General features: G+C 43.8%; 4 protein-coding genes and 1 pseudogene across 5 annotated transcripts; 2 read left to right on the top strand and 3 right to left on the bottom strand.

Moving 5' to 3' along the window:
* Positions 1 to 31,821: 31,821 nt before the first annotated feature.
* Positions 31,822 to 37,969, bottom strand: LOC120059407 (angiotensin II receptor-associated protein). 2 transcript variants are annotated; one of them, XM_039008444.1, is made up of 5 exons: positions 37,799 to 37,969; positions 37,332 to 37,366; positions 36,855 to 36,963; positions 36,404 to 36,614; positions 31,822 to 33,342 (listed from the first exon to the last, which is right to left on the bottom strand). In XM_039008444.1, exons 1-5 carry the CDS (start codon positions 37,823 to 37,825, stop codon positions 33,218 to 33,220), a joined length of 507 nt encoding a protein of 168 aa, XP_038864372.1. In that variant the 5' UTR covers positions 37,826 to 37,969; the 3' UTR covers positions 31,822 to 33,217. The 2 variants fall into 2 exon arrangements, with proteins under 2 accessions (XP_038864372.1, XP_038864363.1); XM_039008435.1 differs by having other exon boundaries at positions 31,822 to 33,345; positions 37,799 to 37,966.
* A 5,991-nt stretch (positions 37,970 to 43,960) lies between these two features.
* On the bottom strand, positions 43,961 to 49,480 carry LOC120024625 (draxin-A). The gene is made up of 6 exons (XM_038968922.1): positions 48,971 to 49,480; positions 48,411 to 48,637; positions 45,286 to 45,406; positions 44,671 to 44,763; positions 44,401 to 44,490; positions 43,961 to 44,254 (listed from the first exon to the last, which is right to left on the bottom strand). The coding sequence occupies exons 1-6, from the start codon at positions 49,473 to 49,475 to the stop codon at positions 44,142 to 44,144; spliced, it is 1,149 nt and encodes a 382-aa protein (XP_038824850.1). The 5' UTR covers positions 49,476 to 49,480; the 3' UTR covers positions 43,961 to 44,141.
* Positions 49,481 to 56,899: 7,419 nt separating this feature from the next.
* pank4 (pantothenate kinase 4 (inactive)) lies at positions 56,900 to 77,945 on the bottom strand. Its single transcript, XM_039008423.1, has 19 exons — positions 77,800 to 77,945; positions 77,358 to 77,440; positions 76,577 to 76,785; positions 76,266 to 76,449; positions 76,085 to 76,177; positions 65,375 to 65,528; positions 64,617 to 64,798; positions 64,053 to 64,134; positions 63,793 to 63,893; positions 62,691 to 62,846; positions 62,454 to 62,566; positions 62,158 to 62,245; positions 61,762 to 61,913; positions 61,562 to 61,617; positions 61,391 to 61,440; positions 61,084 to 61,188; positions 60,815 to 60,915; positions 60,651 to 60,719; positions 56,900 to 58,401 (listed from the first exon to the last, which is right to left on the bottom strand). Exons 1-19 carry the CDS (start codon positions 77,918 to 77,920, stop codon positions 58,146 to 58,148), a joined length of 2,355 nt encoding a protein of 784 aa, XP_038864351.1. The 5' UTR covers positions 77,921 to 77,945; the 3' UTR covers positions 56,900 to 58,145.
* Positions 77,946 to 86,223: 8,278 nt separating this feature from the next.
* Positions 86,224 to 86,983, top strand: LOC120020512 (annotated as a pseudogene).
* A 13,324-nt stretch (positions 86,984 to 100,307) lies between these two features.
* On the top strand, positions 100,308 to 100,917 carry LOC120024616 (transcription factor HES-5-like). The gene is made up of 2 exons (XM_038968915.1): positions 100,308 to 100,370; positions 100,486 to 100,917. Exons 1-2 carry the CDS (start codon positions 100,308 to 100,310, stop codon positions 100,915 to 100,917), a joined length of 495 nt encoding a protein of 164 aa, XP_038824843.1.
* Positions 100,918 to 115,192: the final 14,275 nt, after the last annotated feature.

Genomic DNA, 115,192 nt, shown 5'->3' with positions numbered 1-115,192 from the left:
CCCAGCTAGCACTTTCTGAGAACCATATGTTTCTTAGAGCTTGGTGAGAGCGTGGTTATCCTATGGTTGTTTTGCATACAACCTTCCCATAACATTCTGGGAATGGTGCAAGATAGTTGCTTGACTTTTGGAACATTCTCAGCACATTTAAGGAACTTGACAAAGAAACATAATTTTCTTGGTATTTCATTACTTTAAACAGAACGTTTCCTAAAAGTTCAAACATGGTTACATTTCATTTCAAACATTCTCCAATTGGTTTGGCATTGGGAATGTTCTGAAATAGTTCAGAGAACATTAAGAAACAACGTTCTTCTTTGGGAATTGTAGTACTTCAGCATAACGTTTCCTACAGTTTTCCTCATGGTTCTATTTAAAATAATGTTCTCAAATTGTTCCAAGAATGTTAAGAAACAACGTTCTTCTGTGGGAATTTCAGTACTTCGCATAACGTTTTCTACAGGTTTCCTCATGGTTGTATTCAAAGTCTTGTTCTCAAATTGTGCCAAGAACGTTAAGTAAACTTTCCAGAAAACCACAAGAAAACTTTAGTAACATTCAGAGAATGTTCTAAGAATGTTATTTAAAAACTTAAACATTCTGTTCTCAGCATCAACAAAACTCTCTATCCTCTATCTTGTTCAGTGTGTTCAGGAGTGTTGGCAACGCCCACTAATTGGCCACACCTGAGGTTAAGGAGTCCTTGTTTCCTTTGAAATGGGGTCTGTTTGAATCGACTAAACTGAACAGCTTTGTATGCTTAAAAACAAACATGGTATGCTAGCTCCATCTTGGTGGTGCAATGGACTAATTCCATGGATAGAGAATAGAAGATTATAGGTTTGAATCTCACTGATGCCGTGTCACAATAAAAAATAAATGTGTTTGCTTGATTAATGCCTAAGGAAATTAATTTCCATGTGTCCTATCTCTGCTTGGAGTAAAAAAAAAAAGTTTACCCAAAATAAGATAGCAGTGTTATTAAAGTCTTATTGAAACAATCAGTGAAAGTTTTAAGGACGTTATTTAAAAAAAACTCAATAACCTATAATTTCCATTCTCAGAGCGTTAATTAAACCTTCCAGAAGGAACCAGAGTAAATAAAAAATCCCAGAAGGAACCCGAGTAAAAGTTCTCAGAACTTCTATGCAACCTAAAAATAGAACAGGCGAAATGTTCACTTCCGTTCTCAGAATGTTTAAAAAACATTCAATTTTACCGGTCTGGAAACTTATGACTTTGTTCCCAGAAACAATGGGAAACCAAAAATGAATGTTCCCACAACTTCCAAGGAACCAAATGTTCTAGCTGGGAAGGATGTGAGATACTAGAGCAGGCAGTGCTGGTGAGTGGATTTACTTTTATTCTCTTCATACATTGTGTGTTATAACATCGATGGTTCGCAGTCACCCCCTCTGAAAATCCATGTTTTATCTGTATAGTCCTCAACTCCATGGCCTATGTAGTAACTCTGAATTGTTTCCATGCTGTATTTTACATGCCATAGTATTGGATCCTTATGTTGTTTTTGAAAAGCAACAGGCTGGGTCTTGGGTTTGAGATAAAGCATATGATCATGTGTGTTTGGTTTAGCTACAGGTTAGTTCCAGGTGAATGAGCATATCTACCATGTCCATGTGTGAGCCTTGCTTCCTCTGTAGGCAGTGAAGGAGCTGCAGACATTGGCCCGTGAAGCTATTATGCTGAGGGCCATGATAGGGGAGGTGTGCTCCAATATCGAGGAAGAGGAGAAGGCAATCTGTGACCTCTTCAACAGTATACAGGTAAAACTTCACTAAAGGACTCTTTTCAGGTCACCTGAAAGAAAAACAGATGCTATTGATAATGTTGTTATTGAGATATGAATGTATTAAATGAACATTGTGAAATGTAACTATCTAAGTGCAAGACAATAAATATAATTCCACATTTGAATATGTGATGATGGTGCCTGACCACTGGGTGTCTCTCTTGCTCTCTTTGTGAAAAGATTGAAAGGTCTTCTGCACTCAACAAAAACTTTATCAATGGAGTTAAACCAAACACTTACTGGTACAATTACAAGACAATGTGTACCACAAAATTACATTTTAAAGAAAACTCACTACAAGTTAAATCCCCAGACAGTTATTTGCTCAAATGGAGGGTTGCAGACAAGGACCACAGTCTTTTTCACGGTTGGCCTACTACTAGCAGACAACGTCATAGCCCACAGCCATTTTACATTTTAGTCATTTAGCAGACACTGTTATCCAGAGCGACTTACAGTAGTGAGTGTATACATTTTCATATTTGTTCCCACTGGTCCCCTTTGGGAATCAAGCCCACACCCTGGCATTGCAAATGCCTGCTCTACCAACTGAGCCACATTTTTCTTGTGGTTAACTGTTTCTCTGCTCTCATCTGTCAGAAAAGAGAGGAAGAAAATTCTGTTGCGAGCGGCTCACAGGTACTGCATTACTTTGCTTTGAAACGGTTGCTTTGATGCCATAAAGACAATGGATAGGCAATCTGTTAGGAATGGATTGAAGTTTGCAATTTCCCCAAGATCTCAAAGTGTCTTACATTGTACAGGGTTAACAAACCTAATTTACCACTAAGAAAGTACTGCAGCCATTTTATGCCAGAACCCTGGTGTAGGCTAGTTTACATTTGGCCCCATGAGAGACTTTACAGTACACAGTTAAAACAAGAATGGCAAGGCAAACAGAGTGAAGACTGCTTCAAACAATACTCATCGTTCCACTGTTGCAGTTCGTGGTTACATGAAAAATGTGTGTAGATAACCTCTGAAGTGTTGATATTCTCTGGGAGCAGTCCATCACAGCTAGTGGAGCAGGAAGCTACAGCCTGGGGGCCAATGGACGGCAGCATTACTGTCTCTGGAGTGTGTGAGGGAGAAAGTGTATCAGATTGCATTGTGTAGAGATTTTTAATGAGATTTTTGTGCCCTTAGTCCTCCATCTTTCTTGCCCCGCTGCCTGGAAGCAGACCAGTGACTGTCTGGATTCCCAGAAGGGAGTTAAAGGCTATTTATGGCAGGCTGTGTGTTTCCGTCTCTGTGTCTGTGTGTCTGTCTGTGTGTATGTGTTTGTAATGGGAAGCAGACTATAGATAAGGACCTGGATATATAGAGCATGAGTTTCTGTGTTGTTGTGTGGGTATTTCTTAACCCTCTGCATCGAGGGGATAGTTGTGTAGTGGTAATGTTGTGTGTGTGTTTGCAGCCAACATGAAGAAAAGGAAAAGGCGCTAAAGGAGCGCAGATATCACTCCTTGCTGTCCTCCTGCCAACCCTGCAGGTTAGGTCATAAGACACCCCTAACTCATATCTCCATATCTCTAACTAATTGCTGAACTCACATGGAACTAAATTATACCCATAAATAAAATTGACAGTGGGGATATATTGTTAGTTATTACCTGAACAGTTAATTATTCACCAGCCCTCCAGTGTGGTTGACCGCTGACCCTCACTGATGCCCTCTCCAAGGTTCATTCAGCCTTCCTCAGCTCAGCCAACAAGTTTGAGTGTCTGGACATGGGATATGTGAGTACTGGCACTTCATATTCTGGGGAGAATCAAAGATAGAATGGGTAAATTCACCAGAGGTTTGCATCACACTTGGTTTCTCTCTCTTCCACAGAAACTGAGGCTGAGGAGGATTGTGAAGCTCCCTCATTGAATGTGACCAGTGCAAAGCAGCAAAGTGAGTGTGACTCATCTACTCTGATCTTACAAAACAATGTGATTTTTCTCAACATGTAGAATTAGTATTGTATACAGTTTACTAGAACTACAGTAAATGTCTTGTCTCTTCCCTCAAAGAAAGGTGCTAGCCAAGCTCTGACCTAGATGATCTCTCTCTCCCCTCAGATTAACACAGACTACAGGGGTGAATTTGCTCGCTGTCTGGAGCCCTTACTGCTGCTGGGACAGCGCCGCCCAGCCTCCATCACCGGGGCAACTAGTATCGCAGCTCTGTGAGTGTTTTTGGGCTTAAAATATAATCGTTGGCTTGAAAGGCTTTGAAATCTCCCTTCATCATCTATCTTTCAGTGTACAAGGTTGAATGTAACATTTCAATATCATGATAATATGGTGGGTTTTTATGAAACTCTGGACCCAAACTTTCACAAATATAAAAGATGAGATATGATTTGAAAATCGCCTAAGATTAAAAGATGAGATATAATATGAAAAATGCTTGGAAGCACAACTAGCAGATGGCGATAACCACAGAGAGAGGGAAGGAGATGCCATGAACCCCACCTAGGTCAGTTATCCTGTCTATCTGTAAGCGCAGGCCACAGACATGCTTAGGCTACGTAGCTAAAGGTTAAATAAAAGGCTACGTAACTGACCTTTTTGGTGGCGGTCTTGTTGTTATAGCAGGCACTAGTCCCGTTCTGTCTGTGCCAGAAAGACTGCTGATAATAGCTCGGCCAGCGCAAAGCCAGGGTTCCAGGAAATAGCTTTTTTCCTGCAATGCTCTGTTTTACAGCCGTGTCCGTCTGGATATCACAGCACACTCTGGATCCCTAGCCAACCTTGACACACACTATACACACACCTCTATACACACACAAACTGGGTATGAATGTATTTGGCTGAAGTATAAGATCCAGTGAGGACGCCTGGACCCAAATTCAAGCATTGGGCTTAGCTGTTACCAGAGTTTTATCAGAAACAAAATGTCTCCTTCGAGAGCCTTGGTTCTTAGTGTAAGCTATAGTTGTAGGTTTTTGACACAGACAGAGAGGGTCATTGGTTGTCAGAATGGAGCCATTTGTTATCACAAACTCATTCAGATGCAAACTCGCTGTCTCTGGCCATGTGGACACAAGTGCTCCCTGACCAATTTTCCACATCAATTACTCCCAACTGTTCACAGGTTCCCAAACCCCCACCATACTGACTGTCCTCCCTCCCAACCAGTGCCACTCCATGTAAGATGCGGAGTGGGCGGGGATGGCACTGAGCAGGCTGGCACTATTTTTACCAGAATTTCACAGAAATCTCCAGGATTCATCTGATAGCTAGGCACACACAGAAGTGGCGGGGCCATTTTGTTCTATGCCACTGATATCACTGACTTTGCCAATGTCTTAAATTGGTATCAGTGGTGGGGGCAGCAGGTGGATGCTCACAGGACTAAATGTGTATGGCAGAGTGAGAGAGCGATGCTCACAGCAAACAATCACAGACTTACTCTAGGGATAGTTCTACTGCTGTATCAGGGCATTTGCCAGGCAAGAAAATCTGGACTAAAAGCATCCCAGAGCCCAGGTAAGCTGCATGGCTTCTCTAGTCGTGTGCCGATAAACTTTTTCCGTAATTATAGAATAACTGTCTTTACCTACTGGCTAATGATACAGTATTTCCACCTTTCATATATTTCAGTTTATTCTATGTTTTATTTGCAACATACATACAGTAGCCCTCTCTCATTCATGGTTTACAGTACAATGGTAAACTATGGCAAACATTTGGTTACAATTGTGATATTAACTGTTAGGAAGGGCTGTTAAAGTGGTGTACAATATAATGGAATAGCTACAGTGCCTTCAGAAAGTATTTACACCCCTTGACCTTTTACACATTTTGTTGTTTTACAGCCTGAATTTAAAATGGATTAAATTGAAATGTTGTGTCTCTGGCCTACACACAATACCCCATAATGTCAAAGTGGAATTATGTTTGTAGACATTTTGGCTAATTCATTAAAAATTCAAAGCTGAAATGTCTTGAGTCAATAAGTATTCAAACCCTTTTTTATGGCAAGCCTAAATAATTTCAGGACTAACAATTCTCTTAACAAATCACATAAGTTTCATTGACTCACTCTGTGTGCAATAATAGTGTTTAACATGATTTTTGAATGACTACCTCATCTCTGTACCCCACACATATAATTATCTGTAAGGTCCCTCAGTCGAGCAGGGAATTTCAAACCCAGATTCAACCACAAAGACTAGGGAGGTTTTCCAATGCCTCGCAAAGAAGGGCACCTATTGGTAGATGGGTAAAAATACAAAAACGCAAACACTGAACATCACTTTGAGCATGGTGAAATTATTAATTACAATACACCCAGTCACTACAAAGATACAGGCGTCCTTCCTGACTCAGTTGCTGGAGAGGAAGGAAACCAGTCAGGGATTTCACCATGAGATCAATGGTGACTTTAAAAAAGTTACAGAATTTAATGGCTGTCGTAGGAGAAAACTGAGGATGGATCAACAACATTGTAGTTACTCCACAATACTAACCTAAATTACAGAGTGAAAAGAAGGAATCCTGTACAGAATACAAATATTCCAAAACATGCATCCTGTTTGCAATAAGGCACTAAGGAAAACTGCAAAAAAAATTGGCAAAGAAATGTACTTTGTGTCCTGAATACAAAGCATTAAATTTGGGGCAAATTCAACACAACACATCACTGAGTACCACGCTTCATATTTTCAAGCGAGGTGGTGGCTGCATCATGTTACGGGTATGCTTCTCATCGGCAAGGACTATGAAGTTTTTTTAGGATAAAAGTAAATGGAATAGAGCTAAGCACAGGCAAAATCCCTGAGGAAAACCTGGTTCAGTCTGCTTTCTAACAGACACTGGGAGACAAATTCACCTTTCAGCAGGACAATAACCTAAACAAGGCCAAATATACACTGGAGTTGCTTATGAAGACGACATTGAATGTTCCTGAGCGGCCTAGTTAAAGTTTTGACTGAAATCGGCTTGAAAATCTATGGAAAGACTCGAAAATGGCTGTAGCAATGATCAACAACCAACTTGACAGAGCTTGAAGAATTTTTAAAAGGATAATGTGCAAATATTGTACAATCCAGGTGTGCAAAGCTCTTAGAGACTTACCCAGAAGGACACAGCTGTAATCGCTGCCAAAGGAGATTCTAACATGCATTGACTCAGGGGTGTACTTATGTAAATTATTTTTTTTCCTTTTCATGTTTTAATTTTGTCAATATTGGGTATTTTGAGTAGATGATTCAGAAGAAAAATAATATTAAATTATTTTTTAATTCAGGCTGTAACAACAAAATGTGGAATAAATTAATGGGTATGAATACTTTCTGAAGGCACTGTAACTATTACTCCAGTGGTGTGGTGTGGTGGCAGTAGTAGGGCTGGTGTTGGTGGCAGTAGTAGTGGTGGTGTTGGTGGCAGGAGTAGTGGTGGTGTTGGTGGCAGTAGTAGTGGTGGTGTTGGTGGCAGTAGTAGTGGTGGTGTTGGTGGCAGTAGTAGTGGTGGTGGTGTTGGTGGCAGTAGTAGTGGTGGTGGGGTTGGTTGCAGTAGTAGTGGTGGTGGTAGTAAGGAGTGAGGAAAGCCAGGTCAGGGCCCTCTGTCTGCATGACCTGGTGTCTCTGTCTTAAAGCTCACTGGAGACAGCGAGAATTAGCAGTCTTCAGTTCAGCCAGGCCTCAACAGTGCACTTAAGGGACTCAAGTACAGTCTACAGTAGTTGATCGTTTCCATTTGTTGCAAATATATTAAGCAAAGTACTGTGGTTCTACTGTACTCCATTTTTATAGTAATTATTTTCTGAACTAGGACTCGACAAGCAAATGTTTTGCATTGTTAGTTGTAAACATGGCATTCTTCAGAGTGTTGAGTTAAGGTTTTAATGTACACTCTTCAATTAGGAATCACTCTCTCTGGAACATTAGCAGTGAGGAGAAGTTGTGAACAAAATGAAATATTGAACATAAGGGATATAAAATGGTATAGATAGGCTGGGTGTAACGGGTGTCGTCGTCGGATGAGGAATAATCGGACCAAAGCGCAACGTGGTAAGTGTTCACGCTTTTTATTTAAACTGAACACTATAACAAAATAACAAAGAGAATAAACGAAACCGAAACAGTCCTGTCAGGTGCAGAAAACACTGAACAGAAAATAACTACCCACAAAGCATCGGTGGGGAAAAGCTACCTAAGTAAGGTTCCCAATCAGAGACAACGATAGTCAGCTGTCCCTGATTGAGAACCATACCCGGCCAAAACAAAGAAATACAAACATAGAAAAAAGAACATAGAATGCCCACCCAAATCACACATAAAAAGCTCTCTACGGTCAGGGCGTGACACTGGGAAATATACACAAGTACATAATTAGAGCCTTAAAATGAAACATAGTATCTTTACCTCATCCTCATCTGAAGTATTTGTGTATAACCCTTGAGGGTGTCACTTGATCCTTCAACACCTTAACTATTGCAGCAAGGAAATACCGTAATAAATATGAGACAGAGTGAAGGTACCCTAATGCCCTGTGGTTGGGCCTCCCCTCTCCATGTCCTGCCACTCCCCGTCCCTCAGTGACATGCCCCGGGGCTCAGCCATAAGGTGACAGTGTTGGGGTGTGTGCGTGTGTGCACGCTTGTGCGTTTGTATTATTGTCCCAGATCCTCAAGACTGAGATCTAGAACATGATGGACCAGGTACAGGAGCTACACAGGGACCTGACCAAGCGCCACTCCCTCATCAATACAGACATCATGGGGGAGATACTGGACCGCTCCCTGCACATCGACAGAAAGATCAATCAAATGTAAAAAAAATAAGCTTTAAAACCCAGGTTGAAGGGACCACCCTCACCACCCCAACGGCAGCAAAGTGCTTAGGCAAAGACCCCTGGATCCACGCATCCCACTGTAAGCAAGTAGCAGAGCCAGAAGAAGATGCTACTCCTGTTACTCCTACAATCCAGTAGGAGCACTCTGCTTACCCTGGGACTCGCAGATATTGTGGCTGTGGGCATCCTCTGGGTGGTAGCAGACTTCGAGCCAGAGGCGGGAGAACGTGCTAGTAACCTCTCCCCGACCTCTTCAGTCCAACGAGACTGTGGAAGCCGAGAAGTAGATGACCCTGCTGACCTGAACCTGGATCCTGGTGACCCCGCTGAGCTGAAGAGAAGAAAGAGGCCATAAACATTATGGGGTTTCCCCCGGGTCAAACACTTTCTTACAAGTAGCTAATAATGTTTCTGTGCTACAGAATGTATCAGATTGTTGGGTTTGTGGACTGTTGACAGACAGTGCTGAGACTATGCCATTGCTAGCTATACCCCTTAATGCTTATGTAATATTGATGTGGACCAAAGCAGGTAACCTTTCAGACTGAGAGCTTGATTGGTTGGAGGATGAGGTGTTTTTATATGAGAAGATTTGATTTTAATAATCACACCTCTCTGCCCAAGCAACCCATCACCCTGGCATACTCTCCCCCAGGTTATTTGGGTTATATAGAAAATGGAACTGGTCCCCAGTTGGGGGAAAGTCATTGTAAATGTAACCTTTCTGTATACAATAACCTTACCCTACCCTTACTGTTGAGAAATGGAACATTCCACCCTAACATGTCATTGAGAATACATTATAGACTCAAGAATGTCAGTGTGTATGCTAAACCTACTTCGTCAGTAAGTGGAACTATGTATGTGTGTGGGGGAAAGCCTACTCTTATCTGCCTACAAACTGGTCAGGATCATGCTATGCTGCCTATGTTGGTCCTGCTGTGCGTGCTACCCCAGTACCCACAAATCACAATTTCTCCCACTTGTATAAGAGGACCATTGTAGCCGGCCCTACAAAACATTTTTTCTCTGCATTAATTCCCAATTATGGCATGACAACTGTGCTTCATTCAATTAGAGATCTAGCAAATGAAGTTGAAAGAAGAGCTAATGCTACTGCTATTGAATAATTAACTGCTGAGCTTGTGGCTATGCGTACTATGGTCTTACAGAATAGATTGGCTTTGGATATTCTCCTAGCATCTCAGGGAGGCACCGGTACGGTGGTGGGTCAAGAGTGTTATGTCTGTTCTCATGCCTGACGACCTTGGTGAGGAGATTGTGTGAAACAGCAGTATCTCCTCCCCACCAGATGGTCATGACCACAGAAGTTAACTTAACACATCTTGCCACTGTTTCACCCTTTCTTGGGGTTCCAGATTGCCCTATTGGAAACGACCCAGATCCCTATGAACCTTCCTTTTCGCCACATAGTTATTATAAAGTTACCTTTCAGGAGTTCCATTCAGACCACCCCTTTCTGTGTAAAATGACAATGTCCCAGAAACCAGAAGGTTTTAAGTTCTGTTTGACAACAGCTCAGATATATCACATATCCATGGCATCAAAGGGGTAATTGCTGTGGCAGAAGTGGAGAGAGCTGGCGTTATGTCTTTGTTCTCTATTCTGTGTTAGACTGTGATGTTATGCATTTCATAGACTCCTGTTATCACTGCACCCTAACAGAAGGCCATTGTGTTCTGGAACTGTTGCTTGTATAAAATAACTGTTGTGTAAACAATATGATTGTATATATAGCAATGTGATAGATATAAGGGACATGTAACCATTTACTCTTCGAGCTCTCTGACTGCGATCAGAGACGGATCTACCTTACAGCTGCCCGTATGTATTAAAGATTCACTATTATAATTATAAATTAGTCTCTGCATAATCTTTGGATTGAGTTTTCTACAACAGCTTCCATCAAGACCATCGACTACCATTGGCCAGGAATGCAGACAGCCAGCCACAATGAGATGCCAGCATATTAGACTGCCCCCTCCTGTGTGGTCCCCAGCTCTGTGCCTAAATAGGCCCCTGGCCCCCACACACAACAGGGCAGAGACAGCATGTGATCTCTTCTTCTGTTCATATAGCCGCTCCTGACATTTAATGGTGACATTTCCTGGCATAGAGGAGTTGTCATCCCTTAGACAAACAGGTCTCAGAGGACTGCAGTAACACTGACACGCACTGGACTCAATGACTCACTAACTAGAGTAAATGGACAAACTGAGAGGGGGGTGAATCCCCTCCGATCTCACTCCTCAACATGAAAAGATCAATCTGAAGGACTCACCTGGACTGAATGGATGAAGGATCTGGAGTTTTATGCTGAGGAAGTGACTGACTACCATTTCTCAATCATCAATGCATGGTTCAGACCTACAATAGCATACAGAGGAAGAGTGCTTCCTTAGTCTATATTACTGAAATTGTAATATGCTGTTATGCTGTGAGTTATCCTGAATGGACAAGTCTGTCTGATTGTATGGTTCTAAAACCAATTGTTGTATTTGTATCATATGATCACTAGTTGTCATATACATTACATAAGGGAATGTACCTATCTGGTTATGCTGGTCCTCATTCTCAGGAGGTCATAGATAGTTCTGGTGTGACACCAACAAATAGAACAGTCCAAATGTAAAGTGCAGTCATCTGTATATGCATTAATGTGCATGTAACCTGTGCATTAATCATGGTGAAATGTGATGAGTATTGACAGGTTTCCTTAATTTACCCAAGAATAAGTGGTAAATTGGTGAAATGTATGTAAGGCACAGGCAGGCATCCCTTCCCCCTTTCTCTTGCCACCTCTTCTTCCCCCCTCTCTCCTTCTCTCTCCATCCCTCCGAGGCACAGGCACAGCCTAGTAAATGTATTCCTTCGTGTTCCTCCTTGTCCTCGACCTCCAGCACATTAATAAAGTGTCAGCAGCATGCTCCAGGGTTTTCCACCACCAGGAAATCAGCAGGCTACTCTCTGCATCTTTCTCTCTCTCTCTGTACCACCCTCTTTCCCTCCTTCTTTCTTATTCTCCATTCCCCCTGAATCCTCCTTGTCCCTTTTCGTACCAGGTAAACATAGATTGCACACAATTACATTTTGAATTCAATAAAGATTTAACTGTACATTTCTATCTGGTGTATTTTGTTTTTTGTTACTTGTCTTTTGAATATTTATCTGTATAATAAGGTCCACAACATAGGCTACTAGGTGCAAAATATTCCTTTGAAAGTAATTGCTTCACCAGTAAGTACACTGAACAAAAATATAAATGCAACATGTAAAGTGTTGGTCCCATGTTTCATGAGCTGAAAAAAAGATCCCAGAAATGTTCCATACGCACTAAAAGCTTATTTCTCTAAAATGTTCTGCACAAAATTGTTTACACCCCTGTTAGTGAGCATTTCTCCTTTGCCAATATAATCCATCCACCTGACAAGTGTGGCATATCAAGAAGGTGATTGAACAGCATGATCATTACATAGGTACACCTTGTGTTGGGGGCACAAAAAGGCCACTCTGAAATTAGCAGGTTTGTCACACAAGACATTGCCACAGTCTCAAGTTTTGAGAGAACATGCAATTGGCATACTGACTGCAGGAATGTCCACCAGAGTTGTTGCCAGATAATTTTATGTTAATTTCTCTACAATAAGCCGCCGCCAAAGTTGTTTCATCGAATTTGGCAGTACGTCCAACCGGCCTCACAACCGCAGACCATGTGTATGACGTTGTGTGGACGAGCGGTTTGCTGATGTCAAGGTTGTGAACAGAGTGCCCCAACGTGGCGGTGGGGTTATGGTATGGGCAGGCATAAGCTACAGACAACAAACACAATTACATTTGATCGTTGGCAATTTGAATGCACCGAGATATCATGACGAGATCCAGAGGCCCATTGTCCTGCCATTCATCAGCATGATAATGCACGGCCCCATGTCGCAAGAATCTGTGCACAATTCCTGGAAGCTGAAAATGTCCCATTTCTTTTAGGGCCTGCATACTCACCAGCCTTGTCACCCATTGAGCATGTTTAGGAAAGCTCTGGATCGACGTGTACAACAGCGTGTTCCAGTTCCCGCCAATATCCAGCAACTTCGCACAGCCATTTGTATTTATTTGTATTTGTATTTATTAGGGTCCACTTTAGCTGCTGCCAAGGGGGTCCTGGGGTCCAAACACATTAAGGCAAACACATTAAGGCACTTCCATCACACATAAAACAAGATAAAACAGTACATAATATAACATTATTACACCACTAAATATCCACATTACAAAATGTATAATGTATAATACCACTATACAACAATTTTACAACGTACGTGTGTTTAGAGTGCGTGTGTGTATGTGTGGCTGTACCTGTGTGTGTGTCTCCATTGAAGAGGAGTGGGACCACATCCCACAGGCCATAATTAACAGCCTGATCAACTCTATGCGAAGGAGATGTGTTGTGCTGCATGAGGCACAGATACTAAATGGTTTTCTGATCCACGCCCCTAACTTTTTGTTTAAGGTATTTGTGACCAACAGATGCATGTATTCCAAGTCATGTGAAATCCATATATTAGGGCCTAATTACTGTATTTCAATTGACTGATATCGTTATATGAACTGTAACTCAGTAAAATATTTGAAATTGTTGCATGTTGTGTTGATATTTTTGTTCAGTATAATATCCCCCTCTTATATTGTGGATAGAAACAGGAATGACCTGAGGGCGGGAAGGAGCGAGGGGGGAATAGCGATTGGTCGCACTTACTAAGAAGGGGGAGGGAGAGGGAAAATGGGACAGACAGGACAAATAATGCTTATAATATTTTTTCTCTATTGTTTTTCTTTTCTTTACACACAGTGCATTCGGAAAGTATTCAGACACCTTTACTTTAAACCACATTTTGTTACGTTACAGCCTTATTCAAACATTGATTAAATCGTTTTTCCCCCTCTTCAATCTACACACAATACCCCATAATGACAAAGCAAAAAAATGTTTTTAGACATTTTTGCAAATGTATAAAAATAAAGAAATGGAAATATCAAATGTACATAAGTATTCAGACCCTTTACTCAGTACTTTGTTGAAGCACCTTTGGCAGCGATTACAGCCTCGAGTCTGCTTAAGTATGACGCTATAAGCTTGGCACACCTGTATTTGGGGAGTTTCTCCCATTCTTCTCTGCAGATCCTCTCAAGGTCTGTCAGGTTGGATGGGGACTAAGGAGTGGAGTGGCTTCCATCTGGCCACTCTACCATAAAGGCCTGATTGGTAGAGTGCTGCAGAGATGGTTGTCCTTCTGGAAGTTTCTCCCATCTCCACAGAGGAAAACTGGAGCTCTGTCAGAGTGACCATCGGGTTCTTGGTCACCAACCTGACCAAGGCCCTTCTCCCCTGATTGCTCAGTTTGGTCAGGCGGCCAGCTCTAGGAAGAGTCTTGGTGTTTCCAAACTTCTTCCATTTAAGAATGATGGAGGCCACTGTGTTCTTGGGGACCTTCAATGCTGCAGACATTTTTTGTACCTTTCCCCAGATCTGTGCCTCGACACAATACCGTCTCAGAGCTCTACGGACAAAGCTGTCATCAAGGCAAAGGGTGGCTACTTTGAAGAATATCTAATAGAAAATATATTTGATTAACACTTTTTTGGTTACTACATGATTCCATATGTGTTATTTCATAATTTTTTATTCTACAATGTAGAAAATAGTAAACATAACAAAAAAAACTTGAATGAGTAGGTGTGTGCAAACCTTTGACTGGTACTTTATGTAAATAAGGTATTTCTGGAAAGAATTCTAAAAAAAAAACGTTTTTGCTTTGTCATTGTGGGGTATTTTGTGTAGATTGATGAGGAAATAATTGTATTTAATCCATTTTAGAATAAGGCTGTAACAGCACAATTTGGAAAAAGTCAAGGGGTCTGAATACTTTCCTAATGGGCTGTATGTACTTTTTGAGAAAAAAAATCCTATCTGTGATCTGAACCCTTCACAAAAAAAGGTATTATAATAATTATGCAGTAAAACCAGGACACAGGCAGATGGATGTTTCTACAGAGCAGAGGCTGAAGGTTATTTCCATTACAGTATGTGGGTCTGGGTCTGTTCAGCCCTGCTGCTTCTCAGAAAGTATTAGGGTCAGGCTGGCCCTACAGAAAAGAACAGGGCATTTCCTGTGCAGAGGAGTCAGGGGCACACACTCATTAAAAATACATTTGTGACAGCAGAGAAAAAAATGACTGTGCCACTGCTCTGGGCCTCCACTGCCTCCCCGTGGTCGTATATCATCTCCCCTCATTGAACCACTGGCTCCTCTTCCTCTCTCTACACACTTACTGGTGGTTATTGTGCTTCAGATCATTCTTGCAACAGCCTTAAACACAGACTCCTGTAACCTTTACAGTTGTGTACATGCATGACAGAATGATCCTATAATATTGCACAAATCCATTGGAAAAGTCGACAGAGGTTAAAGGACCAAAATGATCCTCAGAATCCATACATTTTTCTGGGATATAGGCCACTAAACCAAACCGTATTTCATCCCCTGTCCACTATAGAGGATGTGATGTTGACGAGCCGTGACTGATCCCAGCCTGATGGCCAGTGTTGGACAGTAATTGGAATCAATGTTGATGCCCTCATCACCACGGTGACAGGTGCAGGGGCAGCCATGTAAAAAGGTCAGAGGGAGAGAGAGTAGTCCAATGGGATTGTTGATCTTTAAGGAAAAAACATATCTCACTAGCACCAAACCAACCTCTTCACGTACACACTCACAGACACACATCGCCACTCAACATGCACACACACACACAGACACGTGCACGCACACACACTCACTGACAATGTCAATGCATGTTAATGCAAGTCAATTTCCTTTACTAGTCCCTGTCTCTTAGCTGTATAATTGAAGGTTGTCTTTCAGCATAGGGTTTCTAATCTGACCCCTGTCTCTGTGAAGGTCATACTGTCCTCTGTCGCCAGGGCTCTGACTAGGAGCTGAGATTCTGATGGAACAGAGTGTCAAGAACACAGTGCCCAGCCCACACAATGAATCCCACTGGATCCACTGACACCAGGGCAGTAACACACACATCGTTTGGGTCACTCACACACAGAGGAGTGATGGAAGGCCTTTCTCCAGCTAGAGTATTGTCACACTCCTGTGGAGAACAGATAAATACATCATAATATAGCAGTGTGTTACAGCTCAAGATAATACACTGGAACCTTGGCCTTCTCTTGATTCCCTTCTATCTGCCTCTGAGTGTCGCAGTATGGAAGGAAGTAGGAGGAGAAAAGAGGGACCTATTGACCCCTCCTAACAATAACCACATGCGTAGTGGTAAATACTGTATGCCTTGTCTGTGAGGCTGACAAGGTGTGCATGGTTAGTTATCTTCTTTAGGGAACAGCCTCAATGTCATTCCTTCTTCTTTTACACAGAATACTTACGAAATTCCAAAGTAATGCTAAAACAAGTATAAATATGGTCGATTCAATACTGATGAGGCATTTTCTACAATGCTGAAAATCCATAGTTTTATGGCTTGAGAATTCACTCACAGAAAGCTTCTCTGGAGGATTATTTCTAATGCAATGAGAGCTCTTTTTAATGCTCAGAACAACAAAGCCAGTCGCCGTGTCCTTGACTGGGAGGAATCACAGGTGTGTGTGCCTGAGGATGTGTCAATCCAGCAGGGCGCCATGCAGGACTCAGGAGACACAGCCCAGCAGCCCCTGTATTAATCAACAGCTCGTTGGGGCTGCCAGCCCCCTGCTCTCCTCCTCCTTCTCTTCCCCATTCTCCTTCTCCTCCTCCTCCCGGACATCAGCCTCCGTTCTCGTTAGGAGCTCAGCAGGAATGAATCATTAACAGATCGGTTACTCGTTAATTAAGACCTCTCCCAGATGCTCTCACAGAGGGGAGAGAGAAAAGAAAGAAAGGAAGAGAAAAGGAGGAAGGAGGAAGAAGAAGAAAGGCACTCACAACTAGGGTTGCAAAGGGAGGGTATATTACTTTCGAAGTTTATCAGTAAACTACCAGAATTTTGGCATCGTTCAAGGATTTTATGTAATCTATCACAATCTAGCACATCTCAAATCAATTCAAATCACATTTTATTTGTCACATGCGCCAAATACAACAGGTGTAGGTAGACCTTACCGCAAAATGCTTACTTACAAGCCCTTAACCAACAATGCAATTTTAAGAAAAATAAGAGATAAGAAAATATTTACTAAAAAAAAAAAGTAAGAAAGAAAGTAACACAATAAAATAACAATAACGAGGCTATATACAGGGAGTACCGGTACCAACTAAATGTGCAGCGGTACAGGTTAGTCCAGGTAATTGAGGTAATATGTACATGTAGGTAGGGGTAAAGTGACTATGCATAGATAATAAACAAATAGTCCGGGTAGCCATTTGATTAACTGGTCAGCACTCTTATGGCTTGAGGGTAGAAGCTGTTAAGGAGCCTTTTGGAACTAGACTTGACGCGCCGGTACCGCTTGCTGTGCGGTAGCAGAGAGAACAGTCTATGACTAGGGTGGCTAGAGTCATTGACAATTTTTACGGCCTTCCTCTGACACCACCTGGTATAGAGGTTCTGGATGGCAGGAAGCTTGGCCCCAGTGATATACTAGGCCGACCGCTCTACCCTCTATAGCGCCTTGCGGTCAGATGCCAAGCAGTTGCCATACCAGGCAGTGATGCAACCAGTCAGAATGCTCTCGATGGTGCAGCTGTAGAACTTTTTGAGGATCTGACTGTTGACCTGTTTGAAGGTCTTAAAACTTCTTATGGCTGCAGGGGCAGTATTGAGTAGCTTTGATGAAAGGTGCACAGAGGTGCCCATAGTAAACTACCTGCTCCTCAGTCCCAGTTGCTAATATATGCATATTATTATTCGTATTGGATAGAAAACACTCTGAAGTTTCTAAAACTGTTTGAATTATGCCTGTGAGTATAACAGAACTCATATGGCAGGCAAAAACCTGAGAATTCCACTTCCTGTTTGAATTTTTTCTCAGGTGGCAGATTTTCAACCAAGCTCTCATTGAAATTACAGCGAGATATTGATGAGTTTTCACTTCCTACGGCTTCCACTAGATGTCAACAGTCAATAGAACTTTGTCTGATGACTCTAATGTGAAGGGGGCCCGAAGGAGACAGGAATGAGTAATCACTGCCACGAGCTGACCATGCTTTCACATGCGCGTTCACATGAGGAGGACCTCCGTTCCACCGCTCATCTGAAGTCAATCTAATTCTCCGGTTGGAACGTTATTCAAGATGTATGTTAACAACAAAGTTTTTTTGAAATCTGACACAGCAGTTGCATTAAGGAGAGGTATATCTATAATTCCATGTGTATAACTTGTATTATCATCTACATTTATGATGAGTATTTCTGTTGAAACGATGTGGCTATGCAAAATCACTTGATGTTTTTGGAACTAGTGAATGTAACGCGCCAATGTAAACTCAGATTTTTTGTTAAAAATATGAACTTTATCAAAACATGCATGTATTGTGTAACATGAAGTCCTATGAGTGTCATCTGATGAAGATAATCAAAGGTTAGTGATTAATTTTATCTCTATTTCTGCTTTTTCTGACTGCTATCTTTCGCTGGAAAAATGGCTGTGCTTATTGTGGTTTGATGGTGACCTAACATAATCGTTTGTAGTGCTTTCGCTGAAAAGCATATTTGAAATCGGACACTTTGGTGGGATTAACAACAAGATTACCTTTAAAATGATATAAGACACATGTATGTTTGAGGAATTTTAATTATGAGATTTCTGTTGTTTGAATTTGGCGCCCTGCACCTTCACTGGCTGTTGTCATATCAATCCCGGTAGCGGGATGCAGCCATAAGAAGTTAAACAGATGTCCTGGCCCTTTTGGGTACTTCAGATTATTACAGGTATCTGTAATTATCTCTGGCCCTCTGTGTGGCCTTATCACATGTAAAATATATGAAATATATAAATAAGATAAAGAAAAAATAAAATGACAAAGCTGTAACAAATGATCCTAAATATAAACAATCAACTTAGTGAATAATATTGGTGTTTAATATTGTTAGATTCTAGCTTGAAATATCCTTATTCATGTTACCAGACTAGAACTTTTTGATTACTTTACACGTATAAGGAATCTATATGTTGGGGTTCAATGAATGGTAAATAGAGACTTGGTGTATGGAAGCTACTGAAGGAGAAATGGGATGTGCAGAAAGTTCATATTCTGTTCCATGTTTCTAAGGAGGGAGGCGAAGGGCAATAGTTAGTCTCTGATAAGGCAGGCCAGCTGCGGAAACTAGGGAGAAGCGAGGAATTCAGCTTGAGGTCAAGTCAACAGATTGTCACAGGTTCCATTTATTTGATTGTTGTTCCCTTGGGTTACCGCTGGAGGGCACCCTTGCCTTGTGTTCTGGTTTCCAGGTTACCCTAATTATTACTTATTGGTTTCACCTGGTTTTGATTACCTTCTCTGAACACCTGGTTGCCTTGCTATTTAGGTTCCTCTGTTGCTTGTATCTGTGCTTAGGGCTTATATTTTGTTTAGTGCACTCTTGTGCTGTTGCCTTGTTTTTGTCAAGACTTTAAGTAAAGAGCTGAATTTACCTTTACCTCTGGTTGCTGTGTTTCTCTGTGACTGGGTTCGAGTTCGTACAAGCATCATTGTAACAGGAGACCTAAGCCAACAATGGACCCAGCAGAGATTTCTCAGTCTGAGGAACATGCCGAACTCCACCATTTACGGTCGGCTCTCACCCAGCATGGAACTGTGATTGGCCACCATGAGGCGTGGCTGCAGGCATTGTCGGATGATTTAAGGGCTCACCAACAGGAACTGCCTCTCACTAAGCTGGACATTCCGTTGTCAGTCACTGCGCTGTATGGTCAACCCCTAGGGTCTGGGAAGGTGAAGCAACTCACCATGCCTATTCAGCTACGACTTCTGGATTACCATGTGGAGCTTACCACCATGAGGCACGGCTGCAGGCATTGTCGGATGATTTAAGAACTCTTGTGTTCACTCTGCAGACAGGACAGACGGGAGCAACAGCTGCTACTCCTGTGGCTGTTCCTAATCCTCCACTCCCTACCAGCTCAGTGACTTCCTCTCTTCGAGAGCCTCATCTCCCGGCACCGGAGCACTATGAGGGGCATCCTGGGAGGTGTCGTGGGTTCCTGCTCCAATGCTCTCTGGTCTTCGAGCTTCAGGCATCAACATTTCACACCGAGCGTTCCAGAGTTACATACGTCATCTCCTTGCTCTCAGGATGGGCTCTGGCCTGGGCCACAGCCATATGGGAGCAGCAATCAAACATTTGTTTTTAATTGGCAAAGCTTCACACGGAGATGAGGAGGGTTTTTGATCAACCCATCAGTGGCAGGAACGCTGCTCAAAGACTCATTGCACTCCGGCAGGGCAGCCGGAGCGTAGAGGATTACGCCATTGACTTTCGGACGCTCGCTGCTGTTGGCGGTTGGAATACAGAGGCACTTCACCTTGCCTTTCTGAACGGACTCAGCGAGGTTCTCAAGGATGAACTGGCTTCCCGGGACAACCCTGACACTCTGGATGAGCTCATCGTTCTGGCCATCCAGATTGACAACCGGCTCCATGAACGTCGTCATGAGAGGACGGAGGGATTCCGAGTGGTCTCCAGTGTTTCAGGTCCCGCTGAGGGAGTCGATTCTTCGGGTGACCCACTGCCCTATGCTGCGCCTGCTTGTTCTGTACCCCATCAGAGTTCTCAATTCGGCTCTGGTTTCTCTTCAGAGAAGCCGACACAATTGGGACGCACCAGGCTTTCCGCTCTGGAGAGAAGGCGCAGGATTAACGAGCAACGTTGTCTTTACTGTGGACAGTCTGGACCCTTCCGTGCCTCCTGTCCCGAGCTGACGGGAAACGGGATGACTCGTCAGTAAACGGGAGAATACTGGCGAGTCAGATACAGTCTCCCGCGGACCGTGTCGCACCATGCTTCCACCCAACCTGCGGTGGGACAATGGGCAGTTGGACATTCCTGCTTTCATAGACTCTGGGGCTACCGGCTGTTTTCTAGATTGCACATTAGCTCGCCAACAGAAACTGCCTCTCACTAAGCTGGACATTCCGTTGTCAGTCACTGCGCTGGGTGGCAACCCCTAGGGTCTGGGAAGGTGAAGCAACTCACCATGCCTATTCAGCTACGACTTCTGGATTACCATGTGGAGCTTATCCAGTTACATCTGGTGGACTCTCCTGAGCTTTCCCTGGTTCTTGGACATCTGTGGCTTTCTTTCCATAATCCTCAAATTGACTGGCCCTCGGGAAGGATTCTGGGATGGAGTCCTTCATGCCAGCTCACCTGCCAGTAGTTCTCTCCTCATCCTTCTGGTCCTGCTCATCTGGTGGCTCCCGATGCTCCAGTTCCCCTGGCTGGGGATGACAAGCCTGATCTTTCCCGTGTACCTCAGGATTACTGGGATCTGGGTCAGGTCTTCAGCAAACAAAGGGCCAGCGAACTGCCTCCTCACAGGTGCTACGATTGTGCCATCGACCTACTGCCTGGCACTACTCCTCCGAGAGGGGGGCTGTCCTTCTCAGGTACAGAGACTGCAGCCATGAACAGTTATATTATGGATTTTATTTGGCCGTCCACGTCACTTGCAGGAGCAGGCTTTTTCTTTGTTGGGAAGAAGGATGGGTGATTACGTCCCTGTATCGATTACCGGGGTTTGAATAACATTACCATCAAGAACTGTTACCCTTTGCCTCTTATGTCATCAGCTTTTGAGAGACTCCAGGGAGCTACGTTTTTTCAAAATAGGACTTACAAAACGCGTACAATCTGGTGCGTATCAGACAGGGAGATGAGTGGAAGACACCGTTCAACACCCCTAATAGACATTATGGAGTACCGTGTCATGCCGTTTGGACTTACTAATGCTCCAGCCATTTTCCAGGCCCTGGTTAATGACATGCTGCGCGACTTCCTTCACCAGTTCGTGTTTGTATACCTGGATGACATCCTCATCTTCTCCAGGTCCATGGTTGAACACGTCCAGCATGTACGCCAGGTCCTTCAAAGACTCCTCTCTCACCACTTGTTCGTGAAGGCCGAAAATTGTGAGTTTCACGTTCCTCAGATCTCCTTCCTGGTGTTCATTGAGTTTGAGTTTGAGTTTATTTATTTTTACTGGGACAGTGCACATTAATCAACTTTTCAGTAAAAGTGCCGGTTTTAGCCAGCCGGCTAATTTTCAACAGCAGTCCCTGGGCAGGTTATTAAAAACAATTACAATTGTGTCTCAAGACTGTGTACGGATCAACTCCTACAAGGTAGAAGTGGTGGTCAACTGGCTGCAGCCCAGCGCTGTCAAGCAAGTCCAGCGTTTTGGGGGTTTTGCTAACTTCTACCGGAGATTTGTGAGAGACTTTAGTTCTGTGGCTGCGCCATTGACAGCGCTCACCAAGGGCTCGGCTGGGCATGTAAGCTGAACCTGTTCCAGGATCTGAAATGTTGGTTTTCTTCTGCACCCATTCTAGTTCATGCGGATCCTTTTCTTCCCTTCGTGGTAGAGATGGTTGCTTCTGACGTTGGGGTGGGTGCGGTTCTGTCTCAGTGCTCGGCTAAAGACCAAAAGCTTCACCCCTGTGCCTTCTTCTCCAGACGTCTCACTCCAGCGGAGAGGAACTATGATGTCGGCAATCGGGAGCTGCTTGCGGTCAAACTGGCTTTGAAGGTGTGGCAGCACTGGTTGGAGGGTTCGGAACATCCTTTAACGGTTTGGACAGACCCCAAGAACCTGGCCTACATCCAGGAGGCTAAACGCCTCAATCCCCGACAGGCTCGTTGGGCTCTTTTCTTCACTCAGTTCAGATTCACGTTATCTAACCGCCCGGGGTCTAAGAACATGAAGCCGGAAGCCCTGTCTCACCAGTTCCCCAGCTCCAGTGAGGATCGGCCACTTGGATCCATCATCCCCAAGTCGCTCATCCTCACGCTGGTGTCATGACGTTGGCCTGGGGGTAGGTTTATGACAGTCATAAATACCTCTCCCTCCCCCCCCCCCCCCCCCCCGCGTTCCTCTCCCTACTCTACTGATGTGACATTAGAAAGCCGCTTTGGTTAACATAGAGATTCTGGGAACATCAGAAGTTGGGGGGAAATTAACTATATTCTGGTAATCCGACCAACTGAACATATGCGGTGGTACTTAAGGTATATTATGTCAGTTCGGTTGCCCTCTGACACATTCTCATCAATGATAGAATGACATAAACTCTACTGTGGAAAGTCTAAACATCAGAGGTATCGGATTCACATGGAATTGTTGTTTAATTCAAATGTTTGAATATGAAATTATTTGTGAAGAGATTAAATGTAATTTTAGCTTCCAAATGAGAGATTTGGGTTTTCATAAGTTTGGGCCTCTGCTCAACCAGTGGCCCGCCCCTGTGAAGAGACATGGGTTATAAACTTGTCAGACACACCCCTCTCCCTCCACTATATAAGCCATTGACAAAAATATAACCATCTGTTCGGAGGATATGAGGGTGACGATCCCATGTCAGAATGGTTCAGATAAAACTACAGGACGAAGCCAACATCAGCATGAGCTTTGGTTGCGACTGGTATGAACTTTGAAATCTTATTCACTACAGAAGTGATACCTCCTAGCCGTTGAGTTAGCAACAGCTGCTACAAACGCAGGTGAGGAAGGACAGTCAGAGTATCCCGTCTACTACACAACGACGTTACTACAACGTATCCAGTGACCACCAGAAACATTCTTCAAAGGACAGAGGACTCGGTTTGGCAACACGGTCTTCCATCTACCACCAACCTACTGAATATTTATTGCATTTTCCTTTTCCAAATGGGCGGTAATTTAGAATGCATAAGATACTGTATTTACGATAGCACAGCTTCGCCTCTGTTCCAGTCTCCCGCTCTTTCACTCAAACCCAGCCCTTTTCCTTTGTGTAACAAGCTGTCATATCTGTTCCGCCCGCTAGGGACGTTTTCCTTTATGACGGCAATTTGTAATCAAGTTATGATTTAATTGTGTATGTGTGATTCTGTGTGATTAGTTAGGTATTTAGTAAATAAATAATTAAACACAATTTTGTATTGCTGATTCAACTTGTTAGACAGGGTTCGTGAAGATAACCAAGAATGTACAAGTTTCAGATGAGACTGAATAAGATGACGATTAATATTGACTGCTATTGATGTAAAATATGATTAGGTCTTTAAGAGTTTATTCGGAAGATAACAGCTCTATAAATATTATTTTGTGGTGTCCCTCTCTAGTTAATTACATTTACATGATTAGTTCAATCAGGTAATATTAATTACGGAGAAAGTATTTTATAGAATAGCATGTCATAACACTTAATCCGGCATAGCCAAAGACACGACACTGGTGTCCTGAGGTATAGAGACTGTAGTGAGGGAGGCTCAAAGTAGGGAGGCAGTTCCTGATGGCTGTCCTTCTAACAGACTTTTTGTTCCTCTTGGGGCACAGTCCAAGGTACTTCAGTGGGCTCACTCGTCGTGTCTCACCTCTCACCCAGGAGGGCAGTGAACGCTAGAGTTTGAGGAGGAGGTTTTGGTGGCCCTTGGTGGAGGCGGACACTCAGACCTTCGTGGCTGCCTGTCCGACGTGCTCCCGGAACAAGACTCCTCGTCAGCAGCCTCTGGGGCTTCTTCATCCTCTGCCAACACCTTCTCGACCCTGGTCTCATCTCTCTATGGATTTCATCATGGGCCTTCCATCCTCAGAGGGCCACACTGTCATCCTGGTCATTGTGGACCGCTTTTCCAAGGCAGCACATTTCATTCCGCTGCCTCAGCTTCCATCTGCCCGTAAGACTGCTCAGCTAGTCATTCAGCATGTTTTCTGCCTTCACGGACTTCCTCTGGACATCGTCTCCGACCGGGGCCCCCAGTGTCCTCTAGATTCTGGAGGGCGTTCTGTACCCTTCTGGGGTCATCAGCCAGTTTATCTTTCGGCTATCACCCTCAGTTCAACGGCCAAACGGAGCGGGTGAACCAGGATCTGGAGACCGCCTTATGGTGCTGTGTGTCCGCCAACCCCGCCACTTGGAGTCAGCATCTTCCCTGGTTGGAGTACGCACACAACACTCTCCAGTGTTCCTCCACCGACCTGTCACCATTCCAGGTGTTGTACGGGTACCTCTGTTTCCAGATCAGGAGATTGAAGTGGCGGTTCCATCCAGTCAACGTCTCATCTCTCTTTGCCGCCGGACCTGGAAGAGGGCTCGGTCAGTGCTCCTGAGGTCCTCTGCTCGGGCTCAACGACAGGCCAACCATCATCGCCATTCTCACCCTCTCCTGCATCCAGTCCAGATGGTCTGGTTGTCTACTAGGAATCTGCCCCTACGCGTGGAATTTAGGAAATTGGCACCCCGGTACGTTGGGCCATTCAAGGTTCTACAGCGCATCAATCCAGTGGCCTATTGCCTTCGTCTTCCCCGGTCCATGAGGGTTCATCCCACCTTCCACATCTCCAGACTCAAGCCTGTGGTGTTCAGTCCTCTGGTTCCGGCCAGTCAGCCTCCACCTCTGCCTCGCATGATAGCGGGACAGCCAGCCTACACTGTGCCAGCCTACATCCTCTCCAGTTGACAGTATCTTGTGGATGGGGAGGGTTACGGTCCTGAGAAGCGATCCTGGGTAACACAGATGAAGTGAGAAGAAACCTCTGGGAAGGGGGCCAGAGGGTCCCACCACAACGATCCTCCAACTACAGTTATATCTCACACACATACACTTCCACACCCACGAAGGTTCTAGCATCAGAAAGGGCCATGACTACACCAGTGAGATGAACCAATTAAGTTCCTGCCTAGCAACAGAGATGAATTGGCTGTCTACATGTGTAAGGAGTTGACTTCGCCTATTAGGAGGTTATAAATATATGTGCTTGTGTAATCATACCTTGTCTTTGCAGCTGTATGACCCAGTGGGTGAATAAACTTAGTTTGAGATTTTTCTAGTCGTCCGTTTGAGTTTTTACGCTTTATCAAATAAAATTGTATTTATCACATGCACAGAATACAACTGGTGTAGCCTTCACAGTGAAATTGTTGCTTACGAACGTTTCTCAATGATGTAGAGTTTTATGAAATAAAAAAACTAAAAAAATTAGTAACTAAGACGAGGAATAAAATAAAATATGCAAGAATGGAGCTATATTCAGGGAGTACCAGTACCAGATCAATGTGTAGAGGTTCAAGGTACTTGAGGAAGATACAGTGCAGTTGGAAGTATTCAGACCGCTTCCCTTTTTCCACAGTTTGTTACCTTACAGCCTTATTCTAAAATGGATTGAATTATTTGTTTCCCTCATCAATCTACTGTGGTAAAGAAGGGGGTCGAGTGATAAATGGCAGATATGTGAGAGCAGAACTAATAAACGGGCTCTGCCCGATCACTAAAATGGCCACCCCGATCAGAACTAAAGATCACAAAATGGCCGACTGCCAAAGCTACAATTCCCAGAAGCAAGGGGAACCCTCAGAAGGTGGGGCCGACCCACAGATAAAGGGTCAAGACAAACCAGGAAGAGGGAGAGAGGGCTGGAAGGATCTGTGAACCATAGAGAAAGAGACTATATATATTGGCTGGATTTACCGTGTATGAGCTGGACTGTTTTGGACTTACCTGTTGGCGTTTGGACCTGGACCTCCCGAGAAACCGATTCGTGTATCGAACCCTGCTATCCTTGACCTTGCCTGCAGCCTGGGTGGACCCGGACGGAGAAACAAACACACAGGTACTGTCCTGTTCGAAAGTTCTCTCATTCTGGTGATTTTGTTGACAGTTTCCCACTTAATTTGTGACAAATGCTCCTAACCTTGAGGAGGTTTGCCACACTACACACAATATCCCATAATGACAAAGCAAAAACAGGTTTTTAAACATTTTTGCAAATGTATTACAAATATAAAACAGAAATACCTTATTTACATAAGTATCCAGACCCTTTGCTATGAGACTCGAAATTGAGCTCAGGTGCATCCTGTTTCCATTGATCATTCTTGAGATGTTTCTTCAACTTGATTGGAGTACACCTGTGGTAAATTCAAATGATTGGACATGATTTGGAAAGGCACACACCTGTCTATAAAAGGTTGCACAGTTGACAGTGCATGTCAGAGCATAAAACAAATCATGAGGTCGAAGGAATTGTCCATTGAGCTCTGAGACAGGATTGTGTTGAGGCACAGATTGGGGGAAGGGTACCAAAACATTTCTGCAGCATTGAAGGTCCCAAAGAACACAATGCCTTCCATCATTCTTAAATGGAAGAACTTTGGAACCACCAAGACTCTTCCTAGAGCTGGCCACCCAGCCAAACTGAACATTCAGGGGAGAAGGGCCTTGGTCAGGGAGGTGACCAAGAACCCGATGGTCACTCTGACAGAGCTCCAAAGTTTCTCTGTGGAGATGAGAGAACCTTCCAGAAGGACAACCATCTCTGCAGCACTCCACCAATTAGGCCTTTATGGTAGTGGCCAGACGGAAGCCAGGTTCACCTTCCAGCAGGACAACGACCCTAAGCACACAGCCAAGACAATGCAGGAGTGGCTTCGGGACAAGTCTCTGAATGTCCTTGAGTGGCCCAGCCAGAGCCCGGACTTGAACCTGATCGAACATCTCTGGAGAGACCTGAAAATAGCTGTGCAACAACACTCCCCATCCAATCTGACAGAGCTTGAGAGGATCTGCAGAGAAGAATGGTAGCAGAGTGAACGGTCTATGGCCTTGGTGGCTGGAGTCTTTGGCAATTTTTCGGGCCTTCCTCTGATACCGCCTGGTATAGTCCTTGATGGCAGGGAGTTCGGCACCAGTAATATGCTGGGCTGTCCGCACCACCCGTTGTAGGGCTTTGTGGCCAAGGCCGGTGCAATTGCCATACCAAGCAGTGATGCAGCCAGTCAAGATGCTCTCAATGGTGCAGCTGTAGAACTTTTTGAGGACCTGAAGGTCCATAACAAATCTTTTCAGCCTCCTGAGGGGAAAAGGTGCTGCCGTACCCTCTTCACGACTGTGCAGGTGTGTGTGGACCATGTTAAGTCCTTAGTGATTTGGACGCCAAAGAACTTAAAGCGCTCAACCTGCTCCACAACAGCCCTGTCAATGTGGATCGGGGCGTGCTCTCACCTCTTTCTCCTATAGTCCACAATCAGCTCTTTGGTCTTACTGACGTTGAAAGAGAGGTTGCTGTCATGGCACCACATTGCTAAGTCTCTGTCCTCCTCCCTGTAGACTGACATCGTCGGTGATCAGGCCTACCACTGTTGTGTCATCAGCAAACCTAATGATGGTGTTAGAGTCGTGCCTGGCCGTGCAGTCATGAGTGAACAGGGAGTACAGGAGGGGACTGAGCACGCACCCTGAGGGGCCCCCTTGTATGTGTATGCGCCAAATAAAATTTGATTTGTTGAGGGTCAGCGAGGTGGAGGTGGTGTTGCCTACCCTCACCATCTGGGGCCGACCTGTCAGGAAGTCCAGGATTTGTATTTATTATGGGTACCCATTACCTGCTGCAAAGGCAGCAGGTACTCTTCCTGGGGCCCAGCAAAATGAAGGCAGTTATATACAATTTTAAAAACATTACAATATATTTCAGAACACATTAAGTGTGTGCCCTCAGGCCACTACTCTACTATCACATATCTACAACACAAAATCCATGTGTGCATGTGTGTATAGTGAGTATGTTATCATATGTGTGTATGCGTGTGTCTGTGCCTGTGTGATTGTCTCTAAACAGTCCACGCTGTTCCATAAAGTGTATTTTATCTGATTTTTAAAAAATCAGATTTTAATGCCTGCATGAGTTACTTAATGTGGAATAGAGTTCCATGTAGTCATGGCTCTATGTAGTACTGTGCGCCTCCCATAGTCTGTTCTGGACTTGGGGACTGTGAAGAGACCTCTGGTGGCATGTCTTGTTGGGTATGCGTGTCTGAGCAGTGTGGTAGTAATTTAAACAGACAGCTCTTGCATTCAACATGTCAAGACTTCTCACAAATACAAGTATTGATGAAGTCAATCTCTCTTCTACTTTTAGCTAGGAGAGATTGACATGCATATTGTCCATGTACATTTAAGGGCCAGCAGTGCTGATCCATTCTGGGCCAATTGTTATTTTCCAAAGTCCCTCTTTGTGGCACCTGACCACACGACTGGACAGTAGTCCAGGTGGGACAAAACTGGGGCCTGTATGACCTGCCTTGTTGATCGCGTTGTTAAGAAGGCAGAGCAGCGCTTTATTATGGACAGACCTCTCCCCATCTTAGCTACTGTTGCATCAATATGTTTTGACCATGACAATTTACAATCCAGGGTTACTCCAACTTGTTCAATTTCCACATTATTCATTACACGATTTAGTTGAGGTTTAGTGGAATGATTTGTCCCAAATACAATGCTTTTAGTTTTTTAAATATTTAGGACTAATTCATTTATTGCCACCCAATCTGAAACTGACTGCAGTTCTTTATTAAGTGTTGCAGTGATTTCACTTGCTGTGGTAGCTGACGTGTATAGTGTTGAGTCATCAGCATACATAGACACACAGACTTTACTCAGAGCCAATGGCAGGTCATTAGTAAAGATTGAAAAAAGTAAGTGGCCTAGACAGCTGCCCTAGACTCTACTTGGATTATGTTGGAGAGGCTTCCATTAACACCCTCCGGATCCAGTTGCAGAGGGAGGGGTTCAGTCCCAGCGTCCCTAGCTTGGTGGTGAGCTTGGAGGGAACTATGGTGTTGAACGCTGAGCTGTAGTTTATGAACAGCATTCCCACATTGTTAATTCCCCTCTTGTACAGGTGGGAGAGGGCAATATGAAGTGCAATTGAAATTGCATCATCTGTTGTTCTGTTGCAGTGGTATGCAAATTGGAGTGGGTCTCGGGTGAGGGTTTCAGCATGAAATATCCTTTCTATTTTTTTTACACAACTTTATTTATTTTACTATGTCAATAGTTTGAAGAGTTGCAGAGTTAATTGAAAGTAATGCCATTGTTGATTTTAGATGCTTTTTTTCATTAATTAGGCTAATTTATCTTGAACCATAAGGTCTATCTACTAGAAATTCATGGAAAATATGGAGACAGATGTAAAAAATGAATACTATATATGAATAATTCTGAAAAATAAGTTATTCAAGTATAAATTACTAAAGTTACAATAGAGTGCCATAGATTTTCTGTTGATTACCAAAATGACTGAAGATTACAGTAACTTTGGTAAACTAACAGTAGCAGAAGAATTGCATACCAGAATGAAATCTCACCAAAAGCCAATTAATAAATTATTCCTAGATTTTTCAAGTTTAAATCTACTTTGGCAATGTATTAAATATAATACTGACAGAATAAATACAGTTGAGTGTAAAAGGGTCAGGGCTGTAAACCAAGGTAGATCAATGTCCTGTCCAGTCTACTCTGATAAATCAAAGCAGTGGTGGGGCTGTGGAGTGGCTCCTGGCAGGGAAGAGCAGTGCCAAGGTTATCAGAGACCTGTCTGAGAGGAGAGACAGATTGAAAGAGAGGGAAGAAGAAAAAGGAAGGGACATGGTGGGAACATCATTATGATGCATGACGGAGATGTATGATATGGTAAAGCCTGTTTAGGAGTCACCTTAATAAAAGTACTGTAAAGGAATTTTAATGTTTGTGCTTTTCTGATAACTAATTTCTGTGTTCTATTCATGTGCTGTTCTAATAGCCAATTTATGTGTTCATACAAGTGACTAATTTAACGAATCCTCACTTATCAGTATCTGCAATTTGGCATGAAAGAAAGATATCTGTTTCAAGGTCTCAGCTTAGAGAGAAGAAGCCTCGTGAGGTGTTGGTCTGTCACATGTTATGAACCAGTATTGGTCGGTCACATTAATGAAAAAAAACTGTAATGATTAATTAATTATGCTAAATCATGCAAATATAAGTTGTCTGTGAATAGCCGTATATAAGACAACTGTTGGGACTGCCCAAGCAGAACTCCTGATTGATATGTGTACTATGGTGCATTGAGTTGGTTGGAACCTCTCCAGCGGCCTGACAAATAAAGGATGATTCATTTAAGATTGACTTCGAGTGTCCCTGTGTAAGAATTTCCACGACACTACTTTGAAAATCATACAGCACTATAAATTGTCAATGATATGTTTAAGAAGAGCTCAAGTGGGTTCTATTATAATTCCTGCCAGACAGGCTCTCCTATAAAGAGTCAATGGAAACAACTTAACCAACAATAGCCATGTTGTCTTGTACTGTGCACCTTGTAGAAACAGTGCTCTGTATTGTCTTATATAAAGACAAATGTAAAAGATCTGTTGTTTACACTGAACGAAAATATAAAAACATGTAAAGTGTTGGTGCCATATTTCATGAGCTGAAATAAAAGATCCCAGAAATGTTCCATAAACACAAAAAGCATATTGTTCAAAAAATTTGCACAAAATTGTTTACATCCCTGTTAGTGAGCATTTCTCCTTTGCCAAGATAATCCATCCACCTGACAGGTGTGGAATATCAAGAACCTGATTAAACCGCATGATCATTACACAGGTGGACCTTGTGCTGGTGACAATAAAAGGCCACTCTAAAATGTGCAGTTTTGTTACACTACACAATGCCACAGATGTCTCAGGTTTTGAGGGAGCGTGCAATTGGCAAGCTGACTGTAGGAATGCCCATCAGAGCTGTTGCCAGATAATTGAATGTTAACAGCCTGATCAACTTCACACGAAGATGTGTCGTGCTGCATGAGGCAAATGGTGGTCACACCAGATACTAAATGGTTTTCTGATCCACGTCCCTACCTTTTTGTTTAAGGTCTATGTCACCAACAGATGCATATCTGTATTCCCAGCCATGTTAAATCCATAGATTAGGGCCTAATTTATTTCAATTGACTAAATTCCTTATATGAACTGTAACTCAGTAAAATCTTTGAAATTGTTGCATTAATATTTTTGTTAAGTGTAGAAAACCGTTTAATTGTCTAGTGTTTTCATAGACAAGTGCAAGGGTATAACATTTGGTTGTAAGTGCAAGTACTGCAGCATTTAGTTTTTTTAAAGTACATTATGCATATTTTTCTCAACCCTGGATAATACTTCAATAAAACACTCCATGAAAAATGTAAATTATGCCAGAGCTGTAGTTTTTTTATTAACTTGTGGATAGAATTTCAAGGTTGTGAATGTTTGGTATTCACCCATGTTACTCAAATCAATATGGCTTGTAACTCATTCAGATCAATAAAGAGTGTCTGTATTTTCTCAAGAGAACAACTCAACACTGCTGGGACAAACACAGTTGTTCACGAAAATTGCTTCACAGTCAATGTAAAGATAAGAGTAGTGTTCTTTGACGAAGGCTTTAGTGCATTTACACATGAAAGGCAAAGACACAAATCTTACAAAATTGATCAGGTACATAAAAAAAATTATGCATTTGGAATGATTGAGGACACAAGTGCTAACATTTTACAAGGAATGTGCCCTGTTAAACACTGACAAAACTATGCAAATCACAACCAGGAATATAGTTGTTCTTCCTGGTTCATATTTACTAGGCTGTAACAGGCATCTGCTTCTCTCTCAGCTCAGAGGTAAATCCTACCTGTAAGGTATAGAAGGCAGAAAGTCTCTCATTCTTAATTCTGATTTTAAAAGTATACTCACAGTGAACTAGTTTCAATAAAGAATGTCAAAGAACCGTTGCAGACCAAATGACTTGCACGCTTTCTACATCTTGACCTTTTCAAAACACTCCTGATCCTGAAACAGGATCTAACATTAGAGGGTTATATTTCACTTTACAACAAAGAGATACAAGTCCTCCCTGAAAGCTGTAATGCTCTGTCACATAGTCAGATTGAGGTAAAACTGGAAATGTCTGACAGGATTGTGTTAAAATGAATAGTCAAATGGAAGGGTTTACAAACTGCACCACCATTAACCTCTCTATTTGACATTATCTTCAATACATTTTGATCTGAGTAGATGGTGGTGCTGAGAATAGCTTATGATACACTAACATAAGGCTTGCTAAAAATAACACAAAACCAGAGCACTGGTTATTCCAAACACTGGCAATAATACTGTTGTAAACGCTCATGTCCATCTTCAAGGGTTAGGACAACACAGACCTTTCATCAGGCATCTTTTAAATAAAGTAAGAAATATAGTAGCATTTAGGACAGGGTAGATATTGGTAAGAGGGCAGGCAAACTCCGCTGTATAATTCTGTATTATCCCACTGTTATTACTACACCATAAAATTCAAAAACTTCACTTCTCCAAGGTATGTGACATTACCCTGAGCATCAAGCATACAGTAAGCAGATCATATTATTTTACCATGACAGTGAGTATTTAGAACGAAGCATTACTGGTAAGGGATTGAATAAAGCTCAGGACAAAAGGTCTTTTGCAGTTCGCAAATACCCATATGAAAGGAAAAAAAACGTATGGAAAAACATTATGGATGTCTTCATGACACCATGTAATTCCAAGAGAATAAAGTGAGTGCTGTATCTCAGGAGTGTGGTGGTCCAGGCTTGGTGCCCTCGGCCTGGTTGAAGGGGTTGGCTGAGCTGGTGGACTGGTCCTGCTGGTCAATGGACTGGTAAGCATCTCTGTTTCGTGTTACACTGGGGAAGCCTGCTGTGTAGAGACAAGAGATCTTTCAAAATATAGCTGATACACAGAACATTAAACTGTCAAATGTTTTTATCATTGTTTCAACATAAAACCCAACATCAACCTCCATGTTAAGGTTGAACGTTCATACAGAAAATGGCAAATTACAATTGAATTACATTCAATGACACCAAGCTGCAGGACTCACTAACACAGCTATGATTGTGTGTGTGACTACCACAGTCAGGTGACCCACAGTCAAATGATAGAGAATGAAAAGGGAGGAACAGAACACCACCCAGGAGATAAAAGGAATGGATATCTACAAAGCCAAACTCCTTGGGAATTGTTTACACTGAAACCCCTGTATATGAGAGTCCCTTCAAAACACCACATCGCAAACAAACTTGATTTAGAACACACTTTTGAAGAGGAAATATGTGGGGATAATCCTACAGGCTGCAGTATTCACTCATGATGAACCACTAGTGCATACTGAACAGTCGCCCAGTCCTGTATGGTCACTCAGACAGAATACCAATGGCTGCCTAAAACCAAACCTGGGAACATAGAAATTGAGTGCCCAACATGTTGGGCACAACATCTTATAAGAGCCAACCTTAGCGTTCAACCACTATGGATAATGAAAATCAGATAACGAAAACACTGACGCAAAAATAGATTGAGCATTTTCACTTAAATAGCGTTTATTAAAAATATTACTTTAAAATGTCTGCATAAATAAAATTTTGAAAGTCTAACACCGTGATATATAAGTGCACAAAGTTGTTAATCTCAAATCATCCATTTATGACCTTAAATATTCAACCTTATTCTGATAAATAGATGCAGTCAAATATTATTTACTTCGTAAAGTCATAAAAACATTAAATCAAACAAAAGCACAAACATCAAGCAAGAATATGTAAAGATCATTTTCATGGAGTGAAACAGATGTCACTTTCAGAATTTTAGGAAGGAGTGACAAGCAGATGTGTGATTGGCATAGGAGGATGATAGGACACAAACACAGATACTGGAGTCATGTGGCAAGAGGTAAGACTGGACAGTCAGAAAACAGGACAAGAAGTAGAGGCAGGCCTGTAGTTCTTCAGCCCAGCAGTTTCCCTTACTTCCTGTGTGAGGGGAGGATTGATGGAAATAAAGGAATGATGAAAAAGAAGATGAGGATCAGTAGCGGCGGCCGATAAAGGCACTGTCGGCACTATCCGTGGTGCAGCGACTGTCCACTGAGGTGTCTAAGTCTGAGGGGTCAGAGGCAAGCAGCAGAAGGGGGAAAGGTGGAGACAAAACGCAAACAGGGTCAGAACAGAGATACAACAGACAAGACAGAGGATTGTTTCCACTCACAGACAGAAAGCTAAAGACAACATTCAATCACTAGTAGTGCGACAGTGTGAGGTTTAGTGAAATGGTGACAATTGGATGTTTGGTATGGGAAGACGAAAGCTGACTATAACAGGGTTTTGTGCCCTGATTTAAATTTAGACTAAGATATGACGTAGATGCAGAAAGTAAACAGCATAGTTGGTCAATTTCCACAACAACTGAGCGCACTGAAGTGCGAGGTTCAACTTCTCTGTTTTGGTGCCCAAGCTACCATGCTGCGAAGAGCGTGAAGCGAACCCATGCACGTTCACAGATACTGTGTGTGTGAGGGCGAAGTCTTGCATCTAGTCTCAATTTCTGCAGTGCTGCTGATGGCAATGTAATTTTGCTGAGTTTACCTTTAATATTCTTGATGAAAGTGGAATAAATAAATGGTTTACTTTGTTATCATGTGTAATAATGTAGAAGGGTGATGCACGGCAGCCATTTTGCACTTGAATGCTTATAGAAACGCTGGTACAAGAAATAGACTTCAGCCTAATTTCTTGTAAGTAATGTCAAGGGGCAAAGTAATGTGAGAAGTGTTTTTATGACTGCCAATCAAAATACTAACTTCTGGTACTGTAATTCTACATAATGTCCTGTACTTATCAGCGTTAAATGGTTTTAAAATCGACACACACCTTGATTGCCTTCTCCTTTGTGTATAGCACTGCAGGACGCCACCTTGATCCCAGAGCCCCCCCCCCCCCCCCCCCCATGTCAAGCAATCAGAGAGCATTTAAAAGAGACCTTGAAAACTTAGAAGAACATTAACTATATTAATCACCTAGTTTCCAATCAAAGTCACATGTCCCTGCTGTGCTTCATTCAACTTTACCACAGCCAAGTCAACTTCATTAATGCTCTATTCTTATTTGAATATACATGGGAGTCAAATTGGGTTGATCAACTTATACAACTTTTGACAAAACATATCTTTGTCTATTCAGGGTAACAAGGCCTGACAGAACCATCAAATGATCTAGTATGGACACACCATTCAAATGGATTTCAGGCATGTCCTACTGCTCTACGGGACAACATAACATGCCATTCCTGTTCCAGTAGGTTGAGAGAACAGTCATCAAACCTCTGCAAAAACACCCAGGACTTGTGTTGTGCTAACATCTCAGTTTGACTTAGATCAAGTTGAGAAGGGAATGGGTTCTGCCACTGCCATTATAGATTCCACTTTCTAATTGTCCTTTACTGTATACTGTATTCTTCCAATTAGCTGGGAAAGACAGAGGAACTCCAATCAGATTATTTTGCTAATCGATGATATGTGACCTGGCTAGGATGGTCCACTAGTTAGTGGGTGTCTCAGGCGCATTTGTCTTGTGACCGTCTCTGTAACTCAATTAGCTTGACTCTGGTTTGATCTGCCTGCAGTACAGTTTTACACAAAGGCTCTGAGCAGCCAGCCTGTGCACTACAATCCTCTCATGGCCAACGACATAAAACAGCCCAGGCAAGATTATAGCCTGGAGAATGTTATTTCCTCTCAACAACTCCTTGGCACTAGAATGATATCACATCACACCATGCTTCAGACTTTGTCCATACCAGTCCAGGGATAGTCCTGAGACTATTTCTACAAACCCTGAAAACATATTTTTACCATTAGAAGTGACAGTGAGTAACTAGCCCTACTGCAAACTAATGGTTAACGCCTGCTGCCTCTACTCACCAAAGTTGACATTGTAATCTCCTCCGCGCTCTCTGTACATTTGGTAGACGAAGAAGCAAGAGACAGGTTTGAGTAGCAGGCCCAGGATGGCCATGCCCGCACTGAAGCGGAATGTGTCCCTGTTCCTCTCTGCTAGACCCTCGGCCAGCGGATAGTAGATCCCAAAATGGATGATGTCCGTCAGTATTGTCACTGCAATCCCAATAAGAAACTGAAAGAGAAATGCAGATGGAGAAACTAGACAAATGAGTATAAGAGCCTGATGAGGTAGGATGATTCTTATTGATAGCTAGCCGACTAAACTCAACGCCATGATTTACTATGGTGTTGAGCAGCGACTAATGTGGGCGGACTGGAGCTCCGATGTCATTTTATGTAATGTGTGTAATTGAGGGTTATTCTTTGGCATTTTCTGTCTGAGATGGTACAGGAGTTTGAGGAAGTGATTCACCATAAGTACAGCATCGATGGAGTCCCTCTGAGCGATGGCCCACACACCCACAGCCAAGACACTGAAGTTCCCCCAGGCATAGGAGGGGGGTAGCCAGGCCATGCAGCCCCTAGGAACCACACACAGTAAAAAAATACCAACAGACACTTCCAAATGTTCAGCATACACTAGCGTCTCTAAAAGAGTAGGCCTAATATAAATCTCCAAATTGACAACTGTATTTGACAAACTCTGGAGGCAAAGCATGTAGCTGAGAAATAGTCCATTATCAGCCTGTGGTTAAAGTCCACCTCTTGTGTGACTGACTGTAACTATGAAGTCTTCAGGTAGAGCATTATGTTTGTGCAGCCATCCATAGAGAAAACGCAACACAAGTGAACCATGTAGACCACTTTCCTCAGTTGGAGTCGGATACAAGCGAAATTCCACAGGTGTATGAAAAACCCTTGAGAGGAGCCAACCCACCCACTTACTCACCAGATGGTCAGTAGCCAGTGCATTAGTACTATGGCCTGTGGGGACAAAGAAAGTCAACATCATACACGTGATTTTCACATTTTTAGTGCCCAATGGGGCAATTTGCGTCAACTCCACTTGAATTGATAACGGATGCCTGACATTTCATTAAACGATCAGTGATTTACAATAAATTAAGAACGTGAATTGATTGGAGAAGTTAAACCAGGAATTCAGCATCTCGTGATAAGCCCTGACTGAGTCATTTCACGCAATAGAAGGGAGAAGATTGTTACACAATTGTTGCTATTTTTAGTCTACAATGACAGAGCGCTTATGTTCCTGTAACTGTAACCGGGCTGATGTGACGCGTTAATAAAATCATGTAAATACTGTCGAAGTGCGTATCAAGTAAGAACAGTGTAAATAAAGTTAGCATTGTATGTATGACTTACAACTATTACAAACATGTTAACAACCGACTTTACCTTGAGGTTTACGGCAGGAATTTCCATATTTTCAGGCCAATGCAATGCAGATGTTGTGGTCCCCTTCAACTTTTGAGGTTTCTGAAGATTTAATACATAACTGTTCAACTTCTCTCATAAAATGTCTCAACCACTCCCACTAACCAGGCAGCAAACACAAACCATGTGACAACAGCCTGACTCCTTCCACCTACCCTTTGCACCCCCGTTATTTCATACTGCAAAAAAAAAACACGTGAGCATCAGCTGCTTGGTCTTGGTCACCATTCTGTAAATCAATTATCATAAACATTAGACCATGTAGGCAGTCTATTTATTGGAATATGGGCAAATATGTTCATGTTCAAACATACCAAATGTATTACAAGCATTCTGGCTGAACTGGTTAGAGTGGCCACTTTTCATAGGCTACATGTCACAAAAGTAAGGTGTTCAAAATAACATAAATCACAAGTTAAATATCTGGTGTTGTTCCCATGAGTCTATAAAGACTGTTCCAGGACAGAAGACAAATAAAATCTTGCTGATGGTTTTATTCTCCACTGTCTCCCACCCAGGTGTCTTCCGTCAGCCTGGTCTCATAGACTAGACTTAACATAGTAAACATAAATTCAATATTTAATTGAATCCGGGACACTCAAAATAGTATGATATGTTATGTTTGGTATGGTTGTGAGTGGATGGGTGGTCATAGAACATAAATGTCTAGCAAAGCAAAGATTGTGAGTTTGAATCTCTTCATGAAAATATTTTGCTGATTTGCAACTTTTCAACGACTTACTACTTTTTTGCTACGGATGGGTGGGCATATAATGTAAACGTCCAGCAAACCAGAGGTTGCAAGTTTGAATCTCTTCACGGACAACTTAAGCATTATAGCTAATTAGCAACTTTTCCACTACTTAATACTTTTGAGCTACTTTGAAACTACTTAGCATGTTAGCGCACCCTAAACCTAACCTTAACCCTTTAACCCTTACCCTTCCCCTAACACCAACCATAATCTTAACCCTAACCCCTAGCCTTGCTAACATTAGCCAGCTACCTAATGTTAGCCATCTAGCCACCTAGCTAGAATTCGTAAGATATAATACATTTGACAAATTCTTAACATATAGTACATTTTGGAAATTCATAACATATTGCACGTTTGCAAATTCATAACATATAATATGAATTGAAATTCCTAACATATCATACGAAATGTGTAATGGACATTGACAAATTAATAAATACCATACGAAATGTAACATATCATACTAAATGGAGTCTCGGATTTACGTACATAATAATAATACGAAATGCTCTAAGACCAGGTTGGTAATATGATTCTATCAGCTCATAACTGCAGAGGGAAGTGCAAACCCACGGTAGACATATGATATGTTACAAATTCTAGCCAGGTGGTTAACGTTAGCCAGCTGGCTAGAATTTGTAACATAGCTGGCTAACGTTAGCTAGGCGAGGAGTTAAAGGGTTAGGGTTAAGGTTAGGGTTAAGTTTAGGAGTTGGATTAAATGGTTAAGGTTAGGGTTAGGGGAAGGGTTAGCTAACATGCTAAGTAGTTGAAAAGTAGCTAAAAAGTAGTAAGTAGTTGAAAATTTGCTAATTAGCTAAAATGCTAACATTGTCCGTGATGAGATTCCAACTCGCAACCTCTGGGTTGCTTGATGTTGTGTTGTACGCCCGAATAACCACCCTACTTTCGTTATTGCCTGAAGTAACTATCTGTCTTATGTAACAATACCAAACACAACATATCATATCTTACCACATGTACTATGTTACGTCTAGTCTATGAGACCAGGCTGATGTTACATATCTTGTCATTTTCTCTGCAGATGGTCATTAAACCTATCTCACTGACTGAGGTGGTCTATCTAATAATAACATCCAGATCCTGCGTGAAGAGAATACGATCTCTCAGAACAGCAAGTGCTTCAGGGAATTGCTAATGTATCTCATCTCTCTGTAACTCACCTTAAATGGGTTCTTAATGGACAGTTTGTCATGCTCCTCATGAAATCCAAATGAGGTAGAAATGAAACTATGCTATGCAAAGTATACAGTGTCACGCTGTTATGCATCTCTACAGCACAGGAGTTTGGTGGCACCTTAATAATTATTAATGTGTGAGGACGGGCTCGTGGTAATGGCTGGAGCGGTATTGTGGAATGGTATCAAATACAACACAAGGTTGCCATGTGTTTAATTCCATTCCATTTGCTCCGTTCCAGCCATTAGTATGAGCCGTCCTCCCCTCAGCAGCCTCCTTTGCTCTACAGGTACATCTCTGTAAAGTAACAGTTGTTTCCGAGGTGCACTGCTAACAATAGAAAATCCTTTATTCTAACTCCATTCGTTTGTATGGGTGTTGATTCATGCAGTGAGACAGTTACTGGATGCTAAATGCTGTGGCGTGACTATAGAGGTGGAAAGAGGTCTCATCTTTGTATGTGTGGCATTATGGTGTCTGTGACAGCAGCATTGTAACGTAGTCAATTTGATTCTTCTTTTATGTTTGAAAAAAGTGTACAGCTAATTGGTGATTTACTGCCTTTGCAACCTGAACTCAGGGGTAGATGTAACACAGTAAAGGTAAATCTGCCTCATTCCATTTATTGTGAAAGGGGGATACCTAGTCAGTTGTACAACTGAATGCATTCAACTGAATTGTGTTTTCCTCATTTAACACAACCCCTCTGAATCAGAGAGGTGCGGCAGGTTGCCACAATCAACATCCACATCTTTGGCGCCCGGGGAACAGTGGGTTAACTGCCTTGCTCAGCGGCAGAACAACAGATTTTTTCCTTGCCAGCTCGGGAATTCGATCCTGCAACCTTTCAGTTACTGGCCCAATGCTCTAGTATGATATCTTAAGGTATGTATTAATTTGTGGATGTCCAAAAACCATTTTGTGTGATATGTTACAAATGACAATTCATATGATATGTCACAAATTGCAATTCTTACAATATGTTACGAATTTGCAATATGTTTGATATGTACTAATTCCAATTTGTTGTGGCTATGAGCGTTACACTGATGCCTGTACTCTGGAGCGGGATCGATTTGTAGGTGGAGGGTCCGTCATGGTCTGGGGCGGTGTGTCACAGAATCATCGGACTGAGCTTGTTGTCATTGCAGGCAATCTCAATGCTGTGCGTTACAGGGAAGACATCCTCCTCCCTCATGTGGTACACTTCCTGCAGGCTCATCCTGACATGACCCTCCAGCATGACAATGCCACCAGCCATACTGCTCGTTCTTTGCGTGATTTCCTGTAAGACAGGAATGTCAGTGTTCTGCCATGGCCAGCGAAGAGCCCGGATTTCAATCCCATTGAGCACGTCTGGGATCTGTTGGATCGGAGAGTGAGGGCTAGGGCCATTCCCCCTAGAAATGTCCGGGAACTTGCAGGTGCCTTAGTGGAAGAGTGGGGTAACATCTCACAGCAAGAACTGGCAAGTCTGGTGCAGTCCATGCAGTGCAGTACTTAATGCAGCTGGTGGCCACACCAGATACTGACTGTTACTTTTGATTTTGACCCCCCCCCCCCCTTTGTTCAGGGACACATTATTCCATTTCTGTTAGTTACATGTCTGTGGAACTTGTTCAGTTTGTCTCAGTTGTTGAATCTTGTTATGTTCATACAAATATTTACACATGTTAAATTTGCTGAAAATAAACGCAGTTGACAGTAAGAGGACATTTATTTTTTTGCTGAGTTTATCATAATAAATTGAGTGTCTCAGATTTACATTTACTATGCTACGTCTAGTCTATGAGACCAGGCTGGCCACCTGCTGTACTGGAGGCCTGAACCAAATCTTGTATGTCATTAATTTATTGTGGCCACTAGATGGAGGTGATATAGCTTGAAGCCATTTAGAAACCATAGCACCCAATTTGAAGAAGAAGACAATGCTCTGATCTGAGAAACACTCTTTTCACTCCACTTCGAAAATGGTCTCCTAACCTGCTATGAAAATCACGTCCGGTCATAGCTGTATCGATGCTGCTTGAAAAGAGTGTGTCTCTCTCTGATATATGGGAAGGTCTCAATTTCATACTCCTCTCTCCTTGTCTCCTTCTCAAAAGCCATTGATGAGAAAGGCAGAGGTCCCTCCCCTCTGACCTTCTCCTTCAATGGGATTTGAGGAGGATGAAATTGAGATTTTCCCATTGGCTGATTGCTCCCAACCCATAGGGATCCCCATCCAGTTGACTACTTTAAAATTGTGGTAGCCTTAAGTGGCAATGTCCATGCTAAAACTATTTAGAAACCAAGTTGAGTCCTCTAACTATCGCTAATGGTGTGACAGGGATTAGACAGTCCTGGTTATCGTTAGTGTCCCCCAATTCTTTTAAGGTGTCTGTCCTCTCGCACCCTGCTGGTAATGAACCCATTTGTTGTGACAGTAACATGGCAGATGGCCACTGGCCAACCGTAGCAGGTGCGACCCCTGACCTGACCTCCTGTTGACCTCTTTGACCTCTGTGACATCAGCGACAGTAACCAACGTAGAATTCATGCAGTAATGTTTCTATTCAAAGCAGGTATAATTCTGTCATTTTAATTTAAAGACGTATTTAATCTCAAAATGTCGTAGAAACAGCCACATCTGTCTCGTTGCACGTTGGTCAGGTATCCTCTGTCTCTAGAGGGGACTGGGGAGGGAGGGATAGGAAGAGAGGAAGGTGTTTGTGACAGATGGATGTATTACTTTAATTTGTGTTGTAATTTTGCTTTACACCTGGGAGCCAAGTCAATAATCGGAATTTAATTGAATATGTGGTTGTCACCTCCCATGAGAGTGATAGACAGCACATACACAACACTCCTCTGAAACATCTTCTCATACACTAAGTGTTAAACAATTCTCCATTCCTTTCTATCTTTAGGCTTTATGGGCTGTTTTACAGTCTAGGCAGGTCCCTTATTGATGCTGCTATTCCCCATGTATCCTGCCACGATTTGGCTGGGTGTGATCCATCATTCGACTGGCTGCTTTCCAAGTTTCAGCAGTGCACTCAGTAGCACAACACTTTCTCAGAGGTTATTATAAAAAATACACCACTACTGCTTTTATTCCAAGACTGTAAATCAGAGTGAGAGCAACATGGTGCTCCCAGTGTGCTGGTTGTTTGGGACAAAAGACAAGTGTTACTTACTCTGCCTGATCAAATATTGATACAGGTGCAATTGTGTGGTGGGAGTGGGAGCTAATGCTTTACTCACCAATGCACTTGATGTCATTTATTTCCCTTTCTTTACAATCTGTGGTTCAATTTTTGTTTGACCACCTTGTTTCTCCATGTGAAAGAGAGAGACAAGAGAGAAAGAGTGTGAAGGAGGGATGCAGCAGTGAGACTGTGGAGGATCAAGGTCACCTGCGTAGGAGCAGAGAGAGACAGGGAAAGAAAGTGAGAGAGACAGCATCTGTCCTCCTCCAGGAGGCCCTGGGCTCTGACACACAGCATCCCACTGAGAGCAGGGGGCATACAGCCCCATCCTCAGAGCTCCTGTGGCTCTTTGGAACCAACTCTCACATCTGTCTCCACACAGAGTGCTGAGAAGAATTATCCTCACTGGTGTCATGGAGTATAATGTTTCATAAAAGACCCTGATCCCCGTGACTAAACAAACTGAATGCATAGAGGTAGCATAATGATAAGAATCTTAACCAAGCCTCCCTCTGCCCTGCCTGTCCAAGAAATGGTCAAAGGACATGAACCCCCACTGACTCATATGAGCCATAGCTCGCTCTGTATCATGTGAAACTCTGTGGTATGATGTAACATGAGGTCCTGGACATTTGACATGGCTAAATCCTACACCCAAAAGATCAACCCTCAACACTCAAGAACACTAGGGACAACCGTCATCATTGTACAAGAATTTAATCACATACAATTAAGTTGAAAAAACACAATATAGACAGAGAGTTCTGTTTGAAGTATTGTATAAATAAAACATATAGTTAAACATATAAAAGGAAACTCAAACAAACATTTTTGCTTATCATACTAATTACCTTTTAAAGAGTAGTGTAACATTATCAGTAGAAAAGCAATTGGCAATCAATTCTCAGAAAAGACATTCATATGTACAGGACACAGATAATCAGACACTGCACAGTTGTTGTTTTGGACCTAACGTACATGTACATGATTTTGTGGCATTGAAGTGGCGGAGACGTTATGAGTTGGTAGTATGAAAATGCTGAATGAACTATCACTGTCAGGTGATGTATAGCCTGTGTTCTGTCTGTGTTGTCAGAGGGAGTGGTCATGTTCAATGTGTTGTGTGTGTGGGGGCCTCTGGTGTGTCTGTCGCCCCTCACACTGTGATGAAGGCACCCTGGTCACTGTTGGCTGACTCTGGCACCACGCAGCGGCCCCTTCGCCTGGTCACGCGACGCTTCCGGTGGAACTTGGCATAGCAACGGAACCCTTAGACAAAGTAATAGGACAATAGAAGATGGATAAGCAGGCTACTGACATATAGAAAGAGACCTTTATCACCTACTGTTTGTTGGTTGTGTTCTCTCAAATTCTCTGATGTTCTGTGGCTTTCGCCTGATACATCCCTTACTCACCTTCCTCGCACATACAGTCGTCATAGCACTTGTTGTTAAGGCCCCGGTTGTGAGGCTTACACTCGTGTTGTCTCAGGTCACAGCAGGAGCCTATAGGAGGGGATGGAGGGAGAAACCATGTGACTTCTGGTTGTAAATTCAAAAACAAATGTTTCAACCGTCACATGGCCTTTATCATAACGATCCTTCAGGAGACCATGACCTGAGTGGTCAGAGGTCAAAGATCAGGGGTCAGGAGAGTAGTGGATGTGCGACAGTTTAGTCACTGACCTGGGAGACAGTCCAGATGGTGGTCACATGGCTCGATGGCATCAGTGTCCAGAGTCACATTGCCACTGCTCAGGTTCTTACTGCGCCGCTTGTCTTCAGCATGCAAAACAACAAACAGATTGCCAATAAAGTACTTGGACTGAATGATTCAACCCAGGCTCAGACGAACAGATGGACAATCAAGCAAACACTTCAATGTCAAGGAAATAACAGATATATCAAACGTGTTTATTCTGTGCTGTGTGTTCAGTACATTCCAAGGGATCATTACAAATGTAGGACATTAATATGATCACCCTGTTACAGCAGAACTTTCCTGCAATGCAGGCAATGTTACATTTGTAGTGTATTTGAGGTTTTAAAAGGATTCTGAAGTTTGTAATTTCCACATCATGAAAATGTATCAACCCCTACAAAAATGGCCATTAATTATAATCCACATAATAATTCAGATTTCTTGTTGCTGCAGGATTATTTTCCTGCTGTAGTAATCTGGCTCAAATTAAGATCCTACATCTGTATGTTTTTTTGGGGGGTGGAGTGAACACACTCATGTGTGACTTTCCACCAACATTAACATTAGCTGTATCTTCTCAAAACATCTAAAGTGCTGACCTTTCTTCCTGGAGGATGGCCAGGCATCCACTGGCTTCATGTCCTCGTAGTCTGTCCAGTCAAACAGAGTCATGTCCAGAGTGGGCATCACCTCTCCTTGCATCTTCCCCCGGCCAGACTTCTGTAATGCAGAGAAAATACCCCATTACAGCCTCACACCATTGGTCTCTAACTACATTCCAGTATGTTTCTGTTGGGGTGTTAATGTGCACTGCCACCTGGCCCATAAAACAGCATGTTAGTTGTGGACACCCAGGACTTCACACCCCAGAGTGCTTTACAGGCAATCAGTTGGCTACTGAGGACATGGCTACCTACTATACTGTTTATGGCCCTAAGGCAGCATACATACATCATACATCAGATGGTAGTGTTACTACTGGTCAGAGGAGAAGGCCTGTGCTGAATCACACAGCTGTAATTTTACCAACACTGTCAACAATGTCCTTCAATATTAAACCCTGTGCCGAAGCAATTTTAAGCGGAAGTCAAATTTAACAAAAAATCTCCTCTGAGGATTACTCAGCCAAAACCGATATGTCATAAACTTCAACAAAACTCTTTACATAATGCATATCCTCTGGACCTCTGGGCTGTGTTAACAAAATAATAGCAGGTTATTATGAAGTCAATTTGACATTGAGAGGTCTCCTGGTGATGTCTAGAGAAACTGGACCAACCAGGCTTCTGGTGCACATTGATCCCAGCTCATTCCGTCTCACCCCGAGGAAATATTGAGGAACATGAATTAGATGTGGGATATTAGTGCTTGGCTGTTCATTTAGCCAGCAGCCGGAATCAAATATTAATTAAGAACGCTCCCAGCATCCCTGTGTCATTGAACCCAGGTCCACGCCAAGCGAGGCTATCGCTTCCACTTCAGGCCGGTATCTGACAGCTCCTGAATAAAGACATACACACGGTCTCCAAGGTTCTCCGGCAGCTTGTAAACAGCATACCAAGCAGTCAGACCGACCAGACATCAAACAATCACAGAGGCCAGTAAAGCCAGTAAAGCCAGACAGGGCTACAGTAATTCTGGAATTATGGGCCTGGGAGAGGAAAACACCACGGGCCTGGGAGAGGAAAACACCACGGGCGTGGGAGAGGAAAACACCACGGGCGTGGGAGAGGAAAACACCACGGGCGTGGGAGAGGAAAACACCACGGGCCTGGGAGAGGAAAACACCACGGGCCTGGGAGAGGAAAACACCACGGGCGTGGGAGAGGAAAACACCACGGGCGTGGGAGAGGAAAACACCACGGGCGTGGGAGAGGAAAACACCACGGGCCTGGGAGAGGAAAACACCACGGGCCTGGGAGAGGAAAACACCACGGGCCTGGGAGAGGAAAACACCACGGGCCTGGGAGAGGAAAACACCACGGGCCTGGGAGAGGAAAACACCACGGGCGTGGGAGAGGAAAACACCACGGGCGTGGGAGAGGAAAACACCACGGGCCTGGGAGAGGAAAACACCACGGGCCTGGGAGAGGAAAACACCACGGGCGTGGGAGAGGAAAACACCACGGGCCTGGGAGAGGAAAACACCACGGGCCTGGGAGAGGAAAACACCACGGGCCTGGGAGAGGAAAACACCACGGGCGTGGGAGAGGAAAACACCACGGGCGTGGGAGAGGAAAACACCACGGGCCTGGGAGAGGAAAACACCACGGGCCTGGGAGAGGAAAACACCACGGGCCTGGGAGAGGAAAACACCACGGGCCTGGGAGAGGAAAACACCACGGGCGTGGGAGAGGAAAACACCACGGGCGTGGGAGAGGAAAATACCACGGGCGTGGGAGAGGAAAACACCACGGGCGTGGGAGAGGAAAACACCACGGGCCTGGGAGAGGAAAACACCACGGGCCTGGGAGAGGAAAACACCACGGGCCTGGGAGAGGAAAACACCACGGGCCTGGGAGAGGAAAACACCACGGGCCTGGGAGAGGAAAACACCACGGGCGTGGGAGAGGAAAACACCACGGGCGTGGGAGAGGAAAACACCACGGGCCTGGGAGAGGAAAACACCACGGGCCTGGGAGAGGAAAACACCACGGGCCTGGGAGAGGAAAACACCACGGGCGTGGGAGAGGAAAACACCACGGGCGTGGGAGAGGAAAACACCACGGGCGTGGGAGAGGAAAACACCACGGGCCTGGGAGAGGAAAACACCACGGGCCTGGGAGAGGAAAACACCACGGGCGTGGGAGAGGAAAACACCACGGGCGTGGGAGAGGAAAACACCACGGGCGTGGGAGAGGAAAACACCACGGGCGTGGGAGAGGAAAACACCACGGGCGTGGGAGAGGAAAACACCACGGGCGTGGGAGAGGAAAACACCACGGGCGTGGGAGAGGAAAACACCACGGGCGTGGGAGAGGAAAACACCACGGGCGTGGGAGAGGAAAACACCAGACAAAGAGTAGGCTCCCCAGAACAGCAGAGTACTGTTATTTACCAGTCTAATGAGTGTGTTGGTGGTTTGATAGCATCCTGTGATAAATAGAGGGATGATAGATGAGAAGGAGTATTTTTGAGGAGCAGAGAAGATATCTAACTCTGTGTGTGAGCGCTGTGATGGCAGGCAGCATGCTGGGAGAAAGTGACTGACAGATGGCTATGAGGAGGAGGGGCCAGGCAGCTACACTTCGCCCACCACACTTCTACAACCCCCCTCCTCATACAAATGAGCCCATTGCCTCCTAGACGTTCAATCATGGATTTACCAGACAGGAATACATAATAACACAGACAGTAACAGAGAGGGTGTTCTACTACTTGACCAATGATGGTGTGAACTTGACCCCCGAGGCATGTGTTATGTAGATTAGCATAACTATATCCATCATATCTAAAAACCCTTGAGACCAGTCTACCATATTGGCTATTATGTTCCAGCCACCCTCAACTGATAGGTAATTTAAAAAGCCTGTTACCTCATTTTCCTGAGATGAATAATGAGCTATGTGATACATTAAGCCCATTATGGAGCCTAGGTATTTCCAAATAGGAAATACAGCCGCTCTTTCTTTACCATGAACATGTATCTCTATAAACCCTACAACACTGAGGCACAACTGACAATGGTATTTCTAATAAGCACTCATATATCTTTATGGGGTACCTGGGGTTTGGTGGAGGCTGGGGGCAGCGTTGGGAGATGCTCGCTCATCACCGTGGAAACCGCATAGGAGCCGGAGCCAAAGACCGCGTAGATGGGGGAGGGGGGTTCAGTGGGCGGGGTCAATCTGTGAAAGGGGGAGGCGGCTGCAGCGGCGGAGGAGACAGATCCCTCCTCAGACAGATCCCTGTTCTTCAGAACAGAGCCCAGCTCAGGCTCAGGGAGAAAACCTACAATGAGGGAGAGAAGGACAGCACAGGGGTGGGGGAGGTGAAGGATAGCCAGACATTATTATATACACCTAACAAGATCTTTCCCTGTTGCCAAGAAAAATGTATTACATTTTCTTTGTTCATTGTTATGTATAAGGTCAACTACTTAAATACTTAATCAATTTATCAATGCCCTATGACAAAATCACAGAATTTAACACTATGATTATGTTTTTAAATTGATTAGTATTTGTGCTCTTTTAGAACTCTTTATATGGCATTTATAGAGAACTAATCCCTAACAGGCTCACGGCTCATTATCTGATAACCCTAGATCCATTGGGGACTCACCTTTAGTGAGCCGACCCTTATCTCTTCGACCTCCATGTCTCCTCTGGTCAAAGTGGTGCCCATGCCCCTGGCCCCTCCCCTTGCGTGGCCCCAGAGGGTGGTTGTCTCGGGCATGAGACGGGTTCCTGAAGCCCCCACGACCCTTCTCCTGCTCCCTGCCCACAGGACCCATCTCCAGTCTCACCGGGTTCAGGCCCTCCAGACCCGTCCCATCATCCTCAGGCCGAGCTGCAGGGTGCAGGGGCCTGCGGGAGAGAAGCCCAGCCCCAGAACTGGCTTTGGCACCGCGGGACCCCTGGCCACCATGCCCCCCTCCACGCTCCCTACTGTGCCCATGCCCGTGACTCTGGAAGCCCTGATCAGGGTACTGGAGGGCATTGCCACTGCCTGGCGAGGGCTGTGCCAGTCTCCTCTTGGCATGTGTGGAGCCAGGTTCAGCGCTGTGTGAAACAGCCAGAGTGGAGAACAGGAGAACCAGAGGCAGACACCAGGAGGAAGACATCATCTATAACCACAGAGCCACCTGCTGTAAAAATACAACAGTTTTCAGTACACTCATTCTATATTTTACATGACAAAATGGACAGAAGCAGCTACATTATGATGACACAAACACACTATGGACTGGGCTGGTGAACTATACTTCTCAGAAAGTCCAGAGTACATTCAAATATACAGTATGTAGACAAACTTGTCTCCCCGTCATGTTTTATATAATCCCTACAGAACATAGTGTTTCACACCATCAGTCACTGCTGATTGGTGTGATATCCCTCTGTGAGTGCCTGTGGCTTTGAGCCTCTGCTATGGAGTCCACCACCAGGCAGCCATACTATCCTCCTCTGCCATGGAGTCCACCACCAGGCAGCCACACTATCCTCCTCTGCCATGGAGTCCGCCACCAGGCAGCCACACTATCCTCCTCTGCCATGGAGTCCGCCACCAGGCAGCCACACTATCCTCCTCTGCCATGGAGTCCGCCACCAGGCAGCCACACTATCCTCCTCTGCCATGGAGTCCACCACCAGGCAGCCACACTATCCTCCTCTGCCATGGAGTCCACCACCAGGCAGCCACACTATCCTCCTCTGCCATGGAGTCCGCCACCAGGCAGCCACACTATCCTCCTCTGCCATGGAGTCCACCACCAGGCAGCCACACTATCCTCCTCTGCCATGGAGTCCACCACCAGGCAGCCACACTATCCTCCTCTGCCATGGAGTCCGCCACCAGGCAGCCACACTATCCTCCTCCGCCATGGAGTCCACCACCAGGCAGCCACACTATCCTCCTCCGCCATGGAGTCCACCACCAGGCAGCCACACTATCCTCCTCCGCCATGGAGTCCACCACCAGGCAGCCACACTATCCTCCTCCGCCATGGAGTCCACCACCAGGCAGCCACACTATCCTCCTCCGCCATGGAGTCCGCCACCAGGCAGCCACACTATCCTCCTCCGCCATGGAGTCCGCCACCAGGCAGCCACACTATCCTCCTCCGCCATGGAGTCCGCCACCAGGCAGCCACACTATCCTCCTCTGCCATGGAGTCCGCCACCAGGCAATCACACTATCCTCCTCTGCCATGGAGTCCACCACCAGGCAGCCACACTATCCTCCTCCGCCATGGAGTCCACCACCAGGCAGCCACACTATCCTCCTCGGAAGACCCCAGACAGTACGCTGTTCCCTTGTCCTCTGTTCCCAGAAGCACTCAGTACCACCATATCATAGCCTACTCACCCTTCCACCATCCCAGATGCTGTGCTACGGCAGCACTCATCAGTCCTAGCAGTAATCAATACCCTCTTGTGCTAGCCTCTCAAGCTGCAGTGGCTCTTTAGGAGCCTATATAGGACAGAGACATACAGACCCTTAGTGCTGTAAAAATGTGTTGTAAAAATGAATTTCCCAGTCTGTCTTTGGCCTTGGAACATCCTCTTCATCATAAGATGCTTCAGCCGTTCTCCACCACAGCCTTGCATTATGTATACCTGTGGGCTCTAGGAGCTGCATCGCCAACCCACCTGTCTACTTATTATAACAGTAAGAATCAAGTGTGAGGTCGATATGATTGAGAAATAATGACATAACCCAATTAGTGGCACTGCCACTGACCGCACTAAGGAGATCAAAAGGTGATTGGTACAGTGGGACTTTCTGAGAATATGGGCATGGGGCCTGAGGTTTAATAACCACTAGCTAACTGACCGACTTCATTTGTATTCAACTCAGGATGTCCTAGTAAAATGTCAGAGTCCTTGTTTCTAACCCCCTGGTCTAGTTCATGTGAGTTCATTTGGGTTGTTTATTAAAAGAGAACAAGGTGAGCTTTCTGTTCCTCTCTGATGGGTTTGGACCATCCATCGCCCTGGCAACGCAGCATGACTGCTCTGCCCCTGGCAGGCCACTCTTTTATGTTAAAGACAGACGACGGTGCGGCCCATACAGAAAATCTATAGAGGAGAAGTATTGACCTGCTGCTGCTGGGGTGTTGTGGGTCGATAGCCTTGCCTCTTCAATCACACACACACACACACACTTTCAAACACTCCACCCTGAGGTTTACAGTGAGTTATTTAGGTGCTTTGAAAACAGGCCAGGACTAGGAGATTGCGTTATGGGGAGGAGGAGAAGCAACTGCTGTCAAGGGGAATGTGTGGTGCTATTGCAAGCAGGCCTGTATGGGGATTAGACACAAACTGCTTTCCCTTGCCTGTCTCTGGAGGGAGTTCTACCCACTGTGCAGTTTGCAAACAACAGTGGGACGGTAGCTGCTGAGGTGAGACCTTTATCGTCTATAACCTTACAGTGTGTCTGAGAGAGAGGTACAGTGCCATTTCCCACACAAAGTGTTGTGTCAGGCTTGATCTCATCCTCCAGCCCTCTACATTTGACTCAGCTGTGGTAGAGAAGGGTATTTTTAATCAAAGAACAGAGAGACTTCCCAGAAAAATGGCATCTCTAGAAAACACTCTAGCTTGTTGGTCTGCTCAGTTCTGGAGGAGTGAGATCCATGAGGCCTTGCTGACAAAATGAACCAACCAACCAGTCCCAAAAAATAAACAGCATCAAAATGCAGATGATGTACTGTACATATTGACTGAGCCCAGACTCATATTGGAGATCACAGAATCCTCTGAAATGAGTGTGCAGATAATGGGGCGCAGACACAGAGGCTGAGCAGCAGCCTGATTGAATGGCACCACAAATATTTCTCTCACATAAAGAGAAAAGGGGTGCCTCCATAGAAACGGAGTGGACTGCTAGTCGGAGCCTGAATAGCCCTGTCGCCTTAAAAGGAAGGCGGTGGGTAACAGAGAGGGGCACAGAGGCAAAGAGCATCCTTGCCTAGCGGAGCCCCTTCTCCTTTGGCCCTTTGATGTAGCCGTTAACAGGTGGTCCTTTGAGAAGACTCAGGATGGGGGTGGAAATAGAACACTCTGGGGTGGAGTTCTCAGCATCTTCTGACGATAAGCAGCCCCTACTAAACAGTGTATTATACAGCGCTGTGTGATATAGGTAGGACGCAGCAGGGGTTAGCATCTGGCGCAGAGGCGGTGGCCAGGCCAGGGGGGCAAAACCAAGTGGCCAGGCCAGGGGGGCCAGGCCAAGCGTGAAACTCTTTCTGAAGACAGAGAGGGCTTTGAGAGCACATGAGGAGGAGTAGGATACAGTATGCGGTGTACTTTCAGTTTATATACATGGAAAGCTGTGAACATATTGAACAACCTAATGAAAAACTGAGGAAGAAGAAACCACGATAGCACAGATTCTGAAGAACGTTGTAGAACGACTGCACATCATGAGTTGCACTAGCTGGGTTAAAACAATTGAGATGAATTCGTGTTCAGACAGAGGTAGGTCCAGGGATGATGGGAAATCTAGCAGCAGAGTGCAAAGGGCCACCTCTGAGGCCTGGTTCATTAAACACTGAGATCTGAGACCTCTCTCTGGTCCATGACCAATTGGTCAGTGCTCAACAATATCAGGCCCCGACATGTTTCACAGAAGCCCAGCTTACAACAGATCATGGACACAGCTGAAATGATAGTTTGAAGAGGGCCTCTGTGGTAGTGAGCAGCGAGGCAAGGTGAGGCGAAGCAGTGGAGGTACAAAGCACTGGGCTGGCAGTGGACTCTGTTTTATGTGCATAGATAACTTCACCTGCTGGGCCACAAGCCTCCAGAAGCCATCTGCTCCTGTCCTGTTGTCTCTCCTAGCAACCAGCGTGGCCACGAAGAACGACCAAACAAAGACCCCAAAACCCCCGGAATCATTCTGGGTTTACATAAAGAGATTACAGCCCCATGTCTAAAAGCACATTTATATCAGATGATTTACCTGATTAGCAGTGTTCCGTCAGGTTGCAGAGTGTGTGCCTTCTGTGTAATGTGACAGTGAGAGGACAATGGGAAGTCAGGAAGGGAGGGGGTGGCTGGGCTCAGGTGGACTCTGGTCCCTGTCCCCATCACATACGGCTCACTGGAGAACAACAGACTTCACACCAACCAGATCAGAAACGCATGACTAATTCACCATCCTTTCTTTGCTCCCCCAGTGAACAATGCCAATAACCCCCCCCCACCCCCAAAACAAAACCAAATGTGAGGTCTTGTGGTAAACACAGCTGGTGATCCACTGCGATAACTGTACACTCTAGTCAAAATAAGAAGGCATAGAAAAAGATCATTCAATAGCCTGCATATTTAAATGCCCAAGAAAGGATTGATTTCTCAATCATTTGTGAAACTTAAAGCGTCAATGGATGCCTTCATGTATATCTATTAGCCGATTAAAATATGCTGTTCATCAGGTGTTTGCCATGTAATTAACACATAAGGTTCTCAATGTTTACCAACACTTAACTTTCATAAGTCTGATTTCCATCAGATTTCTCAACAAATACTTCAGGAAAGCTACTGAAAGCACTATAAAAATTAGTTTCAGCAAGTAGCATTTCAACTGTCCAATCAATAGAGAGCAATAGTAATGGCATCTTTTTGTAGGCACTGACTCTACCTATGGGAAAATGAATGGAGTTTTTGTACGATTTTTGGATAAATGCCAAAAATAAGGTCTGTGGTAAACACGGGCTTAGGAGATCTTATACGTTTTGTTCTATAAGATAATCTTCAGCAGCTAAAGTCACTTTTTGCGAATTTTGAGCACATAACGGCAACATAATTCCTAAAGGTCATGTTAACTGACTGATATGTCATAGAACAAAACATATAAGATCTCTTCAGCTTGTGTTAATCTCAGACCTTCTTTTCGGCGTTTATCCCAAAACTCTATTCTTTCCCCATAGGAACAGCTGAACGAACCAGAGGTAACTCATTTCTGGGTTTTAGGACTACAAGCTGGCGAGCTCTATGACCGCTGATTTAAACAGTTTGAATTCTTCAGCTCTCTAGAGAACAATATTGGAGATTTCATACCATCAACTGGGAGCTTTTGCAACTCTGAGTGTGCAGCATTATCCGCTGAGCCCCTGGAGACTGCTCAGTGTGATGAGAGCCATAAGGAAGGCCCATCTGTCAGCAAGTGAGCCGATGCAGAGAAGAGGCACAAACTGATTCTGTGGCAATTTCGTTGCAGGTACAACAGATGTGGGGCAAGATCGAACATTGCCACGGTTGCACAGCAACATCACAGACATCCCGCAATGTGGCCATTATCTTCCCGTAGAGCACGCTCAGTGCACACACACACACTCACAGCGGGGCAACCTCCTCCAGATACCCACAGAGCAGAGAGAGAAACACGTTCCAGCAACGCTCTGAGACACAAACAGCACCAGGAGAACAGAGCTACAGACATCCCACTGAGAGGAGAGAGAAAGACAAGGGAGAGACAAAGAGACAGGGGGAGGGTAGGCCAAGAGAACCGGCAGACACAGAGAGACACAGAGAGACACAGAGAGACAGAGACAGAGACGGAGAGAGAGAATTTATCCAGGGCTGGGTTAATTGGAACAGTGACAGTGGAATCTCTCTCTCTCATTTGATGTCACACAAGGAGACCAGCTGGGTCCACTGTTCAAAAACCAAAACACAACAACAACCAATCAGACTGAATCAACCTTGAACCCGAAAAGATCACTGTTGACAGCATATCACACTTTAACGCTCATTATAAGACATGGAGATGGTGGCCACGCTAGTTAGTAGATCATCAATATAGTCCATCATGGAGATTTGCTATATTGGCACAGCTCACTGCTTTACCTAGCCTACCCATTATATGAAGAGGCAGCATAGTGATAGTGAACTAAGAAGTTATCTACGTAAGTGGAATGGGGGAATAACTTTTGTTAATTAATGCTTGGTTAGGCTACCAAAAAGTCATGATTAATCTTTCCATATTTTCCTTGAGTTTGCTATTATTTTTATGAAATTTCTCTCAATAGTGAACGTGGACTGGATGTGATCCCCAGATTGCCCTGCTGGGAGCTTCACAATCAGGTCTCTCCACAGTTCTCATAGTGATCACATTCACATTCCTACTGATTGGCTTGCTTTTAATTAACAGGCTTATTAATGAGTCCACAAATATTGTACACCCACTGTCTCTGCTTTATATTCACTTACAGTTGATTAATAAAATGCATGATCTCACAAGGAGACAGCCTACCTAAAATCTCTCACTCTCTCTCTACATAATTGCAATATATGATTGTCTCTTTTAACATGTTAATTAATACTCTTTGGGCTATTTTCCTGATACAGAACAAAAACAGAATATTTTTTTTCCTATGCCAAATAACAGAACACATCGTTTTGTTCAGATATGATTATCATAAAACGTACCACTAAGCAATTACGAATATTGAAGGCACTATTGAGTATAATAAAAAGGCAAACAATTTCACATATTTCTTTCAATTTAGAATAATTGGCCGCCACGGTTTCTATCTTGCCTTCAGTGGAGTTCATTCATATAGCCTAATAACTTTATAGAAGAAACAAAAGTTGGTGTTATTAATGCACTAGCTAGTACAAGATGTAGTCTATTGAATGCGACAATCTAAAGCAAAATGAATGATACAGGTGGCACATTTGGTTAGCTATAGTTCGTTATTGCGACAGAGAACCTTTAACACTTGAATAAAATGACAAATGACCTTACCCGCGTTGGTTAATCCGTTGAGGTTGACTATTATTGCAAAGGGAATTCAGTCATATGGGATGACCGATAGTTTGATAAAGCGCACAGGACTCAAATTCCGTCTGTGTGCTGGTCGTTGGGATTCTATCTGGTTTTTGAAGAGTCACCGGCTGGAAACGCGTAACCGTATGCGCGTTCATGTGGGGATTTATGTCAGCGTTTGTCCCATAGGTGAGGCGCATGAGAATAGGTTTCTTGAGATTGCGATAGGATTCATCAATTTTTCGCCAGTGTTGGCCGGTAAAGTGAGAAACTGTCGAAATGTAATCCTTCTTTGATCACAATTATCACCTTCGTGAATTATATCAAAGTTTCCTACATGCAATGGGAACTGAACATTGAAACAAGTAGTACGCAAAGTGTGTACACAAGTGTACATCAATAAATCATTTCGCAGGAAAAATGAAACTATACAGAATTGGGTTTCTTCTTGTGTAAGAATATTGTAGAATTTAAGAACCGGCATCCGTTCATGTGGCAGTAGGGGGTAATGAAGAAGTTGAGGCACAGCATGTCGTGGAGGACCCCCTGCTTGGCACGGTGCATTATAAGCGTATGACTCCCCAGCGAGCAACTACTGTGCCACACACACCAGCACTCCATTCTCACATTGCGCCACCGGCACTAAAAACGCTTTGATGATTCTAGAGCAGTGCGTTGTACTCCCTCGCATCCTAACAGTTACCCACTCCTCTCAACTCCCTAAAATTCCATAAGTACCACCCTCCAAAAATCAAGAAACACAAAAGAGAAATTGCATTACTTTAAAATAAATTCACATTTAATTACAAGTGATTGTAAAGAGAACAATAATTTCCCTAAATGTCCTCATGAACTCAAGTAATGCAAATTAATTATATTTACACTTATTTCACATGTATTTACAAATGATAACACACAATATCAATCCACAGGTTAAGCAAATAAAGTCATGGAAACATTTGGACAGCAATATCTCAACCCAAACAAACTCCTTGAATTTACAAAGGCTGCCAACATAATGTTATTGATAAAAAGATAGCTTAAACATTTGCTATAAAATTACCTTAAATAAACTTTGATTGACAACTCAGAACATCCAAATCATTAATTTGGTTGTTAGGAGCTCATGTTCAAATGAAAACACTGCCACCTTCTGTAATTACATTTTTTAACCCCTCAATAAAGTGCCCAAAATTCCCTGTAACATTTTAGCTTCTCAGGCAATTATCGTCACAATTAAGTGAATAATCTCAATTGACCTAGTGGCAGTGATGAAAGGAGGAAAATCTTGGGATTCGAAAGGAAGACAGAACACAAACCCATAGAAAAGCCACTTTCATGTAGCCCCTGGTAACAAAAATCCATGTTTCTCCTGCAATAGAAATTAAACCAGGTTGGTTGCATTTTGAACAAGCTATGCTTTTTTATCACTCCCACCTCAAGGCACATCTACCATATATTTGTGAAGCGTCACCACAGATTGCTATAATTACCCTGGTAGCACAGCACTCGCAAAGCATCTCTTCACCACTGAAAGGGTGAATGTTGTCATGGTAACCATTGGGATGCTGTGAGTAAACAACAGGGTACTAATAACCTGTCTATAAATGCAGTTAGTAGAGGATCTCACTTGCATTGACAGTCAATCTGCAAAGAGGACACCTCTACCACTGACAAGTTTGTCTGTTCTGATACCATAACTAGAATTTTGGCAGTGATCTGCAAGAACACAAGATGGTGCAAAGTACGGTTGTATATTCAAAAAAGGAAGACATTTAAACATTGTTACTAAGCGATGTTATACTCTACCCTGTTTTGACATCCTTGCTAAAATAGGCTGCCAAGTTTTCAAATCAATCCAAGCCCACTGAAACTGATCTTAAAAACTCCTCCCTGTACAATCTGCATATCAATCATCATGAGTCGGTGAAATCAACCCCATTACAGCTAGCTGGACCTCTCCAACTTGTACTTGAAACAGTTCAACCTGTCCCATAATCAGACTTCAAAAAGAGTGATGAGATCATGACGGCATCACAGGAACATGATCCAGGGTGGTGGGTTTTTTGTTTGGTGGCATCTCGTACTTGAAGACCACACTGAAGAGCTTGCCTCCCAGTCGGTCAGCCAGCCAGGAGTTCTTGATGACTGCCATCTTGAGGCTCTCGCAGCTCAACAAGGCGTAGTAGTTGGTGTGGATGGCCCGGCCCATGCCCTCGATGATCACCAGGTCTGTGTGGCGTTCCCGCACAACCCCAGCCAACACCTTGTCCAAACGGCTGAGGGGAGAGAAATTATCATATTTACAGGAATAACCTTAAACATGTATATTAGAAATCACTTAGTATCTACACTGAACAAAAATATACATGTAACATCCAACAATTTCACAGATTTTACTGAGTTACAGTTCATAAGGAAATCAGTCAATTGAAATACATTCATTAGGCCCTAATTTCACATGGATTTCACATGACTGGGAATACAGATATGCATCTGTTGGCCACAAACACCTTAAAAAAGGTAGGGGAGTGGATCAGAAAACCAGTCAGTATCTGATGTGACCACCATTTGCCTCATGCAGCACGACATCTCCTTTGCATAGAGTTGATCAGGCTGTTGATTGTGGCCTGTTGTCCCACTCCTCTTCAATGGCTGCGCGAAGTTGCTGGATATAGGAGGGAACTGGAACGCGCTGTCGTACACGTCAATCCAAAGCATCCCAAACATGCTCAATAGGTGACATGTCTGATGAGTATGCAATCCATGGAAAAACGGGGACATTTTCAGCTTCTGGAATTGTGTACGGATCCTTGTGAGATGGGATGTGAGATGGGGCAGTGCATTTTCATGCCGAAACATTTATGACATGACAATAGCAGGATTTCGTCACAGAATCTCTGTGCATTAGAACCGGAATCGATAAAATGCAATTGTGTTTGTAGTCCGTAGCTTATGCCTGCCCATACCATAAGAACTGGTACATTATTGATACTGACCCACAATTGAAATCCATTTTGAAATATCCCCTTAAAAGACCCCCAAACATGAGATAGTGATTAAATCTGATTACCCACCAGAGAAAAAGGAAACTCTTTTGGACAAGGTTCCAGAGGGTAATTACAAATGTGGCCGATATGCTCAATGCAGCTTTACGTACAAAGGCAACTAATTTACCCACCCTCGTACAGGACAAATACTTAAGATCAAGGGCCTGTTTACCTGCATGTCCACCAATGTTATTTACATGTTGAAATGTCCTTGTGGTCTGTCTTACATAGGGAATCCCCGTACAAGCCTTAAGACACGGATCAGTGAGCACTGCAGCAATATACGGACATGTGAGACAAAAAATCTGGTTGCTGATCATTTTGTACAAGCTGGGCATCCTATTAGCTCTCTGAGATACATTGGAATATAAATGGTCAAGAAGTCACGCAGGGGAGGGGACATTGAGAGGAAACTTCTTCAAAGGGAATCTTTCTGGATCCACAAGCTCAACACTCTCCTCTTGGCCTTAATGAGGAGTTTGACTTGAAACCGTTTTTATAGTTTCAATATGTCTAAATAGTTTTTTTTTTAATCCTAATTGAATATTGTATGTATATTACTGTAAATATTGATCACATTCCCTGTGTATGATCATATTTTGATCCATTGAATGTTAATATTGTGAAACTACGTAATAAATATAAAAAGAATTACCTCCTGTTTCAGGAAGTGATGTCACTGAGTACTGCCCCTATATATAGGACCTTCCACCCCCACCTGGGATATGGATGTCTGATGAAGACCTACGGGTCGAAACGTTGTTAATAAATACCACCTGGAAGCATGAGCAGCAGTGTGCGGCGTTTTCCTTTCTGGTTTCCATGAGTTTGCCTAATCTCCAGCACCTGCGGAAAGTACCTGGATGTGCGCATGTTCTTCAGCTTTGGTACATGTCCATACCATAACCCCACCCCCACCATTGTGCACTCTGTTCATAACGTCGACATCAGCAAACCACTCACCCACACAACGCCATATGCCCGGTACTCTTGAAATCGGAACACATCCGTGAAGAGCACACTTCTCCAGTGGCCATCGAAGTTAAGCCTTTGCCCACTGAAGTCAGTACCAACACTGAAACTGGAGTCAGGTCAAGACCCTGGTGAGGACAACGAGCACTCAGATGAGCTTCTCTGAGACGGTTTCTGACAGTTTGTGCAGAAATTGTTCGGCTGTGCAAACTCAGTTTCATCAGCTGTCTGGGTGGCTTGTCTCAGACAGTCCCGCAGGTGAAAAAGAAGCCGTATGTGGAGGTCTATGCTGGCTTGGTTACATGTGGTCTGCGGTTGTGAGGCCGGTTGGACGTACTGCCAAATTCTCTAAAACGACGTTGAAGGTGGCTTATGGTACAGAAATTAACATTAAATTATCTGGCAACAGCTCTGGTGGACATTCCTGCAGTAAGTTTGTTTTTAAACATAGTTAACACAGGTATGTAACGTTGAAATAGAATTCATACATAGGAAATAAAACAAACCTTAAGTCTAAGCACGGAGAGCTGGAGCCACTCTGGACTAACGTCAACCTGTCCTCCTTCACAGCAGACCTGAAAAACAAATTAAATGACATTGAAAATGGTGGGAAAGGACCACTGTATCCATTATCCAGTCACAAATGCAGTGATAAGACTTAAAGACTCACTGTATGACTGGATCCATTGCAGCTATTCTTTCAGTCAAGATCTGCAGCTCATTGTTTGTCACATCATTCAGAGCTGGGCTTGAGTTGCTGGCAAGGACTACCTGGAAAACAGCAAATGCAGGGTGTCAAAGGCCCAAAAACATCATAAAGTGGAAAAAAGTAAATCTTGCTTCAGTCATCTTGTTTTATTAAACCCTGTGTGTATTTGAAGGGGTGGTGAAGGTGACAGCGTTTCAAGATATTAGCGGGTGGACAGTGTGGTTCCTTACCTCTGTTCCCCTGCAGAGAAGCTCTCTGACAAATGGGAAGACTCCCAGTATGATGTCTATTCCACTATTATCTACGAAAAATAATGCACACTTATGAGGTGGGCCCTGCAAAAGAAAGCCAGTAGGCATGGTATTCAATTACTGTTCCACAGCATCAAGTCATACACATCTTTGGGACAAATCCTAAATTGAGATCTAGGCACAGAACTTCTGTGGAGCTTAAGTTAGGATGTGGCCCATAACAAGAATACAGCTAATATAATCAAAATTTAAAACACTAACTTCAGGAAACAGTGTAAATTCTTACCTTCAGTCTCTCGAACCATTGGTCATAGGTGTCGACAAGCCACGGCCGCTCTATGGAGAAAGCAGGACTGTCATTATGTAGCCTACATAGGTTACACCAGCAATATAAAATGCAGGATCCATTTAAATATCCAAATGTTTTCCCAGTCAACAATGTTTTCCCAGTCAATACCTTCCAATTGTCGTTTCGCCTGTTCAAAGCCAAACTCCGGATTAGACTCCAGAACACTAAGAGAAAACGTGAGCGACAGTCTGTTCATTCAAAATTGCCATATAATTCTCAAGAATATACATATATATATTATAGCCAGAATTTGTCATAATAATCCTCCATAGTCCCAAATTAAGGAGTGCAGACTCATTAAGACTCACTCTGAAACAGCCTTGGCTCCCCAGTCAAAGACGTTCCCAGCCAGGAGGCCCCTGACCAGGGCAAACTGCCTCTGCTCCCAGCTCAGCTCCTCCAGGGACTTGACTGCCTTCTGGAAGTACTTGAGGGCCATGTCATTCTCCCTCTGCTTGATCTGTGGAAGATGAAGACAAAACTGAGACAGAAGCCTCCTCCCACTTCTCACAGCTAATCTACCACATTAGCAAATCATATAATGACAGACACTAATCAAGGCAAGTGGACATGAAATGACATTAAAATGCACCCAAGACCACACGTGTTAGCTTCATCATTAGATGCCCAGAAAAAGAGAAGCACTGGAGCATGTATTGGGAACAGTGAACAGAGAAAAAGAGTGCTATAGAATCCAGTCAAACCTTCGAGTAGGGGTCAGGGAAGTTGAACTCGTTTAAACAGTGTTCTCTTGTGTCTAAAAGACTTCTGACAGTAAGGGATCCATAAGCACTACAGGTGAGAAGAGAAGTACTCTACATTAGCAGACAGAAACACATACAGATTGCACAGGAAACAGTGAGACTTCATCATGTACAAGAGTCAATCTCATCCACTACTTGGGAGGCATTCGGAGATACGCATCTACATAAGTGATCAAGAAACAGCTCTAGTCGTCTAACAGCCTTTAAAAAGGATCTGCAGCTGTGGCTCCCCTTACAAAGGCTGGTGGCGGAGGGTCTGCAGCTTGTGCAGGTACTTGTGCCGGAACTTCTCCGCTCGTTCAGCAGCCTCTGGAAGATCAGGCTGGCTGGCCACAGCTCTTTTTACCACCTGTTCAAAGCACATCACCCAGGTCGGCAATTTTAAAAGCAACCAGGTTGAGGACTCGCTGTGTCAATGAATGCAATGTGTGTGTATTGATGAATAGACCAGTAGAAGATGCTCTGCCTCTTACCCCATCCAGGGCCTCCTCAAAGCAGTAGAGCCAGTACTCCCGTGCAAGGGCATCCTCTGAGAGGTCCACTGTGTCTGGGATGTAGGAGGACGGGTCCTGCAGCAGGGGCAGGTTCACGAGCTGCCTCTCCAGACGATCCATCTCCAACATGTCAAACTGGAGCCGAACAAGAGACACACTAAGCACTGCAAATAGTGCTGGGCTAATGCACTCATGCACACATCAAAGTGAAACCGAAGCGACCAGACTCCTTTAAACGTCACAAAAAATGCCAATATATCCGTTTTCAATACGCCACCTAGTGGTCAGTGAGCTGACAATAGCATGTGTCAAGCTCCATATCACTCAGGGACAAGTACACTGTCAGTGCAGTCAACACACACATCAAAGTATCAAAGTTTAGATGTACCCTATACGGACTCCTCACACCAGTCAGTGCCTTGAGTATGCTTTTAAGTTCAATGTCTGAGGTGAACAGACCTGATTACTATTCTCCAGTGTCACAGGTGACTTTAAGGTTGGTTATAACACATCACAACACAATTCAAAACAGTGACTGCTAAAAGCAACACTTCAAACGCTGTTAAACAATGCAATGTGAAAGGAAAAGGCTGGCATTTGGCAGTTAATGCAACAATTGTCTCTCTGAAACCTTATTTAACCCAATGTGAATGTTAGGGCAGGTGTAGAGCTACAAAGCCAGAAGCATGAGGAAATATGTAGCCCTAATCAAACCACTACACACAGAGCATGGAAGTACTTACGGGAAACTGAGGAAAGGGTTACAGTAGGTAAACAGATGTAAGATATGGTGGATATGAAGAAAAGAAAACAATCAAATGTTAGATGAAATTATCAATGAAGGTTGTTGTCACACCAGGCCTGTGGATTTTAAAAAGGACAGCAGTGGTGACATTTCCACAGAAAATATCAAATCTACAATTATCTCAGAAATCAGATAAAAGGGTGGTGGGGGGGAATTGCTAAAATGGTTAATGAAATGTCACCAAAATTAAATGGCAACAAGTGGGTTATGAGCACACCCTAGTGGTCCAAAGCTGACCTTAAGGTATTGTCTTATTTTCTTCTCCAAAGGACTTACTGTTCCACTGCGTGCACGTTGCATGGGGTTCAGGTCTGGAGAGGTACTCATCAGGCCAGAGCTCCCAGCATAGTTCTCCCCCCAACTGTACTGGTTAGGATCTAGATAAAGTGACAATTATAATACCAGTGAAAACGACTCAAAAGAAAGAACTTCTCATCAACAGGAAAATGCATACCAAACCAAGAGTGTAATAAGGCATGACTGCCAGTGCCACTTTCTGTCATGAAGAAATTCCATAGAGGAAAACATCGACTTACTGTCTTCCTCTGCTCCCTTGAGAAAGGCACCAATAGTTCCCAGATAGCCTTCATGTCTCAGGAACAGCGCCTGGACTTCACCCTGCAAAAAAAAAATATATATACATATCCAGTCAGAAGGAACCATTTCCAACTCTCATTACACTTGCAGGTTGTATCATGTAAAAGTAGCCTATGGGGACAATATAATCAAACCTGTCATAACAATGTTTTTGTTTTTTCTAACTGCCCACACAAATGTCTCCATCTGAAAATGTAAATAATTTACCTGTGAGGTGACTGGAGTCTACCTGCTGCGTAACAGAACCCAAAGACATTCTGAATACATTGAATTAAGGAAAAAGGGTACATTTCCATGCTACTGTGTAAATACAGCAAGGCAGATTTGATTGCTGGTTTTCAAGCTCTGAACCAGGCCCAAGGGACATATCCCTGGTTTTAGTCAGCTGACATCAGATCAAGCTATTTCAGGGCTAAATCTAGAGCTCAATCAAATGTACCTGAGAGCAAAACCTGGATTGAGAAAGAAATGCTTGTTTAGGAGGTACATTGGGGGGGGCTTGCCTTGGTGAAGAAGTTGATACTGTAAGTGATGGTGTGCATAGTGACAGGGTGTCCTCGGATGAAGAAACCCCCAAAGTAGACCCTGGTCAAGTTGTGGAGCCGGGCATAAAGGCAGGCCAGCTGCCCAATGTCATTGCTGATCATATGGAGCAGGCTCTTAGCCATATCTTCTTTAGAGAACTCTAATTCAGGAGGAAACAAAAGTAAAAGTATGTCAGCATACAGCCAAGTGAAGATCCAGAAACATGGAGTCACTCTAGACAACAAGCAAAGGTCCCATTGAAGTAAGTACAGTGTTGGTTTATGTATTGACCGTTTGTTTCAGGTATTATTGGCATTACATTAAAAACATTAACGATCTAATAGAGTGAGTGAATGAGTTGCTTGCTTTGCCTCCATGGCCGTCTGCCTCGTCTATTTCTCAACAGTAACAGTAACCACACAGCCTAGCACAGTAACTGGGTAAGAAGTCAATCTGTTAGTGCTAAACAGGAATGTAACCTACATTACAGTATATGGCAGTGGAGGCTGGTGTGAGGAGCTATAGGAGGACGGGATCATTGTAATGGCTGGAATGGAACGTATCAAACATATGTTAACTCCGTTCCATTTCAGCAATTACAATGAGCCTGTCCTCCTATAGGTCCTCCCACAGGTAGATTGCATGCCAGGGAGTCCGCTCCTGAAGACAGTGCAATGAAAAACAGGTTATGGGGCCAAAGAATAAACATACTGCAAGGGCTCTGTTCTCTCTTTACCTTTGTCAGCAGTAGCAGATTTTCCAAAGCTGCTTGCAATAAGGTCCCCAGTCAAGCCCAAGGACCCATAAGATCCCCCGTAGATGTCTTTGACTAGCATGTCAACACTTGTGTGCTGCCCCTTCGAAGCCAACTGAAGTAGTTCATCAAATCTCTAGGTGAGAGCAGGAAGACATGGGAGTACAGTAGTTTTAAAAACAGCACTTTAACCCAGATAGCCAAGCTATTTTGTAAAATCCATGTTTTTTTCTGGATCAAAATGGGGCTTAGGTGGTTGGCGTGGCCATTGGTGCAGTTGCCAACTGAAAGTTTAAGAGACCCTCCTGTTGGCCCTTCTGTTGACACAATCACTGACATGAACCCTGCAAAATAAATACTTGCACACACCAGATTAGCTGACCAAAGCCAATTAAATGTTTTTTTTTATGCAAGATTGTATGTACAGTGCATTCGGGAAGTATTCAGATCACTTGACTTTTTCCACATTTTGTTACGTTACTTTGCATTTCTAAAATTGATTAAATTTTCCTCATCAATCTACACACAATACCCCATAACGACAAAGCGAAAACAGTATTTCGAAATGTTAGCAAATTTATTTATATAAAAAAAATTACAGAATAATCTTATTTACATGAGAATTCAGACCCTTTGCTATGAGACTCAAAATTGAGCTCAGATGCATCCTGTTTCCATTGATCATCCTTGAGAAGTTTCTACAACGTGATTGGAGTCAACCTGTGGTAAATGAAATTGATTAAACATGATTTGAAAAGGCACACACCTGTCTATATAAGTTCCCACAGTTGACAGTGCATGTCAGAGCAAAAACCAAGCCATGAGGTTGAAGCAATTGACCGTAGAGCTCCGAGACAGGATTGTGTTGAGGCACAGAACAGTGGCCTCCATCATTCTTAAATGGAAGAATTTTGGACCCACCAAGACTCTTCCTAGAGCTGGCCACCCAGACAAACTGCGCAATCAGGGGAGAAGGGCCATGGTCAGCGAGGTGTTCAAGAATCCAATGGTCACTCCAGAGTTCCTCTGTGGAGATGGCAGAACCATCTCTGCAGCACTCCACCAATCAAGCCTTCATGGTAGCGTGGCAAGACGGAGGCCACTCCTCAGTAAAAGGCATGACAGCCTGCTTAGCACCTAAAAGGACTCTCAGACCATGAGAAACAAGATTCTCTAGTCTGATGAAAACAAGATTGAACTGTTTGGCCTGAATGCCAAGCGTCACGTCTGGAGGAAACCTGGCACCAGGTTGTTGGTGCCAGGTTGGGGATGTTTTTTAGCAGCAGGGAATGGGAGACTAGTCAGGATTGAAGGAAAGATGAACGAAGAAAAGTACAGGAGAGATCCTTGATGAAAACCTGCTCAGGACCTCAGATGGGAGCAAAGGTTCACCTTCCAACAGGACAACTACCCTAAGCACACAGCCAAGACAACACAGGCATGGCTTCAGGACAAGTCTCTGAATGCCCTTAAGTGGCCCAACCAGAGCCCGGACATGAACCCTTATCGAACATCTCTGAAGAGAACTGAAAAAAGCTGTGGAGCGACGCTCCCCATCCAACCTGACAGAGCTTGAGAGGATCTACAGAGAAGAATGGGAGAAACTCCCCAAATTCAAGTGCCAAGCTTGTCGTGTCATACGCAAGAAGACTCGAGGCTGTAATCGCTGTCAAAAGTGTGTCAACAAAGTACTGAGTAAAAGGTCAAAATACATATGTAAATGTGCTAAAAGTTCTATGAACCTGTTTTTCTTTGTCATTATGGGGTATTGTGTGTAGATTGATACATTTTTTAAAATACATTTTAGAATAAGGCTGTAATGTAACAAAATGTGAAAAAAGTCAATGGGTCTGAATGCACTGTACATGACTTCTCTGTCGCGTGTGATAATGTGATTGAACACAATCATCAATATCAATGGAGCCATAGGTTGGAAATCAACCTTATAGTTGTCACTAGTCTTCAAGCACACCTGTATGAATAAGGCAACAGGTCCTGATGGCATCTCTGCTTTTCTTCTAAAAACATGTGCAGAGGAATTTACTCCGACTTGGTGCCCTATCTTTCAGAGGTCTATAGACTCCCATACCATCCCATCTCTGTGGAAAAAGGCCATCATCACTCCAGTCCCCAAAAGAAAATAATGACTATAGACCTGTTGGTCTGACCATCATAATGAAGTTCTGAAAAGATCTGTATCAATCTGCCTATAAGAAAAGTTGCAGGACTGATGATGCAATCAACACCATAGTGCATCTCATTGTTAAGAATCTGGAAAACCCCAAGGCCTGTGCTAGACTGCCATTTATTGATTTAAGTTAAGCGTTTAACACAATACAGCCACATGTCCTAATCAGCAAGTTAAAGCAGATGGGTTTTAACCCCTATACCATAAGGTGGTACCACTCATTCATGACTAGCAGTACTCAACAGATTAGTTAACAGTACCCTCTCTGAGGCTATAGACATTAGCATGGGGGCCCCGCTGGGTTGTGTGAGTTCACCCATCTTATTCACTCTGTACACAAATGAATGAACTAGCAGTAATCCTGATAAATATATTGTCTTGTTTTCTGATGTCTAAAGATGCTGATACTACTGCGTACAGGTCAGATATTCAAACAATACAAATTGGTGTTTGACCCCAATGGTGTTTCACCCTAAATCTGTCGGTGACCACGTGCCTGTGGTTGTCCACAATGCCATAGCACAGGTTAGTTTGTTCAAGTACCTGGGTGTACACATGGCCCTTCCAGCTCAGCATATTGTCCAAGTAAAGGGACTGCTGCAGAGTCCAACAACGCCTCCATTTCCTACGTAGACTCAAGGTTTTTGAAGTTGACCAGAAAATTATGCTCTGGGTCCTCCCGAGTGGTGCAGGGATCTAAGGCACTGCATCGCAGTGCTAACTGTGCCACTAGAGATCCTGGTTTGAGTCCAGGCTCTGTCGCGACCCATGGGGCGGCACACAATTGGCCCAGCGTTGTCCGGGTTAGAGGGGGGTTTGGCCGGCAGGGATGTTCTTGTCCCATCGCACACTAGCGACTTCTGTGGCGTGCCGGACTCAGTGCACGCTGACAGTCACCAGGTGCACAGTTTTTCCTCCGAAACACGGGTGCGGCTGGCTTCCGGGTTAAAATCAGGCATTGTGTCAAGAAGCAGTGGCTGGGTTGTGTTTGAGGACACATGGCTCTCGACCTTCACCTCTCCCGAGTCCGTACGGGAGTTGCAGCGAATGGGACAAGACTAATTACCAATTGAATACCACAAACTTGGAGAAAAAGGAGTAAAAAAGATTTTAAAAAGAAAAGAATGCTCATTCTACCATGCAGTCAGACAGTATCCTAAATTATTTCAGATCCATCCCATGTACTGCACTCTTAGTATCAGCTCCTCCCCTCAGGCAGAGGCTATAGGGTCCCTCAAATACCTAATCCGCCATAAGGCTGAGCTGTGTTAGTACATCACTGACAGAATAAGGGAAAATGTAAAGTATTATGCATGTGACTATATGAGAAGTATAAGGGTAACGTGCAATGTATGTATTACACTGAGTATAAAAACATTAACACCTGCTCTTTCCATGAGAGACTGACCAGATGAATGCGATGATCCCTTATTGATGTCACTTGTTAAATCAGTGTAGATGGAGACAGGTTAAACAACAAATGTAAGTTCCTTTGAACGGGGTATGGTAGTAGGTGCCAGACGCACCGGTTTGTTAAGAACTGCAACGCTGCTGGGTTTTTCATGCTCAACAGTTTCCCGTGTGTATCAAGAATGGTCCACCACTCAAAAGGACATCAAGCCAACTTGACAACTGTGGGAAGCATTGGAGTGAACATGGGCCAGCATCTCTGGAAAGCTTTGAACACTTTGTAGAGTCCATGACCAATTGAAGGTGGTAGTAAATGATTGTTTAATGGCGTTAGACCAAGGCTCTGCATCGGTCCTCGTGTTCCTAGACCTTAGTGCCGCCTTTGACACCAATCACCACACTCTTTTGGAGAGATTGGAAACCCTAATTGGTCTACACGGACAAGTTCTTGCCTGGTTTAGATCTTATCTGTCGGAAAGATATCAGCTTGTCTCCGTGGATGGTTTGTCCTCTGACAAATCAATTATATGTTGTTTCGGTGTCCCTCAAGGTTCCGATTTCACTATCTATACACACACACACACAAAACCATTCAAAAGTTTGGGGTCACTTGTAAATGTCCTCGTTTTTGAAAGAAAAGCAAATTTGTTTATTCAAATAACATCAAATTGATTCAGAAAGTGTAGAGTGTAGACATTGTTAACATTGTAAATGACTATTGTAGCTGGAAACAGCTGATTTTTTGGGAATATCTACAGGCGTACAGAGGCCCATTATCAGCAACCATCACTCCCGTGTTCCAATGGCATGTTGTGTTAGCTACACCAAGTTAATCATTTTAGAAGGCTAATTGATCATTAGAAAACCCTTTTGCAATTATGTTAGCACAGCTGAAAACTGTTGTTCTGATTAAAGCAGCAATAAAACTGGTCTTCTTTAGACTAGTTGAGTATCTGGAGCATCCGCATTTGTGGGTTCGATTACAGGCTCAAAAATGGCCAGAAACAAAAGGACTTTCTATTCCATGTGAGAAATTGCCAAGAAACTGAAAATCTCGTACAACACTGTGTACTACTCCCTTCATCGAACAGCGCAAACTGGTTGTAAACAGAATAGAAAGAGGAGTGGGAGGTATTTTCTTTCAAAAACAAGGACATTTCTAAGTCACCCCAAACTTTTGAACGGTAGTGTATATTCTACCTCTTGGTGATGTCATTCGGAAACACAATATCAACTTTCACTGCTATGCAGACAACACACAGCTGTACATTTCGATGAAACATGGTGAAGCACCAAAATTACCTACCCTGGAAGTATGTGTTTCAGACATAAGGAAATGGATGGCGGCAACATTTTAAAACTCTGACAAAACAGAGATGCTAGTTCTAGGTCCTAAGAAACAAACAGATCTGCTGTTTGATCTGACATTTCATCTTGATGGTTATAAAGTCGTTTCAAATAAAAGTTTAGGAACTCGGCGTTACTCTAGACCCTGATCTCTTTTGACGAACATACACAAAAGTATGTGGACACCCCTAACAATTAGTGGATTCAGCTATTTCAGCCACACCCATTGCTGACAGGTGTATAAAATCGAGCACACCGCCATGCAATCTCCATAGACAAACATTGGCAGTAGAATGGCCTTACTGAAGAGCTCAGTGACTTTCAGCATGGCACCGTCATAGGATGCCAACTTTCCAACAAATCAGTTCATCACATATCTGCCCTGCTAGAGCTGCCCGGTCAACTGTAGGTGCTGTTATTGTAAAGTATAAATGTCTAGAAGCAACAACGTCTCAGCCGCAGTGGTAGGCCACACAAGCTCACATAACAGGACCACCAAGTGCTGAGGTGCATAGCGCGTAAAAATAGTCTGTTCTAGGTTGCAATCTCACTACCAAGTTCCAAACTGCCTCTGGAAGCAACGTCAGCACAAGCAAGAACTGTTCATCGGGAAAGTCATGAATATGGTTTTCCTTGGCCGAGCAGCCGCACATAAGCCTAAGATCAGCATGCACAATGCCAAGCGTCGGCTGGAGTGGTGTAAAGCTCGCCACAAATGGACTCTGGAGCAATGGAAACGCATTCTCTGGAGTGACGAATCACGCTTCACCATCTGCCAGTCCGACGGACGACTCCGGGTTTGGCAGATGCCAGGAGAAAGCTACCTGTCCGAATACATAGTGCCAACTGTAAAACGTTTGTTGGAGGAGGAATAATGGTCCGGGGCTGTTTTTCATGTTTCGAGCAAGGCCCCTTAGTTCCAGTGAAGGGACATCTTAACGCTACAGCATACAATGACATTCTAGATGATTTTGTGCTTCCAATTTTGTGGCAACATTTTGGAGAAGGCCCTTTACTGTTTCAGCATGACAATGCCCCCATGCACAAAGTGAGGTCCATACAGAAATGGTTTGTCGAGATCAGTGTGGATGAACTTGACTGGCCTGCAGCCCCCTGACCTCAACCCCATCGAAAACCCAGACTGTGAGCCAGGCCTAATCGCCCAACATCAGTGCCTGACCTCACTAATGCTTGTGGCTAAACGGAAGCAAGTCCCTTCCCAGAAGTGGAGGCTGTTAAAGCAACCAAGGGGGGGGGGACCAACTCCATATTAATGCCCATCATTTTGGAATGAGATGTTTGACGAGCAGGTGTCCACATACTTTTGTCATGTAGTGGAACAAGTACATTTCAAGGGCAGCTTTCCCCCCTCCATCTTCCTAACATTGCAAAAATCTGAAACTTTTTGTCCAAAAATGATGCAGAAAAACTAATCCATGCTTTTGTCACATCTAGATTAGACTAAGGCAATGCTCAACGGCTAAAGCACTGAATACACTTCAGTTAGTGCTAAATACGGCTGCCAGAATCTTGACTAGAAACAAAACATTTTATCATAATTTACACCAAGGCTAACTTCTCTACACTGGCTTCTGTTAAGGATAGGGCTGATTTCAAGGTTTTACTGCTAACCTACAAAGCATTAGATGGACTTGCTCCTACCTAGCTCTGCGATTTGGTCCTGCCGTACATACCTACACGTACGCTATGGTCTCCAGACGCAGTCCTCCTTACTATTTTTTATTTTTATGTATTTATTTATCCGTTATTTTACCAGGTAAGTTGACTGAGAACACATTCTCATTTGCAGCAACGACCTGGGGAATAGTTACAGGGGAGAGGAGGGGGATGAATGAGCCAATTGTAAACTGGGGATTATTAGGTGACCGTGATGGTTGAGGGCCAAATTGGGAATTTAGCCAGGACACCGGGGTTAACACCCCTACTCTTACGATAAGTGCCATGGGATCTTTAATGACCTCAGAGAGTCAGGACACCCATTTAACGTCCCATCCGAAAGACGGCACCCTACACAGAGCAGTGTCCCCAATCACTGCCCTGGGGCATTGGGATCTTTGTTTAGACCAGAGGAAAGAGTGCCTCCTACTGGCCCTCCAACACCACTTCCAGCAGCATCTGGTCTCCCATCCAGGGCCTGACCAGGACCAACCCTGCTTAGCTTCAGAAGCAAGCCAGCAGTGGTATGCAGGGTGGTATGCTGCTGCCTACTATCAATAGAAGTTATAAGCAAACAGCTGGAGGCAGGGCTTTCTCCTATAGAGCTCAATTTTTATGGAATGGTCTTTACTGAAGACTCATCTCTTCAGTAGTTTCTATGATTGAGTGTAATCTGGCCCAGGAGTGCGAAGATGAACGGCCATCACTGTCTCTGCCTGGCCGGCTCTCCTCTGGGATTCTCGGCCTCAGACCCTATTACTGGGGCGAAGTCACTGGCTTACATGCCATCCCTAGGAGGCTTTTTCGCTAAACTTGACTCGAGTGGGTTGAGTTACTGTCGTGATATTCCTGTCTGTTTTTGCACCCCCTCGGGCTTGTGTAGTGGAGGAGATCTTCGTGGGCTATACTCAGCCTTGTTTCAGGGTAGTAAGTTGATATCTCTCTAGTGGTGTGGGGCTGTTCTTTGGCAAACTGGGTGGGGTTATATCCTGCCTGGTTTGCACTGTCTGGGGGTATAGTCGGACAGGGCCAGTGTCCCCCGACCTCCCCTGTTTCAGCCTCCCGTATCTATGCTACAATAGTATATGTGCCGGGGGGCTAAGGTCAGTCTGTCTTATCTGGTGAAATTCTCCTGTCTTATGTGGTGTCCTGTGTGAACTTAAGTGTGTGTATAGTTTTTTCTCTCTCCCTCTCCCCCCACTCTCCTCAGCTATAAAAAGCCAACTGACACTTACCTGTTGCACCCTCTACAACCACTGATCAGAAAACCCGTCTTATCAGGTGTGACCCCCCAGGGCCTAACATTAACTTTTTGGTCCACCAGCCAGTGTGGCAGGTACAAGATTTTTTTACTAGCTAGCTAGATTTTTAAAATAAAAAACAAATCTGATGCACATGCTTTGTAATGTTCCTAAAACAAGAAATGTGGTATGTTAAATTTAATTACATTTTTTGTGACCAGTCTTTTAATCAAAATATCAGAGACAAATGTTTAAGGCAGAGAGATTACCATGGTAACGGGGCCACTGGAGTCATGTCACATGTGTCTGTCTGAGATCTGACTATTAGTTGAAGCAGCAGACTCAAACTAACGTTGAAAAACTGAGCCTGTGAACAAAACAATGTAAATAGACAAGAAACACAAGGACAAAGTCTCACTTTGTAGACTTTAGTAAATTTGACCAAGTTTTATGCCTGTGCTCAGCACCTCCAAAAATCTACAGTATCAGCACTTCACTCAGTGCGCACAGCTCCCCTGCCAGGCAGTGGTTGGATATAGGATGAATACTTATTTGTTCAATTAGCAGCTATGAAACAAAACAGCATAAATACTTTGAAAACAGCTACCGCAGCATTTTTCTAACTAACATAAGACTGCTGAACAATTTATCAAATGGGCACCCGGACTATTTACATTGACACCCCCTTTATTTTTACACTGCTGCTACTCACTGTTAATCATCTATGCATAGTCACTTGCACCTGCCTACCTTCAAGTACAAATTTCCACAGCTAGTGGTTAGGGCGTTGGCCAGTAACCGAAAGGTTACTGGATCGAATCCCCGAGCTGACATGGTAAAAATCTGTTGTTCTGCCCCTGAGCAAGGCAGTTAACCCACTGTTCCCCAGGCGACAAAGCCTTGGATGTCGATTAAGGCAGCCCCACACCTCTCTGATTCAGAGGGGTTGGGTTAAATGCGGATTTTTTTTCTTCAGTTGAAGGCATTCAGTTGTACAACTGACTAGGCATCCCCCTTTCCCTTACCTGTGCCCCCGCACATTGACTTGGTACCGGTACCCCCTGTATATGGCCTCGTTAATGTTATCTTTTTTTATTTTTTACTTTAATTTAGTAAATATTTTCTAAACTTTTTATTGAGCGGCATTGTTGGTTAAGGGCTTGTAACTAAGCGCATTTCATGGTAAGGTCTACATCTGTTGTACTCGGCGCACGTGACAAAAAACATTAGATTATACTTTTTTATTACTTTATTGTAATGCTCGCACTGTAGAGCCATGCAAATTGACCACCTGCCAACGTGTCTGGTGAAATAGACGTTCTTACCCGCCAATACCTAAATCTACCCGCACTTGGCAGGTGTTCATTTTATGCCCTAGTGACCACCATTTGCCTCATGCAGTGTAACATCTCTTTCACATAGAGTTGATCAGGCTGTTGGTTGTGGCCTGCGGAATGTTGTCCCACTACTCTTCAATGGCTGCGCGAAGTTGCTGGATATTAGCATGAACTGGAACATGCTGTCATACACATCGATCCAGAGCATCCCAAACTTGCTCAATGAGTGACATGTCTGGTGAGTATACAGACCCTGGCTGAACTGGGACATTTTCAGCTTCCAGGAATTGCGTACAGATTCTTGCGACACGGGCCGTGCACAATCATGCTGAAACATGAGGTGATGGCGGTGGATGAATGGCACTACAATGGGTCTCAGCATCTCAACACATTTAGATTTTAGCAATTTAGCAGACGCTCTTATCCAGAGCGACTTACAGTAGTGAGTGAAAACATCACACTTTTTCGCCGTACCAGTCCGAGGGAATCGAACCCACAATACTGGCATTGCAAGCGCCACTCTCTACCAACTGAGTCACACGGGACCCCTCATTACGGTATCTCTGTGCATTCAAATTGATATCAATAAAATGGAATTGTGTTCATTGTCCGTAGCTTATGCCTGCCCATACCATAACCCCACCGCCACCATGGGGTACTCTGTTCACAACGTTGACGTCAGCAAACTGCTCGCCCACACAACGCCATACACGCTGTCTGCCATCTTCCTGGTACAGTTGAAACCGTGATTCATCAGTGAAGAGAATTTCATCATGCCAGTGGCCATCAAAGGTGAAAATTTGCTCACTGAAGTCAGTTATGATGCCAAACTGCAGTCAGGTCAAGACCCTGGTGAGGATGATGAGCACACAGATGAGCTTCCCTTAGTTTGTGCAGAAATGTTTTGGTTGTGCAAGCCTACAGTTTCATCAGCTGTCTAGGTGGCTGGTCTCAGACACAGGTATAGAAGCCCGATGTGGAGGTCCTGGGCTGGTAACATGTTGTCTGTGGTTGTGAGGCCGGGAGGACGTACGGACAAATTCTAAAACGAATGAGGCTTATGGTAGAGGAACTAACATTCAATTCTCTGGCAACAGCTCTACTGGACATTCCTGCAGTCAGCATGCCAATTGCACGCTCCTTCAAAACTTGACACATTTGTGGCATTGTGTAGTGTGACAGAACTGTACAATTTAGAGTGGCCATTTATTGTCCCCAGCACAAGGTGCACATTAATAATGGGCCTGCTGTTTGGACATAGACTGCCCGTCCAACAAGCAGAAAATTCCCTGAACCCTATTCAGAACGAGAGCTTGTAAGTACAGAGGGCAGTCTTCCAGATAATACAAATAAAAGTTGCAGTAATGTCAACTGGCAAGATATTAGGAAAGAACCAACAAAATAAGACTATACATTTCAGTTCATTTTGAGTAGCCTGACTATTTAAAAAGCCTATTGCTTGAAGTGTCAGCATGGGGGTGAGGAGTTTTACCTTTGTTTTTGTGAGTAGAGCTCCAAGGCCCCAGAATGTCCCCCCACCTATGGAGCTTCCTCCAACACGCTCAAATGTATCCTCTGATTCAACCTGTTTGGAAATAAATATTGTTTGTTGAATGAATTGGTACATAGGCCACATGTCACACCAGATCTAGATGTGTGTCAGGCATTGGTACCTTGATGATTGACACCCCTGAGCCGATGTTGATGAGCAGGTAAGGGAAGATGTCAGGGTGAGTGTTCTGGAAGCGGAACTCAGAGTCTGCATGCTTGACATAGACAAAAGCCTCGTGGGGGATGTTCCTCAGCACAAAGTTGCAGCCCTTAATCAGGCATGTCATTTCATCCTCCTTGTCCACCCTTGTCAAAACATGAAGAGCAGCTACATTATAATAAGCTCAACCTTATACCGGTCAAGCTGTCTTTAAAAATAAAGCCGTTTTAGATTTTAACCAAATACCTCAAAACAACATATTCCTTTTCTCACCTGAGCTTCAGTTTCTTCTCTATGAGATCTTTGAACTTATGAGCCCCTCCACCGGTGGCTTTGATGACTTTGGTGTCAGTGTTGACCAGGTGGTCTTTGATAAAGTCCAGGCAGGTTTCAATGTAGGCATTTTCAAACTTGATGAAGTGAAGGCGAGCCAACATCTCCTCCTGCATTGAGATCTCATAGAGGGGGTCATCCTCAGTGTCCTGGTAAAGAGGGACACACAGATAAGGAACCAGACCAACACTGCAGACCTGAGACCTCCAGGGCAACCTGAGTGGGCTCAGTAAGACTTGTAAGTCTACACATTCACTGTCCCAAGGTACCTTTTGAAGCCCAACATCATGAATCAGTGGCCTATATGTCTACCACAAACCCCACACTCAAGCAATCCCATATTGGCTACTCTCCAATTAACACAAGCTTAGTTAGTTTACTTTTCTGTAACTACATTCACACACCTTTATCAGGTTGGCCCATTGGAGACCTAAAACTAAACAGTACAGTGTGCTGAGAGATAAGAACAACTATTCTGGCACGAGTCCTCCAGGCTTAAACACTGTAATAACACTAATAACACTGCATTGCAGTGCACTTGGGCAGCAAATCACTTTAGCCCCTCAATTGAACACTGACATTTGATGTTATTGTTGCCGAGTAAATAGCTTAAATAGCACACTACACGTTGGACGCAAGCTCTTATTTAGCTTTGTCCTCTGCTCCATTGGACCTAACGTTTGTTACTGACAGTGTTCCAAGGTTTATTGACACCACATACCTTTGCAGTATGGTCGAATGACCGTACTTTCGCTACTTTGTGTTGAACAGTGGAGTAATAGGCGAGTTTCGTCAGAGAGCCACCTGTGGGAGGAAAAAAGGGTTTGTGCAGTCTCACGTGAGATAGATAAATCCATCAGTCAACTATTGACAACTCAGCCACTCTGGCGCAGCGGTCAAATTAGGTGGTTTAGTTAGCTAGTTAGCCATTTGAGAAACCTGTAGCTATCTAGCCCATAAACAAACGCTAATTAGCCAGCTAACAGTGGCGCGAAGGTAACTTCGCAGCTACTGGTAGCTAACTACAGTACTTAAATCAGCTAGTTTAGCTAGCCAGCCACACGTCGTTGCTTGCTAGCCTCTCGTGTGCCTGCTGTGTTGTCAAAGTAACAAGACAAGTTAATATATTCAAGTAGCGATATAAATATTAACTTAGTGTATACCTATGTCTATTGCGAACCTCTTTGCATTTTCCAAATTCCTGAAGATCTCATTGGGTGGAAGAGTTATGCTTTTATCCATGCTGTGACTACTCCTGTCTACTCTCTCACTTTCCGCCGCCATCTTGTGTTGCGCAATGACGTTCAGGTACAAAAAAATAATAATCCCTCAATGGAAAAATCTCTAGGGTGTTCAGGAGGACGCCACGTTTTGGAACGTTCAGACATGTAGAACAATGAATTACATTGGTCCTTTTCATGGCATTTATATCTGCAACGTTCGATAACGTTTGGCAACTGAACATGGCCCTGGATTTCTGTGATAATGTGGTAGGTAATCTCTGGTCTTCTGTGATATTTTCTGTAAACCTACATACATACACATAGGTGAACATTTGGTAAAACACGAAGCTATTCGGCACACATTTGATGTGCAACTAAAAGCAATATCATCTCATCATAAACCTCCTGCATGTCATGCTGATGTGATGGGAATATCTTCATAACAAAATGGTCATTTGCAAGCATTTAACGTTTAGGCCTACGCCTACACAATTATTGAACTGAAATGTAAACTATCATAGTAAAGATAAGAAAAAGTATTTCATTTGATTGTTTTTTAATGTATTAAAATGTATGGGGATATTGCCTACATTTACTGTCTTTACAAAAGACACACTGGATTGTTGAAAATAAACAAGAGTTTTGAGAAAGTTTTTCTTCAATCTGCAATAGACACATTCAGGTAATGTATTATAATTTACACACAAAACATCATAAAGCAAAATTGACAAGTTGGATCTTAAAACAGATCAGTTATTGCTTATCACAGAGAGTGATGATTACAGGTATAATAGGCTACCCAGTTTAGGTAAATCATCCTCACAGGAATAATGATGCTGTAGTTTAGGTCCATTATTATCAAATGGATAACTGATACATGCTTCATATAAGATGCTCAATATGATGTAAATCTTTATCAATACACAAATGTAGTGGAAACAATGGCTTATTCTCTAAGCTTTGACCTTAAAACAGATCATTAGACAATCACAAAAATATTGGTAATTTTAGGTAAAAGTCCTCATAGAGGACTGTTAAAGTTGAATAAACACATAATCAACGTATTCAACACATATTTCACAAAACATAAAGGTTATTATGATGTCAATTATATAATACCATCACACAACAAAAATCTAATTTTCATGGACAATTGTCTTAGAATAATATAATAATAATATATGCCATTTAGCAGTACAACTTCTTGAGTACAACTGAAATTAACAATCTCAATCACAGCAAGACTTTAAAAAACTCCTGAATAAGGAGATAGAGAATATATCTTCCTATTGTCATTACTGTCCATGACAAATATGACATTAAAATAGACCAACATGGTCCATTGTGTTTGTCTCAGAGTGGAACTCCACTCTGTAAGACTCTACCAGGGCCTCCAGAGGGCGATGTTAACTGGACTCTTCTCTTTACTGATGTTGTGCTAGGTTGGGGAGCTCAATTTAGGTTGGTCACTCTCCCTCCAGTTCTTATCAGAGGATGACTTCAGGCTCTGGAAGTGGCTCAGCAGTCTTCTCTATGATCCTCCATTCGCTAGCTCAAAGTCAGCACAAGAACTGTTCGTCGGGCTAGGTCCAGCCAGCCGGCCAGATAGATAGGTCCTGCCAGTCGGTCGGCCAGCCTGAGCGCTACAGTGCATTCGGAAAGTTTTCAGACCTAGCTATCTGGCCGACCGGCCCTGGATGTAGGTATTTAGCTTGCCGGTCGGACCGGCCTATCTACAAATAATGTCAGAATCAGACCCATAGCTCGAACATAAATATGTGTTTTCAGATTTTTTAAGGTTTAAACAGAAGGCGCTATGAATTTCAGCCCGGCTCTGACATATGCGATGGCCTTTAAACGAGTTGGACAAAGTCAAGTTGGTGTCAGTATCAGTTTGGTGTCATTATGATCACAGTGGTTTACAGGTTATTGTCTAACTATGCTTCCGTGCATGCGATTTGCGAAAATGATTTTTGCCACACATGCAGGGCCACTGATACTCCTCCAGATATCAATATGATGAGAGTACACGGTCCATTTCATATCATAACAGGGAAGTGTGAACTTGCAATATATCATATGGCCAATGCCAATGTACCACATTGCAATTGGACAGCCATCAAGTCAGCCATCTCATTGCTTAAAATTATCATAAACAGTCAAAGGACAGCACATTTGAATGGTATTTGTACAGTACAGTTTCCCAATTGTGGACTTTATTAGTCTATGCCCTTTAACTGCATGTTCAATTTGTGATGGCAAATGCCCATTGTAATATATGGACAGTGTACATTAGACATGATATATTGCCAAAATTTGCATTATGAAATGTTGGCACTGACAATATATAATTTGTCTAATGTACACTGTCTGTATCCAATATATTTAAGAAGTGATTTACCATCATATTTCCCTCATCAATCTACACACAATACCAAGAGTGTGCAAAGCTGTCATCAAGGCAAAGGGTGCCTACTTTGAAGAATCTCAAATCTCAAATATATTTTGATTTGTTTAACACTTTTTTTGGTTACTACATGATTCCATATGTGTTATTACATAGTGTTGATGTCTTCACTATTATTCTACAATGTAGAAAATAGTAAAATAAAGAAAAACCCTTGAACTAGTAGGTGTGTCCAAACTTTTGACTGGTACTGCATGTTCCATCAACATTCATCTCTAGTAAAAAGCTTTGTGTGTAACGATGTGCGCTAAGAGTCGCGAAGCAAGTTCAGGGAGTGAGTGTTTTAATAAATTATTGAAACATAATACAAACAAGATACACGAACAACACACAGACAGGAAACGGGGAAGGAACCAAAGGGAGTGACATATATAGGGCAGGTAATCAAGGAAGTGATGGAGTCCAGGTGAGTGATGACGCGCAGGTGCGTGTAACGATGGTGACAGGTGTGCGCTATAACGAGCAGCCTGGTGACTTAGAGGCTGGAGAGGGAGCACACATGACATTGTGTTAGTCTATTTCTTAATTGATAAATATTGTACTCATGAGTTTTATTCCCAAGGGCTTGTTGGGAGCTGCTTGTGTAGAGATCAATAAGCATTTAACAAGGCACACTTTTGTTTATTTGAAGCTCTCTCAATGTGAAAAGTGTGGGAAAGCTTTGGAGAGCAGTCACAATAAAGTGTCATTAGCATCATCAGTCCCACCAGAACTTTTGAGTCTCAGTGGAGGAATAGGCATACTTCAGGAAGTGATTAAAGCAACAGTTTACAAGCCTGAAAACTGAACGCCAAGATGGCGTAGCAGTCGGACGTCTGTTTGTCTTGTCCCGTCCCATGTATATATATTTTTCTTCTTATATATTTTCGTATATATTTTTTATATTTTTTTTTATCTCAATTTCCATCAACGGACTGAACATACTCTCGTGCAACCTGCCTCACCCAATCTGGAACGAATCTGCTATTTTTTACACTTTAGAACCGGAACCCCCATCAGAAGCTAGCCAGCTAACGAGCTACTAGCTAATAGTCAGTTAGCCACTGCTAGCGGTCATCACCGTTAAGTCGGACATCAGCCAGCCTCAGCCCCGGTCAATTCCTGCCAGTCTGCCCAGCGCGATATCAACCCAGAGCATATTGGACTGCTTTTCTCTACCACATCTCCGGATTCCTACCGCAAGCTCCAAACCTTTACACCGGATCATTGCAGCTAGCTAGCTGCTATCCGAGTGGCTACTCCTGGCTAACGTCTCTGTCCCGAAGCTAGCACCAGTTAGCCTGGAGCTAGCTTCGAGCTAGGCCCATCTCCCAGCCGGGAGGTCCATCAGCCAATTCTTGGGCTACAATACCTATTTTGCCAATTGGCCTGGACCCTTTTACTGCCGACACGGAGCCCCGCCGATCCATCACGACTGGTCTGCCGACGTAACCGTCCGAGGCGATTTCAACAGGCTCTTCCGTTGTGACTTCCCCCAAAGGCCCATCTGCTAGCCTGCTAGCCCCGGCCCGCTAGCTATCTGAATCGCCGTGTCTCCAGCTCGCCTAGCTACTCACTGGACCCTATGATCACTCGACTACACATGCCTCTTCCCTAATGTCGATATGCCTTGTTTACTGCTGTTTTGGTTAGTGATTATTGTCTTATTTCACTGTACAGCCTCCAGCCCTGCTCAATATGCCTTAGCTAGCCCTTTTGTTCCACCCCCAACACATGCAGTGACCTGGCTTAAATGGTGCCTCTAGAGACAAAACCTCTCGCATCGTCACTCAATGCCTAGGTTTACCTCCACTGTATTCACATCCTACCATACCCTTGTCTGTACATTATGCCTTGAATCTATTCTTCCTCGCCCAGAAATCTGCTCATTTCACTCTCTGTTCCAAACGCACAATATGACCAATTCTTATAGCCTTTAGCCGTATCCTTATCCTACTGCTCCTCTGGTGATGTACAGGTTAACCCAGGCCCTGCAGCCCCTAGCTCCACTCCCATTCCCCAGGCGCTCTCATTTGTTGACTTCTGTAACCGTAAAAGCCTTGGTTTCATGCATGTTAACATTAGAAGCCTTCTCCCTAAGTTTGTTTTATTAACTGCTTTAGCACACTCCGCCAACCCGGATATCCTAACCGTGTCTGAATCCTGGCTTAGGAAGGCCACCAAAAAATCCTGAAATTTCCATCCCTTACTATAACATTTTCCGACAAGATAGAACTGCCAAAGGGGGCGGAGTTGCAATCTACTGCAGAGATTGACAGAACTCTGCAGGCATACTATCCAGGTCTGTGCCCAAACAATTTGAACTTCTACTTCTACTAAAAATTCACCTTTCCAGAAACAAGTCTCTCACCACTGCCGCTTGTTATAGACCCCCTTCAGCCCCCAGCTGTGCCCTGGACACCATATGTGAATTGATCGCCCCCCATCTATCTTCAGAGTTCGTACTGTTAGGTGACCTAAACTGGGACATGCTTAACACCCCGGCCGTCCTACAATCTAAGATAGATGCCCTCAATCTCACACAAATTATCAAGGAACCTACCAGGTACAACCCTAAATCCGTAACCATGGGCACCCTCTTAGATATCATCCTGACCAACTTGCCCTCTAAATACACCTCTGCTGTCTTCAACCAGGATCTCAGCGATCATTGCCTCATTGCCTTTGTGCGTAATGGGTCCGCGGTCAAATGACCACCCCTCATCACTGTCAAACGCTCCCTGAAACACTTCAGCGAGCAGGCCTGGCCCGGGTATCCTGGAAGGATATTGTCCTCATCCCGTCAGTAGAGGATGCCTGGTTGCTCTTTAAAAGTGCTTTCCTCACCATCTTAAATATCAAATCAAATCAAAGTTTATTTGTTACGTGCGCCGAATACAAGAGGTAGACCTTACAGTGAAATGCTTACAGGCTCTAACCAATAGTGCAAAAAAGGTGTTAGGTGAACAATAGGTAAGTAAAGAAATAAAACAACAGTAAAAAGACAGACTATATACAGTAAGACAGGCTATATCCAGCAAGCATGCCCCATTCAAAAAATGTAGAACTAAGAACAGATATAGCCCCAGACTTGACTGCCCTTGACCAGCACAAAAACATCCTGTGGTGTTCTGCATTAGCATCGATTAGCCCCCGCGATTTGCAACTTTTCAGGGAACTGAAAAGTCAGGAACCAATATACTCAGTCAGTTAGGAAAGCTAAGGCTAGCTTTTTCAAACAGAAATTTGCATTCTGTAGCACCAACTCCAAAAAGTTTTGGGACACTGTAAAGTCCATGGAGAATAAGAGCACCTCCTCCCAGCTGCCCACTGCACTGAGGATAGGAAACATTGTCACCACCGATAAATCTACGATAATCGATAATTTCAATAAGAATTTTTCTACGGCTGGCCATGCTTTCCACCTGGCTACCCCTTCCCCGGCCAACATCTCAGCACCCCTGCAGCAACTTGCCCAAGCCCCCTTCTCCTTCACCCAAATCCAGACAGCTGATGTTCTGAAAGAGCTGCAAATCTGGATCCCTACAAATCAGCTGGCCTAGACAATCTGGACCCTCTCTTTCTAAAATGATCCGCTGAAATTGTTGCAACCCCTATTACCAGCCTATTCAACCTCTCTTTCGTATCGTCTGAGATCGCCAAAGATTGAAAAGCTACCGCGGTCATCCCCCTCTTCAAAGGGGGTGACACTCTAGACCCAAACTGTTATAGACCTACGTATGTATATCCATCCTACCCTACCTTTCTAAAATCTTTGAAAGCCAAGTTAACAAACAGATCACAGACCATTTCGAATCCCACCGTACCTTCTCCACTATGCAATCTGGTTTCCGAGCTGGTCATGGGTGCACCTCAGCCACGCTGAAGGTCCTAAACGATATCATAACCGCCATCGATAAAAGACAGTACTGTGCAGCCATCTTCATCGACCTGGCCAAGGCTTTTGACTCTGTCAATCACCGTATTCTTATCGGCCTTGGTTTCTCAAATGACTGCCTCGCCTGGTTCACCAACTACTTCTCAGATAGAGGTCAGTGTGAAAATCGGAGGGCTTGTTGTCCGGACCTCTGGCAGTCTCTATGGGGGTGCCACAGGGTTCAAATCTCGGGCCAACTCTTTTCTCTGTATATATCAATGATGTCGCTCTTGCTGCTGGTGATTCTCTGATCCACCTCTACGCAGATGACACCATTCTGTATACATCTGGCCCTTCTTTGGACACTGTGCTAACAAACCTCCAAACTAGCTTCAAATCCATACACCAATCCTTCCGAGGCCTACAATTGCTTTTAAATGCAAGTAAAACTAAGTGCATGCTCTTCAACCGATTGCTGCCCGCACCATCCCACCCGACTAGCATCACTACTCTGGACGGTTCTGACTTAGAATATGTGGACAACTACAAATACCTAGGTATCTGGTTAGACTGTAAACTCTCCTTCCAGACTCACATTAAGCATCTCCAATCCAAAATTAAATCTAGAATCGGCTTCCTATTTCGCAACAAAGCATCCTTCACTCATGCTGCTACATACCCTCGTAAAACTCACTATCCTATCGATCCTTGACTTCGGCGATGTCATTTACAAAATAGCCTCCAACACTCTACTCAGCAAACTGGATGTAGTCTATCACAGTGCCATCTGTTTTGTCACCAAAGCCACACATACTACCCACCACTGCGACCTGTATGCTCTTGTTGGCTGGCCCTCACTACATATTCGTGGCCAAACTGGCTCCAGGTCATCTATAAGTCTATGCTAAGTAAAGCCCCACCTTATCTCAGCTCACTGGTCACCATAGCGACATCCACCCGTAGCACGCGCTCCAGCAGGTATATTTCACTGGTCACCCCCAAAGCCAACACTTCCTTTTGCCGCCTTTCCATCCAGTTTTGCCAAAATCACTGAAGCTGGAGTCTTATATCTCCCTCTCTAACTTTAAGAATCAGCTGTCAGAGCAGCTTACCGATTACTGTACCTGTACACAGACAATCTGTAAATAGCACACCCGACTACCTCATCCCCATATTGTTACTTATCCTCTTGCTCTTTTGCACTCCAGTATCTCTACTTGCACATCATCATCTGCACATCTATCACTCCAGTGTAATGCTAAATTGTAAATATTTCACCTCCATGGCCTATTTATTGCCTTACCTCCCTACTCTTCTACATTTGCACACACTGTGCATAGATTTTTCTATTGTGCTATTGACTGTACGTTTGTTTATGTGTAACTCTGTTGTTGTTTTTGGCGCACTGTTTGCTTTATCTTGGCCAGGTCGCAGTTGTCCTCAACTGGCCTACCTGATTAAATAAAGGTGAAATAAATAAAAATAAAGTTGCACTGAAACTGCATTGTTGGTTAGGGGCTCGTAAGTAAGCGTTTCACTGTAAGGTCTACACCTGTTGTATTCGGAGCATGTGACAAATAAAATTTGATTTTATTTGATTTGAAGTTGTGTTTTGGACATGATAGATATATTTATAAAGCAGTAAAATTATTGAAAAAGAAAATGAATATTCTCTGAATCATCTGAACAGCTAGACATCTAAAATATTTTAAAGTTTTGGCAGTTATAAAAGGAGGAAATCAAGAAATTGGTTATATTGAGTTATTAAATTCGACTAATTAGGCAATACGAGCAAAATTATTAGGGAAAAAAAATATTAGGAAACACTGTTTTATTGGAAAGTATTTGAGTCATTCTCACATGTGTAAATTGTGATGATGAGTGTGTGCTCTGTCAATGTCATTGATCCCAACATCAGGCAGCAGATCTGGGAGTCACCACTTTCCCAGATTCACACAGCACTCTGTGAGTCACTCTCCATCACCCTCCACCTGTTCCCCTGAGATGTGACCATTGTCCCCCAGTAATAAGAACACTGAGCATGTGGCAGCTCCACATTCCTCATTGTCCTCCCAAGCTCACCCATTGGCTACAGACTGTGAGATTCTCCTACAAGCCCAAGACACACACATTCATATGCAGATTTGGGACTATATATAGGAGAGATGAAACCAGTAGAAATCAGATTATCTCTACACAAAGACCTCTACAGCACAGACATCCAGCCACGACACCTTAAATCACATCAGCAATGATCTACTCTAAGGAGCACCTGACTCTGACCAACAAGGTAAAGTGAGATTCAAATTCAAGGAAGTTAAGTTCATTAGACAGATTTTTTATGTGTTTCATTAATGTTATATATCAGAATAAGGTTATTAATGATCCTCCTCTTCTTGCAGCTAAGAAAGCCAGTGCTGAAAGATCGTAACAACAGCAGCATTGAGCAGCTCAAGTCTTCTGTGTTTCCAGAGATCCTCAACCAGCAGCCTGACTCCAAGCTGGAGAAAGCTGACATCCTGGAGATGCCAGTTTGCTTTCTAAGAGGACAGCAACAGTATCAACCAGTGAGTTCCTCCTCCTGCTCAGCACCTGTCAATCAGGGTTACTCCAGCTGTGTCCAAGATATTGTCCACTTCCTGTCCAAGGATGAGGTGACGACAGAGTCCCAGAGAAGACTGCTGAGCCACTTCCAGAGCATGCAGCCATCCTCTGATAAGAACCGCAGGGAGAGTGACCTGCCTCAGCTCAGCTCAGCTCCCCAACCCAGCACAGCATCAGCAAAGACAAGAGTCCAGTGAACAGCGCCCTCTGGAGGTCTTGGTAGAGTTCTACAGACTTAAAAGCTCCACTCAGACAAACACAATGGACCATGTTGGTCTAACATTAATGGACAGTAATGATAATAGGAAGAGACAGTCTTCTCCTTCTGCAGAAAATGTCAAAGTTTTAATTTGATTGTGTTAATAATTTTTTCATGAATATGTGAAAAGCCTTCCTAATGAAAGTTCATATTGATATCATCACTTTTCATTTAACATGAGTATTATGTAAAGTTATTTTTACTTTGTAAGAAAATTCCTATATTGTTGACTGTTCATTATAATCTATTTATTACCCACATTGGGTGAGATAGCAAAGAATGTTTAAATTATTTAATTGTGCAACACTATCCTTCTGTTAATGAATTTCAGAAAATATATTCTTGTTGATGACTTAAAAAACTTTAATTGATTTGCTTGATATCCAAGCCTGGTTTTTGTGATGAACTACCAATTTGTGTTGGTTTGTATTACAATTTTTTAATTCTCGTATATTGAGATATCTAACATATGTCTGCTTTGTTTTTAAAGCTGCATTTGTCTATGTAATGTAACCCACACTCTATGATGAGTGCCTGTGTGACTTGAAGCTGTTTTCTCGCAATTGTAGTGATGCTTAATCACGAAGTTTAAGTTCTTAACAATTAAGAAACGTATTCTCTATATGAAAATAAAAACAATCTTGAAATGTGGCTGATTGTTTGTGGTTTATTAAAATCCTATACTTTGTGTTAGAGTCTGAGTAATGGTCATTTGACACCCTAAAGTCTTAGATCCTAGGAAATAAAGATTCAATGGTTTATGTCATGAATGTAAGATTGTCCAATATGTATTTCATATTCTATGTGAATGAATTTAGATGAGCGTTTAGAGGTATGAGACATGTATCACTAATACCTCTGAAATTATTATCAATTTATGATGATACATTTTTACAATCAAATACAGTAAAGGCACCTGCATACTAGGTAGGTTCAGTTTGCTCCTACCAGAACTCAGCTAGGCTAAGCGAACATTTGTGGCTCACACTCTCTTAAAATACCTTTGTTTGAACAACGAGAAAAAAGCGGCAATATTACTCTTTGTCTCTCTTGAGATGCCGAAGCAATCACTATACTTTTCCTCAAAATAGTCCAAATTAATTTAAGACAAATCAGGAAATCTGTAATTAATTTTGACGTTTTTGCCAATGTCTTAGTCGCGCAATTTTACATTTTAACTAAGATGTTTGGTGCAGTACTTCTGAAATGAAAAAATGTGCATGACACCTAGTCACCTCTCAAGTGAAAATATGCATGAAAACTAGTTGTCTATAGTTGAATGACAACAAACACTATTAAAGAATTCAGGCCACAGTCCGGCTCCTACTAGAAGGACTGTTGACCAATCACTGACGAAGGGGCGTAGACTTCGGCTACCGAACTTTGACTTGCTTCAACAGGCTTAATGCCGTGTTGACGTGCTAGTCGCAACTACAAAACGCGGAAATGTATGACTCGCTAATAGGTTGTAGCATAGCCGCGGGAAGTAGTTTGGGGGGGGGGCTGGACTAATCTTTTTGCCATATATCAGTACACTAATACAGGACTATTAAAGGCCCAGTGCACTACTTTTGTAAAAATCAATGTTTAAAAAAAATTAATATACATATATTTTTATTCTGAATTTACTGGGGAATTTTTCAGCACCCCTACTTCCCGTGGCTATGGGTTATAGTTAAACACGTGCCGCGTTCGACCAGTTAGCAAGTCGTACGAGTTTCATAGTTCCTACTAGCAAGTGAACGACAGCATTAGTGTGACAGAGCATTTGTCTACGTTGGTGGTTGTCCGCAAGCACAGAAGAGTGACTTTAGTTTACAGAAGAAGGAGACACTCATATTACTGAAACTCATACTACTTTCCTACGCAACATTTTTCCTACTTTTTATACTGAGCATGCTTTACACATTTTATATTGAAAAATCTGTTCTGCATTGTTCCATAGATTACAGGTGTTCTGTATCTTGAGTTGGCTAATATGTTGATGCTAGGTAGATTTTTGGGGTGTCTTGTAAAAATAAAGCTTCTTGATAACCTCGTTTTATCATAGTCAGGTGGGCAGACAGACACAGAGTAGCCTTCTTTGTCTGGGATTGGACTCAACTGCATAGCTAATGGTATGAATAATAAGACACACTTATATTGTTCTTCCATTGAAAGCAAATCAGTGAATGGAGAAAGTGTGGGAAACCCAGGAAAACACACTCACAGAGCCTCTTTGGGACAATAGACTCAGACCCCTACCTACTGGTGTCAAGGGATAGGGAGAGGAATTTTGTTCACATAATTTCCCAAACCAAAGACATTAATAAAAAGAGTCTGGCAAAAATAACTACATGTCATAGTCTTATTTTTAAATATAGCCTTTTGTTAAAGTTCTTATTCTAATAAAAACATCAATAATAATTTGCCATATGGGAAACAGGATTTTGAATGAAACTTGTTTATTCTTGTATAGTCTACCAAGAGTATTTCCAAATCATCAATTAGTCCAAATATTTATATTACCACCTCCTTGATTGAAAAACAAACTTTACCACTAAGGGATTGATGGGCAATGAATTAGCATTTAACAATGCACACTCTATTGTTTCATGGAATCTCTCTCAATGGGCAGAGTGTGGGAAAGCTCTGGAGAGCAGAGTCACAGTTCAGTGTCATTAGTATCATCATCATCAGTCCACCAGCACCTGACTGTCTGGGGAACACTCAGAGACAGTGAGGAATAGGCACACTTATAGAGGGGAATTAAAAAATAATTTATGTTTTTGGAACTATCCTAATGGAAGAAAATCTAATATATAATATAATCTAATTCTTTTAAGTCCTAATTTGTAATGACATGACATTTTTACTTTAATAAAACCTAGCTATTCCCTAGGAGAAAAACATCTATATCATCTTAAATGCCATTTAGAAAACAGAAAGAATTGCAGACATTGACTTGGACTAACTTGGATGCAGAAAGATAAAGACGTTTATATATATATACAGTTGAAGTCAGAAGTTTACATACACTTAGGTTGGAGTCATTAAAACTCATTTTTCAACCACTCCACAACTTTCTTGTTGACAAACTATAGTTTGGCAAGTCGGTTTGGACATCTACTTTGTGCACGACACAAGTAATTTTTTCAACAATTGTTTACAGACAGATTATTTCACTGATAATTCACTGTATTACAATTCCAGTCGGTCAGAAGTTTACATACACTAAGTTGACTGTGCCTTTAAACAGCTTGGAAAATTCCAGAAAATTATGTCATGGCTTTAGAAGTGTCTGCTAGGCTAATTGACATCATTTGAGTCAATTGGAGGTGTACCTGTGGATGTATTTCAAGGCCTAACTTCAAACTCAGTGCCACTTTGCTTGACATCTAGGTAAAATCAAAAGAAATCAGCCAAGACCTCAGAAAAAAAATTGCAGACCCCCACAAGTCTAGTTCATCCTTGGGAGGAATTTCCAAACACCTGAAGGCACCACGTTCATCTGTACAAACAATTGTACGCAAGTATAAACACCATCGGACCACGCAGCTGTCGTACCGCTCAGGAATGAGACGCGTTCTATCTCCTAGAGATGAACGTACTTCAGTGCGAAAAGTGCAAATCAATCCCAGAACAACAGCAAAAGACCTTGTGAAGATTGTGGAGGAAAACAGGTACAAAAGTATCAATATCCACAGTAAAACGAGTCCTATATTGACATAACCTGAAAGGCCGCTCAGCAAGGAAGAAGCCACTGCTCCAAAACCGCCATAAAAAAGCCAGACTATGGTTTGCAACTGCACATGGGGACAAAGATCGTACTTTTTGGAGAAATGTCCTCTGGTCTGATGAAACAAAAATAGAACTGTTTGGCCATACTGACCATCATTATGTTTGGAGGAAAAAGGGGGATGCTTGCAAGCTGAAGAACACCATCCCAACCGTGAAGAACGGGGATGGCAACATCATGTTGTGGGGGGGTGCTTTGCTGCAGGAGGGACTGGTGCACTTCACAAAATAGATGACATCATGAGGATGGAAAGTTATGTGGATATATTGAAGCAACATCTCAAGACATCAGTCAGGAAGTTAAAGCTTGGTCGCAAATGGGTCTTCCAAATGGACAATGACCCCAAGCATACTTCCAAAGTTGTGGCAAAATGGCTTAAGGACAACAGAGTCAAGGTATTGGAGTGGCCATCACAAAGCCCTGACCTCAATCCTATAGAAGATTTGTGGGCAAAACTGAAAAAGCGTGTGTGAGCAAAAAGGCCTACAAACCTGACTCAGTTACTGTCACGAATCCCGCTTCCTGAGTCTGGGTTTGCCTGTGTGTCTGTCCTGGAGTGTGTTTCAGGTGTCCTGGAACGCACCCTGTCTGGTTGCCAGGCGAATTAGCTCATTGGGAGATTGATTTCACCCGCACCTGTTTCCCGTCAGTAATCTGCACACCTGTCCTGATCATCATCTCTACCCTTCAAAAGCTCTGACCTGACTTCCATTCCCTGCCGGATCGTTAGCCATGAACAGTATGTTGTGCCTGAGTACCAGACTCCAGTTGGATAGAATTTGTTTTGTTGTTTTCATTTACGTATTGCTTGCCTTGAACTTACCTCCGTTTGTTTTGTCTTCAGTTACTCACCTGGATCATTCACTCCATTCCCGCCTGGTTGACAGAGGATTCTGCTACTACATTGGATTCACCTATTTCCTCTCATCTACTCACCACCGCTGCCCGTTACGCCATCTGGATATATCTACCTTTTCACATTTCACTGTAAATAAATACTCACCTTCTTCCTACGCTCCTTGTCCTGGTCTGCTTCTGGGTTCGATCTTGAAAGATCGTGACAGAACGATCCGGCCAGTAATGAACCCAGCGGACCTGGACTCCGTTTGCCATGCCATTACCCTGCAGGAGAAGAAATTGGGACAACACAATACGGCGCTACAGGAGATAGCGAGTTCGATCCAGAATTTATCTGCTAGCTTGACACAAGTCCAGGATCAGCTCAGTTTGCAGGTGATTCATTCACTACCGGTTTCACTCATCTCACCTGCCGTGTCTGAAGCGGTTCCATTTCGTGAACCCAAGGTACCGACGCCTGATAAATATGAAGGGGATTTGGGAAAATGCCGTTCGTTTCTTATGCAGTGTGGGTTAGTGTTTGATCTACAGCCCCATTCTTACGCCACTGACAAGGCTAGGATAGCCTTTGTTATTGAACTGTTGCGTGGAAGAGCTCTGGAATGGGCTTCAGCCGTTTGGGAACGACAGGGAACCTGCACGGCTTCATATCAGGAGTTCACGGGAGAGATGAGGAAGCTTTTTGATCATCCAGTCCGAGGTAAGGACGCAGCTAAACGTTTGTTCTCTCTTCGCCAAGGAGATCGCAGTGTGGCAGATTTTATGATTGAGTTCAGGACATTGGCTGTGGAGAGTGGTTGGAATGAGGAGTCACTACAAGCGGTTTTTTACAAGGGGTTGTCAGATGAACTTAAGGATGAGCTGATTTCTTATCCAGAGCCTAGTGACTTAGACAGCTTGGTCGCTTTATCTATTCGGGTTGATAATAGAGTCCGAGAGAGAAGGAGGGAGAAGCAGTGGGGTCTATCCAATCAATCTGTAACTCGGTTACCATTCGGTTCAGGAGGTGAACCAGGACGTATTGATCGTTATTCTCCACAAGGGATTAGTGGAGGAGTCTTGCCACCAGATTCTGAACCAATGCAAGTGGGGCGACACGGGCTAACTAAGGAGGAGCGCCAAAGTAGACGTGAGACCAATAGCTCTTTCTACTGTGGTAGATCGGGACATTACAACTCCGCTTGTCCACAGCGCCCGTTAAACTGCCCGGCTCGCTAAATTTGGGAGGAATTTTAGCGAGCCAGTTTCAATCTCTCAAGGATCTTGTCAGACCCCGTTTTCCTGCGACCCTTATGAATAAGGATCAGAGTTTTGACCTGAACGCTTTTATCGATTCAGGTGCCGATGGCAACTTTATGGATGCCGACTTGGTGGAACAGCTGGGGCTTTCCAAGGAGCAATTGCCGGAAGCCATTGAAGCAACCACTCTGAACGGCAGTAGTCTGGCACGGATCACTATGAGGACTGAACCGGTTAAGATGTTGGTGTCGGGAAATCATTCAGAGTTTATCTCTTTCTTCATTTTGTCCTCGCCCCATGTTCCTCTGGTTCTTGGTTACCCCTGGCTGAAGGAACACAATCCCTCGTTTGATTGGGTGACAGGGAAGGTAACTAGTTGGAGCATTGAGTGTCATGCTAACTGCCTTAGGACTGCCTGTTCTCCTGCTGTTTCCAGTCAGGTCAGTGACTCTGCTCCTCCTGATTTGTCCCTGGTTCCAGAAACATATCACGAGTTGGGTGAGGTATTCAGTAAACAGAAGGCTCTGTCTCTTCCTCCCCACCGACCTTATGATTGTGCGATTAATCTGTTTCCTGGATCTGCCTTTCCCAAGGGACGGTTATACAGTATCTCTCGACCGGAACGTGAGGCCTTGGAGACCTACATCAAGGAGTCTCTAGCTACAGGTCTCATTCGGCCATCGTCATCACCTTTGGGAGCAGGATTTTTTTTTGTGAGCAAGAAGGATGGTTCTCTTCGACCGTGTATTGATTATCGGGGTTTGAATGAGATTACGGTTAAGAACAAGTATCCCCTGCCCTTGATGAGCTCGGCTTTCGATTCCTTACAGGGTGCTACGGTTTTTACGAAGCTTGATTTACGTAATGCTTATCATTTGGTTCGGATCAAGGAGGGGGACGAGTGGTTGACTGGGTTCAATACTCCGATGGGACATTTTGAGTACCAGGTGATGCCGTTTGGACTGACCAACGCTCCGGCGGTGTTCCAAAGTATGGTGAATGACGTTTTGAGAGATATGATTGGGATTTTTGTGTTCGTTTACCTGGATGATATCCTCATCTTCTCAAAGGAGCTTTCTAGCCACGTTCTGCATGTCAAGCAGGTCCTGCAGCGGTTATTGGAGAACCGTCTGTTCGTGAAGGCGGAGAAGTGTGATTTTCACGCCCATACAACGTCCTTCCTCGGGTACATCATATCCAGGGGAGAGATCAAGATGGACCAAGAGAAGGTTCGGGCGGTTCGGGATTGGGTCCAGCCCGGTACAAGATTGCAGCTCCAGAGATTCCTGGGGTTTGCGAATTTTTATCGGAGGTTTATCCGTGACTACAGCCGGGTGGCTGCACCTTTAACTGCCCTGACGTCTTGCACCAGAAAGTTCTGTTGGACTCCTGAGGCAGACCGAGCATTTCTGGACTTGAAGAGCCGATTCACCAACGCCCCGATTCTCTCTCAACCTGACACTTCCCGTCAGTTCGTTGTGGAAGTGGATGCTTCTGATGTGGGTGTGGGCGCCATCCTGTCCCAGCGTAGCTCCACTGACGGTAAACTCCATCCCTGCGCTTTCTACTCTGGTCGTCTTTCTCCAGCTGAAAGAAACTACGATGTGGGTAACCGGGAGCTTCTCGCTGTGAAGCTTGCCTTGGAGGAGTGGCGGCACTGGTTGGAGGGAGCGGAGCAACCGTTTGTGGTCTGGACTGACCACAAGAATCTGGCTTACGTACAATCGGCTAAACGTCTCAACGCCCGTCAGGCTAGGTGGGCCTTGTTTTTTGGACGTTTCAATTTTTCCCTGACTTTCCGACCTGGGTCTAAGAACGGGAAGGCGGACGCCCTGTCCCGGATGTTCTCTAAGACGGAGGAGAGTGGGGTCAAGACTGAGACGATTCTTCCCCAGAATGTTGTCGTGGGAGCCGTTACATGGAGGATAGAGGAGGATGTGATGGCGGCCCTTCGGACGCAGCCCGGCCCCGGTAACGGTCCACCCGGTCGGTTGTTCGTACCCGAGTCGGTCCGTTCTGCTGTCCTTCAGTGGTCCCACGCCAGCAAGATAGCTTGTCACCCTGGCGTTGCTCGGACTATGGCACTACTGCGCAGACGTTTTTGGTGGCCTGCCATGGGAGAAGATACCCGGAGGTTTGTTGCCGCATGTCCTGTTTGTGCCCAGAACAAGAGTACCAATCGGCCCAGCTCTGGGCTTCTTCATCCCCTACCTATTCCTCGGCGACCTTGGTCGCATCTGGCCCTGGATTTTGTCACGGGATTGCCCCCTTCTGTTGGGAACACGGTCATTCTGACCATTGTGGACAGATTCAGCAAGTTTGCTCATTTTGTTCCTCTCTCCAAGCTTCCATCGGCTACGGAGACGTCCGAGATCCTGGTCAGGGAGGTTTTCAGGGTTCACGGATTGCCCAGTGACATTGTGTCTGACCGTGGTCCTCAGTTTACCTCTGCTGTCTGGAAATCCTTCTGTTTGGCCATTGGAGCTACAGTCAGTCTCACTTCTGGATTTCACCCACAATCTAATGGTCAAGCGGAGAGAGCCAACCAGAAGATGGAGTCCACGCTGCGTTGTCTTGTCTCCTCTGATCCCACCTCTTGGTCATCTCAATTACCCTGGGTTGAGTATGCCCATAATACCCTTCCTTCATCTGCCACTGGGATGTCCCCCTTCCAATGCCTTTACGGATACCAACCTCCTTTGTTTCCTTCTCAGGAGAGGGATCTCTCGGTTCCCTCTGTCCAGACCCATATTCGTCGTTGCCACCGGACCTGGCATCGGGCCAGGAAGGCTCTCCTTAGAGTTTCTGACCGGTATCAGATACAGGCGAACCGTCGCCGTATTCCTGCCCCAGCTTATACGGTTGGAGATAAGGTTTGGTTGGCTACACGGGATCTTCCTCTACGGACGGAGTCAAGGAAGTTGTCACCTAAGTTCATTGGTCCGTTTGTAGTGGAGAGAATCATAAATCCTGTGGTGGTTCGACTCAAGTTGCCTGCAACACTTAGAGTGCATCCCACTTTTCATGTCTCCTGTCTCAAGCCGGTTCACCTCAGTCCTCTGTTGCCTCCTCCTCCTCGTCCTCCTCCTCCTCGGATGATCGGAGGTGGTCCTGTCTACACGGTGCGCCGCATCATGGACTCCAGACGGCGGGGTCGAGGGTACCAGTTTCTAGTGGACTGGGAAGGATATGGTCCAGAGGAGAGGAGTTGGATTCCTCGGCGACAGATTCTGGATGACGACCTGATTCGTGACTTCTACCGCCTCCATCCTGGCGCTCCAGGTAGTCCGCCCGGTGGCGTTCGTCGGAGGGGGGGTACTGTCACGAATCCCGCTTCCTGAGTCTGGGTTTGCCTGTGTGTCTGTCCTGGAGTGTGTTTCAGGTGTCCTGGAACGCACCCTGTCTGGTTGCCGGGCGAATTAGCTCATTGGGAGATTGATTTCACCCGCACCTGTTTCCCGTCAGTAATCTGCACACCTGTCCTGATCATCATCTCTACCCTTCAAAAGCTCTGACCTGACTTCCATTCCCTGCCGGATCGTTAGCCATGAACAGTATGTTGTGCCTGAGTACCAGACTCCAGTTGGATAGAATTTGTTTTGTTGTTTTCATTTACGTATTGCTTGCCTTGAATTTACCTCCGTTTGTTTTGTCTTCAGTTACTCACCTGGATCATTCACTCCATTCCCGCCTGGTTGACAGAGGATTCTGCTACTACATTGGATTCACCTATTTCCTCTCATCTACTCACCACCGCTGCCCGTTACGCCATCTGGATATATCTACCTTTTCACATTTCACTGTAAATAAATACTCACCTTCTTCCTACGCTCCTTGTCCTGGTCTGCTTCTGGGTTCGATCTTGAAAGATCGTGACAGTTACACCAGCTCTGTCAGGAGGAATGGGCCAAAATTCACCCAACTTATTGTGGGAAGCTTGTGGAAGGCTACCCAAAACGTTTCACCCAAGTTAAACAGTTTAAAGGCAATGCTATCAAATACTAATTGAGTGTATATAAACTTCTGACCCACTGGGAATGTGATGAAAGAAATAAAAGCTGAAATAAATCATTCTCTCTATTATTCTGACATTTCACATTCTTAAAATAAAGTGGTGATCCTAACTGACCTAAGACAGGGAATTTTTATTAGGATTAAATGTCAGGAATTGAGAAACTGAGTTTAAATGTATTTGGCTGAGGTGTATATATATACACTGCTCAAAAAAATAAAGGGAACACTTAAACAACACAATGTAACTCCAAGTCAATCACACTTCTGTGAAATCAAACTGTCCACTTAGGAAGCAACACTGATTGACAATAAATTTCACATGCTGTTGTGCAAATGGAATAGACAAAAGGTGGAAATTATAGGCAATTAGCAAGACACCCCCAATAAAGGAGTGGTTCTGCAGGTGGTGACCACAGACCACTTCTCAGTTCCTATGCTTCCTGGCTGATGTTTTGGTCACTTTTGAATGCTGGCGGTGCTTTCACTCTAGTGGTAGCATGAGACGGAGTCTACAACCCACACAAGTGGCTCAGGTAGTGCAGCTCATCCAGGATGGCACATCAATGCGAGCTGTGGCAAGAAGGTTTGCTGTGTCTGTCAGCGTAGTGTCCAGAGCATGGAGGCGCTACCAGGAGACAGGCCAGTACATCAGGAGACGTGGAGGAGGCCGTAGGAGGGCAACAACCCAGCAGCAGGACCGCTACCTCCGCCTTTGTGCAAGGAGGAGCACTGCCAGAGCCCTGCAAAATGACCTCCAGCAGGCCACAAATGTGCATTTTTTTTATATATATATATATATACCTGTACCTATAAGAGAATGTGATGAATCAGCCAGTATAGGAGTTTCCCTCCAGATTCCAGATGGTCTGTGACGTCAGGCTGTGTCTATAGTACAACACAGAGCCAATAGCCATCACTAATGGTCCACTGAGCAGCTTTTGTAGTGCATTGATCACAGCACACTGGACTCACTGTGGGAAACTCAGCTCTCTACTCACACTGACCAGTAGCTCCAAGACAGAGGACACATCTGCTGCATCTGGACTTTCAAAGCTGGAAGTGTATTCCCTCCAATCTGAATAAAAAGGAACATTATTGCAACATAACTTCTCTCAAATAGTTATGAGAAATTATGTTGAAGTCACACCAATATTGATCTATGTGTTGCTCATATTGCTATTTTCTCTGTCTTCTATAAGAATGTATCTCATTACGTGGATTATGTTGACTTCATAATAATTTGGAAAAAATGTAGCATGAACAATTATGAATTCATCTCAAAAGTGTTAAAACTTTTTAGGGATGAAGCAAACAATCTAAAATAATAAATTTGCACAGAATTTTGAAACAGCACTTATTTTATTCAAATAAACAAATCAAGAGGTCACATTCATAATGCAGTCATCAAATATTTTCTTTATTTAACTAGGCAAGTCAGTCAGGAAGAAATTCTTAATTACAATGACAGCCTACCATGGAACAGTAGGTTACCTGCCTTGTTCTGGGGCAGAACAACAGATTTTTACCTTGTCAGCTCGGGGAATCGATTCAGCAACCTTTCAGTTACTGGCCCAATGCTCTAACCACTAGGCTACCTGCCACCCCCCTATTTAAATATGATACGGTAGGCTAGGAATCCTCCAATGAAATGCATTATTGGAGATGATCGTGGACTTCAGGAAACGGCAGAGGGAGCACCCCCCCCCCCCCCCCCCCCCACCCCATCCACATTGATGGGACCGCAGTGGAGAAGGTGGAAAGCTTCAAGTTCCTCGGCGTACACATCACTGACAAACTGAAATGGTCCACCCACATAGACAGTGTGGTGAAGAACTTCTTCAACCTCAGCAGGCTAAAGAAATGTGGCTTAACACCTAAAACCCTCACACATTTTTACAGATGCACAATTGAGAGCATCCTGTCGGGCTGTATCACCACCTGGTATGGCAACTGCATCGCCCACAGCCGCAAAGCTCTCCTGAGGGTGGTGCGGTCTGCCCAACGCATTACCAGGGGAAAACTTCCCGCCCTCCTGGACACCTACAGCACCCGATGCTATAGGAAGGCCTAAAAGATCATCAAGGACATCTGAACCACCCGAGCAACTGCCTGTTCACCCCGCTATCATCCAGACGGCGAGGTCAGTACAGGTGTATCAAAGCTGGGACCGAGAGACTGAAAAACAGCTATTGCATCACCCATCTCATATGTATATACTGCATTATATTCTATACTACACCACTGACTGTTAAAAAGACATCTCCAACACATCAGAGGCTGCTGCCTATAGACATAGATTAGGAATCACTGGCCACTTTAAGGAAATGAAACACTAGACACTTTAATAGTGTCTTTGTATCTTGCATTACTCATCTCATATGTATAAACTGTACTCTATACTATTCTACGGTATCTTAGTCACTTTAATTGTGTGTAAATATTGCATCATGCATCTCATATGTATATACTGTATTCTATACTATGCCACTGTATCTTAGTCCAATGCCACTCTGACATATAAGTATATATTCTTAATCCATTCCTGTCACGGCTGTCGTAAGAAGTGGACCAAAGCGCTTCACAACCGTGAAGCTTAAGGGCAATGTGCCACAAACAAAGTTAACTTCCCACACTGAAAGGAGGGAAAAAGGGCTACCTAAGTATGGTTCCCAATCAGAGACAACGATAGACAGCTGTCCCTGATTGAGAACCATACCCGGCCAAAACATAGAAATACAAAATCATAGAAAACAAAAACATAGAATGCCCACCCCATATCACACCCTGACCAAACCTAATGGAGACATAAAAAGGCTCTCTAAGGTCAGGGCGTGACAATTCCTTACTTAGATGTATGTGTATTTTGGGTATATGTTGTGAAACTGTTAGACATTACTTGTTAGATATTACTGCACTGTCGGAGTTAAAAGCATAAGCATTTCGCTACACCCACAATAACATTTGCTAAACACGTGTATGTGACCAATACATTTGATTTGATTAGAAAGCACTGTACATTTTTATGCAGAATATGTGTGTCAGTCCCAATGTGTACGTTGTGATGATGAGTGTGTGCTCTGTCTGTGTCATTTATCCCAACGTTAAGCAGTAGATCTGGGGTCACCACTTTCCCAGATTCACACAGCGCTCTGTGAGTCACTCTCCATCACCCCCCACATGTTCCCCTGAGACGTGACCATTGTCCACCAGCATTAAGAACCCAAGCACCCCCATTGGCTACAGACTGAGAAACGCCAACAAGCCCAGTACCCACACATTCATATGCAGATTTGGGACTATATATAGGAGAGAAGAAGCCAGTAGAAATCAGATGTTTTCTACACAGAGGCCTTTATAGCACAGAGATCCAGCCATGGCACCTACAATCACTTCAGCTATGATCTACTCTAAGAACCACCTGACTCTGACCAACAAGGTAAACTGAAATTACAATTTGCTTTATGACTTGTTTCTTGAAAATAGTTGTCATCATTTTATCTCACCTGTAATACATTCTAGAATAATTTTATTAAAGACTCTCCTTCTTGCAGCTAAGAAAGCCAGTGGTGGAGAAGTTACGCAGAGATCGTATCAACAGCAGCCTTGAGAAGCTCAAGTCTCTCTTGGGTCCAGAGATCCTCAATCAGCAGCCCGACTCCAAGCTGGAGAAAGCAACCATCCTGGAGATGACAGTTAGCTTCCTGAAACGACAGCAACAGTATCAACCATTGAGCTCCTCCTCCTGCTCAGCACCTGACAATCAGGGTTACTCCAGGTGTGTCCAAGAGATTGTGCACTTCCTGTCCAAGGATGAGGTGAAGACACACTCCCAGAGAAGACTACTGAGCCACTTCCAGAGCCTGCAGCCATCCTCTGATAAGAACAGGAGGGAGAGTGACCTGCTTCAGTTGAGCACCCCAGCCCAGCACAGCATGAGCAAAGAGAAGGGTCCAGTCAACAGGGCCCTATGGAGGCCCTGGTAGAGCCTTACAGACTGGAGCTTCATTCTCATGCAGGACATTTCCCAGTCCTTATTACAGAGGAGTTAATCCACATTTTCTGCATTTGCAGGAGTTTATGTTAATTTGTAATGAAAAGATGCATTGAACAATATCAGTATTTGAATCTTCCTCTCTTGATTACAAGAGGATCAATAGTGTATTCTGTTTTATATTTCATTTTTATGAAGTGAATATACTGTGTATTGTTCCCTGTGGGAAAGTTTTAATAATTTATGAAATAGTGTTCACTGTCTTTCTAGCGGAAAGATTGTGAGTGAACAATGTTCATTCCTATTTGTACTGTTTTGATATCGAAATTGAATATCTTAATGGCAAAACATGCAAACAGTATCAGACGTCATTACATTTATGTAGACACTGTTACCAGAGCGACTTAAACTAGTGATTGCATACATTTTCCTCTTTATACTTGTCCCCCGTGGGAATCGAACCCACAATACTGGCGTTGCAAGCACCGTGCTATACCAACTGAGCTACACGGAACATTATTGCTTTCCCCTGAAAATTATATCATAATTTTAGACAGAATAATACTTCCTCTCGACAGTGAGAGGAGTTAAAACGTGTAGACCTACTGGTTTGTATCGCTATGTGAGTGTATCAGTATTCCTCGTATTCTGAGAAGGTATTGTAAAGATTGAAAACATGTTTTCAAATTGAATGTAAATCTTCAAATCAAGTCGATGCGAATAAAAACAATCATCGAAAACAATTAATGTTTGTTTGATTCATTACACTCCGTTGAAATGTGAAATGTCAAAATGTTTCTAATTAAACTGGTTTCCAGATATAGTACAGTAGCCTACGTATGTCTACCTAAACGGCTTTCATAATTCATAACTAAAAAATCATACCATACCAACTGCCAAAATGTCTCCAAAATGTCTCCAAAAGGCCTATTTATTTTTCTGCAACAACACGTGCACTCATGACATCTATGTAAGTACGTTTCAGTGACTTCTAGGCCTTTTAAATTAAGACGACTTGAGACAAAACAAACTCGGTTTAACTTAATGTGTTCTGCTGCTGAATCTCACCAGTGAGAGACAAACATGACAGATACAACTCAAAAGTTGCCAACTAACTAGGCCTACCTAAGTATTCAAATTGACTGAGTTAAAGAGATTACGAAATTAGGTCGTTTGATGTGCAATTCATTTAAAATTAAAACATTGATAAGAGACTCAAAATAAAATGTCAAAGTTTAAAAAAAACTGCTCCGAGGGGACTTTTTTGTCATTAGTCACGCAGGAAACAAATTCATATGCTGCCTTCTCGTGAGTGATTATTAATTGAACTATGTTTACTTGTCAATTTGCCGGTCATTAATTACTGCTAATGCAATTAATTATTTAATGTAGTATTAGTAATGCAATAATTATTAATTAATTAGTCATTAATGCTAGTTGTTACTATTAATAACTACTGATGGAAATTATGTCACAGTTAGTGCTCAACAAATACAGTAGACTGGTTGCGCCCAAATACGCTTGCTTATCCTACATGTGGTTTCCTGCAGTGCCCTACTTAAAAGTGATGCACATAATACAAGATAATTAAGAGTCCTATTCTCTACCATTCTCTCCTAGTGCACTTCCCCCGATGGATTAAAGGAATTAACTGGTGTAAAAAATATGGAGGACCACCAGTCCCATGCATGTAAATCCATGAGAGCAAGTCAAACCTTTGGGGGAAATGGTAAGACCTTCTTTATGTGAAGTACCATAATGATGCTTTGGACTTTTTTGCAGTGTATACGTTTTCGTGGAAGTACATTCAAATAATCAGAAGATGTACTTCTGTTTCAATATGCTGGTAAATGAAACCAGTAAAAATCAGTATTCATTTCAGACACTAATCACCAGTGGTGGAAAAAGCACCCAATTGTCATACTTGAGTAAAAGTAAAGATATCTTAATAGAAAATGACTCAAGTAAATGTGAAAGTCACCAAGTAAAATACTACTTGAGTAAAAGTCTAAAAGTATTTGGTTTTAAATATACTTAAGTATCAAACGTAAAAGTAATTGCTAAAATATACTTAAGTATCAAAAGTAAAAGTATACATAATTTCAAATTCCTTATATAAAGAAAACCAGAAGGCATCATTTTCGAATAAAAATAAATTACAATTATGGACAGCTAGGGGCATGCTCCAACACTCAATCATAATTTACAAACAAAGCATGTCTTTAGTGAGTCTGCCAGATCAGAGGCAGTAGGGATGACCAGGGATGTTCTCTTGATAAATGTGTGAATTAGGCAATTTTCCTGTCCTGCTAAGCATTCAACATTTAACGAGTACTTTTGGGTGTCAGGGAAAATGTATGGAGTAAAAAGTACATACTTTTCTTTAGGAATGTACTAAAGTAAAAGTTGTTAAAAATATAAAGAGTAAATTACAGATACCCCCAAAAAACGACTTAAGTAGTACTTTCAAGTATTTTTACTTAAGTACTTTAGACGATTGCAAATCAAAGATAGGAGGAATAGACAAAGAAAAGTGTGTTGGATTTTGTCTGTGTAACGGCAGTCTACGTCGTCCTCCTCCTCAGACGAGGAGAGGCGAGAAGGATCAGAGGACCAATGTGCAGGGTGGTAATTAGACATAATGAATTTAATCAAACAAAACAAGACACTATACAAACTGACAAAACACACTAACCGTCACAGTCCCGTGTAGCACCAACACTGACACAGGAACAATCACCCACAAACAAACAGTGAGAACAGCCTACCTTAATATGGTTCTCAATCAGAGGAAACGTCAAACACCTGCCTCTAATTGAGAACCATATCAGGCAACACATTTAACCCAACATAGAAACAGACAAACTAGACACACAACATAGAATTCCCACCCAGCTCACGTCCTGACCAACACTAAACAAGTAAAACACATACGAACTCTGGTCAGGACGTTACAGTACCCCCCCCCTGAGGTGCGGACTCCGAACGCACCCCTAAAACTCAAGGGGAGGGTCTGGGTGGGCATCTGTCCGCGGTGGCCGCTCCGGCGGTGGACGAGGACACCACTCCACCACTGTCTTTGTCCCCCTCCTTAGCGTCCTTTGAGTGGCGACCCTCGCCCACAACCTTGGCCTGAGAATCCTCCCCACATGATTTAGGAGGTAGCTCAGGACAGAGAGGTAGCTCAGGACAGAGAGGTAGCTCAGGACAGAGAGGTAGCTCAGGACGAATGGCAGCTCCGGACTGAGTGGCAGCTCCGGACTGAGTGGCAGCTCATTTTTACATTTACATTTAAGTCATTTAGCAGACGCTCTTATCCAGAGCGACTTACAAATTGGAAAGTTCATACATATTCATCCTGGTCCCCCCGTGGGAATTGAACCCTGGTCCCCCCGTGGGAATTGAACCCACAACCCTGGCGTTGCAAGCGCCATGCTCTACCAACTGAGCCACACGGGACCACGTGTGACTGGAGGGCAGCTCATGACTGGAGGGCAGCTCATGACTGGAGGGCAGCTCATGACTGGAGGGCAGCTCATGACTGGAGTGCAGCTCATGACTGGAGTGCAGCTCATGACTGGAGTGCGGCTCTGGCAGCTCCTGACTGGCTGGCGGCTCTGGCAGCTCCTGACTGGCTGGCGGCTCTGGCAGCTCCTGACTGGCTGGCGGCTCTGGCAGCTCCTGACTGGCTGGCGGCTCTGGCAGCTCCTGACTGGCTGGCGGCTCTGGCAGCTCCTGACTGGCTGGCGGTTCTGGCAGCTCCTGACTGGCTGGCGGCTATGGCAGCTCCTGACTGGCTGGCGGCTATGGCAGCTCCTGACTGGCTGGCGGCTCTGGCAGCTCCTGACTGGCTGGCGGCTCTAGCGGCTCCGGACAGACGGGCGGCTCTAATGTCTCGGGACAGACGGGCGGCTCTAATGGCTCGTGGCAGACGGATGGCTCAGATGGCGCTGGGCAGACGGATGGCTCAGATGGCGCTGGGCAGACGGATGGCTCAGATGGCGCTGGGAAGACGGATGGTTCAGATGGCGCTGGGCAGACGGATGGCTCAGATGGCGCTGGGCAGACGGATGGCTCAGATGGCGCTGGGCAGACGGATGGCTCAGACGGCGCTGGGCAGACGGATGGCTCAGACAGCGCTGGGCAGACGGATGGCTCAGACGGCGCTGGGCAGACGGATGGCTCAGATGGCGCTGGGCAGACGGATGGCTCAGATGGCGCTGGGCAGACGGATGACTCTGACCTGCTGAGGCGCACAGTAGGCCTGGTGCGTGGTGCCGGAACTGGTGGTACCGGACTGGAGACACACACCTCAAGGCTAGTGCGGGGAGCAGGAACAGGGCACACTGGACTCTCGATGCGCACTATAGGCCTGGTGCGTGGTACCGGCACTGGTGGTACCGAGCTGAGGGCACGCACCTCAGGGCGAGTGCGGGGAGAAGGAACAGTGCGTACAGGGCTCTGGAGACGCACAGGAGGCTTGGTGCGTGGTGCCGGAACTGGAGGCACTGGGCTGGAGACACGCACCACAGGGAGAGTGCGTGGAAGAGGAACAGGGCTCTGGAGACGCACTGGAAGCCTGGTGCGTGGTGTTGGCACTGGTGGTACTGGGCTGGGGCGGGAAGGTGGCGCCGGATATACCGGACCGTGCAGGCGTACTGGCTCCCTTGAGCACTGAGCCTGCCCAACCTTACCTGGTTGCATGCTCCCCGTAGCCCGTCCAGTGCGGGGAGGTGGAATAACCTGCACTGGGCTGTGTTGGCGAACCGGGGACACCATGCGTAAGGCTGGTGCCATGTACACCGGCCCGAGGAGATGTACTGGAGGCCAGATATGTAGAGCCGGCTTCATGGCACTTGGCTCAATGCTCAATCTAGCCCGCCCAGTGCGGGGAGGTGGAATAACCCGCACCGAGCTATGCACCCGTACAGGAGACACCGTGCGCTCTTCCGCATAACACGGTGTCTGCCCGTACTCCCGCTCTCCACGGTAAGCATGGGAAGTGGGCGCAGGTTTCCTACCTGCCCTCGCCACACTACCCTTTACCCCCCCCCCCCCCAAGAAATTTTGGGGGTTTCTTCACGGGCTTCCAGCCACGCTTCCGTGCTGCCTCCTCATACCACCGATCCTGGGCTTTCGCTGCCTCCATCTCCTCCCGAGAGCGGCGATTCTCTCCAACCTTAGCCCAGGGTCCTTCTCCGTTCAATATTTGCTCCCATGACCATTCCTCCTGGTACCGCTGCTGCTGTCGCTGCTGCCCGTTGCCACGCTGCTTGATCCTTGTTTGGTGGGTGATTCTGTAACGGCAGTCTACGTCGTCCTCCTCCTCAGACGAGGAGAGGCGAGAAGGATCAGAGGACCAATGTGCAGCGTGGTAATTAGACATAATTAATTTAATCAAACAAAACAAGACACTATACAAACTGACAAAACACACTAACCGTCACAGTCCCGTGTAGCACCAACACTGACACAGGAACAATCACCCACAAACAAACAGTGAGAACAGCCTACCTTAATATGGTTCTCAATCAGAGGAAACGTCAAACACCTGCCTCTAATTGAGAACCATATCAGGCAACACATTTAACCCAACATAGAAACAGACAAACTAGACACACAACATAGAATTCCCACCCAGCTCACGTCCTGACCAACACTAAACAAGCAAAACACATACGAACTCTGGTCAGGACGTTACAGTCTGCAGTTTTATTAGCTGAAAAATTAGACAACAATATTAACAAGAATATAAATCCTCTTTGGATAAGATAAAGATAAAATAAGATAAAATAAAATAAACATTTACCTTATCTTTAACAACCCTCCAGACGAGCTTCAATGCCATACAACTCTCCTTCCGTGGCCTCCAATTGCTCTTAAATACAAGTAAAACTAAATGCATGCTCTTCAACCGATCGCTGCCTGCACCTGCCCGCCCGTCCAACATCGCTACTCTGGACGGTTCTGACTTAGAATATGTGGACAACTACAAATACCTAGGTGTCTGGTTAGACTGTAAACTCTCCTTCCAGACTCACATCAAACATCTCCAATCCAAAGTTAAATCTAGAATTGGCTTCCTATTTCGCAACAAAGCATCCTTCACTCATGCTGCCAAACATACCCTCGTAAAACTGACCATCCTACCGATCCTCGACTTCGGCGATGTAATTTACAAAATAGCCTCCAATACCCTACTCAATAAATCGGATGCAGTCTATCACAGTGCCATCCGTTTTGTCACCAAAGCCCCACATACTACCCACCACTGCGACCTGTACGCTCTCGTTGGCTGGCCCTCGCTTCATACTCGTCGCCAAACCCACTGGCTCCAGGTCATCTACAAGACCCTGCTAGGTAAAGCCCCCCTTATCTCAGCTCGCTGGTCACCATAGCAGCACCCACCTGTAGCACGCGCTCCAGCAGGTATATCTCTCCGGTCACCCCCAAAACCAATTCTTCCTTTGGCCGCATCTCCTTCCAGTTCTCTGCTGCCAATGACTGGAATGAACTACAAAAATCTCTGAAACTGGAAACACTTATCTCCCTCACTAGCTTTAAGCACCAGCTGTCAGAGCAGCTCACAGATTACTGCACCTGTACATAGCCCATCTATAATTTAGCCCAAACAACTACCTCTCCCCCTACTGTATTTATTTATTTATTTATTTTGCTCCTTTGCACCCCATTATTTCTATCTCTACTTTGCACATTCTTCCACTGCAAATCTACCATTCCAGTGTTTTACTTGCTATATTGTATTTACTTCGCCACCATGGCCTTTTTTTGCCTTTACCTCCCTTATCTCACCTCATTTGCTCACATTGTATATAGACTTATTTTTCTGCTGTATTATTGACTGTATGTTTGTTTTACTCCATGTGTAACTCTGTGTTGTTGTATGTGTCGAACTGCTTTGCTTTATCTTGGCCAGGTCGCAATAGTAAATGAGAACTTGTTCTCAACTTGCCTACCTGGTTAAATAAAGGTGAAATAAAAAATGTAAAAAATGTATTTTCATGCACAACAATGCACTGTTCCTTTACAGAAATCAAGGTATGCATGTGAATTTATTTTCTACCGTTATTTGAGGCAGCGTTTCACCTTAAACCAGATCTCAGGGTATTTAGTTAATAATTTCACAGAAAGAATAAAGTAGTAAATCTCTGCTTATATAAATACATACAATGCATTTCAAATGCTTCTGCAACTTTACATTTCATGTAAAACAACAGAATAGGTTCCAGAGCAATCTCTAACAGTCTGGTACAAATAGGACAACCAGCCAATCACCATGGTGGGAATATTTTCCCGACGTAGATATGGCGCTCTGATATATCCAAGCTGAATTTGCACATGAACAGTATATTGTGCTCTGTTCACCATAGGCTCAGTTCAGGCCCGCTCCACAAGTTTGTATCTCACGCTGCAGTGATAATTTTGTCTCAGACCCTAGTGTCAGCCCAATATGTAACCCCTGACCTATAACCTCCCCATCCATGCATCTCTCTCAGTTCATTGTTCGAAGCAGAGTGGCACAATGTCCTCTGGAGTGGGAAAGAGACGCAGCATGTCCCTGGAACATTTGGAATAACTGGTGGGTGACAGCAAGGCCTTCTTCGGAGTGAAAAAAGACACAGTCTTCTCCAAAATAGGAGATATAGGAAATGTAGGGATCCTATTCTGGAGATGTTCTATAATAGCTATCTTCAGTTTCTCCACACCGCTGCTGCATTTCCTCTCCAACAGAGAGAGTTTACACCTGAAAAACAAGACAAGACAGTCATGAACACCTCTTCTCTCACACACTGTTTCTATTCATTTTAATACCTCATGACCTAAAGTATTTCAGTGTAATTTAACCTGATCTTACCTAATATGCTGATCCTTCACATTCATGATGTCCTGAAGAGTGATGTCCATGTAAGCTGGCATTTTCAAATATTGGTCTTGAGTTTGCAACTCGTCAATAAAGTAGAGATGATGGTCTTTGTAGGTCTTGCCCGAGAGTTTGTGTTGTTGTAGCTCCTCTGCTGTGCTGTGTTGCTGCGGGTCTTGGGCCAGCTGATGCTCAGAGAGTCGTTGTTAGTGAGCTCTGCATCTCCACTCTCTATTTATGTGCCTACTTCTACACTGTCTCACACTATGCAGCCAATCAGATGGTGGGACAATATTCAGTGGGAATAATAGCTGAATCCTCACAGGACAGGTGGGAAGTTGTTCTTTATGCCATATGCCAAAGAGGTCGGCCACGTTAGTCGCTGGGAAAGTGTCTGTGCCCATGTGTAATCAGAAATATCATGTTCCCATGTTGAGTAGTGATACAAATCATCATATTGCAAATATAACAAATATGTTAGGATCACATGTCTTTCTGTTCATTACAATACATAGACGCATCAAACAAAACACAACACACGTCTTTATTTATAATATGGCCATTTTACGGGAGAAAAGTTTTGATAAAGCCAGTGTGCAGCACATAGGTGCTTGGATTACCTGTCTTTGGACTGATAGCCAACCATTAAGGCAAAATCATGACTTTAACCAAGATGCTGTATGCACGGACATACTTCAGTCCAATATTTTTCCACGTGAAGGTTTTGACTACGTACATAGGCAAAATTATTCCAATATCCTAATGTGTCAATTATATCAAATTTGAACATTTATATATGATAAATTGAAATAAAACCATATCGGCAAGGTTGTTTGTTTGTTATTAAAGAAAAAAACTAGTTTTGAAAATGTTGTATTTGTACAAATAGAAATGACTGATCTGTTTGTTATTGGGAGAGTCTCTTTCTGAAGTGAATTATAACTGATCCAGATGGTTTGCCCTGTAAACCACTCTGTGTCCCTGCATGGGAACAACCAGTGTGTCTTTGTGAGAGCAGACACACTTCTATAGTGTCTCAGGGCTAGCAGGCTGCATACAGAAGTCGGAGAAGTCGTGTGTCCCTGTGGCTTCCAGCTCCAGAGAGAGGAGAGCGTGTGACTGGGGCACGCTCAGCATTGTGCAGAGAGCCAGCTGTGCTTTGGAGCTCAGAGGAGGGAAGTGTGCTGCCTGGGGCTTCTGGGAAACATGAGTTCTGAATGGCCTCCAATCTGATCAGTACAATGTCACTGCGTCAAACATCTTTCAGTGAAAGCTACAATATTATGAGTACCAGTGTTTTATAATGTGGTATTTTAATGAATTTTTGTAAGTTGTGATGCTGAGCGTGAGCTCTGTCAGTGTCATTGATCCCAACATCAGGCAGCAGATCTGGGGGTCACCACTTTCCCAGATTCACACAGCGCTCTGTGAGTCACTCTCCATCACCCTCCACCTGTTCCCCTGAGATGTGACCATTGTCCCCCAGTAATAAGAACACTGAGCATGTGGCAGCTCCACATTCCTCATTGTCCTCCCAAGCTCACCCATTGGCTACAGACTGTGAGATTCTCAAACAAGCCCAAGACACACACATTCATATGCAGATTTGGGACTATATATAGGAGAGATGAAGCCAGTAGAAATCAGATTATCTCTACACAATGACCTCTACAACACAGAGATCCAGTCACGACACCTTAAATCACTTCAGCAATGATCTACTTTGAGGAGCACCTGACTCTGACCAACAAGGTAAATTGAGATTCAAATTCAAGGAATTGAATTTTATTAGATCATTTTTTTGTGTTTCATTAATGTCATATACCAGAATAAGGTTATTAATGACCCTCCTTCTCTTCTTGTAGCTAAGAAAGCCTGTGGTGGAGAAGTTGTGCAGAGATCGTATCAACAGCAGCATTGAGCACCTCAAGTCTCTCCTGGGTCCAGAGATCCTCAATCAGCAGTCCAATCCAAGCTGGAGAAAGCTGACATCCTGGAGCTGACAGTTTGCTTCCTGAGACAACAGCAGTAGTACCAGCCAGTGAACTCCACCTCCTGCTCAGGACCTGTCAATCAGGGAGATATTGTGCACTTCCTGTCCAAGGATGAGGTGAAGGCACAGACCCAGAGAAGACTGCGGAGCCACTTCCAGAGCCTGCAGCCATCCTCTGATAAGAACCAGAGGGAGAGTGACCTGCCACAGCTGAGCTCCCCAACCCAGCGCAGCATCATGTGCATCAGCATGATTACTACCTCTGAGGGTTTAGAGCTTGAGGTAGTCACTTAATACAAGTACTTGGGAGTATTGCTAGACAGTACACTGTCCTTCTCTCAGGACATATCAAAGCTGCAGGCTAAAGTTAAATCTAGACTTGGTTTCCTCTACCGTAATCGCTCCTCTTTCACCCCAGCTGCCAAACTACATCTGATTCAGATGACCATCTTACCCATACTAGATTACGGATACATAATTTATAGATCAGCAGGTAAGGGTGCTCTCAAGTGGCTAGATGTTCTTTACCATTCGGCCATCAGATTTGCCACCAATGCTCCTTATAAGACACATCACAGTACTCTATACTCCTCTGTAAACTGGTCATCTCTGTATACCCGTCGCAAGACCCACGGGTTGATGCTTATTTATAAAACCCTCTTATGCCTCACTCCCCCCTATCTGAGATACCTCCTGCAGCCCTCATCCTCCACATACAACACCCGTTCTGCCAGTCACATTCTGTTAAAGGTCCCCAAAGCACACACATCGCTGGGTCACTCGTCTTTTCAGTTCGCTGCAGCTAGTGACTAGAACGAGCTGCAACAAACACTCAAACTGGACAGTTTTATCTCAATCTCTTCATTCAAAGACTCAATCATGGACACTCTTACTGACAGTTGTGGCTGCTTTGCGTGATGTATTGTTGTCTCTACCTTCTTACCCTTTGTGCTGTTGTCAGTGCCCAATAATGTTTGTACCATGTTTTGTGCTGCTACCATGTTGTGTTGCTACCATGTTGTCACTCTGTGGTTAGCAATATTTGATCTGTTTTAAGATCATACCTTAGTTGTGAAATGTCATCCCTATTATAATTATAATGTGTATACTTCATATGAAAGAAAACGGTTCTATCTTATTGTAAAACCTCTTGTTTATTTTAAACAATATGTTGTCTTTTATCAAGACAGTAATTGTGTATTATATAGCCTACTACTGTCTTAGAGATATGTCCAAGTTCTTGTTGTGATGTTTAATCACTTTATTTCTATTGAAATATTTAACTTAAATTAAGGCGTTCAATGATGTGAATCATTAAGTCAATCTGAATAAATACAGAAATTATAAAATGAAATCTTCTCATTTGTTACTCTATTCTACTCTTGACAAAGACAGCCTTCCATCACAGTTACATTACTGATTTATGAAATTCCACATGTAGAACCAAAAAAAGCCTACTATGATCCATTACTGTAAACAAGGATATTGAATACAACACTGAATACATATTAATTTGTACCTCTCTTGGTGCTTCATTCAAAATCTACCACGTAAGATAAAAGTTAAGATACATTTTTATCCACACAGAATTGCATGATATTAATTGTTTTAGTTGACATGTGAAATTGACTATAGAGAGATAATTAATCATAAATGCAAATTCCCCAGGAAGCATGACAGATTTTTTTTTTTTTACTGATGCACCTGTTTTATTTAAATGTATTATTTTGGGGGATAATCAGAATGTATTACAATTGCATATCAGTTTGTTTAGTTTGGTTATCAGTGATCCCAGGTGTTGGGCCCAAACTGCTGCTGTCATCTTAGTTCTCTGAAAATGTTGGGCATCTATGCCACTCAAACTCAAACGCTAATGTGATGTGTAATAAGACACACTTCTATTGTTCCTCCATTGAAAGCACTGAATGGAGAGAGTGTGGGAAACCCAGGAAAACTCACTCACAGAGCTCCTTTGGGACAATAGACGGGGACTTTCAGAGGTTAGAGGGGGTGTCTGGGTCTCTATGGGGAAATCATTGGATCAATTGCTAATGATCCCATAAATGTTCAGTATTTGGGTCTTGGGTATAGGCAGAAGACACCTACAATAAGGCCTAAGTACATAAGTAATGGCATGAAGCCATTTGTATGTGGGACATGGTTGAAATGTTCAATTTTGTTTCTGTACAGTACACAAACACACACTCAACTTGAATTGATTCTCTGTAACAGTGAGTCTGTTTCCTACAATAAATATTTAAATAATGAGCTTTACCCCCAGGGGCTCGATGGGAACTGTTTGTTTAAAGCCTCCTTATGTTTATCACCACCCTGATCAACAAGTCCCTCCTGACCATAGAGGTGCCATCGATCTTCAAAACAGCTGCTGTCACCCCTTTATTGAAGAAAACCAATCTCAACCAGGACATCCTATCCAACTACAGGCCCATCTCCAACCTCCCCTTCCAAATCCTCAGAGATTGTAACATCAATTTCCACTGCTAGGCTGACGATACCCAGGTCTACATTAACACCAACCCTGACACCATCTCTGCCTTAGCAAAACTCAGCAACTGTCTAGAGGGCATCAGGGCATGGATGAAAGAGAACTTTCTCCAGTTGAACAGTAGCAAGTCTGAGGCTTTGCTTATTGGGACACCCAAGCAGGTCACCAGTGCTGGAAACATCTGCCCTACAATCAGTGGCCAGGCCATCCACCTGTCATCTGTCATCTCCAACCTAGGAGTCTAGTTTGATCCTTCTCTGTCCTTCGATGCCCACATAAAACAAATATGTAAAACATAATTCCTGGGTTATACCATCACTCTCCCAGCCAGATGCAGAGAAACTCATCCACGCCTTCATCTTCTCTCGGATCGACTACAGCAATGTACCATTTGGGGACCTCCTAGCCAAATTACTACAGAGGCGCCAATTTATCCAGAACAGTGCTGCCAGGGTCCTGACCAGGACCCAGAAGTCAGACCACATCACACCTATCCTGGCCTCCACTGGCTACCGGGCAACTACAGGATCGACTTCAAAATTCTCATGCTTCTATTTAAAGCCCTGAATCGATTGAGCCGCACCTACAACAGTGACCTCATCTCAGTCAGTGAGCCAATTTGCAGTCTCCAGTCGAGCCACTTCCTACTGCTTCAAGTCACCAAGACACAACTCGAACTGTAGTGGACAGAGTCTTCTGCTCCCTTGCCCCTCGCGTATGGAATGCTCTCCCTGACCATCTGAGAGCCGCTCTATCACTCAGAACTTTTAAAACCTACTTCTACAGACTGTCTTTTTCATAGTCCTAGTCCCAATCTAAAATATATTTAGCACCTAGCCCACTTTTGCTATTTTACCTGCCTTGACTCTAAATGTATGTTCTTTTTATTGTATATATAGTGAACAATAATATTAACGCAACATGCAACAATTTTAAAGATGTTACTGAGTTACAACATCCTGATCAACATCCTGATTAATTCCTATAAGGAAATCAGTCTATTGAAATAAATCAATGAAGCTCTAATCTATGGATTTCACATGACTGAGTATACAGATATGCATCTTTTGGTCACAGATACCTTAAAAAAAAGGTAGGGGTGTGGATCAGAAAACCAGTCCCTATCTGGTGTGCAGCGTGACACATCTCCATCACATAGAGTTGATCAGGATGTTGATTGTGGCCTGTGGAATGTTGTCCCACTCCTCTTCGATGGCTGTGCGAAGTTACTGAATATTGTCGGGAACTGGAACATGATGTCATACACATCGAACACGTACATGCATCCCAAACATGCTCAATAGGTCTGGTGAGTATGCAGGCCATGAAAAGAACTGGTACATTTTCAGCTTCTAGGAATTGTGTACTGTTTCAGCTTCTAGGAATCTGAGTCTCTATCCTTGTAACATGGGGTAGTGCATTATAATGCTGAAACATGAGGTGATGGCGGAGGATGAATGGCACGACAATAGGTCTCAGGATCTCATCAGAGTATTTCTGTGCATTCAATTTGACATTGATAAAATGCGATTGTGTTCATTGTCCATTTGGACACACCTACTCATTCGAAGGTTTTTATTTATTTTTACTATTGTCTACATTGTAGAATAATAGTGAAGACATCAAAACTATGAAATAACACATATGGAATCATGTAGTAACCAAAAAAGACCCCTGAATGAGTAGGTGTTCTAAAACTTTTGACCGGTAGTGTAGGTCAAGGACTAGTTAAAGTGTATATTTACCTGGAGTTTTTCCTTATTGTAGGCTACAACTTTAACCAGTTTTAGTCTTGAAATCTTTGGTTGTTTACTACACTACTCATTCTGTTTAGCACATGTCCTGACATGTGAATCCTTAAAGAACTATGCTGAATGGGTGTAGAC

Source organism: Salvelinus namaycush, chromosome 2 (assembly GCF_016432855.1).
Source record: "Salvelinus namaycush isolate Seneca chromosome 2, SaNama_1.0, whole genome shotgun sequence".
NCBI classification, from domain to species: Eukaryota; Metazoa; Chordata; class Actinopteri; order Salmoniformes; family Salmonidae; genus Salvelinus; species Salvelinus namaycush.
Note: the sequence above shows the minus strand (reverse complement) of the source record. Positions and strands in the feature narration are given on the sequence as shown.

Bases quoted from the DNA above. Each gene is read 5' to 3' on its own strand.
- LOC120024625 (XM_038968922.1), bottom strand. From the start codon at position 49,475: ATGATGTCTTCCTCCTGGTGTCTGCCTCTGGTTCTCCTGTTCTCCACT. The intron at 44,491-44,670 runs GTCAGTGACTAA...CCCCTCCTATAG, and splicing joins CCATCTGGACTGTCTCCCAG to GCTCCTGCTGTGACCTGAGA. The intron at 44,255-44,400 runs GTGAGTAAGGGA...ACTTTGTCTAAG, and splicing joins CGACTGTATGTGCGAGGAAG to GGTTCCGTTGCTATGCCAAG.
- LOC120024616 (XM_038968915.1), top strand. From the start codon at position 100,308: ATGGCACCTACAATCACTTCAGCTATGATCTACTCTAAGAACCACCTG. The intron at 100,371-100,485 runs GTAAACTGAAAT...TCCTTCTTGCAG, and splicing joins ACCTGACTCTGACCAACAAG to CTAAGAAAGCCAGTGGTGGA.
- LOC120059407 (XM_039008435.1), bottom strand. From the start codon at position 37,825: ATGGAAATTCCTGCCGTAAACCTCAAG. The intron at 37,367-37,798 runs GTAAAGTCGGTT...TTGTCCCCACAG, and splicing joins TTCCTGCCGTAAACCTCAAG to GCCATAGTACTAATGCACTG. The intron at 36,615-36,854 runs GTGAATCACTTC...TTTCTCTTTCAG, and splicing joins CCATCGATGCTGTACTTATG to TTTCTTATTGGGATTGCAGT.
- pank4 (XM_039008423.1), bottom strand. From the start codon at position 77,920: ATGGCGGCGGAAAGTGAGAGAGTAGACAGGAGTAGTCACAGCATGGAT. The intron at 76,178-76,265 runs GTACCAATGCCT...ATTTCCAAACAG, and splicing joins CAGGGGTGTCAATCATCAAG to GTTGAATCAGAGGATACATT. The intron at 60,720-60,814 runs GTGAGTCTTTAA...TTTGTTTTTCAG, and splicing joins GCAATGGATCCAGTCATACA to GTCTGCTGTGAAGGAGGACA.